This window comes from Coffea arabica, chromosome 7e, assembly GCF_036785885.1.
Source record: "Coffea arabica cultivar ET-39 chromosome 7e, Coffea Arabica ET-39 HiFi, whole genome shotgun sequence".
NCBI classification, from domain to species: domain Eukaryota; kingdom Viridiplantae; phylum Streptophyta; class Magnoliopsida; order Gentianales; family Rubiaceae; genus Coffea; species Coffea arabica.
Genome location: NC_092323.1, coordinates 13,975,618 through 14,117,765, shown reverse-complemented (window position 1 = coordinate 14,117,765; position 142,148 = coordinate 13,975,618). Strand labels below are relative to the sequence as shown.

Sequence of the window (142,148 nt, the reverse complement as noted above, 5' to 3'; positions counted from 1 at the left end):
AGTTGATTTAATGGAGCATATTGACAAGAAAAGATTCCACAGGCCCTACAAACAGTGTGGATGAAATGTTACATTGGATTCAATTTTCCGACTAAATAATTTGTTCAAACTAGCAAAGATAAAAAAAAAAAAAAAATTTAAAACAGGACTTAAAAGAACTAAATCAGAACTAATAAGTCTCCCAAATTCTACTGATATTCAGATAAATTAGTCAGAAAAATTCTGGCTGTAAGATTTAAGAACCAAATCTACCCATCTATTCGTCATGTTGCATAAGAAATTTTTACCAAACTTTCTTTCAAGAAGTAATAAAACTTATTAGATACATACCTCAAAAGACAGTACTGATCTATACCAAATTCTTCTTCTTCTTATATAGTTATATACAAAAATCTGTAGAGTAGAGCTACAAAAACCTGCGTAGATAATTACCATGTAGTGCAGATATCAAGAAAATCAGGTCTTCATCACTTCCTTCATACTCCTGTCGATGCAAGAACTGTCTATATTTCATCATGATTTCTTCAGGCAAGACTGTTGTCCGGCAAAGAGGACATGTTGCCCAATCTTGCTGTAGCCACCGGTCCAGACAATCCTTGTGGAAAATATGCTTACATTTCAGCTTCCTGACGAATTCTCCTTCTTCAAACAAGGACAAACAAACTGCACATTCAATGGAATCGTCCATGATGAACCGGGTTTTTTTGTACCGGCGAGCCGGGATTTTTTCTTCAATTAATTTGAGGTATTGCTTGGTGGTTATGGTCTTCTTCTTGGATTCTTGGATGTTACCTGTGATGGATCTTACCAGGATTACTAATTCTAGGATTAAAATGGTGAACAAGACAGTGACTATGGTGTAAAGGTGAGCTAAGAATTGAGAAAGAGCTCCCATGTTTATGTTGCTTCTTGTTTTGCTTTTGAGAGATGTTGGAAAGTTTTGATGAGGTTATGAAATGACTCTGCCAAATTTTAATGTTTCTTTGTCTGGTACGGCTTTGGTTTAATTTAAGTATGTACATGCATGTGTGTGACTGTGTGTTGGTGACTTGTAGGGTTGGATCTTTTGTTGACTATTGAGTGTATGATAGAGGTAATGGGGGACCTCCAACAAATTTGTCTCTAAATTTTTTATTATTCCAGAGGAGAGAAGAAGGAAAAAGAAAAGAGAAATAAAATTTATCAATTGTTTTTGTTGGGATGCATAATTTTCATCAACAAAATATTTGTCGTGGGATTGTGAGTTCTTGTGCAATTCTAAATGCACTTTTTGTATGTATATGTGAATAAGTAGTGCATACAATAGACGCATATACTTTAATGATCTAAAACATGTTAGAAGTATAACGATATCGTCTCAAATAGTTTTGAAATAAAATATCGAACAGGTCTTGATTTAGTAAATAAGGTTGACATTTCAGAAATTACAGATCTTGAGTTTAAATACCAGCCGGAATTATCCACTTTTACCAGAATTTAAATTTGTTTGGCTCTAACTGTGGCCATTTCATTTGTGTATTGATATAAACATGTCGACACCAAATGACTATGACTCGTTTTCAGACTTGATTTTGTAAGATTACATTAACCTAAACGTTGCAAGGACAGTTGTAAACCTTCTAGATCTTGTGAACTTAAGGGGCAATCTAGTTGTTAAAGCATTTCTTGACATTATCATGGCGGGCTCAACACAACAAATTGGAGTTTTTCTTTGAAATTGCTGCAGGCATGCTGGAAAACGATGGAAGAGAGGATTTAGATAGAGACTTGCAATCTTTTCTTGACCAAACAATTCGTGACAATCCTAGGGAGATACGTGGAGAAATGGAACGTTATGGGTAATTTTGGGGTGAGGATTTTCCAAGTGTCAGAACAGATATAGCTTTCTCTTCTATTATGATTCATGTCCAAGAATTCAATTTTAAATTTAGTAGGTTAACCCTTTTGTCTTTTTTGACTAGAAGAATAGGTTAAACATTTTCTTGAGACTTGCCTAACCCAAACTTTAGGGTCTCAATCTTATCTTTGTGCCTCGTAGTTGAGAAGAAAAAAAAAAAGAACAAGAATGTTATTTGAAAATTGCAAAATTGTCAACCATTATTCTCCAAAATCTAACATTATTCTATTTCACTTATCTTTGAAATGAGTTACATAAAACCCTAATCTTAGACATGCTTACGCGTGTTTGGAATGCATTTTATTTATATTATATTTACACATACTGATTTACTTGTATCATCAAAACATTTTTCAATCATCTTTTTATTTCACATACATCATATCAAAGAAGTGTTATAGTATTTTTTTAAAAAAATTATCCCAAATAATCTTCTATCCAAACGCAGTGATTTTTCTTTTTTTAAATTTCAAGTGATAAACATAACAATTTAAATATATATAAATATATATACACACACAAGCATGTAACGCTCAAAATCACAGTTTGGATAGAAGGTTATTTGAAATATTTGGATAGGAGGTAATAAAAAAAATGTAAATTGGTAGAGGTTTGAAATTTTCACATATAATTTATTATTTGTGGTTGGGTTGGGAGAGAAATGCATGCACCTGCATTGTCACTTAAACTTAAAAATATCCAACTTATATTATAAAAGAATGCGACCTTGTTGCATGCAGCTGTTATGTCAAATGATGGACATCCATAAAGTCGAAGGGCCAGACTTGCCTTACTCTTTTGTTGCTTCTGTTGGTGTACATAAAATATTTTAGCCAAAAAAAAAAGGAGCCTTGAAGGACAGCCAATTTGCAGACTTAAAGTTGGTTGAAAACTTGTAGGCAGAAATGAGGACATAGCCGTACAAAAAAAGCTTTTGATCCACCAATTTTTCAAAATAAATTTCTAAATTTTTATGCGACAAATTAAATACTTCACAAATCAGAAACTTAATACGTTTTCTTTTCCCACAAAGAAAAAAAAAAATAGAGAAAATGAGTTGAAACCTGATTCCACTCTCCCATAATTGTTAACATTTGTAGCCCTTTGAGAAAAATTCATAAGCCACCTTATTGCCACCCAAATTTGCTTAGAAGAAAAGGCTGAAACATAATAGCCCACCCTCCCAAATATGCTGCATTTGTAGCCCTTTGAGCAAATTCTGAGCCCACATCAAGTCCTATTCTGCAATAATCATTTTTTTTTAGGGAAAATTCTCCAAAAAGAAAAAAAAAATCATTAAACAAAGCCTTGATTTCATCCATCAAAGTTCCCCAAACACACAAATTTAAACCTCCTGGTTGATCACAAATCCTTACATACACACAAGAAGCATTCTACACTACAGTGGTGCCGCTTTCAAGTGCGACTCCGCTTCCATGGGTTTGTACTTTTGAGTGCTTCTCCCTGCTTTAAGGCTCTTGTACTTTCAAGTGGACATTGAAATGGACCGAATTTGGATTGTGTTTTGTGCTGCTGCCGCTGTGGGGTCCGACATTTATGAAATTGCTCACGGAATTCGTTATTTGTATATTACCCTCGGCTCCTAAGAAGTTTCGTTATGTATGCTATGTGTATAATTCTTCGTTCTGATTTAATGAAATTTTAATTAGGAATTAGAATTTCGTGTTCATCCCTCGTGCGTATACAAAAGAAATTTCCAGCCAACTGCACAATTTCAAGGTTACAAACTGCATAATTAAGTCATATAATTTAATTAGATTATATAGTTAAAAATTATGTAGAGTTCGTTTGTGTTAACCAGTGTAATCTAAACTATAAATTTGTAATTTAAGCTATATATATGTGTGTGTATATCTACGTATATATAAATTTGTTTCTTTTTTATCAAAGAGATCAATCATGTCCTTTTTTTTAAAAAAAAAAATTTGTATATAGTCCTTTCTTCATTTTTTATAAGTAAAGATATATATATATATATATATATATATATATATATATATATATATATATACACACACATATATACATTTGCTTATTATTTTTGTAAAGATGCTTATTCTTCTGAAATTCTGTATATAGTCTTTTCTCCACATTTTTTATATAACTATATAATAATGAGTATTACATATATAAATTTCTATTTATAACAGAGATCTTGTGTATAGTCCTTTGTTCATATTTTTCAAGTGTATATTATATTTATATATAATATATATATGATATATATATTAGGGAAAATGACCTGTTTCATCCCTTACATTTCACAAAAATATTCTTTTCGTCCCTCACTTTTAAAATGAAGCAATTTCGTCCCTGACATTTAAAAATTAAAGCTATTACATCCTTGAACCCAATTTTCAATCTGAATCAAACCACCTATCAACCTGATTACAAATTTTGGAGGTATAATTGGTAGATCACTTGGTTAACTCAACTTGAATATTACTCAACTTGAATTCCTACATTGTCATTGTATACACTGATAGTTTTATGTACCTACCATATCGTTTCAATTTAAATTTAAACACCAAATTTTGTATTTATGATACACATTTAGACTCTCAAGCGAATATACTAACGATGCATGAAAAGATTTACCCAAAAGAAAAACCCGACTATTCCAAAACAAATAATGGCCTTTATGTTATAATATTTATTTTTTTGGTTTGATAAATGTCATGTGAATATGATGAAATTGACCGAGTGACCTATCAATTCTATCTCCGAAATTTATTATTGGATTATTGGATGGTTTGATTCAGATTGAAAATTAGGTTCAGGGATGTAATAGCTTTAATTTTTAAATGTCAGGGATGAAATTGCTTCATTTTAAAAGTGAGGGACGAAAAGAATATTGTTGTGAAATGTGAGGGATGAAACATGTCATTTTCCCTATATATTATATAAAATATATGTGTATCGATAAGTACACAGATAATTGTGATTATCTCAATAGATGGAAAGTTCTACAAAATGGTGAAGAAGTTTCTAACATTTTTGTGGTACAGTTAAGACTAACCAATGAGAAAATGACACATAAGAAATTACTGAAATTGAGGAGGGTTTGTACAGGTCTAGAGTTTGAATTGGAAAAACTGACCCGATTTGATGTTGAAATTGGCAGCAATTTAAATGCATGTACTTACCCAGTGGATAAGGTTAATTGAAGCATGGATAATTACTCATATGTGTTCGACCCAATGGATAATAACCCATTTGGTACTAAAGCATGAATTGGTTATTGCACTTCGACGGAAGAAAGCAAAATTTGATGGCAAAGGCCTCGAGACATGTGCAATTTGCTAGCTCCCATTCTTCAATGAATGACTAATGCTTGCAGGTAAGGCCCTCGGTGGTGGTGTTTTATCATTTATTGCATGTTTATATTCTGTATAGGCGATGGGAATTGGTTTAGGGACATTATAGTGTCCATTTGGTATTTGTTAAGTGATCAAGTCCGGCAACCTGCATTTTATTTGTTCTCTTTAAGTGGTGTAAGCACTTGATTTGATAATAATCCATTCTAGTATGGCTTTGTTATTCAAATTTGAATTGGAATACAAGCAAAATTAGATACCCAAAAATCAAATAGACAAATCGTACTTACCATTGTCATTAGAATATAACTAGTGGGCCGAAATTGATACTATGTAATAGTCAAAATCAAAATGGAGTTAGTAAAACAATGGGGGATACTCGGAATTGTATATTGCAGGTTATCTAATATTTGGTTGGTTTAGGAGTAGATAGGATATATCCCAAAAAAAAATGTTATAATTGTGTTTGGTTGGGAATTCGGGTATGATAGGATTGCTATTATAATGATCAAAGAACCCCTTATTTTGCAATTTCTTCCTAATAAGGTTAATTTACTATTTTTAATATTTATAACCTGCATTCCTAATAAGCTTAACTTACCATTTTTAATATTTATAACCTTTGTTAACATTATAAATTAAATCAAGGATTTTAATATATACAAACTAGTAATTGTCACTCAACGGTTTTAATGCATCCCCTTATTGACGACGTCATTCATAGGGGTCAACAAATTGTGCAAATGCGGTAATTCTTCAATATATGAATTTGGTAAATTCTGGTATTGGACTCAATTGAAATATAAATTGCTCTCAAATTTGAATTGGAAATACCTAAATTCATTTCACTGTCGAATTGGGGCTCTAAATTATTATACATTCATTATGCTCCTCAGTTATTTAAAAATTTATTGCTGATTTGATCCCCAACTTTATTTATAATTTAACACAGTACTCATGTTTTAACCATTTTGTAGTTTAATTGGTATTCATTTAGTTTAATTGGTATTCATTTGATCACGTATAGCTAGTTATATCTTGAATCCTTAATCAATGATTTAAGGAACAAGTAAAAAGTGATTGATTTAAACTACAATACACCTTAGACTGTACAATAATTAGTGATAAGTTTCAAGTTTATAGTTTACAATGATTAATAATAGGTAATATTAGCTACAAAATACAATAGTGACTTAATTGCTTTTAATAGTGAAATCACTCGCACTAATATGTTGATGTGCAATTCATATGCATTTACTTAAACTGTTTAGTTTATTTGTTCTCTATGCTTAAAGCCTTAAGATTAGTGAATAGAGAATAAGAATTTTCATATTAAATATGTAATGTAATATTAGAGCACATCGATACTTGCAAGTTACAAGTTACGCATTCAAATATTCAATAATTCAAATATGAATGATGTACCAAACTGTCAATATCTAAATTTCAATTACTAATTATATTTATTGTTTAATATTTAGTATTAAACCTATACTTTTTAATTACTATCTAATTCTAGTCATGTATAAAATGATAGATATTATAGTTATGTTATGTATTGTTGTATATTTGTATTATTATAGTTATATAATAATTAACAAATACTAAAATGGTATATTGTACAACTTTATATATTGTATCATTATAAGTACATGATAATACCATGTACTCACTATTATTAATAGCATTTACCATATTAATAATATAATAATATATTAGTAGTATATACCAATACTAAATAGTATTTACCTATATATTATATCATTTTATAAACCAATTCAATATTCGAATGTGTGAATATGATACCCCGTTTCAACTTACTGAATTTGAATTCGAAATCGGTTATTATCAAATTCATAATTTCATTACCTATTTCGTACTATATTAGATTTTGGTCAATTTGGTAAATACCGATTTTGTACCAAATTACCAAATACCCAATTTCAAATTACCAAATTCAATTCAAATTCGAGTATGAATTCGGTACGTACCTAATTTGATAGGATTTTTTATTTATTTGGAATGTGGTTGACAAAATAAGTTCAGTAAGGGTAGTTTAGTTCAAGGGCAATATGGTTGGACTACAATGATGTCAATACGTGGAAAGTAGTAAAAAATAAATAAATGTATATGTATATTACACGTAATATGCATATGTACCTCTCACAAAGGCAAATTAGTCCAAAAATACTATTTTCAGTTTCTTAGGGGGGATATTCCGAATTAATAATCCAAATTATTTAGTATTTAGTTGGTTTTGAGTTAGATAACATATATTTAAAAAAAAATGCTATAATGTGTTTGGTTGGGAATTAGGAAAAATAGGATTGCTATTATAATGACCAAAGTCTTCCTGATTTTGCAGTTTCTTCGTAATAAGGTTAACTTACCATTTTTAATATTTATAACCTTTATAAACATTATAAATTAAATCAAGGATTTTTATATATACAAACTCAAGGGTCAAGGATTTTAATATATACAAACTAGTAATTGTCACTCAAGGGTTTTAATATATCCCCTTATTGACATCGTCATTCACAGAAACCAATTCATATGACACTTTTATTTATTTGGAATGTGGTTGACAAAGATGGTTTGGTTGGTTATTACAAATCCAAATTTATGTCATTCTATGAACCATACAAATATTAGTAAAATTACAATAATAATTTGGTCTTCTATATGTCCCATACAAATATCAGAACTATCTTTACATTTTTTATTCGTAATTCTCCTAAATTTCGATCAATCTGACAAAACAAAGCTATGTTTGTAATTTGTCAGTTTTTAACTCTAATGTATGTAATATAACTAGGTATTTGTTACAACTTTAAAATATAAGCTGTAGTTTAATAAGAATTTGTTAGGTACAACCCAAAAAGAAAAGGACTTCAAACACAAATAAACATGCCAAGTTTACCGGCATGTCTCTGGACATATGTGACTAACTTGGTCTTCTCAGGGGTAGTGACCCACAACGAAACTCGCACTTCAAGTGACGTTACAAGTGTCTGTTTTTACAAGTGGTTTTGTCAGTCTAATAACATTTTTGTGGTAAAAACCACTCTCAACATACTGTATAACTATCCCTCAATAGATATGCATCATCTGGAGTGAACTGCTTTTTGGAATTTACGCTGCAAGCCTTGCTATCTATCGCCTTAGTATCGCACTGCCAATGTGACCAAGGACACAAGGGACTTTGTGCTTGGAATTGATAGCCAGATTTAATTGGCTATCTGCCATTAAATTTTCTTGTTTACCAAATTGTTCTCCAAGATGCTTCTCTTGTGGACCAGGCCATCCTACAGCTTGGTTACGTTTGTAATTTCTCAATCTTTTGATTGACTTGTAAGACATACATGGTCTCCATGTCCATGCAAGCTCTGTTATATGGTCGACCTCCCAGATTGCATGTAAATCTTCTTGTCAATTGTTGTGAACTAAGTAGCTCATACCCCAGGTATCTAATATTATTATTTCTTCGATAATTTTTTCTTTACTCTCTTCTGATATCATTCTGATGTTCTGTTCCATTGATTTGTTTATTGATCAAAATACCTGTGTTTACTGACTTGAGATCTGCTATTATTTAGCCTTCGAGGAAGTTTGATTCAGTGCTCTGTGCCTTGACGATCAATGGAGGTATATTGTTTTACTGGCTTTTTAAACATGTTTGTTATTTTAAAGTTCTTTCAAATGCCTTTTGTATCTTTGCTACTAGTAGTGTTATTTGGTTATTTCATGCAACGGACTTTATTCCCTTCGCTACATAGTTATATCTAGAATAAAAATCTACTCCATTATCATACAAACACCATGAAATCCTCTAAGTTATATGCACATAATGATCATCTCAAAATCCGTGAGAAAAAAAATGAGAGAAATAAAAAAAAAAGAGAAAGAACTTTGCTGTTCCTTCGGTCGAACAAAAAGAAGCTCAGCGAAGAAGAAATAGAGAGAAGCGTATCACAGAAGAAAGTTAACCAAACTGTTGTCCAACCCCCTTCCTCGACAATCTCTAGAGCCTTCCAAACAATCACGCAGCGAAGCACCTACCTACTACAACAGTGACTACTAACAACTGTGATGATGGTACGTATATATTCCACAATTTTTGGTTCCTTGCTCATTTATACTCCCCTTGAGTATGCCCCTACACCTATTAAATAGGTTGTTAATTTATGTCTTTCTTATTAGTTAACAAACCTTGCAAACCTGTTCACTTTGTAGTTTCTGTGACTCAAAATTTGGAGCAATGGAACTAATTATTATTATGCACAGGAAAATTGATGCCGCAGTTAACTGAGCAGCATTTGCATCACGCATGTCCTCTTTCTGATCGAGTTACCTATATCCAACTATCAGTGTAACAACGGTAAACTTTAAAAAAAAATCAATCTGTACCATTAATCTGTCACTTTCCAATGAAACGCTTCCATGTTCGTAACTCCAATATACAGGTTCCTTTTCGACATTTTCCAACTTTTATCTTAACTCCTTGCTTTGCAAATTCTTTATGCTGGTTCTCAGTTATCCAACTTCGCAAATGTCCTGCTCCTCTTGCCCCTGATACACATAGAAATCATCTTCGACATTCACAAGTTCTATTAATTGGCTGTGGCAGCCAATGCAATCGTGGTAAATACCTAATACTTACTATATTCAGACCTACCATAATAGCTTGTTTCTTGTTAGTTGATATAATCAATTGTTTATTTCTTTCTATGCGACAGGTAATGAAATTTCTGTATTTGACACTGCTTGGCACATTCTCTCTATTTACAATGCGATTAACTCAACAAATTTGCCTTTGTAGAGCTGTTGTCATTTGTAATGCAATATCAAACCATTCAACAGCGTTTAAAATCTACTGCTAAAAAAATAGGGGTACAAATGCAACCTTTGTTATCAGCTTTCACCATTCTAATGCTCATTATATCAATGGTTTATCTATCAAAATTTATAATGCTTTCATGACTATCACACAGGCAACAAAAGTTCAAAGTCAAAAGGAACTCAGAGAGTTCATAAGAAAGGCAGAAAGACAAGAGATATTCTGAATATAGTATAATACACATCAAAAGCTTTGTTCTGAATTACTCCTCTTATAATCAATAATTACTATCACATTGATTATATTGCAGATCAGAAAATCCCAGATGGAATTGAAGCATTAAAATTCATTAGCAATGAACTAGATATATTGCCTTCGAAACCATATTGCAGCTATTGTAAAGCAAAACAATTTCACTCTGAAACAGCCAATTTCTGTTGTTCTGATGGTCAAATAGTTCTTCAAAAAAACAAACGTTCGAATATTCTCACAGAACTATATACTGGTCATTCTGCTGAAGCTCTTTCTTTCAGAACGTATGTCAGAACATACAACAACATGTTTGCCTTCACCTCTTTTGGAGTGCATTATGACAAATTCCTATGCAAGAGAACTAATGGCATCTATACATTCAAAGTCCAAGGACAAACCTATCACTTCATCAAGGATCTTATTCCACATGAAGACTCTGCCCTTTATCTGCAGTTGTATTTCCATGATACAGACCACGAGTTAGAAAATAGACTAGCTGCATCACAGAAACTAACAGAGAGTATAGTGAAAAAAATTATGGATGTCATGGAATCCAACCCCTATGCCTCATTTCTCCGAAGCTTAAAAAATGTTCTAAATCTTGACTCTTATCAAATAGTGCTGAGGTCCCACTCACAGAATGATCAAAGAATTTGGAATCGACCAACTGCATCCCAAATTGCAGCCTTATAGGTAGAGGGACAGGAATCTGGAGAAACATACAAGAGGCATATCCAAATCTATACAAAAGAGGGTAAGGACCATCTGGTGCAATGCTATTATGGATGCTAAGATCCATTGTAGTATCCGCTACTATTTTCATTTGGAGAAACCGGATGGCATCCTAGTATAAAAAGAATAGCTGCAAAAAAACCAAAAAAAAAGAAAGAGATCTGATAGAAGAACCAACTGCACTCCTGCTCTTAGTAATTACAAATCTGCACAGGAGCTAATCGAAACTGAAGAGCAAGGTATACCAAAATTTATATTCCTCAGTATACACTTATGTAGATCACTACACTCACATTCAATAACATGTGCTGCAACTTATAACGATCCTGAAGATAGCAAAGAGTTTGTATCTATGTGTGAGTATTATGCATATAAGTTGCAGATGTGAAAAAGTATACTCCAAACATACTCAATACCTATCGACTTCTACAGCAATATGTTATCGATATGCGTATAAAGATAGAAACCCAAAGACTCGACAAGAATTAATAAGAAGAGAGCAGCTTCAAGATATAATGGACAGTGACATAGCAGGGCATTGCGAAGGATCCAAAGTAGGTTAGCGAATTATCCTTCCAACATCGTTTATAGGTGGTCCTCATGACATGAGAAGAAGATATGTCGATGCTATGGCTCTTGTGCCGAAATTTGGTAAACCAGATCTATTCATCACCATCACATGCAATCCTTCATGGCCTGAGATCAAAGAACATATGCTTTCTATTGATGAAGCTCATAACAGACCGGACTTATTAGCTCAGGTTTTCCATGCTAAACTTGATTTTCTGAAGCATCAACTCTTCAAAATAGAAATATTTGGGCCAGTCGCTACCTATACTTATGTAGTTGAGTTCCAAAAACGAGGTCTGCCGCATGCTCACTTCCTCGTAATCCTAGAGGTAGGTTCAAAGCTTTACTCCACAGAATCCTATGATAAAATTGTCAGTGCAGAAATCCCTGATAGGACAACAAATCGACACTTATTCAGTATGGTTCGAAAGCACATGATGTGCCATTAATTCACCTACAGATAAACCAAGACTAGATAAAACTCAGTCACCAACTAAAATTAAACAAACCACCCCACACTTATATACTACATCTCAGTTCCAAACGAGCACCAACTGTACGCATGTGAAATCTTGCCATCAAAGAATATCAACTACTATACACACGTGAAACAAACAACAAAAAAAAACAAAAAAAAACTTAAAACAAAAAATACATAAAAAAAAATAAAATTTTTACAAATAAATTAAAACTTAAAATAATGCAAAATGCTACACTACACAATATACTAATAAAAAATCCTACCGCCATACTTTCTCAAAAATTCCTAAAATGTACTCACACATTCAAACAATTTACCAATATTTAAACACACCAAACTGGAACTTACCTGGTATATACATAAGTAGAAACAGGGTTGGAAAATTTAACACCTTTGATGTCCAGTGAATGTTGGTAAATATGGTTATCAAATTATATCTGAGTTGATTAACTAGGATAATTGGTTTTGACAAGGAATTCCTCAAAATCTTATGTTTGTTTAATTAATGTCTGCACATTTTGTTGGTTTTGTTTACTCCAGACTTCTGTATGATCTCAAATGTAATCTTAGTAAGCCCCGAAATTTTGAACAAATTTCGTAAATTAGTTAAACGGAATTACCTTTAAAGCTCACTTTGGCAACACCTATTTGCAAAATAACCTAAGATTGAAAAGAAAGCATTTTGTACTAACATTTTCAAAGACTTTATCATATTTAAAAGTAGAAAACTTTCATTTTTTATTCATTGAGTGATAAATCAGATAAACACATTTTTTAAACTTAATTTATGATCTCTTTGGCATGTAAAAACGGAGTTTCGTAAGAAAATTTAGAAACATTTTCTTTCCTTTGTGGGTGATAATTTAGAGAATTTAGAGCTTAACAGTGAAAATGACGTCTTGGTAACTCTAAAGGCTCGTAATTGACCCCTTCATTCCCGTACAAGGTACAATCCTTCAAATTGAATTCCGTAGTGCGCGCTCTTTACGCAGGAATTGACTGATGGAAATGAAGATTCAATTTTCTGTGAATTTTTTTGTTCAAATCCGATGTATTCTCAAATTTACTTGATCTTTGAATTGTCAAGATGCTAGTAAAAATAACATCGCTATATGGATTACTTATTTTTGGGGTGTTCTTAATAAAATTTACTGTAGCATTGTATTTAAAAAAACTTTTACTGTAGATATATTAGGATGTTTTTAAGGGTATTTTTGAAATATTTTTGGAATGTATTTTGAGATATTTTTAAAATTAAAATTTTTTTGAATATTTTTCAAAAATTTACACCAATCACAACTGCCACCATCTCTTTCCCCCTCCTCTCTCCTCTCAGTCCCTCCTTCTCCCTCTTAGGGCCATTTAGAGTTGCGATAGTTTATTGAAAAGTACTTATATAGTAGAACTTTTATCTAGTAAAATTACTTATTAACTGCTTAAGTACTTTTATATATATTGTTTAGAGACATACCTCAATAAGTACTTACTAGTATGAATACATGTACTACACACGGTGCTGACATTATTGAAAAATGAAAATAATAGGGTGAATTAAAAAAGGTTAAAAAAGTGTACCAATACAATTAAAATATAATATCTGTATAACAATAGTTTGAAATATGATAGAATGTGTATATTATTCAAAAATTATCTTTTTTCGGAAGATAGATCCTGAAAAAATAATAGAAATTTATATTAGAAAATGAATTATATATGAATAAAAATGAATGTAATTAAATGTTGTTAAAATAAAATATTTACAAATATTATGCATTCGATTTGATAATTTTGCATGAAGATGCGAACAATCTTCACACCAATCAACTTTTAGTACGAAAGCCAAAATTGGTAATTTAATTAATTCTGTTGAATTTTGTGGAATGCGTACTACAAATGAAAATGCACGATCTTTGCATGAATTGATTCGTTAGTTGAACAACCTATCACCGTTGTCCTGAGAATTAAGTACATGTGAAATTTAAAATTAGTGTATTTTTTAAAATATTTTATAAATAGCATTATAAAAAATAAACATATATCAAGAAATTCTACCTTCCTTTGTAATTCTCTAAGATAAGAAGCATTACAATCAAATACGAATCATGCATGTCTGTCCTGTAGATTAAGATACCTGTTACCACTGAAATCTTTAATTTGTATGTTAACATTGTACCTGTTTGACAAATAAAATGTTATATACAATATAGAAAAATTTGTTGAAATTAAAGGTACATGAAATTAATTACCTAACAACAGTGTCGACCACGTCATTACAATGCATACACACTGCTTTTGAAAAATGACCTTCACATAGTTATCCACAATTTTTGCATAGTTCATAGAATATGTTTTCTATGTTAATACTCTGAATGTAAGCAAGTATTCGAAAATATTTAACCTAATAAGAATGAAAGAAGGTATAGGCTATGATTATAAATTTAAAAAATTTGTGTAGTAATTAAATTAAATAGAGTAAGTTTACTGTACGCATGATTGTATATTCGGATATTCATATTCTTTTTGAATTTGCTATCAACAATGCTTGTGATGTTGTAAAATTGCTTGACTTCAATCGCGTAACTAACTTTCGAGCACATGTATCATTTTCAAACCTACAATTTTTTGAAATACATGTTGATAGGAGTATGCAACAGTATTAAAAGTTTGATGTAGTGTTACTGATGAAACTCACCAACTGCACAGGTATCGAGCAAAATCTAAATTGTGATTGATATACAATTTGCTAGCTCCAATTATACAAAGTGATGATCCTGCATAGTATGGTTATATTCGCTAAAAAACTATTCAAATTATATAGAGTATAAGTAAAAGCATTTGATTTACCTTTAAAATTTCGTATGCAAATACCACATGCTAGTAAAATATTATTTTTGGTAGCAAACTGATATTATAGGATTTGTAGTATATTCAATAACTTGATACTCAAATCACAGATGAGGCAAAGTTTGCCTAAATAAGCTTTACAGTATCCTAACTCCTTGCAAAAAAAAAAAAAAAGCACTAAATAGTCCTAATTGGCATCGCAAGTTACGGCAACGTGCCAGTGCCATCTGGGCTTAATTTTTTTTTTTGGTCAAAATCTAGTTCTAATTGGTTCTGCTGTTTCTTGATCATGTTGTATGCTTGCGAATTAAAATTATATTAAAATAGCATGTGAATGAGCATTTGTCTTTAATTAAGAAGTAAAAAAAATTTAAAGTATAAATAACAAACTATAAACGGTTTATGAAGTAGATTATGGGAAAGTTTTAAATTTTAAATTTGACTGGTGAAAGGGTTCGTTATAACCCACTACTTTTTATATATTAAAATAAATACAAAAATCTATAACCCACTACTTGTTACGTTCTTGGGATTTTTTTTGGGTTAAATATAGTAAATCCCTTAATTTTACATTTAGCTGCACTTTACCCCCTTAACTTTACATTTAGTTGCACATTTGTGATTTTTTTTGAAACGTGATTGTAATTTGTAAAGCTCATTTGTAGCGATGGTTATAGGGTTAGTATGGTGATAAATATTTCTTAATTATAAAAATGTAACATTGTATTAAAATAGCATACGAATGAGCATTTGTCTTTAATTAAGGAGTAAAAAAGATTTAAAGTATAAATAACAAACTATAAACGGTTTATGAAGTAGATAGTGTGAATGTTTTAAATTTTAAATTTAATTGGTAATAGGGTTTGTTATAACCCACTACTTTTTATGTATTAAAATAAATACAAAAATCTAGAAAAAAGAATGAGATGTTTAGAAGTCATTGGGAGGGTCTCTACTAAAAACCCCTTATGCAATACATATAGACTAGTGTGAACACCCGTATTACGCACGATGCTGACATTATTGAAAAAAATGAAAATAAAAGGGTGAATTAAAAAAGGTTAAAAAATTGTACCAACACAAATAAAATATAATATCTGTCTAACAATAGTTTGAAATATGATAGAATGTGTATATTATTCAAAAATTATCTTTTTTTAGAAGATAGATTCTAAAAAAATAATAGAAATTTATATTAGAAAATGAATTATATATGAATAAAAATGAATGTAATTAAATGTTGTTAAAATAAAATATTTACAAATATTATGCATTCGATTTGATAATCTTGCATGAAGGTGTGAAAACTCTTCACACCAATCAACTTTTAGTACGAAAGCCAAAATTGGTGATTTAATTAATTCTGTTGAATTTTGTGGAATGTATACTACAAATGAAAATGCACGATCTTTGCATGAATTGATTCGTTGGTTGAACAACCTATCACCATTGTCCTGAGAATTAAGTTCGTGCGAAATTCAAAATTAGTGTATTTTTTTTACATAGTTTATAAATAGCGTTATAAAAAATAAACATATATCAAAAAATTCTACCTCCCTTTGTAATTCTCTGAGATAAGAAGCATCACAACCAAATACGAATCGTGCATGTCTGTCCTGTAGATTAAGATGCATGTTACTACTGAAATCTTTGATTTGTATATTAACATTATACCTGTTTGACAAATAAAATGTTATATACAATATAGAAAAAATTGTTGAAATTAAAGGTACATGAAATTAATTACCTAACAACAATGTCGACCACGTCATTATAATGCATACATACTGTTTTTGAAAAATGACCTTCACATAATTGTCCACAATTTTTGCATAACTCATAGAACATGTTTTCTCTGTTAATGCTCTGAATGTAAGTAAGTATTCGAAAATATTTAACCTCATAAGAATGAAAGAAAGTATAGATTATGATTATAAAATTAAAAAATTTGTGCAGTAATTAAATTAAATAGAGTAAGTTTACCGTATGCATGATTGTATATTCGGATATCCATATTCTCTTTGAATTTGCTATCAACAATGCTTGTGATGTTGCAAAATTGCTTAATCTCAACCACGTAACTAACTTTCGAGTACATGTATCATTTTCAAACCTACGATTTTTTGAAATACATGTTGATAAGAGTATGAAATAACATTAAAAGTTTGATGTAGTGTTACTGATGGAACTCACCAACTGCGCAGGTATCGAGCAAAATCTAAATTGTAATTGATATACAATTTGCTAGCTCTAATTGTACAAAGTAATGGTCCTGCATAGTATGGTTATATTCGCTAAAAAATTATTCAAATTATATAGAGTATAAGTAAAAGCATTTGATTTACCTTTGAAATTTCATATGCAAATACCACATGCTAGTAAAATATTAATTTTTCTAGCAGACTGATATTATAGAATTTGTAGTATATTCAATAACTTGATACTCAAATCACCGATGAGGCAAAGTTTGCCTAAATAAGCTTTACAGTGTCCTAACTCTTTGTAAAAAAAAAAAAAAAAGGCTAAATAGTCCTAATTGGCATTGTAAGTTACGGCAACGTGCCAGTGACATCTAGACCTAATTGTGTTTTTGGTCAAAATCTGGTCCTAATTGGTTCTGCTGTTTCTTGATCATGTTGTATGCTTCCGAATTAAAATTGTATTAAAATAGCATGTGAATGAACATTTGTCTTTAATGAGGGAGTAAAAAGGATTTAAAGTATAAATAACAAATTATAAACGGTTTATGAAGTAGATTATGAGAAAGTTTTAAATTTTAAATATGACTGGTGATAGGGTATTAAAATAGTATGTGAATGAACATTTGTCTTTAATGAAGAAGTAAAAAGGATTTAAAATATAAATAACAAACTATAAACGGTTTATGAAGTAGATTATGGAAAAATTTTAAATTTTAAATTTGATTGGTGATAGGGTTGGTTATAACCCACTACTTTTTATGTATTAAAATAAATACAAAAATTTAGAAAAAAGAATGAGAAGTTTGGAAGTCATTGAGAGGGTCTCTGCTAAAAACTCCTTCTGCAATACATATAGATATAGATATAGATTGTATTGGATAATATGTAATTTGAAAATTTTCAAAAGTGTTTATCTTTTTATTTGGTTCATAATATATGATAAAATGATTAAATTTGATGTTTTATTTTTTCAATAACAAAAACTATTCTAAAAGCATCAAATTTGAACTTTTGCTAAAAGTGCTTTTAACACCAAAAACTTTTTTTATAATTTTGTGGGATGATACTCACCAAATATTTTAAAAATACTTTTAGCACATAAAAGTGTTTTTTTACCAAAAGGATCATAATCCCAAACAGGACATTAGTAGTACAGACTACAAAAAATTCACCAAATTGAGTTTCATTTAGCAGCATTCTTCTTATGCCAATTGTCAGATTCAGGATTCAGCACCTTGAAACTCACAGCCCGAAAAATTCTAAAACCTCTCCTGTCACTGGTGGACCAACGTGAGCTCCCAAATCGAGTTTCACGTTGTTGAAGGAACTTTGCAAGATATCCATCTATGCCCCATTTCCCCGTGGATCTCGAGCTGGTTTTATTATTTATTTTGGACGGTCACTTATGTATTGCCTTTCAGAGACTTTTTGGGTTTTTGTGATTCAATATGCCGCAATCCATGGCCAAAATTAAGTACCAAATGCCACAGAGATTAATTTCAGGTAGAACATTTTTTTCCCATGGAATAGGCATCTCATATATTCATCTAAAGGCGACCCTAGGAAATTCAAGTATTATAAGTTGATTTGGAGAAAGTGATATAACTTGGAAAGGAGTAATTAATAATGGAAATAATTCCTCTTACATAAAATAAAATAATATCACGATTTGGGTCTCTAAGTTGAACTGCCATATGCCTTCTTTCTTCTATCTTTCTTGTACTAATTGATGCTCTTTTTGTTTTCGTCAGAGATGAAAACATAAATTTCTTGAACTTTATTTCCATTATCATGTTGAATTCCAAGTTTTAGATGATGGGTAAATGAGCCCACGAAATTGAACCAAATGATTTTAGAATCGCATTTCTACCATACACATCCGATTTACAGCATAGATACAGTTATGGCCTAACACGTCGTTAATGATTGGCCCGCTTGGGAACGTGGTACAAGTAATTGAAATATAGAATTTAGACATTTTAGGCTGCAAATTACAGTGCTCGTGGGCTCAGGCACAAGGAATCCAAAGAGTTCACAGCAAGGAATAGTAAGATACTATACCATTACAGTTTGCTCCCTTAAAGTTCATCACAATTCTGAACGCCTCCCTTGACTTGTAAAACTCTTGCAATGTTAGTAGGCGAGAAGTATTATAGTTTTGCCTTTGAACTTTTTTAAATAATAACCTTCCCTCTTTATTTTTTCTTTTGAGCAATTCTGAAATTAAAGAATCGGCTCAAAAAAATATACAAGGAAAATCGGAGAAGTGCCTAGAAAGCAACACGATTAGAGTAATAATTGAAGTTTAATTATCTCTAGTAATTTTACTAGATTAAGCATTCATCATGTCGCGCCCCTTTTTTGAAAATAAAAGTGAAAGTGGAGTTAGAAAAATGTGTTTTTAATTTTATTTTAGCAAATAAAGAAAAGGGCCTAAAATGGAACATATAAAGTATGACTGTTTGGACCCAAAATTTAGTTTAAAAAACATTTTTTAAGAAAAATAGTAGTCGCCACTTGGTATTGAGTTAGATGTACCAAATCATCCAAAATATATTTTTAAATGAAAACCATTAAAAAACCCTTTTAGACAACTCCAATTCCTTGAAAACAATAGAAAAAAGCTCGGGAGTCACTGTTGAAGAAAGGAAAGACAAAGATTTGATAGGTTCGAACTTAAGGCACCCTTTCAACCTAACCAAGGCTAGTTACGAGTTTAGTAAAAAAATTTTCTAATCTAACTTATAAAACTTATCACATTTGGATGTTTCTCTATGGATGCAAATCTAAACCTAGAGGATATCGGGAGGGGCGAAAAATGTCTCTTCAATGATTAATTGGTGCAAATCATATTAATTGTGATGCACAAAAATAATTCTTCGAAAAGGCTACGAATAATGCAAAAGATGAGACTAAAAAAAAAGGTAATTATAATATATAGATAAACATATATGACCTAGAAGAGGGAAATGCAACATAACGGGTACGGGGTACTAAAATTCGTGACTTAATTTTCATAATTACGGAGGGGTAATAACGTGCTAAAACCAAAAAACCAAACTCGCCCATTTCCCATTTTCTAAGGGTGACTCTCCTAAATTAGTCAAACACATGGACTAATCTATTTCTAATTTACTAAAATGAGATGCAATTTTAAATGATATCATCTAAACATATAGAGGGTAAGGAAATAATAGTTGGAAAAATATCATGCAATTGAAAATAACATAAAAATAGGAAAAGATGGATGAGATGTAATAAATGTCACACAAGATATGAATCTAGCGCAAAAAATGGTCTAAAGGGTCTAGCATTGGATTAACTCATTTTCACAAATCTTCGCTAGCGTTGGAATAGGGAGAAATCGGGGAGAAAGATCACAACTAACATTGGACTAGTATGGCGACGTCATGCATTTATTACAAATAAATAAAGCATATAAAATATAACTAAAGTAAATACATAAAACATATAGCGCATATCAAGCATATAGCACATAAACATAATAATTAGATGCAAAATTTTTAAAAAAAGCGAATAAAATACATAAACACACAAACACATAAGCATGCAAGGAAATGAAAACTAACTATTATATTGGGGGCTCTAACTACAATCTAGACGGGGAATTTTTGAAAATAATAAATCTATCTATTACCTTTGTCTAACTAATTACATTTTTGTCAAAATAAAATCTATTTATTACATGGCCTAACTACATACATTTTTTGGACACCTATCTATTACAAATTGGCATTTAAATGCCTTCCAAATGATCATCAAAAATAAAATAAATAAAAACTTAAAATGAATAAATGAGTAAATAAAAGAAAAAACATTCAAATCATGCAATCACACGTAAAAAAATACATAGGAGTACATAAAAAAATTTAAAATAATAATAAAAGATACCTCCCTTGAAATAGTGGCTAAATGAGATAAAGTTTGCCTTTATACTCCAAAATCAATAAAATAGTCAAGGCACTAATTTAATTAACAATTTAAAAGAAAATGTAAACATATAGCAAATTTACTTTACTATTTTAAAGAAATATGAATAAACTTAAAATTTCTAAAATTTGCTAATTAAATGCATTTAAATAAAACTTGACTAACAATTCAAAGAAGATAAACAATTATAATTAAGAAATGGTAAAGATTAGGGACTTAATTGCAAAAATTGAAAAGTTTTTAGAGTCAAATTATAATTTTTAGAAAAAATAGAGGTCAAAATTAAATAAAAGATAAAGTTTAGAGACCAAAATGCAATTAAATTAGGGACCTAAATGAAAGATACCAATATTTTAGGACCACAATGAAATTACTCAAAAGATTAGGGAATTAATTGCAAAATACATTTTTTGGTTTCTCAAGAAAAACAACGCTATTTACTAAAAGTTCAAATACATTTGTGGCTGGTGTTGTGTTTCTCAAACATATAGCAAGCACAGTTTGTTTGCTCAGTTTTTGTGTAGTATCCATTCTAAGAGTCCAGATGAATATTTTAAGAAGGATGAAAATGATTTGGCTGAGAAGCTAAGGCAGGTTTTGCTGAGAAGTAGGTATCTCCTTGTTTTGGATGACTTGTGGGACATTGAGGCATGGAAATTGTTGGAAAAATCATTGCCAAATGATGCCAATGGAAGCAAGATTCTCTTCATCGGTAGATTTCAGAATTTGTCTTCACAATTCAAACGGAATACTAAGCCTTACCATCTCCGCCAACTTATTGACGAAGAGTGTTGGGCATTGCTACAGAAAAAGATATTTGACAAAGAAGGTTGTCCTCCAGAACTAAGTGAAGTTGGATATCAAATAGCAAAAATTTGTAGGCGCTTACCCCTCACAGTTGTCCTTGTTGCTGGAATTCTTGCTACTATTGCACAAGATAGCTGGGAAGAAGTTGCAAAAAGTCTAAGTTCTATTGTTCTTGACGATGAATACTGCATGAAGACACTTGAAACCATACCTTCTATACTTTGCTGCATTTCAAGAAGATCAGGTTATTAATGTCCGAAGGTTGTTATGGTTTTGGATCTCTGAAGGATTCGTGCAACAGACTGAAGGAAAGAGCTTAGAGCAACAGGCTTACAACTACTTGATGGGTCTACTTAATAGAAGTTTAGTTATGGTTACTAAGAAAGGAGCTATGAATGGTGCCAAAACCTGCCAACTTCATGATTTGGTACACTGAGTTTTGTGTGAAAAAAGCCAAAGAAAAAGGTTTTCTACATATTATTCATAGTTGGAAAGACCCTTTTGGTCTTACTGGTCCAAGCAACCGCCACCGAATTTGTGTCCATAATACTAGGGAATTGAAGATTTCAGAGTTAATGCTAATATTTCTAACTCATGCTAATACTTGCGAATTGTCCACGACTATTTCTAACTCATGTTAATGAAATACTTCGTGTTAGTCACCAAGAAATTAAAGATGGTCAATACCAGAGAAACAAACTTGTAACACACAAAGCTGCTCCCACAAGTTACTTCAAAAAGGGAAAGTGAGTGAGTATGATCTTGCCACTTAAATAGTGCGCTTTTTTAGTTGTTTTAGGAAAATATTTCTGTTTATCAAAATACTAATTTTTTTTTTTAAAAAAAATTTCCTTCCCTCTCACCCCACCAATGTTAATCTCCGCCACCCACCACCGGCAATCACCGCTGTCACTTATATCCTATTAAATGTTTAATATGCTTTATAACTTATAGATATTTTAGAATATTGCTATAGATGATGTGTTAGATAAACTGTCCTTTTAGAACAGGCTAAAATCACGTGCCAAATATGCCCTACCACTTGCAAGGGGTGCAGCTCGAAAGCCATAAAACTCCACGGTTTTTGAGTCGGCTGGCGGGTGGGTGGATGAAGCATCAAGAAATTGTTTATGGTTGAATAATAATAGGGTGATGGTAAGCTGAGTAATACTCCAACTAATGGCCATCTAAGAACTGTTACACTCTTCTGATTGCCTGAGGAAGTTGTTTCTCTTTTAAGCAATGGCTAAGCCACTATACATGGTCACTTTTTAGATATGTATATATATAAGCACTTGCACTACTTATCAGAGTCTCAACTCTTTTAAGTTTTAATCATCTTTTATTTTATTAGAAGACAAAAATGGCCAACTATATACTTAATTATTTATTACTACTTCTCACAATGGTTGTTCATTTACTTAATTAACTTCACGGGATCTAGGAAGTTTGTTAAATTTTTTACACAACCTTGATATATACCCATGGAAAAAAGGGGGAAAAAAACACTTTCTTTGTTAAGTTGATGATCAACCTAAGGTCCATACTTCACAGCTATTGGCACATTTTAACGCCAACAGAAAGTGACAAATTCGTCAGATTGCATGAGAAGAATTCCTTTGGAAATCAAAGGAGATGATAAGAACAACGAAATGTGACAGTTTAAGAGTTAAAAACTGAGCTGCTTTGGTGGCTGCATATATCAACTAATCTACAATTAAGATGTGGATAGGAGTAGAAGAAACCACTAATCTAGTCAACCACTAGAAGGACGGAGCCGTAGCATTCAAACATGGCAAGAACATGATCACTCACTTTTCTCTTTGAAGCAAGTTGTTGTGGGTGGAATTTTGTGTTTTGCAATGTTAGTTATTTCTCCAGTATTAACCATCTTTCAATATTTTGGTGACTAACACGAAGTATTTCATTAACATCAGCTAAAAATATATAGTCGGACACAAAACCTTCCCTGCTCTTAATTGTAAGATCTACTCGAGACGTTAAATTCTTAATACGAAGTATACCTTTTTGCCCTCCTAGCTAGTGTATTAGATGCATGTGATTTAGGAAGGTGTAATTTCGGTCACTTAATTCGTCTTTGAATCCTCTATTATACTTTTTAGTATTACATCATGTTACATTGTTTTGAGATGATAGTTTGTGTCATTGAACCTACTAGATTCAAATGAAGGAACAAATGTCATCTTGAAAACATATGCGTTTGACTGGTCATTTTTAAAAAATAACAACATCTTCATATACAATACTACAGTAATACACAAATAAAAACAACCATAAAAATACCAAAAACAATCTAAAAAATGCTAAAAACACAAAAAATAACCTCAAAAACAACCTCATCTACAGTAAAAAATTTTCACCTATATTGTTATAATAAAATATTTCAAAAACATCCTCAAAAACCAATTAATTCAAGTAGTAGCTGTGATAGGGTATAATCCAAAACCACTTAATTCAAATAATTGTGATAGCGTATAATCCGAAACCACTTAATTCAAGTAATTGTGACCAATTCAACATCATAAGAAGATAGTAGTGTTATATTTCGTGGGGTGTGGTTATATGTTTCTACGAGACCATCTTAAGGCAGAATTACTCGTAATAATTCTAGGGAAAGATGTGGCAAGCCAAATCATAAACCCACAAGTGACAATTTTTAAACGCAGTGTAAAAACTAAGAGTAGACTAATATATATATTATTTTGTTCAACATCACTACTCGCAAAAATTCCCTACCATTAATATAAGTTCCCTACCATTACTATAAGTGAGGAATTTCAGTGTCTGGCGTTTATGATAGTTGTAGATCTTACGCTGTTTCCATTTGAAGTTTATGGAAAGTGCAATTGAAATCAATTTATTAAACATATTCAGAGAGACAAAAGTTTATTTGTTAGAGCTGCGTTGATTGCTTAATGTAGCAAAACTAGTAGAGATAAATTGAACTTCAATTACTATTACTAGCTGTTTTCTAGGTACTTCTCCGTTTGTCCTTTTAAATTAAGTAACTCTTTATTTAATTAATAATTAAATCAGAGGAGTATGGTAACCACGTTATACAAATTTGATACCACTTCAGACTTCAGACAGGTTTGATTGTTTCTATTCAATTCCAATTCCATCCTGTTGCATGCAATAAAGTATATAATATACTTTCACATTATATTATTGTATCGAATATATATGTGTGTGTGTGTGTGTGTGAAATATTTTATTTATTTATACCAACTTTCAAGCAGTAATGGAATCAAAAAATTTAATCTAAAGGGGCAAAATGTATACATGTATAAGTTATGGACTCAACATAAGTGTTTGTCTAGAAATTGATGTTTATCAAACAACATCCCAACCACCCTTCCCCCACAACTATTAATTAACCTCCGCCGCTGCCCGCCCACCACTTGCAGCCACTTCCGCCATTAATACCTTATTTAATGTTTTTCTAAAATTTATGGGTATTTAAGAGTTTTTCTGCATATAATATATTAGAAAAAATTGTCTTTCTAATACAGGCTAAAAAATACAGGTGTCAAGACAGACCCTACCACTTGCAAGAGGAGCAAGCAACTCGAAGGTCAAAAACACCACGGTTTTTTAGATCGGCTGGCGGGTGGATGAAGCATCAACAAATTGTATTCATGGGGCGATGATAAGCTGACTAGTACTCCAACTAATGGCCATCTAAAAACTATATTTATATTCTTGTGATTGCTAGAGGAAGTTGTTTCTTTTTTAAGCAGTGGCTAAGCCACTTTCTAGATTCATATAAGCACTTGCACTACTTATCAGAGTCTCAAGTTTTAAATTTTAAGGATCTTTTAATTTTGTAATTAGAAGACCAAACTAGCCAAGTACTTAACTTTGTATCATGGATAATTTCAGAAACCTCCCTTGATGTTTTTAACAATTGCAGAGAGCTCCCCTCAAGTTTTATAAATTACACCTACCTCCCTTGTTTTTACTATTCATGTAACAATACAGGCCCAATAAGCTAGATTTTTTTTTAAAAATCCTGAACTACCGTTTTTGTACAATAACAAAACAAAAAGTACTTATAAATCACCTTTATCTACATTTGCATCAAACCAACAATACTATCAAACCAAGCAATTCCGTCAACATCATCATAGAAATTGTTTCTTGCAATCCACATGTTAAACTAGATCCGACACTGAAAAAATCATTTACTCATTCAGTAAAATTCTATAGGTCCCATGGAATGGTCAAACTTACAATCAGCTACCTATGTTTTCATAATCGTCAGCTTAGGATGTCAAGGCTGGTTCCACACAAATTCTTGTACACGAGCCATATTGTGGCCATCAAGGGAATCCTTAGGGGAGTTTCCTGAATTTGGATGGAATTAGTTAGGTTTAAAAGAATAAGTCATCCTTATGACTATTTAGATCTTCAAGAAATTCATTTTGCCAAAAACCAAATTCCATTCACAACCAATCATACCTCAAACTTCAAATCCAATGATGGAGACCATATTTGTATGAAATAATCTAGTCTACCACCAAATCCCCAAAAATAATAACATCTTAGGTTGCGTTAGATAAAATTGAAATCTAAAAACTGAAATATGAAAAATCTGAAGTTTGAATCCATTATATTACTGAATTGTTAAATACTAAATCAGATACATTTGAGTGTATATCACATTAAGTGATAAATAAATAGTTTATCACTTATTTTTTAGAACAAGTTTTGCTAAAAAATTCAATACCACTTAATTAATTTAGATGTTCTATTTTTTGTTATCAAATGCATCTGAACATATTAAGATCTAAACCCATTAAATTTAGAATTAATCTTATATACACTGTCAGTGTATACACTATCACCATTAGATATATGCTACATGTGTAAAATTTGAATTTGAAATCCAAAATTTACTCATGTGTCATTTATCCAATCGTGATAGTGTATACACTGACAATGTATATAAAATTTACTCTTAAATTTAAGTGCTAAATTGGGTTAGCAAACAGGATCTTAAATATAGAAAAGCTCTACTTCCACAGGAAAACCAAAACTAATTTTAAAAAGGAAGACAGGAAGAATTAAAAATACACACACACACACACAATAGAGTTAGAGGGATCAATTGTGGAATGGTTGGCAGTAGTAGTAGGCATTATTGGAGGGAATTGAGAGGGAGTTATGGAAGGAAAGTGGGTAGAGGGAGAAAGAGATGAGTTCATAGATAAATGAGAATAGAATGAGATTAAGGGAGAGAGAATAGACAGTCCTTGGTTGTGAGATGAAGAGATAGGGGTTCTACTTTTTTTTGTTTTGTTTTCCTATGTATATATTTCATTGCATTATATTGTGAATCATCTATTGGGTGAAGGTAATTATAGTCATATTATTGTGTCAAGAGAGGTCAGTGTAATTTTTAAAACTTGAGGAGAGCTAAGTGAAATTGTCATACACTTTAGGGGAGGTTTTTGAAATTATCCCTTTTTATTATTACTTCTCACGATGGTTGTTCATTTAATTTCATGGGATCTTGAAAATATGATAAATAACCTACACAACCTTGATACATACTAACCTTCACTTTGTCATGAGACGAAAATATGGAAATAAAAAAAAATTTCTTTGTTAAGTTGATGCTTAACCCAAAGTACAAACCTCAGGACTATTGGCACATTTTTATCCAACAGAAAAGTAAGAAATTAAAGGAGATGATAAGAACAACGAAATGTGGGAGTTAAAGAGTTAAATTTAAACTTTAGTGGCTGCATACATCAATTAATCTAAAATTAAGATGTGGACGCCATTAAACTTTGTGCAGTTTTAATCTCCGTCACCCATTATGAAGGCACATCCAAATTATTTATGGGTAACAATGTGCAAAATAATCTCATATTGGCGTATTTAATATTATCTTCTTAGTTAACTAATTTGCATGATGATGAAGTCGACCGCAGGCTAAGTAACATCAAAACTCTTGGACGATAAGTGAACTTAATGAAAAGTTGAGTGCTTCCTCCAACTTTTGGTTACTTTTTTTTCAAGTGTAAGTTACTTGTTGCTAATAAATTCAATGTATTTAGTAGAATTTAAAGGCCTTTTTTATTAGTTTTTTTTGGGGGGGGGGGTGGGTTTTATAGTTGATCATCAGTTATTGGTTTCCTGTATGGTATAGCTGATTCAGTTTCAAGTGAGAAGTTCACTATGTGGTTGATCATAACTTTTCTCCACTAGACAAGCCAAATAAAAGTGTGATTTTATTGGTTGTAAACAAATACATTAGTCTTATAGGAAAGGGGAACTTAGTTTACGTACTTTTTATGTAAACATACAAGTGGTCAGTTTAAGTATTACTCTATACATATCCCATAGCCAAACTTCTTACCGAAAGTTAACTTCTATATAACTTATTCCACTTGGAATAAAGATCAAAAAATTCTTAACTAATAGGAGACCGTCATTTCCTCATTTAACTTGAAAACAACTCAGCAAGCTGGCCTAAAAAGTGAAAACCACTAAATCCAAAATAAGAGAGGGTCATTAAGGCAAGTCTATACTTATGAATCTTACAAAATTGTGAACATGTTTAATCGTCTTGAGGTCAACATGTCACTTCAATTCAAAGAGCAGAAGAAGTCAGGGACTTTGTGTTTCTTATCATAAAATGTTGAATTGCAATTAACATCCAATAATCAAACTGTAACTCATTTTTCTCCAACAGAAAAGCAAGAAATTTTTCAGGATGCACGACTAAAATTCCTTCGAAAGTCAAGGTAGATGATAAGAACCTATGTTTTCAGAACCGGACTGGATAGCGACTCGGCCGAGGTCAGGGGTCAGGGGTCAATGGGTTCGACCGGGGGTCGATAGGGGTCGAACCGGATGACGTCATAAATAAAAATTATTTAAAAATTAAAATATTATATATATAATATTTAATAATATGTTGATATTAATAAAGGTATATTCATATATATTTGATGTTTCAAATATATTTAATAAGAAAATACAAAGAAATTAGAACAATCAAGTAGCAATTTATATTATTTAATAAATATTAATAAGTTTAGAATTAAAATTATGAATTAAATTGAAAAATAACATCAAATTTTAGGACAATATTTATAAAGTATCAAATATTTGAGGTATATCAATAAGTTTTAATAATTTAGGGGGTCAAAACATAATATTAAAAAGTTTGAATTTTTTTTAAAAAAAACACTGTTGAACCGGAAAAATCGGTTTTTTTTCCGGTCAAACCCGATTTTTGACCGACTTTGATCGGGTTTTAAATTCCCGATTTTTTAGTATGACTCGGACCGGCTACCTGGCCGGTTCCCGGTTCGACCGGTTCGACCGGCCGGTCCGGTCCGAGTTTCAAAACAGAGATAAGAACAACCAAATGGTGGCAATTAGACTTTAATACTAAACTTCTTTAGTGGCTGCGTACATCAAATTAATATGTGGATAGGAACAAAAGAAAGCACTGATTTAGTCAACCAATAGAAGGACGGACTACGGAGCCTTGCATGGGGTGCTTAATTCAGGGTCCAAAAAAAGTGCTGGGGACCAAAACTTGTGCATTATTAATCTTTTTCACCCATAATGTAGACATGTTCCAATTGTTTATGGGACAAAATTATCTACAAGTGTGCAAAGTGAACTTATATTGGCAGATACAAATATTCTCTTTGGTCAATTAATTAATTCTTGATGAAGACCAACTACCTATGGGACAAAATTATCTACAAATGTGCAAAGTGAACTCATATTGGTAGATACAAATATTCGCTTTGGTCAATTAATTAAATCTTGATGAAGACTAACTACAGCTAAGGAAGAGGACAACTCTTTGTTAAATCATATGTGGGCTTAATCTAAAATGCTCTGTGCTAAGTGAAATTTGATTGCTTCCCGTAAATTTTCAGGTTCTTTATCCAATTTTAAGTTACTTCTTGTAATTAGTTTACAATGTGCTTAGCAGTAGAGTTTAAACCTGGGCACTTCACTTTTCTTTTCTTTTCTTTTTTGATAGCAAAAGCAACTAGATATCGCTGAACTTTAGACCTAGGCACTTGATCACTGATGTTTTTCCTTTGTCACCACATTAAGCAATATGCATGCACCACTCCTCCATGGAGATTTAGTCAATGAAGAAAGCGTTTTTTTTTTTGGGGGGGGGGGGGGGGTGGGGGTTGGGGGTTGATCATCACTCATTGGTTTCCTGTAAGCTGATTCAATTGCAAGTATGAAGTTCACTATGTGTTGGGATTATCACTTTTTTCCACTGGACAATTTGCTGCAGGCCATAAAAGTGTGATATTATTGGCTTCAAACCAATAATTAATGTTTAAAGAAATGTAAACTAAGCTCACATACTTTTCAAGAAAACCAACGACTAGTTCAAGTATTAATACATGCTATAGCTAAGCTTCGAACTTTCACTTGAAAATGACTCAGCATTCTTACCTAATACGAGACCACCATTTCCATATTCAACTCGAAAGCAACTCAACTGACGGGCCTAAAAAGTTTAAAAATTATTTAAACGATACAAGAGTGAACATTTGTAAGTGTATGGATCATAGAATTTATATTATACAGAAGGGATCTATTTATCCTTGATATTAAATTGTAGACCTAGTTGATGGTAGCCTAATTTAGTGACAGTAGAATGATAGACTTAATGATATCGAACTCAAATGATTACCCAATGACCTGTCATAAAGTTTATAAAATGGTTGGTGATTCTCTCATTTAGTTGCTAATACTGTTCTTATCAAGATTGTTGAATTTCAAGTAAACTAACAACAAGCTTCAAACAATCTTGATTAATGACAAAAATATGGTGATTAATACGTGCAACGTTAATATATATGATGTTACAATTGCTATAGAGTTCGAAAAGTACGAAAATCATGAGATACTAGGTAGCCCCCACGGGATAGCTCGGACGGTGTGCTCTCCCTCTTTAGGGTATGACCACTTACCTGGCAATCAGGGTTTGAGTCCCGTTGTTTACGTCTTCGGTGTGGAGTGGGGCCTCCTCTCCCGGAGCGCAGGGGAATTAGTCGGACTCCGTAAGGATTGACCCGGACATCCCTGTGTCGATAAAAAAAAAATAAAAAAAAATGAGATACTAGGTAAATTCAAATGGTAGCTTTGTCGTGCTAGTAAACATGAATAACAGGTAATGTAAGTTGTGAAAGCTGGTTATGCCATTTGCTCCAACTTCCAAGTACCAAACCAGTTTCAGAATTGTTATTATCTTGGAACACCGGGACACTTTGTTTAGGTGACTGCAGTGGTCTGATTATTGTACTGGTGAGGCTGTGTCCTGTTCTGTTTGTTGTTATTGATCATTGTTAAGTGAATTTTAAAAGAAAATTCGTACAAATTGACAAAAATATATACATATATATACATAAATTGCACCAAACTTGGCACCATTCATGCGTTTTTAGGAGTAAAGAAGACCAAATCTAGAACCAAAAAGCAAGTCTATACTATAAATTGCACCAACCGCAGCACCATTCAAGCTTTTTTAAGACTAAAGAGGACCAAATCCAGAACAAAAAATGCAAGTCTGTACTTTTCTTACAAAATTGAAAGCATGCTTTATCCATCTTCTTGCAGTCAACGTGCCACTGCCGCTGCCACCTAATTCAAAGAGAAGAAATCAGAAACCTTATGCTTCTTATGGTACAATGTCGAGGTGCAATTAACGTAGAATCGCCAAACTGTCGGTCATTGATTGGTGGATTATGGTTTTGACAATTTGGCAAGCTTACTAGAAGCACTCAATGGCAATAATTTTAATAGTTTAGCCCTCTTTCGGACTAAGCTGACAGCTAAAACCAGTAATGTCCAACCATGCACGGTCCATTCTTGACAATATCATTAACCAAAACGTACAAATTTTTTTTTTTTTAAAGATAACCAACTTTTTATGTATCCCCACTTACTTCAATTAATTATCTGTGTTCTAAACCGCCATGCATGAATAAGATATGCAACCAAAATCGTCAGCCATCAATTAGTTACAAAAAAGGCAAAAATTCAGCCCTCTATAAAGTCCTCCACAAGGGACTTCAAATCCCACATTGTAAAACACTAGACTAGAGCATTCCAATTGTTTGATTCTTTCATATCAGAATATTTGAGCTATGGCATCCACCGGTGCAAGCTATGCTCACATTTACGTGCAACAAAAGCGTCAAGAGGAGAAACTTAAGAGAAAGGAAGAGGAAAGAGCAAGAAAGAATGGCGGAGGAGTGGAAGAAAAGTTAATCGAAGATAGTAGCAATATTTGTGGTAATAAGAACAACAAAATTCACCCTGGGGGCTTTGTTTCTCCTAATGCTAACAAGGGCAGTTCTGGAAGGAGAAACGATTGACTTTGTTGCTTAATTTAGTGAGATGAAGCCTGCTTGTCAATAGCATGTCTACATGCAATAAAGGGCTTCTGCGTGTAATTTGAGTTTTCTTGCTCAATTTGTGGGGTGTTCGTTGTATGTATTTTTGCTTGACCTGTATTAGTACGTTTTTTTCCCAAGTTGTGATAGTTTTCAATTTCTTTGATCGTTCTGGTGAGTTTTACTTTCCTGTCTACTCCAAAAGTATATCTATTTTGCTGTATATATACCATCTTATATTCCATGAATCACAGTGTGTTTTAATATAATTTCCGTAGTGATAAACATGTAAATGGATGAACTCACCTAATGAGTTTAGAGGCCAAATTTTCAATGGAAAGTGTTTCTTTGGATAGTTTGAGTTGCATTATGAGAGATTATAACTTGTAAAATAGTGTTTTTTTTTTTTTGGCAATGACAAAATAAAACAGATAATGAACTTTTGTATCACCAGTCTTAGCTCCCTTGTAGGTCGAAGTCGCATGAAGAAGCTTTAACTAAGCAACAAGGCTCTGATTGTTATTACTATTACCGGATTAAGCTTCCAAACAATTAATTGAACTCCTTTGACTAATTTCTCGATTATAAGTTAGTAAATAGAGTTATATAGAAGAATTATTTTTTGTCAAAAGAAAATGAGAAAAAAGGTAATGTAGTTAAACATCTCAAAAGGACAATTAATGCTTTTGCTTAATTATTGAAATTCTTCTTCTTTCAGTTAATTTAAAAAAGGGATAATTTCATAAACCTCCCATGAGATTTTTGACAATTTCACTCAGCTTCCCCCAATTTTAAAAAATTACACGGACCTCCCTTACTTTTACTATTTAATTAACAGTATAGACCCATCAAGCTAGAATTATACTTAAGTATCCTAAAATACCCTTATGCAATATCATGCATCAAAAGAAATTGAAAAAAAAAAAGGTTTAGTGATCAATTTAATAATAAAAAAAAGTAAAAAACACTTTCATCCAAACTTACTATATTTTCACGATAATTGTAAACCCAAAACCTCATCAACATGTTCAAGCAAATTTCAACTTAATCCTCAAAATTTACCAATTTTGGCATCACTAAAATCCCAAAATTTTACCAAAATTGCAGTCCAACTTAATCCCCAAATTCTATCAATTTCGGCATCATCAAAATCCCAAACTCTACCCGAATCACTTCCTTTACAAATCGACCATAACCACCACCACCAACTAAAATACCCTAAAAAAGCTTCCTGCCCCAAATTAACACTATATTTTGTCTATTGACTAATATCACACCTCAAATTATGAACCAACACCTATCCTCTATCACCTTCCTTGGATAGAAAAAGGACTTGGTCAACCACTATTGATGCCTATGTTAAGAGCAACCCCATGCTCCAATGGCGTTAGGAATAGAGAAACTAATCTTTGTGACAAACCACCACCCATACTCGTAAATCAAATAAAAATGAAACCAAATGAAGATATTAGATTTTAATGTGTAACAAACATAATAGCATAACCTAGATTCGTCCCTTTTTCTCTTCCAATCATAGCCCATTAATTTCATTTTTTGCTCCTCTATCACAACCATCTTCATCATCTCCATCTAATTTGATCATGAAATTTTCATTTGCTCCCAGAATTTGTAATTTTGGAAAATTTGATTCTTTAATGTATACAAATTATAATACGAGAAGAAATAAATAAGAGCGGCTGATAGTTAAGTACCATGGAAAGAGAGAAGTAGACAAAAAATAAACACCTCGAGTAGATTTGCATGGTGGTGTAGTTGATGGGTGGAGGAGACTATGGGGTTATACGCAGGAAGGAGAGAATCATAAGGGATAGAAAAAAGGGAGGAAAAGAGAAAAGAAACTGTTGTTAATTAAAGTAAGGTTGGGGATGATGACGAGTTGTTGCAGGTTTTTATTTTTTCTTTTACTTTTGGTTTGGTTTTTGTGTCTCACATATGTGGTAAATTATCTATTAAATAGAGGGTATTGTTGTCATTTTATTGAACCAAGGGAGGTCAGTGTAATTTTCTAAAATTGAAGGATGCCGAGTGAAATTGTCAAAAACCTCAAGGGAGGTTTTTGAAATTATCCCTTTAAAAAATTCTACTTCCTTTTCTACAAAATGAGCTACATCCTACATTAAAATAACATGCTATTGATTTCATGTCTTCATCACAGAGTAAAACAATACATCATTCAGTTGTAGAAATTGCACAGATACCTAAAAAATAAGGATAAAAATATCAAAATCCTCCACTTCATGGAGTAAAATAAGACAACATCGATAGCTCGCAACATAGTTAGCCTGTATATGGAAGTAGTAAACATCATTATACCTCTAGGGTGAATTTTGACCCATTTTACCTAGGGATGATTGTAGCTATAATATTTGGTAGCATAAAAATACAGCTATATTATTTGGTAAATATGTGAACTTCCTTCACTTAGGAATCCAAACCTTTTTTCTTCATTCTATTTGAAATACTTAAAACATTTGAAGCTGCAGTTGTCAGCCTCACCTGCATATGGCTGGCAAGCCATGAAGGTTGTTAATCTAGGAGGTTCAATAGAGTGTTGACAACGTTAAGTTTTTCTTACACAACTAAACCGAAAACTATACAAATTTTTCTTAATTTCCACAGTAACATTCTATGCTTAATGTGGATATTAAACACTTTTAGAAGGTTAAAACAATTTCCGATTAAGATTTGAAAAGAAAAGGATCAATTATTTATAAATATCAAGAAGAAGATTAAGACAAGAGTTTTGGCAGTTGAAGTTTCTTTTATTGCTTTAGCATAGGAGAGATAATTGAGGCAATATTGAGTTTTGTGTCCGTCCATTTTTTTTTACTGCTCCGTCCCTTTCACTTTGACAGTCTTATTTTTTTTTATCCATCCGGAATAATGGTTCACTTTCTAATTAAAGAATATAGTTAGTTTTTTAATTTCTCTAAAATATCTTTATTTAATGTACTTTATGAGTATGAACTACCTAATTTGATATAGTTAACTTTTCCAAAACGTAATTCAACTTTCCATCAATAATTACTTTGGCTATAGTGCAACTTTTCACAAACATTATTCTTGTAATTGATGTAAATGTAGGATGAGCAGTCAATATAAGGGTATTTTACAAAAACACTAAATTAGATTTATTCTTCTAACAAAGCTGACTAATTTTTCTTAAATTGTGTGAAAAAGAAAACAAAATTAAGACTATCAAATTGGGATGGGAGAATATGCAATTTCAATTTAAATCATTATTGTGTTCTGGAAATGCTCCTACAGAATTTTACTCTTGGTAAATGTGTTTGTAAAATTAAAAAAGAAAGAAAGAAAGAAAGATTTAGAGCACAAGCCAATGGGGTGGGTGAATGACTACCTACTGAAGTGTTCTATTTTTTTTTTTTTGGTGCTAAGGAGAGCCAATGGCTCATTACATGTGATTAAACGAGGGGAAGCCACTCCGCACACGTCCCGGCCTACAGAGGTGTTCTATTGAGGGTCCGAGGGGAACGCTGTTATTGTCTATCCATAATGCGTAAATCCATCCAACTTGCTGTCTGGCCGATCTTCAACTGCAAACAACCTCCACGTCAACTACAAAGTTGCTTGCGCGGAAACTCCTGTCGGCTCCACCTCTTCACCTCAGAATTCCACCGATTCGCTTCTCATTTTCTCCCTCAGTCATACTCAAGAACAAGCCCAAAATGGAAGATCACCAGGGCAAGCAGGTGGTGCTACTAACAGGGTGTTCAGGAGGGGGAATAGGCCACGCTCTAGCTCGAGCTTTTGCAGCCAAGAATTGCCTAGTTGTGGCCACAGCTCGATCGTTGTCCTCCATGGCTGATTTGTCAAATGACCCTCGTTTCTTTCTTCAAGAACTTGATATTTTGTCTGATCAAAGCGTGCATCGTGTGGTTTCCAGTGTTATTGAGAAGTTTGGACGGATTGATGTTGTTGTTAACAACGCTGGTGTTCAGTGCATTGGCCCTCTTGCTGAGGTCCCTTTGTCTAATGCTCAACAAACCTTCGATACTAATGTATTTGGTTAGAGTTTGATCATTGTTTAAATTGTTTTTTTTTTTTCAATTTCAATTTTTCCTTGCGTGTATACGGTTTTTGTTTAATTTATGTGGGTGGCCTGAATCTGTTTTTCTTAGATTTTTGCCCAATTTTGTACTGCTTTGAACTTTAAATATGGTGGTTGGGTTGTTTTACTATTTGTTGTCAGGTAGTTCAAGCTATTTGTCCTGACTAAATTGGTGTACTAATGGACTAAATTGGTGTAGTTGTTCATGGAGGGACATTGGTTTTTCAGTCAATGTAAGAACATATCTAGATAAGAAATAGTATTATGTTAGTACAATGTGAATCTAGCGACTGGAGACACCATTATTTCCGTCAATAAGGTGATGCATATACTTGAAGTGTCATGTTGCTATAATTAGTATCAACCTTAATACCTGTACCAAAATTCTGCTTTTAATTGGAAGGCTAAATGAAAAAGATCTTCAGAATCTATGGTTTAAGAATGATTTGACTTATTGTGTTTTGGTCAATGTTGTCATCTTAGTGGTTGAGTTTTTACATTGTTGAGAATAATTTGAATGCATCAATATGAATGCTGGGGAAATTCTATATGGAACTGGCAATTACGTTTACACTAAGATTTTCAGAAGCTTCGCGTGTGACTATATCAGGACTTTTGATCCAAATGAAAAACAACTATATCTGTCTTTCATTTCTATCAGTGTTTTGAAAGAATGATTTTGCTCCATGGCCTGAAAATTGTCTTTGAAGATGCTCCACAATGTTGGATCATGGCACAGTAAATCCACCACGAACCTTGTTACATCCATTCGCTTTGTCGCTTAAAGAATGTCATGATTTTCTAAGAGCCTGTCATACCACTCCCTATCCTCTCTTCTGATCTGATGCAAAGCAAATAGTCCAAGCATTGGTCATCAAGTTTCCCACACAATAACTGCACATCAATATTTACATTTGTTAGTTGATATAAACTTATTCAAGTGGCCAATCGCATACTAACTATTTCACATTTCTGAACATTTTCAACCAGCAGAAAAACTGTATGTTCTTGTTCTGATCCTCAAATGGCAATTGGCCTTTTTTAATTCATAAAACCAAGAATTTTTCTTTTGCCTTTTATGAGTCCTCCTTTCACATGCTTTGCTGGATTGTTTGTGCTGTTTTCCATCACTTGCATAGCTTGTATTTCTATGTTAAATTTCATTGGGGAAGATTATGCAGTGTACCTATATACCTCATTGACTGAAGCTGTCTTAGCTTCCTGTGTTTATTATGGTCTACTTATCTATGAATAGGTACCATGAGGTTGATTCAAGCTGTAATTCCTCATATGGAATCTAGGAAGAAGGGAAAGATTGTAAATGTTGGAAGTGTTACTGTCCTTGGCCCTGGACCCTGGGCGGGTGTTTATACTGCATCCAAAGCTGCTCTACATTCTTTAACCGACACTTTGAGGTTTGCGAAAATTTGCTGTTTTAAGATAAGTTCTTCCATCTTTTTTTTTTCATCACAAAAGCATTAAATTTCCCTTGCACCCAGCCCAAATGAGAAATAGAAAAGAAATGGGGCATAAGAGAGCATAATGGGGATGTGAAAGAAATGGGGCACAACAGAGCACACATTTGGGGTACAAGAGAGCATAATGGGGATGTGAAAGAAATGCCACAATGGAGTATAATGTGTCATATCAGCCCTATTGCTGGCTATCAGTAAATATGTGTTAGTCTGATGAAAAACACATTTTTGCTAGCAGAATCATGGTTGAACTTTTGGGAAGAGAAAATGAAGTGTAAAATTCAGGGGAAATATCCAGGATTGGATTTGGGGCACTTGTTTTCTTATTTTTCATAATGCAATTGGGAGAGGAATAAGATTATGAGGTTCAGAAAATCATTGTAAGAGCTGGAATCAGGACCCTTTACCAGTAGGCTAAACCTGATTTTCAGATTGGAACCTGCACAAGGTAACGGGGAGAATAAAATGCTCTGACTGGCTAGGCAGATTGCACATTCTCAGTGAAGTTCTTCTACATTATGTTGAGGGGTTATTTACTCAAATATTGCCTTTTATTTGAAATTAAATAAATATTGTTATTTTTTATGGACAACCAAGAATACAGAAGTCACCTTCCAATAAGTCACCTTCCATTGTCCAGAAGATTTTCTCATTTCCTTTACTTCATCTTCCCTTCCCAAAAACAAAGTATACTCCGTGTTTGGCTTTTTCTATGAAGAACAATTCCCCTATGACTGCAAAGGAACTCTGGGGTTTTTTGTGGTCCCATCCTTCAATTCACTCAACCCTGTGGTGGATTTTCATGGCTCTTCAACATGACTAAGAGAACAAAGAAGGTGACTAGAGTTGCAAAATTTAATAGCAGAAGTCATGGTGCTAAGTCTGCAAAAGCAGCACTAGCAAATATATATATATATATATATATATTTTTTCAAATTCTATGGCAAGCATTTGGTTAAAAAACAAGGCTGCTGAAGTTTGTGGATGCTGCAGCAATGTCAAAGCCGGAGGTTCTCTGTTTTGAGGAAAAAACTGGACTCAGTTATAGTAGATCTGCAAAAGGACATGATTTTCCTTGGGGAAGTTTACAAACTAGACTCTGCTAATGTTCTGACTGTCAGGAGCATCATCTGAAGGTTGAGAGAGCAGACTGAGAGTTAGAATAGTTTTGTGAAGCGGAGAGGAAGCATACATTAACTGAATTTGACTTCCATACTTTTGAACAACTATTTAAACCAACAGCTTTCTTTTCTCTTTTTCCCTTTTTCTTAATTCCAATATAATAAGGTAAAATTAAGTAAATGACCCCTTTGTTGAGGCTATGGCACTAAGGGAGTAGGAGAGAGACCATCTGGAAAGCGATACCCAAAGAAAACTAACATTTCTTTTTCTGTGTAAGGTCACTCAGGATGCCATTCTAACTGGTGAAATGATCTGCCCAACAGGTGGTTCATGTTAGCTGATGCTTTTTGTGAAAGAAATCTGAAGAAACTGCTAGTCTCTTATAGCTACACTGGAAATTTACTGAAGAGTTAAAACTTTACCTGGGTTGGGAAAAAAGCATTAGGAATGGCATTAGAAGGGTTAGCAAAGTAAAGCTGGGAATAGAACTAAGGATGGTTCCTCTTGTGACTTATGTGGACAGCCCGGAGGGTGAGGAATCATTGATCTTTTTAGTTCTGGACTGAAAATCGTTCAATGTAGCCTTTGCATACACTCGTATTGGAATTAAGTACTTTGGGTCGATTTGTCAGAGTTTTCTCCTTTTACTTTTCTCCACTATACTTCTTTACAGCCCCACTGGCTTTTGCTAAAGCTATAGTATGGAGAAAAGATCAACTTTCTCCTGCTTACCAATAAATCCATCCCTCTGCCATCTCCATTTCTTTGACTGATCTTCTGTTCGTGCTTGGATCTGGAACTTTAAGAAATTTGTGCTTGTATCTGGCTTGTGTACTTTAATACATGTTTTTCATGTTCTGGCAGACTCTTACTTAATATGTACCCATTCTCGACATACAGAATCTCAGAGCATGTTCTTATCCTCATCTGGAAGTCTTCATGCATGTTTTCTGAATAAAATACGAATATGTATACAGCAACATGATTGCATATGCATATTACTTTTGAGTGCGTTGAAGTTCTCTCAATTCAACTTTCTGTAATGTTTTATGCAGATTGGAACTTCGACCATTTGGAATTGATGTAATAAATGTTGTCCCTGGGGCTGTGAAGTCCAATATAGGAAATTCAGCTATCGCAACTTACATCAAAATGCCAGAGTGGAAGTTATACAAGCAATTTGAAGAATCAATCAAAGCCAGAGCATATTTCTCACAAGGCCAGAAAGCAACCCCAGCAGAAGAGTTTGCAAAGAAGACAGTCAATGAAGTTCTAAAGAAGAATCCACCTGCTTGGTTTTCTGCAGGGCAGTACTCTACTATAATGGCGATCATGTATCACCTGCCACTCTCTATTAAAGATTACATTCTCCGAAAGGCTATGAAGTGTTAAATAGCGTAAATTGAGAGAGACCATTTTCTTTCCGTTATCCTTTTACCATATTGCACTTTTCTCTACTCTTTGCCACCCATTTGTCTTGTTTGATGCAGAAAAGATTAGGTAATTGATTTCCTCTCCATATGGCATGCTTAAAGACAGTGCAGGCATGTCAATGCAAATTATCATGCTATGTATGTATAACCTAATGTATATCCTTTAGTAAAAGTAAACATAAAACGTTGTTGGTTATTGGAATTCCTTTTGTTTCTTTTGTCCTTGTTATTAATGACTGAGGAAGAACAGGGCCATACTTCTTAATTTGGCTACAAGTTGGAGATAGCACACATTGCACATATTCTGTGAGCCCTCTTTCCTGCTCATCTAACCAGCTCCCATCGTTCAACAGCTCCCCTGAGAACTTTCATATCTGGAAGAGGAGCATAGTGCGCTTTAAGCAGATTTGCAGGACAACCATTTGAGTTTCTTAAGAGATGGAAAATCACAAACCCTGTTCTGGTTCCTTACCAAGTGATCATCTTTTGCTGTAATTTCCTATTGTAAAGCTATGAACTCTATCTAGAACTCAGGAAGCTGTCGTTTTTCTCTCTATAATGTTTGAAAAGTTCCTGAGAATCAGTTCTTAGAGGCAAATGTCTTGATTCTGCTAGTCTCATTGTACTGAAAGTAAACTAATCCTGCAGTATGTCCAAGCTGACAGTTTGCCTGCTCAGTGAAATATGATCAGTCATCACAGTACATACTACCACCTCAAGTTCTTCCAAAGCTCATTAAGGAACAAATTCCCTGCATTGCTCTATATCATCATGTCCAGATTTTAGGTACACAAGCAGCTTAACACCATTCGCATGGACATTCAGCCTGGTTTTTAACTCCCACTGATGTCAAAGAAATATTTTCCGTCACCCTATGTCTTGCTACTAAGCTGCTGTAATCAAAAGAATGTGCTCAGCTTTTGCTATTAACTCCCTTTCCTCATCAAAAGTCTGCAAGTTTGCTACATATTACAAATAAAAGTCTGCTAAATGATTTGTGTTAAAATGATTATTCATAAATGATTTACGCTAAAATGTATTTTTTTTTTTTTTGCCCTTTTGGATATATGTATTATGCCCATGAGCTTAAAACATACACAATTTAAGAATTTGGACAAAAAAAATGTCAAAATCCTTGAAAGCTTTTAGATAATCATATGTCTTTTAAATAATTATCCAACATTTAAAACTCCATTTGCAAGTAGAAATGATACCATTTTTGCAACAATTAATAATTCTTCATTACATTAGGGAAGAAATTGTTCTTACTAAAAGTAAACTCCTCCTCTTATTAATGTTCCCTGTTACATCTAGGAAGAATACTCAACCCTTCTCTTGTTATGCAAGTTTGCCTATTTGTTTTTTGTAGCTTCTTACATGTTTCTGTTGAACTTTGTTAAGTTTATTATCACATCTTTGCTTTGTTAAGTACACCTCGCTTTCTCAGCGAATAAAATGGTTCATTCTTACCATAGAAGCAGAAAGAAGCAATGAAATAGATGAATGTTGATGTTAATGTAGAAGCAGAAAGGAAATCAGAATTACTGCACAACCGAAAAACATGGTTCAGTTTACTACAGTAGCAGAAAGAAGAAAGTGAAACAGATGAAAGTTTGCATAATCGAAGGGAGTGCCTTCCTGCCACTTTTTTTTTTTTTACCTTTTATCAGAATACCTGCCCAGCTCTTTAACCATAGATATCAAGTCATCACTAGCGCAAAAATTAATTTGCCCTGTTAAACAAGGAAAAATCACATTTCTCCTCCATTTCCAAGTTTGAGTGCTGCTAGATACTTCCTCAAGGTTCAGAAGTACTGGCAAAAGCACCCAAGGCCAAATGTTCTGACTGAACAACAGCTTCACAATGAAATTTTAAAAAGCAACATACAAGAAAGCTAAAACGAATTTACAACAAATTAACAAAAAGAAAGAAAGAAAGAAAGAAAGGAAGAAAAGAGCTAAAACGTCCGAGATTTGAATTACAAATGCAAAAATGTACCCCTTCAGACATAATTTTACAAGGTATTATAAATTTGAAAACAAAGGTAGGAGTTGGGGCAACAAGACAAACACTAATGACAAACAACAGCTGATGGAGCCGGTGCAATCTCCCTATGGTTCTAGTTTGGAACTAGGTTTCAAGATGAGAAAAGAAACAGCTATTTAAGGCCTGCACTACCAGTTGCTCTTCTGTCGATCTACCTGCATATTTATCCTTTAGTCCTATCTATGTATCAGCACAACAAAACCAATTAAATTCGCAAAACTTCATTGGTCCGCTTACAATCTATCCACCTCAAGATGCTACTTTCCTGCCACTGCAAATGAACATATTTCACTGTGTGTGATGCGGATGAGCATAATATACCATCCCAGTAGGCTGCTGCATAGGAGCTACTGGTCGGAAACTAGGGCCTGGTGGTGGAGGGGGTAATGGAACGGTGTGCTGCTGATTTAATGGTGATGGCTGGTGGCTCATTGTCAGAGGTTGTTGCTGATTTACTTGTAATTGCTGCTGAGTCAAGGGGGTCATCGGGCTCATCATGTATGCCGGGGGTGGTGGTGGTGGGGGTGGACCAGGAGGCAAAGGTGGAAAGCTACCATAGGCGTATGAACTCAAAGTTCCACCTGACGGTTGTATATATTGCTGTGAAGGTGGAGTAGAAAGTAAATGGTATTGAGCCTGAGAGTTGGTGATCTGAGCCTGTATGGTTGCTGGTGGTATCTTATAAAGGTTATTTTGTGAAGGATTGAGTTGCTTTCCTGGCAGGAAAACAATTGGATCTAGCATCGTTCCCTCTGCTTTTATCTCTGAATTTTTGGTTGCATTATTCGGCAGTGCAGGGTAAGGAGTGGATGCAGTTGATGACTTTGTCAAACCAGCATTCTTCTCCTGCTCAGCTGCAAATGTAGAAAGAACAGAACTCATAATATATTGTGAGGAGCTTGAAGCTGCAAGCATGTCCGCAACCTCAGCAGCAATTGCTGCAGTCGTTTTCTTGGTTGTTTGCCCAGTTTGTGCAGTTACATCAATTGATGATGCAGAAGTAACAGAAGATCTTGAATCTACTACATAGGTTTCATCTTCTAAATGCTTCCTCCTGTTGCTGGCCAACTCTTGCTGTGCTTGAGCGACCTGAAAACCACTTTAATTGACACATTAGCATCATACAGAACCTGATTTTTTTGAAATAGTTGTAATGTCCAGCAAAGCCCCCACATCAAATACAAAAGTGAAGGTCAATAGAAAAGAGAAAAGAAAAATAACAGAGTTGAACAAATCCACGGAGTTTTGCCAGGTGCACAAATTGCTCATCGCTAAATGAAGTATTCTTTGTTAGACAGTGAAAGTTTCTTATCGAGAATGAAAACAATGGCTCTGAGGTATGATTCAATGTCAGGCCAGGTATGCTTCAGAAGCAATATCATTTCAAGCATAACAAAGAGAAAATTCTCTTTAAAAAGGAATACAATAAAGAGATGTTAATGTAGTAAGAAAAAATCTATAAAAAATAAGTTCCTCCCAAGAGAAACACATAATTTGAAACTTCTGATGTCTGTGATTTGTAACCATAAGATTATTAACTAATTAATACCAACCCTATTTATCAAGTATTGTTTACTGACTGCCAATTACAGAAGAAAAAAATAATAAAACAAAAACAGCCGGTATTTGCCAACATAATTACCACTGACTACCATCTGAATGGGAAAAAAATCCCAACTAGGAGTCAAAGGATGCTATACTTGAGCCAACAGGAAGAAATGCTGATCCTGAGCTCATTCATGTTTGGACTGGAAGCTCATCCATATTTAACTGGATTTAGTCATACTTTGATTTCATCCCTGTTTATTCTGTTTTGTTCTAGAAGCTAAGTGTGCTCAAATTTAATGATAGCTAACAGATGAACTGAAACTTGTAGCAATCCTAGCTCAACCTGCAAAGCAACAGGCCTTTTAAAAATGTCTTCCTAATTTTTGAAATTCACTTAACTTTTAAATCTCCATTTTTACATAGTTTTGCTCCACTTCCTTATTCCTGGGATGAGGGAGAATGGAACATGGGCTGGTTCACAAAACCTTCTCAAGTTGGCTTAAGCTTGATCTAGGAGAAGTTTGAACTTTGAGAAGGCGGGACACAACCTCTTAGAAATAATGAGCAAGACTGTTTGCCATCTAAAAACCAGAATATTCATGCATGTTCACACTTATAACTGGGCATCTTTGTCTAAATGCATGTTTTGACAAATATGTTCTAAAGGTGATTTCTACTTCCCATAACTGAACAGTTTTATACCCGTAACGATACTCAACCTTCATTACACTCAAAAAAGGTAGATTTTAACTACACTTGATAGGTTAAAAGATGAAGGTGTTTATACTTGAGAGTGCAATAAACAACATATTAAGAAGATAGCTGGACAAATCACCAAGTCATGCATTCATTTTACCAATTCACATAACAGTGAACTTCTGAAGGGAAAAAACAATATTGGTAAAAAGGTTGCAGAATTTAACCTGTATCTGAGTACGAACATTCTCTAGCTCAGATTCCTGAGAAATCAAGAAACAAAAAACAAATTGCACCATTACTCAAATATTCATAACTGCTTTGATACAAAACTTAAACATGTCACAGCAAGACCATATAATACCTGTTCATGTAGTGCTTCTCGTAACTGAGATACAAGAGCCATTCTATTTGCTTCAACAACTTTAAGTTTATCAATAGACTGTTTTAATAATTTTTCTTCTTCTTCCAGTTCTTTGGCCAAAGTTTTGCGCTTTGGATCTTGTGCTGCATCAGAACACATAAATTGTTAATGTCAAACAAGTCTCCTTCTCTCCCTGATATGTAGCTATTTAGAATTCATAAAATACGGAGGTTAATTCTACATACCGTTTGAAAGGGCCACATCGATATCCCTTTCCATTTTGCTCACACGATGGACCACAGACATACATCTGTTCATCTCTTCACTTTCACTGCTTTGTTCACTGAGCACCAAGTGAATTGCTGTGACGATCTTTTCTGCTGTGCCTCCGACAGTCAATTTCTGCTTTCAAGAGATACATTAATGTTGAAAATATGTAAAGCAAGAAAATAAAAATGCAATACAAGCTACAGGAATCAATGCAAGGCTTCAAATGAAGGATAAAAAACCATCATCCTCACCGTTTTTACAGTTCGTGAATCCCTCTTAACTATTCTGACAGAACGAGAACGTTTCCTCCCAAACTCCAAGGGTAGTGGTGACTCTTCTCCAAGCATTACATCTTTCAGGCTTTTTGCATGAGAGCCAAAAACTCTCCTTTCTTCCCATATATTAACCTAAATAATATTACATCATATTAATCCATAAAATTTCACTTAAAGCTGCAAAACCAACAACCTTGTATCACTAAATTCGAAATTTGGTGATCAGCATGATAAATGGATACCAGTGTTAGCTGACAGGTGATATTATACTTACTAAATACATCTATTATATCTCTTGTAGCACACACAAATTGCTTCTTTTTTCATGTACCCTTTTGCATGAGCAGGCATGCAATCATTTATTTGACAATTCAAATAGTAAGCATTTGTTACAAATATCTGGGGTTCTAATGTTTTGCATGCTTTTAGCTTTTCTCCAGTTTGTCACTTTTGAGTTTGCAACAATATAAGGTATGGATTAGGAATTAAGGGGACTGATCTTGCAGAAGAAACAAAGAGACAAAAGACGTACCAATCGGGAGACAACACTTTTCCCATGATCATCACCTTTCTCAAAAATGTCTTTGAGTGCCGAAGGGAGAACATTCCAAAATCCAGTAACAAATTCATTTCCATTGCGCTTGCTATTCTGTAGGATATCATTTGCAAGATACAGAAGAGGAACTTTGTGAGTCATGTCTGAACTATGAAATTGTTTATCCCATGTCGAAACAACCTGCTCTGCTTTAGTGCGGTGGAAAATGCACCAATGTGACAACGCTTTTCGAAGAGGTCAAGATAAACAAGGCTAACATGAAATATAGCCAAATAAACTAACTCAATAAAGACGCAAAAACATTAATGGCCAGATAAAAATGGACAGCTTAGAGTAGATTAGAGATTAACTGCATAACATGCTTCATGAACATGTCTCTCACCAGAAAAGAAAAAGATCAACATCAAATATACAACCAACACATTTTGTAACCAGGGAAGGTAGAATTTAGAACTATATATCCTCCCAACTCAGGTTCTTGACAACTGGTGACCAAAAAATAATTTCCCAAAGATAACTATTGTTCCAAGATAGAAACTTTAAACACGTGTGGACAGAAGCACATAAAAATAAGTTGTGACTACAGGCTCTTGGAAGTTAGGTTTTAAGAGGAAAAATATGTTATCAAAATGTAATCAAATTTCCATAAGGCAGTTGTTGAATTTTACATTCACTGAACCCTAGTCTGTATTTTGCATGTAAACTACTCAAACCTTATTGTGATTCTATTTTCCAAGCAATGTGCTTGCATGCACTTTCATAGTCTTATTTCAAAAGTAACTTAAGCATCTTTGTTTTTCCCATTGACTAGATATTCCCATCAATTACGATAGTAGCTAATAAGAAATCTAAAAGATTTCGAATCCTAGAATTGGGTAATGGCTGAAATACATCTGGGAAAAGGAAAATGAAAACCAATTAATATTTTAAACCATAAAAAGAAACAATTAAGAAGAGTCAATTATCCATAGATGCTACATCAAAAGCTTAGCACCACATTGTTTCTAGCTCACTTGTCAACAAATTGTGGCCTCTAAAATCCAATTAAGATGGAAACATCACAGAAAACAATTTCTTCCAACAGTATCCCAGAATTTTTCTGCACTAGCAGAATGGTGACCGACAAAAAGACCACCACATCAAACATCGGTGGTCATAAGATTAATGAAAGAACAGGCACAGAAGTCAACTTATTAATGATACAGGTAATTATCCTATGATAATTGCCCAACTGAAGACCAAAATCCAAAAGTTATCATTTCTAACATTGTATGTTGCTAACTATAACCAAAACCCAAGAACAGCAAACTTGGCAAACATGAAGCAACATCCAAAAATTTATAAAAAGATTAAGAATTTCCAGAAAGACATGTCAGATCATCATGAAAGTACCAAAAACGTGAACTTAAATATACGCATAATTGCCTCTTGAATCGAAATCTCAGCTTCATGGTTTTCTTGATGGACAGGACTTAATCAGAACAAAACCCTAGAACCAACAGTAACTAGAAATGATAAACCTCCTAAAAACATATAGACACACCAAATTTCCCAGAAAGAGACATAAAAATAAATCATCACAAACACATATTCAAGTTGAAATTCAAATTAATCAGTCCACAAGACAAATAACTGCTGGGGAAATCTCCCAAGAAAACCAACTGCATGTATACCACCACAACAAATTTCAGAAGCATAAAAAAAAAAGGCCTAGAAAATTAAATTCTGAACCCAAGAAAAAAATCATGCAAAAAAAAATGTAGGATACTTTCGATACATTGCTGAGAGCTGTTGAGCTTTGAAAGCTTCTCGGCAAGTATCTCTTCAGTGAAAACACTATTCATCCCAACTGCCAAAAACAGCCCACCTGCACCGCCAACCTGTTGAAAAAGTAAAACCCACAAAATCAGTTGAATTTGGGGCTGAAAAAAGAATAAATTTCTCATCTTTAAGCAAGAAAACTAAAATGGTTTCTGGGAAACTACCTAATTGAGCAAAAGCTGAGAAGGGACTGATGAGAAATTGCATTGGCCAGCAAAGAATTAGCTATACAGAAGGGCTTTTATATACTACCCTAGCAAAGAAGGAAAGTAGTTGAGGGGGAAGAATTCACAGAATCCAAATCCCAAGTGGCAAATTTTGCTGATTTGTGTTCACACTACAGCCCTTCAAGAAAAAAGAAAATCAAAAACTTCAACAAGAGAGCTTAATTAAAGCTGGGATATGAGATACGAATTCAAAGAATCCAAGAAATGGTTGTAACGCTCTCTTTTGGAGTTTTGCAGGGAAGTAAAACAAGAGAGACGCATTGAACAGCAAAAAAACGAAAGAGAGGGAGCTTGCTGCAGATTGCTCCAGAGTTTGAAGTTCTTGAGGTAAATGGGCTTTTTTTCTTTCTTTCGTTTTTTTCATTTTTCTCCTCTCCCTCTCTTTTCTGGGACAGAAACGGATTATTATTATTATTTACTGTTTTCCGGTTTTAATTACAGTTACCGTAGTTGCATGTCACTATGACACCTTTAAGAGTACAGTTAATTTCCTACAAAAAAAAAAAAAAAAAGAGAGTACAGTTAATTTGAAAAAAAGTGTTTAAATATGAAGCTGCAATTGATTTAATTGTGTATGTTCATATGATAACATGGTAACCAAATTTAATTTTTTATCATTACTTTTGTATGTTTAATTGTAATATACATCTTTATGGTAAGTAAATATTTGTGATTTTGGAAATGGGAATTTAAGGAAGTATAGTGATGACTATAATCAATACTGGGATGAATCATTTAATTTCTTCTTATCTTAAAGAGTCTCGGCCACTAGATACATTTTTTTTTAATAAACAATGAAAATTGTTACTATTTGCACTTCTGTATTTGTTAATCGCATTCTCACTGTCATTTTAATCATATAATTTTCATTTATTAAATTATATGATAAAACAAATTATTAGAGTGCAAATAACAAAAAACAGAATACAAACAACATTTCCCTAAATATTTTTTAAACTTGTAAAGTAAATTTAGGTCGTGTTAACATTTTTTAGCAGCTAATCTCAACAGAAACAAGCCCCTGAAAATCACATGATGCGTTATAGATTTATCAAATAGACACACGGTTTCTGAAACTTCATAATATGCATTTGTCTGCATTATATACATCGCTAATAGCTGTTTTTATTTTTTATTTTTTTGGGAGGAAACAGTAGCTGTTTAACAATGTGGTTATGGATGTATAGAATTTTTAGAGTTACACCGCCCAATTAATTGTACCTTGTTTGCTGAGCTTTTACAAATTTTGCGATTGGATGATGTTGCAAACTTCAATTTCTGTATTACTGATAATGTATTGAATAGTCCAACTTCAGATTGAAGTCCATAATATTTTAGCTTTCAAGTTAGATTAGTGAAATGCTTTTCTATTTTTGACATCAAATGACATTTTAAAACTTTTTTGAGCATTAATCCGCTATATTACTTTGAATCACGGGGGAGAAAATGAGAGGAAGCAGATTGAGTCATGATCCTTCACAGCCAGACGGATTAAGGAGTGGACGAACGTTGGAGTCATAAGAAAACAAATGAAGTTTGAAGCTTCAATTGCATGCCATGAACTACATGCAAGTTCAGATTTATACGATGACAGTACATTTCTCTCATCCCCTAAAGCATAAGATTGTAACAACTCAGGTACAAACAAGGAGTCAAGAAATGGGTTTTCTAATTCAGCAAAGCAAGCCCAGAAAGTAGCAAGTCTAGTCAGAAGACCAGGTCCCATCTTATGCATTGCAAAACTTAATGTCAATTCAGCTTCAACCCAATAAACTCCTTGAAAAAACACAAATCCATCATCGAACCAGCTTCTCCAGAACCACCTTAACGGGAACATCCTACAAGCAAGACCTGCATACCTGCAAAGATGCAATTATAATGATACTTTCTTACCATTATCTTACATTCTCATGAAACCATTAGAAATCGAAGAGGAGCTTTGCTTTAAGTAACAGCCTAAGCCCTACTGCTTGCCAGTCTTTCCCTGAGCCTGGAGCTTTGCTGCAACTTGGCCATCAGACAGTGGTAAGTAGTAGATGCGCGGGGTTGCTTTAGTTTTCCTAAAGAGATCATCCAATGTCAAAATTGGCGGATCAATTTTCTCAGGAAGGGGAGGTGGTGGTGGTGGGAGAGTCAGCCGCTCCTTCACCGATGCAGGATGTTCCCTTGAAGGTGGTGGATTCGACAAGGGTGGCGGAGGGGGAAGTGGAGGCTGTGGAAGTTGCTGCTTTGGAAGCTGTGGCCTGGGAGAGGGTTGGGGATGCACATGCTGGGGAACAGGAGGGGCACCAGCACCTGAGCTTACAGGGGTTGCAGGAGACTGGGGAGGAGCCTCTGCACGCACTTTAACTTCCTGGGGGTCAACAAATTCAGCGACCAATAAGCGTCCCCCATTGGGTGGCCATTGCAAGTTGTATACAGCATTTCGTGTTTCTACAGCTTCTTCCACAGATGAATACTGCATGTAGAAAACCACAATGAGATGTCCAATCACACAAAATAGTCTTAAAATACTTGCAAACCCAAACGCTACTTGAATGGAAACACAGTCCCCAAATATTTACAGCATACAGATTGCCAATATTCAAACCAAATACAAGACAAATATAACAAAGATGCACAGAGAGAGAGAGATTACTCACAGATACATAGCAATGTGTTTTGATCTGATCCATCCAAAAATTGGTGACAGTCCCTGTCTTGCCAAGAAGTTCTTGGACAGCTTTCAATGTGAAAGGCCGCAGAAAACGATCAATTCTTAGAGAATCGGTCGGAGGCTTTGGTGATGGTGGCACTGTCACACGAGCAGCCAACTTTTATTGGAGAGAAATGGAATTCCATTTAACATATTTTGAAGCAAAACTAGAGAAACTTATTAAGAAAAATTTTATATAAAAAAATAAAGAAAATGAAATTACAAAAAATCATGTATTCTATACAGGATAGTGGTTCTAAAGAGATCAGTGGACTTCTTGAGCCTGCCAAATCCTTTTCAGAGTGAACATTAACCAGATATTCTGCTACAAAAACATCTTATACTTTTGTACAATGCAGCCAGAAGCATGATAAAACATTAACTCACCAACACGTTCGTTTGGCATTTCTTCACCGACTGTTGAATCAGACCTAGAGAAACTGCGCCTAAGTGCAGGTTGAAATATATCCTTTGGTGTAGTAGAAACATCAGTACTTTGTGGCTCAGGAATCTTTAACCCTTCTGAGTTCCATCGACGCTGCCTTTTTGCAATGTCATTGTTCCCAACTGTTTGTTGATCTGCAAAAGAGATCATTACAGATCATTATGTACAATTGCCAAAGAAACAGCCATTTCATAAGGCATAACATTATTATATAGTTTACCATTCACTTCAGTATTTAGAGATGTACTAAAACAGTTTACTGAAAAACAAATGTCTCTGGATATACTGCATTAAATTACCCTGGCAAAGATGCAACATATCCTACAGCAGTCTAACAATGAACAATATAGTAAAATAGATTCCATACAGCACAGTACGCATAAGCATATATTCTTGCATGCAGCATACCATACCAACAAGAATATGCACACACACACACCCCCCGTACTAGTAAAAAAGGGATAATTTCTTATCTCAATTTCAGTGGCAAGCTGGGTAAACCTAGATTAATGCTAGCTGAGACCAAATTTTCAAGGAGACACATCTGTATTCGTGCTAATCATAGTAATAATCCAAGATTCCTAAGCCAAAAGATATTTCCTTCACCAAGAACAATTGAAAGAGAGACACAAACAGATTTGGTCACTGCATAAAGGGGAAATCACATACTTTGCCACAGCAGTAAAGACAATAGACAAGACTTACAGGACCTAGAAGATCTTCAGATTACATTATGGACATTTAAGACCAGAAATAGGCGAGTTTTCAAAAAACATAGCTCATAATAAGGCAAACAAACACCTAAAAGAAGCAAAAGGCCACAACTAATGCATGACATGAGGAGCTTGAGGAGTAACAGGGAAGCAGGAAATCATGAACAATGGGATATAAACCTCACCATTTAACTTTCTTTTTACTGATGGTGCAGCAGGGACACCCTTGTCTTCAACAATAGCAACCTTCTTCTCAGCTGGAGCATCTTCGCTTAGAATATCAACGAGACCTTCATCCTTAGTTGTTGGTCCATCAACTTTTCCAGCCTCAATCCTTATTTCAACGGAATCCGTCTTAGAATTCATCTGCTTACTCTCCCTTACATCCTCCTCCATGTAATCACCAGAACTTCTGGCTACATTTGGTTTTTCTGAAAAACCCAAATCTCCAGTCTCATTTTTAGGAATAACATCTGCATTTTTGACATTACTACTACCTGTCTCTTTCAAAGATACCTTGTTAGCATGTGGCTCTTCAACATCCATTGGATGTGATTTGCCACCTTGATGAACAACACTGCTAGACGATGGCTGCACCATCTCAGGCTTAACATCTACTTCTAGTTTGACATCATCAGCAATTATATTATCCTTTAGTTCATTGTTTTCAATAATTGAGACAGTATCAGTAGAAATAGAATCAGATTTTACTTGAAGCCCTAAAACAGGCTTGACCTCAGATACCTGGTTATTTGTATCATATACGTTGTCTTTAGCATCCACATGTAAGGGCTTCGAATCGTCATTCTCCAGCTGAGCCTGCAAACCATGACTCTCATTATGAGGCACGGTCTTCTGCAAGTCTTCCTCACCCATAGTTATGACAGGCTCCAGATTCTGGGTGAAAAAGTCACTGGTTTCCTTATCAGTAACTTGATCTGTCTGCTTCCCTTCCAACCCAGCAGAATAAGAATCATCTACCCCTTCCTCTTCTCTAAGTTTCTCTTCAATTGACCCTTGGCCCTCATTGATGTCAACATTAAGCATGTTGCCACCGACTTTTTCATTTACAGGCACACCATGGTTAATTGAATCAGGCGCGTTACTCCTCTCTTGCTCATAGGTGACCCGGGGTTGCAAATCTTCATTTATTTCCTGAGTCGTAGTATTACCAATACCAATATTGCTCTGAGCACTATCACAAACATACGCTACTGTGCTTTCATGCCCAGTCAGCATCTCAGAAGGAAGAACAGAATCATGACCGTTGACATTATTCAGATCACTTCTCCCTTGCTCACCACGAATTGCTTCATCCAGCCGCTTGATTAAATCCTCTTTCAAACCCTTTGTCATCAATTTACGTCTCTTAAGTTCTTCCTTTAGTTCTGCAACCTTCCATTGATCAATGGGTCGACTGCCAAGAACAGGATAGGGTGAGGACATTTTGATAGTCCAAAAGTATACCTCAGACAGAAATTCACCCTGACCAAAGCATTAGATTCAAAAAACTTGTTAGATACTCAGGACAATTGACTGATAACCAAGTTATTGATATTTTCAAATGGAAGTCAAAAGGAAAAAAAAAACTATTCCCAAGCTAAACAAAAAAAAGAGCATGGGAGCAGTAGATTGCCTGAAGACAACACAACCTAGCCATTTAATATTTCATTTGTAACATAAAAAGTAAAAGTAATGGAATATATGTAAAAGGATAAAGTAAAAATTCAAGTAGAACCCAATTTGCACACATATTCCAAACCTTGAAAGCCAGCAGATACTATGTCACTAGCTGCTCTAAATCTAAACCCATCTTTCAAAGTTCGTTTCAGAACCAAAACTAGAAAGTAATACGAAGTCAATGACAAGATCCAAGCATATCATCGCTTAGAATTTGGTTTACATCGAAAACAGAAACGGTTTAATCACTATGTCATTAAGTCAAAATAATTCGAGTTGGTACAAGAGCTAACTTGAATAAAGCATGCATTTTCCTTGTATTCCCCAAGAACCAGCAACCAAATTGGAGTCCAATGGCTAACTTCTAATGCAATAATCAGTAAAAATAAAAGCCATTATCATCCCACAATTTACCTTACACTTACAATCCTACAATCCTCTAAATCTGTGCCATTAAAGGACAAAAAAAAATAAATCATATACCACAGAAGAAGACCCAAGAATGATTAAACTAAAAATTACAACTCCAACGAACTATTAATTAGCTGAGACATGATTTAATCTTTAGTCAACAACTAAACCATCAACTGTCAGCATAAAGGCAACAATCGAAAGAAAAAAAAAGAATAAAAAAATACGTGCAAGAACGGAAATGAATAATGCGAAACAAAAGCTTACAGAGATAACTCGAAATTCGGAGGCTTGAATGTATATGTGAATATAAGGAAAACCCTAGGTTCAATCACAACACACAAAAATAAGCATCAGACGAAGAATCAAAACACGAAAAATAGAAAAGACAAATGGAAATAAACAGAAAAAAGAAACAGAGCAATCGAAAGAAGAAGAAGAAGAAGAAGAAGAAGGCAACGATGATTTTATGCGGGAATTTTTGGGATTGCCGTGAAAAAGGGGACTGGGAGTTTTTAGGGTTTTCGTTCGGTGGGGGGTTTGAGCTCTACTGTGTGACTGTGTGTTTGCGTCACATTATATACTACTTGCCCTCGTGGCGACGGATGAAGACAGGAGAAGAGAGGAGAGAAGGGGGCTATTTTATATAGGAAGTCAAGAGGACTGAAGGGCATGGAATGGGAATTTATGGAATTACCTGAATGCCCTTGTGTTCCAGTTTTAGTGTGTGACTGTGTGTTTGCGTCACATTTATATTAGCCTTCTACATGGAAAGTCTTTTCTTTTTCTTTTTTTTTTCAGCCAACAACAATAACATTTCTATAAACTATTTTAGCCTAATCTAAGAGGAGAGGGAGAGGGAAGCGACAAATAGTGGCTGGTGGGAGGTTAGGATCGAACCCTTGACCTCCCACCTCCATCAAGATTTAGATTTTAGAGATGTCTTGATGATCAATAAGCTTGGACTGTTGGCTCGACATCCGAAGTCAAGAGGACTGAAGTATTGAGTGGAAATTTGTGGAATTACCTGGATACCCTTGATGAATTTCTCTCTCCTTTTTTTTTTGGGCCTTTTTGATGAAACTTGATTGGACCTAAAAAGAATTTTGATTGGTAGAATCTTTGAGTTGAGGCTAATGTTCAAGTAAATCTTACTGCATGAATTGCATTTTTATTCTTTACTTGTTGTGAAAGCATAGGACTTTTAGGATTTGGATATAGAAGTTAAAATATGAGAACCATTTCATTAAGAGTTATTTAATTATTCTCAACTTGAAAAGATTTTTTTATAATTTAATTTAATATAGCGAAAGATATATAGGGTGGCTCTTGAATCTGTGGAACACTCGAAGATGAATGTCTTGTATTGATGATACAATTTCTAGAAACCTAAGGTTTTATTTACTTGTAATTTGATGTGATTGTCGAATATGACTCAAATAATTTAGGCATCTAACAAGTTTGAAGGATAAAAACGTAAATTTGAAAAGGAGGGGAGGATTTTATTAATATGAATGACCTTAAGGCCGATTTTGTCACCTTAAGAGATACAGGTTGGATAATATAATACTATTCTAGTATGAGGCTGTGGAATTTACATTAACATAAAAGAGGATGTGAAAGAGTGCCTGCAAAATTGAAATAGAACACAATGTTCCCAAAAACACGCTAAACTAGAATGTTACAAGGGGCAAAAAACCCAGAAAGCATGTAAAATCTTAACTTGCATGACATGAAAGATTTTCTACTTGTTCAGTACTGCTGCAGGATGACAAAATACAGCTGCAAGCTCTTTGATTCCTGAATGCATCACATGCTCAAAGTCCTCTATGTCCCTTATCAAAGAAAGAAAAGGAAAGCAGTCTCCTGGTTACTCACTTTCTTCTTTATCACTATCATCCAAGTACAAATGATTCATATTTCGTTCAAGTGGTGGAAGCCCATCATCAGAATCATTAGATGAGCCCTCATCCTCTTCAGAAGGTTCAACTTTTTCCCCTGAAACAGCAGAATGTGATATAATATCTCAAGCTAGTAAGAAGATGTAAAGCTGATTGAGATTTGCTCTTTGTGAGAAGAGTGTGTGAATACCATCTACATTCTTGCGCGTCTACAAGTCATGACTACTATCCAAGTGCATGGCACAAGGTTGAACAGATAAACAAGAGTTATGACATGGTGACATTAGCATCATCGTCTTTTAATAGAAGAAGATCTACCTTGAGCATTTGTGGAAGTCCTAGTAATATGCGAGCTTTGCTGGGACAGCCAATCATTTTGGACTGAAATGATATCCGCACTATTTTTACATTCCGAGTATGACTTCAGAAGCTCTCTGCAAATATTGAGTTTGGGACATTGTCAAACTAGGCAACAGCTAGAAAAATTATCAAGAGTTATTAACACACAACAAGGTAAACAGACTCGTAGTAATTACTTGTCTTCTACTAAAGATTGGATGTCTAAACCATACACTAATAGCAGAAACAATCATTTACTCAGAAAAGGGACAAAGAGCCTCCAATTCAATTACATAGTCAACTCTCCTGCAATGGTTTTTGTTTGCTCTATAACAATGATGTTCTGGAAAGTAGGTTCTACTGCAGTGTACCAAAATAGAAGAGGACTATTAATATTCAACGGTGTCAGATAAATGTTCCAAAGGTTTAGGAGGGTACTTCTAAAGAATAAAAGAGATCCAGAGACTATTAGAGTTCAATCTTTGCTTGTTCAACTCATCCAGAATCCCCAAGAACCGTATCTCAACACAAAAACATGCACCTAATAGGCAATTGCAAAACCATTTAAGCTGAAAGGAATGAAAACCAAAAAGAGAGTATGAAAGAACTGAAATCAATTAGGAGATATTTCGATTATAAGTACAAGGTACCTGTTGAGGGACAAGAAAGCGTGACCCCATTTGAACTTGCCTAACAATATATTTGCAGTTTCCTCTTCACCACTGTTCAACCAGATAAAGAAATTTATGACATCAACATCCATGAAATAGAGCACCAGACAAAAATCAAAAGGATAAATAAGAACTTAAAAGGAAAAGAATGAAACAGGTGCTCAATCGAATGTCTCAGAAGCCATCAAGACTTCCAATGAGTGTTCCACAATAGGATAATCAGTCAAGATTAGCAAACTGTGGCTTGACATGAGCAAATTTTCATTTACCAGCGGATGGACAATGTCTCATTGGGTCCATATTATCTCAAAAGATGAAAGAACAGAAATATACGAACATATGCTTAGAATAACAAACTACAGGAACTTTAGGATTTCCTTTCTGTACAGGATTGAATAGGCAATTTTCACCATAATACGCCAAAAACTACTGATGCATACAAAAGCATTCGAAAAATTTCTCAACAATAACAGCATACAAGAACAAAATGGGTTCAATGAACAAGTTGGTTCCTTAACTAATATGAAGACTGAACACGGAAACATGGTAAGGCTGCTTCTCTTTCTTCTGTTAAAGATTGTCTGCCAATAATTAGGACGAGCAATACTATGATACTACAACAAAAATTGAGTGAGTGTAGCTCATATAATTTGTCTGAATTTGATTTTCAACACTTCTACAATCTGCTACTGCACAGCCATTGGATTATTTCTCATAGATCAGTGAAACACTATAAACTTGACTAGTGTGGAACACCACCTACAGGAAGATGAGGTACTACTAAGCATTAGAATAACAAGCCACAAATGATTATGTCCACTACCATATGATTAAAGCTGCAGCAAGTGCTTCAACACAAGATAGCTCACATGGACGACCATAGTTGACTGGATTTGCTGCTACCAACCATGGCACTGCATGACAGACAAATACTCAATTTAAGAGAAAAGATGTGGCAAATGAAAGAAACAAAGATGACTATATGAATACAAATCAAAAAGGAATCATTATATGTATATTGCTTAAAGTATATGTAATTGGTATATTCAACAAAATTCCACCTACACCCTTAGGAAAGTCTGACATGACGTTCAAGAACAATATTGATCACCTACAATCAGGACTAAGGCTAATCAAACCTTTTGAAACCTCAATGTGAGCCCAACTACTACTCTACTAGCGGTTAGTCTGCTCTTTTGCTAGTTCCCAACAAACCAAACCAAGGGAGAAAGTTGACCACTAAAACTTTAGCTTAATACAGGTACGCAAAAAATAGTGTCAGCCTTTATGATTTGACCCCCTGTCCAAGAAAATATATTAGTATGAACTAAATCTGGTAGTGCATAGCAAAGCAAAAAAGTATTCTCAGGCCAACAATTTCAGTTCTTCAATTACTATGGTCGAAATTTCCTTCGAAAATTGTACACATATAGGAGCTCAAGTTACAAGCACTACCATGGATACAATACTCAAATGTTGTGTTCAATTGCCAAAACATAATGAGAAGTGTAAAGATTGGCATAACAAAGTATGACAGTGTAGAATCAAGAATTAGCTCATGTACATGACAAAAGATGCCGTGTAATAAGACTCATAGCTGACAATAGCAACTGACTACCATTAATTCTAAACCAAAAAATTACGCTCTTTATTACTATCAAAACAATTTGTGACCAAAGTGGAACACCTTATACATTGTGGAGGATTAGGACTTCAATGATTTCAAAAGAAAACACTTTTCTTTTCCCTTCTTTTTGCACTTAATAAGGAAATTTCTGAGAAACAATGTCAATGGATGTTGCCAGAAGACAAGACATAATGCTGTCAGTGCATGGATAAGGCACATACAAAGGCGAGGAGCAGCACATCGCAGCTTAGCAAAAGGTACATCATCCAGACGTGCCCAAGAACAATCAACAACAGCTAATCCTTTCTTATTAATTAACGGTTGATCTTCTCTTGAGACGCACTGCACCCCAGCAGGACTGAAACATATGAATGGTACCAAAAATAAATAGCATAATACAGATAAAAATAAGTTAATAATAAAACAAAACAAAAGACATGATAAAGTAGGCCTGCAGATGTTTCAAAACTTTTTCATCCGATCATGCTAATTATCTAAACAAGAAATTTACATTTGCTTTTGCATTCAGTATCAAGGTCAAATAGCTTTCTTGGCAGGAACTAAAAAGCACATTTTTTCTGTTTTGTCATTTGGGATCTGTCATGATCACAAAACATATTGGAAAAAAGATCTGTTATTCTTTGGTGATCAGCAAGTCTACCAAATTATGTATGTAAAGATAATTTTCTGTTAAATTATTAGTGATAAACAATTCATCAAGTTTCATTACAGGCCCGAATGAGAGACGCATATTCCCTAAAGGCTCATAAATATCTTTTCACTGTTCTTCTAGATTTTTATTTTTCAACCATTCCTTTTGAACGTGAATTCTCAACTCTATTGGAGAATCGATCAGTCTTGCAAACACAAGACTGAGCCATTAGATAATTTAGTATCAACTAAATACTGTCTGCCAATATGACTGAGAGCAATGGACCTCCATGTGAAAGCACTTAGAGGTAGCTACACAGTTTTATGTCCTCAACACCATAAACAATATGAGGCTTACTTTCACAAAAAGCTTGCTCATTTCACTAAAATAAAAGGATATGAAGGCTTTAACATATAGGATATTGCTGCTCACTCCTAAGAACAGGATTCATGACATAGAGAGGTTCCTTGTGCCTCAAGTTAAGTTCAGGGACAAGAAAGTGCAGAAAGTAGGCGATATATAATGAGGAAAATATTCCTTTCTTCCTTCTTATAAAAGTTTTAGCCATAACTCAGATTCCATATTCATTCATAACCAGATTAAAGAATACAACACGTTTAATAAGACTACACCATGGTAAATACCTCAAGACAATGCCGCCAAAACCACTACCGACACGCAACTCCTGCAAAACATTGGCAGTCAACTAGTCAGAAGATTTTACTTTGGCATCATTCCCACAACCACCAAAAAAAGGAACAAAAACTCTGTAACTTGTTATACAAGAATATTAGTGTATCAACGGTCAACCAAAAAACAACATTTCCTACACATATTCAGAAAAGACTGATACTTTCTTTCAACAAACCAAATCTTGCAAGCTTGCGCCCCGTACACTTTTTCGCATCACACTGGCCAAAATCCTGGAAGAAACAAAGTGAAGCAGTTTACATTCAGCGAGAGATACTAAATTCGATAAAATTTGCTTTTTTTTCAAAATTGTAGCAACTTTATTCCAAGACTGACGAATTTCTTATAGTCCAAAAAATCACCATCTGAATACAACTATGACTCCCTGAAGCACACTCTTTCACAGTCTAAATCTGGAACGGGTAAAATTTTGTTTGACAATCCATAAAACTTCAAGGTTACAATTTCCAAAAATGTTGTTCCCAACTTAATAAAAGACCATCCCGTTAACAATTCTTTTTTTCTTTTATTTTGTCAATAATACAAAATAAACGCAACTACAGAAAGAAAGCATTTTATTCAAAGTACTGCAACTTTCAGTGCATACCCACATAGCAAGCTGAATTGTAGGACCTGCTGGCACTGCTGCTTCATCAGCATTCCCTTCTTTATTATCGCAACCGAACAAGGATATAAAATGGCAAACAATGCATGTAAGTAGACGAGTAACACATTAAACTTCCGCAGAATAATAAAATCAAACACCTTGTTTGCATAATTCTCCCTTGCAGGTAAAACACGGATAACCAAAACTAGAGACAGAACAAAGACATAAGATCAAATCCATACCTGGGTCAATCGGTAAAGACTCATCATTCCTAGGCAATTAAAACAACATTAAAAAGAAAAAATTTAGCAGTTTATATCAGAAAAAGACATAAAACAAGAAAGAGTCTTGAGTGTATGTTTGTACCAAGTTGGGTGAAGTGGTTGATGGGTTCGACTGGACTGGGCACCAGCAGCTCCACCCCGATGAGAGTGGTGATGGGTCTTGAACCGTCTCTGCTTATTGTTTCCCATTCTGATTGAAACTCAAATTGAAGTTGAGAAGAATTGCTTGGCCGGTTAAGCTAAACAAAACGACCTGTCGTGGCCTGTGAAGTGGGGAGGAAAGGACTGTTTGTTAACTGGAATTTGAACAGGGAAACTTTTGTGACTTTCTGACTTTTATAGATAAAAATTAAGCCCTTATATTTTTACTCTTGTCTCACCTTTGCCCTCTCTGATTTCATTATTATCATTTTACCCCTTCTTAGACCTTGAGGGACAAAAGTAGTGCCCCTTGTATTGGTTATCTTTTTCCCCTTCTCTTTTTTGGTTCTAATCGTTGATAATTGACAATGCGATCTCTAGCTTGACCGACATAAGCCGTGAAAGAGTTTGCGGGGTTTTATTCCCCCGTTCCACTCCGATACTTAAGCTAGTTATTGATTGAAAGTAATAAGTATTTACTAGTTGGATGGTCGGTTGCGTAACTCTTTTGTAAATAGTGGAAGAGTATATATAGTTGAGGAAGATATGAGGGAGATGAGGAGGTTTACTCCCTAATAGCTACTAAGAGACGGTTTATGGCTGCGGTATCAGATGCAGGCCTAAATAGTAGGGTGGCTGATAGTCATATCACTGTCGGTCCTAAGTAGAATAGGCAGCCAAGGTGTTTGGGGGCCTTAGGTGAAGGTAGGAATATAGTGAAATAGCTATTTGGGATGAGCTCTACCTCGGCTGAGAATGAAAGAGACAATCTTGTCTAAACGGGCTGTTTGGGCTAATGGGGTCTGAACAGGTCAAGGCGTCCACAATAATCTTTGGCAATAACAAGAGTTATTAATTTCTCATATCTATATATATGAATGTGTATATCTACATGTATGTACGTAATACTTATAATTCTGAGGCATGCATAACACTTTTTTTTTCCTTTTTAGCCCTATATTTCACATAGTTAACCTGTTTTTTTTCCCTCTCAATAATTCTCACCTTAATAGCTATTGAAAATGTTTTTTTAGCCCTATATTTAGTTTGTTACCAATTTGAGCTCTCAATATTATTGGTAATTACTCTTGAAATTAAGAGGATACGATAACTTTCCATTAATTAGTTTTCCTTCTGAATATGGTAAGCTAATTAATAAGCATCGAGTATTGAAACAGGGTTGGACCAATATAATTTGTAATTATCTTTTCGATTTAAGGGGGATTCTAAGTAATACGATAGGAAAAAGGAGGAAGGGAAGAGTATGATAGTCGAACTTGGAACTTTTAGTTACATCTTGAAGTTTTCAAGTAAATGGCTGAGCTGGTAAAGATTGGGTTGGACCATTGCACATTGCAAGGAGAAAAGGAAGGAATGCGGGTGGTAATGATCTTAGAAATGCCGGTTTTCATTTTCTTTGAAAGGTGGAATTAGAATCGAACCTTTAAGAACAATAATTACAGTTATGGTTTTAGAACCTCTAGTTCTAATTCCAGCTTTGGTCCCAATTACTTCTGGATACATTTTAATTCTTTTTTGCTTCCAGTTTTGGTTCTTTCTGGACAAATGTATCACTTGTGGTTACAAAATTAATTCAAAGAGAATAAGACAATGAATTTAGAATAAGGAGAAACTAAAGCAAAAAAAAAAAAAAGGCTTTTATTATATTATGTGTTGTTGAGAAAAGAAGATATGATACAAAAAATTTTTAATAAACACCTCAAATTTTTTGAACATTTTAAATTAAAGAAAATGTGCGCCATTTTCTTATTGTAATTGAAATGGAAAATAAAAAATATCTAAGACATGATGATGGTTAAACCATGGACAACGAAACTGGGCGGGCTGATAAAGATTGAGTTGGGCCATTGCATCTTGTAAATTTTCGGCTAAATTGGTATGGGCTAACGTATGGTCTTCATCTCAACTTTGATTTATTCTAGCAAAACAAAGGCCCAATCTGATCGCATGTTGTCATGCGTTTATAAAAAATGAAGCGCTTTTAAGCACTAAAAATATTTTTGATAACTGATTTTCTGCAACATAAATAACTAGTTTACCTTTGACAGTCATATTGAATTTTCAAGCTCTCTTTTTTCTGCTATGAATGTTCTAATTAACACTTTTCTTGCAAGGTGATAACATATTGTATCTTAAAGTTCAGGTATAATGAGAATTTTACCCTTTTTTGGACCATTCAATACTTGCATTTTACAATCTTAAACGTGACTATTGCATTAATTTTAATCAGTCTATATGCAGAATTAACGAAGCACTTAACCTATGTGCTTTTTTTTATTATTATTTATATGGCATACTCTCATTACTCCCTGGTCTTGTATTTAGATTTTTTTCCTATTCAATTTTCTTTTTTTTTAAAAAAAAAAATTAGGACTTGGTGGCTAAAAATACTATTGCGAGGAGTATTTTTTTTTAGTACAAATATCAACAGTTTAAAAGAATCACATTTTGGTCCAATTCAGGAATTGACCTAACAAAATAGGGCCAACATCCCTCTTCGTTATTGGGTTATTAATTTGAGTTTCTTCTACCAATTTTTGAGAGTTTAGCTACAGTAGCATTGTGAGTTGTGATAGTTGTAATTCTCATAATTTGTGGGTTAGTTATTAGTTAATTGTATTATTCCTACTTGTATTGTATGGTATACTTTGATTAGTATAGTATTTTATTTTTCAAGAAGGAGAATATTTCAGGTGCTAACTTCCCTAGATAGAATGAAAGAGGCTAAGCCCTACTAAGAAAATAAGCATGTCCAAATCAAGCTTATTAGTGTCAAAATATTAATGTTGATAATTAATAACAATAATCAGTAGTCAAACTGGAAAGTTTTGAGGATAACTCTTATTTTAAAAAAGAGTAGATGCTGATCATAGCCTTAATTAAGGATAACTGTTAATTTTGGGTGTTGACCCATGACAATCTTTGCTTCTCAGCATTTCGCCTCCTCTCATTCTTCCAACATTAAATCATGTAAATTAACAATAAAAAAAAACCATTTTCCATCTGACTATGTTTACAAGTAGACTTACCAACAATTGAATAGACCTGATCGAAGTGATAGCTTAAGTAGACCTTTATCAACGATATTTACACATATGAACATACACCTTAACATTCTCTAGGCTACAATATTTAACAAGTAATTTCCATTATAAATCAGTCAAAACTCCTTCTTTTATACTCTATCTCTTGAAATAACTCTTCTTCAGCTGAATTTCCAACCTTTTCATTTGTTTGTATAGAAGGTACTTGAAAATTGGTATTGGAGTTAAACATTTGGAACATATTGACTTTCTAAAACAAATATAATGAATATGTAAGACTATTATTGATTTTTTTTTTGTGAATTATCTGTACTTGCACAAGTTCACACTAATGAAATAAAAGTAAAAAAGTTTTGCTAATCCACTTATTCCAAGTCCGAGAAGAGAAACATATTTCGGTATCCTAAGCTTATTGAATGGATTCCTAGCTCACTTCTTTGATGCAAGCAACTTAATTTGACATGCTATACTCGTTTCTCACTCTCTATTTTAGTGTACTCAATACATGAGAATAGTGCTGTGAGAAAAATCAGAAGTGACATAGAAATTAGGATTTTAGCATGAGCATCGAATCCTTTGGCTGATAGTTGGAGGTGAGAAGGATGTGAGGAAGGATAGGAGAGTAAAAATAAAATAAAAATAAAAAAGCATTTTAGCATGAATTGGGATAGAAGGTGCAAAACCTCGTAAAAAATTACTTGTATAAATCGCCAATACCTAATAATTTAATGCAATAATACCTTGACTTTTTAAGTGCAAAAAATAAATTGTCCAATATTAGACACGAACACATGGGTGCACAAGGGCAAGGCTTGACTTCTCCCTAGTGAATTCTCTCTCAATTTCCTGCAATCCGCATTTGGATGTATGACACATATTTTCATTTATTAACAAATGTTAGGATTAATCAAATTTAAAATGATCATATTCCTTTCTAATAAATAAAGATATATGACATGTATTTAGTTGTGCGTTGTGAAAAATAGAAAGAAGCCAAATCCCACTAGGGCACACCAACAAACAAGTGGTATTAAGAAAAAACTGAAAATTAAAAAAAAAAAGGCTTTCTAATGAAGAATTACGATGTTTAAATTTGAAAGATATGTGGACGGCACTTCCCAAATAAGGTACTGGAAAGGGATTTGGGGCAGGAACAATTGTAGGAAGCAACTGTTCTGGAAGGTTAATGGCCAAGATTTGGCAACAAAAAAAAATATAAGGTCCAAATTTTATTTTGTACATCATTTTTAACACCATATGTGGGGTCTACAAAAATTTGTTTTATAGTTACACGTTGTGCAAAATGAGTTATATCGTGTGCAAATTAAGTTACATCATGTGCAAAATGCACAAATCGATCCCGACGATTTCTCTCTCTGTTGTCTACTCCAGCTCCAAATCCACTGGAAGGCAAGTCTGCCCGAATTCAGAACAGCTAAGATTGGAAGGAATAATTATATATATTGTAGCTTATCATGACAATACATGTGACAGCCCCACCTCCCCCTAAAGCGAACCAGAAGGTTCGGCGGGCCGCCTGCCTAACTCTCGCCGGGACTCACTCACTCCCTACAGTTCTCAAACTAATTACAAGGCACAACTCAAATAATACATCAAATTCTCCAAGAATTACATATCATAAGCGAAGCGGAAACTAATTCTAAACGTGGAACGTATATATACATCCCTTCAAGTCCAAACATGTATACAATCCCAACTATTACACAGAATAAATCCAAATCTAAACTATACAAGATATACGCCTTCCAATCACACAAAGAACCAAATACAAGTTCTTCCTTTGCTTCAATCCCTGTGGGGAGAAAAAAATAATTGGGAGTGAGCTAAAAGCTCAGTGAGTAACCAGTAAAATCAGAAATTAAATAAGTTTCACAATAGTGCATTTAGATGATGACATGAATCAGTAATCAAATGTACATTTAATGCTTATGTGAACCAGTGAAATCACCGTACTTAGAATTCCAATGCTCCAACGGATCCAAAAAAGTCAAACAGTACAAGGGAGCCAATTGCTCCAACTAAACAGTAGTGGAGACGTTGCTCCGAAGAACTCATCGGAGTCAAGTTATGTTATGGCATACACACATACACAAATGATATGCAAATTGAGCGACCAATGCAAGAATTAGTTATGCAATCGGGTAAGCGATGCAAGAAATAGTTCAAAAGTAACTTTGGAAATAGTTGAGGGGTCACTCACCAACCACGGCTCAGGAACCATCCATCATATATCATTGCCTTGTTCAAGTCCAAGCCCTTCATCTCAAACTCAAAGTAAGCAAATGCTTTCAAAGATCAGACAGCATATCCCCTTAATTTCCTTACTTTTCCATCCTACAAGCAACACCAATTCATCTCAAATCAACCACATACACATAATAGACTATCAAATACACCTTTCAGCACAATAACCACAACTGAAGCTACACTTATCGGATTGAAACGAATCTTATGACATTTCGAAGCCAAGACATGTACCTACATTTCTCATGAAAACCTCCAAAGCCAAATCATGCATTTTCAGGGTCGAAAATGGAAATTTTCACGAAAACAGAAATCTGGGCGCGAAACAGGGTTCATGGGCAGTCAGGGGTATTTCTATCATTTCACATGCTACAGTACTCGGATCGAGTTGAATTTTGCAGGCAGCTAGTTAACACCATTTGCTACAACTTTCATGTTTTAACCTAAGTCTGATTCGGCCTCTAACATGCTCGAATAAATCCAGTCAGAACAAGGCATATTTAAACCCTGAATCTGGAATTTCCGCACAAAACTGAAATTTTCCGCAAACAATCGTAACTAACATATACAAGCTTCAGTTTACACCATTACAAGCCATCATACCATGATTAAACCATGATCATCATATAAAATCGAAAAAATCTCCATTAAATCAGAAATTTAACAAACACTACTTAAACCCATGAAGTCTTCCACAAATTAACATGTTAAGCCACTAGAAATCACTAATCTATCTTTATTAAGAACAAAAGGGAAATTTCTTAGCAACTTACCTTTACAACTCAAGAAAGATAGTAGCTTAGGTTTCTTTCTCGCAAAACAACTCCACCAACTACTTCAATACTACTAAGAGAATGGTTTTTATGGAGCAAATCAAGGTTTTAACGGTTGGATTGTGAGATTGAGCAAGATTGGATGAAGAAAGTTGGAGGTTTTTTTCTTCTTTTCTCTCCCTAGAAGCTCGGCCAAAGGGGCTAAGAATGAAAAAATATTTTGGTCAAAATTAGCTTTAAGAAGGTAAAAATATCTTGGTCAAAAGTCCAAGGATGAATTGAATGGTGACACTTGTCACCTTTTAGCTTAAAGCTTATCTCTTTGTCTCTCTAATACTAATCCATATAGGTAATTTCTAATTATCTCTTAGCACCTTGTAAAATAATATCACTTAATACAAAACTCCAACAAATTGTCAAAAATATATTGCATTTACCGCAATAGCGGGTCCAACGTCCATAATATACTTCAAACTCAACGTGGATTAACTTGTATCAAGAAAATGATTTGAAAACTATATTCTCTTATAAAAATGTATAAGAAATTAATATATTGGAGAAATGCATAAAATTATAGACGAGGAAACAAAATAATGTCTCGAAAATATATAAAAATTTTCGGGTTCTCACACTCATTCTTTCGGGACGTCACAATACATCGGTGATCATTGATCACCCAATGGCCAAGTGGGGTGTTGACTATCCAGCTTCCGAGGAATAACTGACTTGATTTAGGATATTCAGGGGGACATTAAACAATTGCGCAAATTTATAGTGGGTATAATTGCTCTTCTTTATTGTAATCTGCTTTGACAAATATAGTAAGTGACAATTTGTATGACGCATCTGGTAAGATTGCAGCTCTCCTGTTGGTTTTTAAAACTCTTGCAACTTTCTTAGAATTGACCCGTAGAAGATACACTAGATTAACTGTTGGATTACATTGTACTTGTAGGATAGTTAAACTATAAATCAAGTGGACTATGTAAATAAAAAATTTTTGATAATCAAGTGGACACATCATTAGTACACTTAAATCGCATCTAACTTATTATATGAATATGCACACTCATATTTATTACATCTTCTTCTATATTTAGATACTTTTTTAAATTAATTATATTTTTTGAAAAAAATAAAAACTATTAACAGTGTATGTCGGGCAGTCGTAGCCAAATCGTAGTGAGATCAATAGAGGCTGATTCACATTAGATTTGTAGATTTTGCAGATTTGCTATTTCTGTGACATATTGATTATGTATTTTTTTTTTTTATCGTTAGTACATATCTCATAAATGAAATGGTAGTCTCTATATAACAAAAAGGAAATGTGGCATACTTATAGGTTTGATGACTCAAAAGGATAAAAATGCTATGAAAGAGATAAGACGATTACATGTGTAATTCAAACAAAATCGGTAGAATGTGATATTTGTGAGAGTTTGATGATTCAATCTTACACCTTCACTGCTAAAAAAATTATTAAAAACAAAAAGGTTGGACGACCAATATAACACACTTATCAACCTAAGGTAGACTAGGAGATGTTCACCGTGCTTGCGCACGGTGGTACGTTGTAAGTATGCCCAGGTTGAGAGGACAGCAAGCATTTATTTAAAAATAAATTTTTTGTACAGAGAAATTATTTAGCTGACCGTGCTTGTTTTTGAATTCTTAACAGGGTTACAGAATATATATTGCAAATGTAAGCACATTTGTATTTTTTATCTTATAACATTTGACATGCACTTTGGTAGCTCGTTAGGAGTGAGTACGGAGGCATTGAGGTTCGAAAAAAGAAATGTTTGGAAGCATTCGCGTGTTGGGGGTAACTTTTTCAGCAGGAGAGAATTTGATTTGGTAAGTGGATTTTCGTTAGTGGATGGCGTTGTCATAACAGGCAATTGTATGAGAGCCGAAACACCAGACAGAGAAACATCAACTCAATGGATACAGAACCTGGTAAAGATGCTCGATGACCACCCAAAGTAACATTGGCAGGATCAACAAAAGAACTTTGTTTAGGAGGTGGACACTGTTTGGTTCCAACATTAGCACGATAGGCACTACATGGCTGATCAGAACCAGCAGAAACACGAACACCTGTGTGTATGCCTGGTGAAGCCGCTTCCTGGACATCAGCTCCGCGTTTTCTTTTTGAGAGGCGAGCTGTAGGTCCAGGACCAGAAGGAGCAAGGGCCATATTTTTTTTCTTTGCAGCATTAGCTTCCCTGCGGCGCCGCAAGAGGCCATCCTTCTTTTCCGGTGGCATTTCTGCATAACGCTGCCGACGCTTGGCATTTCTATCCATTAAGCTGGGACGGCCAAATTAAACAGTTCACCGGCTCCCAGATACAAGTCAGCAAGCAGCAAAAAAACACCATAACATCGACAAGACACGAAGGCTAAACAACACCGACAACAGCACAACACCACAAGACCGACAACACCGACAGGCTAGCAGACAAATTATGCAATCGAGGTGACCGAAACAATGCCAACAAGAAAGGAGCGGCAAAAGCTAGCAGAACAAACAGGGTAGCTTGCAGGGGGGAAAAAAAGAATAGGCTAAACAAATTGGGCAAAAAGATTGAATGAGCATGGAGGTCAAGCTGAAAAGCTTACACAGGTTGAAGAGCAGAGAGTACGTACAACTCCAGGAGACGCAGCACACAATCTGCATGCAATAAAGGGAAGAAGCACACAAAATGCGGCGTCAGTGCGAAACAGAGGAAAAAGAATCCAACATCTGCATATAAACTTCGAGCGTAGAACAGCCAATATAAATGTAAAAGACATAAGTACGATTTCTTAGCTCAACTGGGAGAAAAAGCACAACTAATATAAAACAGCAAGGACTCATCTATAAAAGCGAGTTTCAGTGGAAAAAGGCATGACATTTTTTGTAAGAGGCAAAACCCAGCAGGAAATAACAAAGAACAATTAAAGGAACAAGTTGGCAAACACAATGCACACTATATAACCACCTAAGCAGCCGACACAGAGCTAACGAAAACCATTTAAACAGCAGATGCCATGGCAAAGCAATATAATAATAGAAACCAAGCTTGCTAATGAAAAATGCTAACCAGCAAACAAGTCAAACCGAATGCAGATTGGTAGAAGAATGGGCTGATTAAGATCAAAACCTGGATTAGCACGAAATAAGAACTAAAAGATGATAAAAGAAGGCTAAAGCGGAAAATAACGAACACCTCTTCCAGCCAACAGCAACAAGGAGTATATCGACACTGATGCTAACAGTCCAAAAAGTGTAGGAAAACCAGGGAAGGCCGAGAAACAGGCGAAAAATGAGCCGCTGGAGAGGAATGTATAATGGTAGAAGCTTGCATGAGGATACGAATGAAAATGGTACGTTCCATCCCTATGCATGACGAAAAGGTGGGCAAAGGAGCTTCATGAAAAGACGCAAAGAGCGCTCGTGCGCCACAAATTCGAGGAATCATCAGGGCGGCTGAAGGCAGAATAGCCAACGAACGTATAGCTGGCTGTGTACCCGAAGGAAGCACCGATAACTCAATTAAGTTCAGGCAACTCGTTAGCTACTCTTAATAGGAAGCTAATCATCATTACCCTGCTTTTAACAGCTCCATAAAAAGCATCATGCCTTTCGATAAGGCTGGCGGTAATTCATTTAAGTTCTGGCATCTCGTTATCTACTTTTAATAGGAAGCTAATCATCATTACCCAGCTTTTAACAGCTCCATAAAAAGCATCGTGGCTTTCTATAAGGTCGTCAGTAAAGACACAATAATTGCCGTAAGGTTCCAAGGACAAAAAGCGGTTGATGGTTTTTTTTTGTTCCAAGAAACAAGAAAAGAACAAGGGACGCATATGCCATCTCATGGGCTACTCTCACAACCCGCACGTGAGAAAGACACGGAGGACGACCATGCTTTGGCACCCTCTTCCCAGTTTATATACATTCTTTAAACTAAGTGCTTAGGAAAGTCTCCAAGGGTGCGTGGTTTTGGTGATGTGTCAGTTCATGATTTGCTGAAATGTTGTCGTCCTCCAGCTGCTCACGTGACTTGATGGTTGGAAATTGGGATGTGAATTCCGTTTGTGAGCCACCGAGTCTTTTTGCTTGCATCCAACCCACTAAAGAGAGTGATAATAGTAGTAATAGTCATTTTTCTTTTTCAAACACTGTGGTTGGGCGGTTGGGCCTATGTCTCTTTCCCACCTTACCTAATGTCAGCTTTTTTGGTCACACCTACTGGATCAGAACCATCATTTATCCCTCCCTCTTTGTTCATCGTCTCTCTCTCTCTCTCTCTCTCTCTTTCTCTTCGTTTCTTCATCTCCGATGAGAAAGCCCCCTTCTTCTCTTTCTCTTTTCTTTGTCTTCGTCTTCTGATGGAGAATAATGATAAGCCAAAAAAGATGGTTTATGTATATACTTTTAAAGGTTCTTGTTTCTTCCTTTGCAGAACTTCTCTAGCCCTCATTTTTTTCTTTTTTTTTTAAATGGGTTGTAGTTGTCTAATTTACATATTTCTCATATTGCAGGTGACAAATTGGAAATTACTTCTGGCAACCTGATGACATCTTGCAAGTCTTTTGTTTCCTTTTCTAAAGTGCATTCTGTATGCTTAAAAGTTTTGATTCTTCTAATTCCTCCACTTTCTTATGCCCGAGTTCTTTTGTACTTTTTTTTTTTTGTTTTCTGAGAAACCGTGTTGTGGGTTTTTCTGTTTTTTCCCAATAGAGCAAGGGATCAATGATAAAGGAGGCATCTTTTTCAGGTTTGAGGTTATGTTTAATAGTTTTTATCAATGATTTTTTAAATCAATAGCCTATTGTTGTTTTTTTGCTTGAACTATTTTTATTTATCGGTAGCCTTCTTGATTTTCAAGTTTAGAAGAGATTTTTGCAGTTTTTTTGGACAAAAACAGCTTGGATGAGTTTTTAGGAAAATTGCCTTGGTGAGTTTCTTGCTACAGATTTATGTGTTTTGGACTATTGTTATCTAAGTGCTTTTGTAACGTTGTCTTTTTTATGAACTGACTTCAAGTTTTTTCCTCGTTTTTTTATAACTGCTGTTGGTATATGCTTTTGCCGTTGTGGCGAGTTCATTTTAAACTTCCTGCCTTTTTCTTTCTGTTTTCAGTTTTTCTTTCTATTCTTGTGATTGCCTGTTTTACATCCGTATGGTATGCCTTTCTTTGTAGAATTCGCTGGCCTTTTGATTCTTGCAAGGAGCCTTCTTTGAAGCTAATCCTTTATCATTTGTTGGGACAGGAATTCTGTTGCAGGTCAGATGCTTGTTTATTTGTCTTGTTTGCTTTTTCCTTTTGTCGTACATTCTTTATTTAGTTGCCACTTTTGCTTTTCCGTTTTTAGTTCATGCATGAGTATCACCTCTGCGTAATAGTTGTTAACTCACATGTAAGAGTTGCCATGCATGGTTTAAAAAATTTATGCTCTGTTCTTTTTGCTTCTTACTTTTTGGCAATAGGCTGGTATGCATGCATGTTTTTTATTTCATTGTATCATATATCTTATGTTCTTTACAGCAGTTCGTAAATGTTGTTTTTGTTCTTCTTTGCAATCATTTGACTATAGTTTTTGGTGGCTATTGTAAATTGCCATTGGCTGATTTTTTTTTTTTTGGACTGATGGTTCTTAGTCATTTAAGTCAGGTGGATAGAAATACTATTCGTCAAAAATGGTATGTTGAAATGTCACAGAGTGAGAAGGCTGTGCTTTCATGTCGGAGGCGTGAAGCCAGGCTTTTGGAAAAAAAGGGAGAAATCCTCACGCTCTTATGTTCATAGGGTACCGTTTGGTTGCATAGAAGCTGGTGTTTTTTTTCCTGGTTCTACTCTTGAGGGCGATAGCAAGCTACTCTTGAAGGCTATGGTTTTACTCCTCGAGGTATATGTGCCGTTGTAGTATTTTACTTGTCTATTCTGTATCTGTTAGTTTATTTAGCCTTGTGTCAGATCATTATCTTTGAATGGCTTCACATTTCTGTGCCATTTACGATTGAAGCCATCTATTTTTGCACATTACAGCAGCTCCATTGAATGACATAGTTCAGGTTACAAAAGGTCAACCAAAATCTAGTGTTGGAAAAAAAACTGTCTTCTCATCTTTGGCCGAACGTTTGGCCTTCTATTAATGATCAGCCTTCTTAGCACAGTCATAAAGAAGTCTTACCTAAAGGATTGCCTGACCTTTTAGATAACATTACAGTCTTCAATAAGAACGAACAAACTTGGGATTCTCAAAATGTCAACCAAATAACATACTTCAATCTTTAAAGGACTCAAACTCTGGAATCCTTAACTCTTTGAACACTCCGTCTTTAAATCGTTTGTCCAGAGACTGTGTTTCCTCTTCTATTGCATTGAATCCCTGATCTTTCAGCATTCCGCGAGGTAGAGATATTACTGCATCCAACAAATCATTCTTCTAGCTTTTCTTATTCAGCCTTTAGTATCGTTGTCTTTCATAAACTATTCTTAAGAAAATAAGGCTGTCTATTTATGCACGTTGCAGCAACTCCATTCAATGACAGAGCTCAGTGTTAGAAATGTCAGATAGAAACTAATGCTGGAAAAAGGAAGAAAAAGGAAAAAAAAGGACATCTATCTTTTGATTCCTTACCTAATGACCAGCCTTGTAAGCGGAGGCATGGAAATGCATTGTCTAAGACATGGTCTCCTGTTTCAGAAGTTAACATTGCGATCTCTTAAGACAATGAACAAACCTGTGGTGCTTGATGTTAAAATACAGCTAACATCTTTGAACCTACGCGGAACTTGAATTCTAAAATTCTTGGTTCTTTGCAGAGTCCATTTTTGAATTGCTCGTCAAATGACTGTATTTATTCTTCTACTACATTGAATCTCCAGTCTTCTAGTACTTCTCAAGACACAAATATTATTATATGTACCAATTATTTTGCTTGCTTTTCTTGTTCAATCTCCGGTACTTAAAAAAAATTCTTCTCCACTTCTAAGATAATGTTGTGTCTTTTGGGCACCTTATTAGGATTTGCCATTGCAGATATCCCATTGATTCAGAAAAATATGGTGGTTCATTCTCAAATAATAAATGATGTGTCGACTAACAAAGATGGGACCAGCAAATCATCTGATATTCCTGTTGGTTTTGCAACTTGAATGAAGGATCATACAAATGTTATGCCGACAAGAACGACGCAGTCAGGTTAGTTGATATGTAGGTTATGCTGAAAGGGGGCAAAAGCGTTTCATCCTTGTTGGAGTATCGTATATGTGATGAATATGTATTTCTGTCCTTGAAATATTAAAAAAAAAAAGAGCAGCTGCTTATAAAATCCTTGAGCATTAACTGCCTTAAGCTTGATTATGCTACTATTTGATCATTTGTTTCAGGAGGGCTCCCACAATATATGTTAACATTTTCTCTTGGGAAGCTGCAACACAATTTCCAATAGCAACACAGACGGCAAGAGGAGGGGCAAGTTTCTCTTGCTACTGTTACTGACTGTCCATTTGAGTATCAATGTTAATTATTATATATTCTAAGCTGAATATTCTGCGGATCTTGGCAGATGCAATGGGGCTTGGGAAAACTGTGATGACTATTGCTCTGATTCTTGCAAGGCAAGGCAGAGGTACCCTGAGGATTAAGAATCAATTGCCAAAAGTGAGGGTGATACAGAGTACATCAAGAAAAAGAAAAAGGAATCTGATCTCAAACCTTTTAGAAAAGTGAAAGGCAGCACCCTCATTATTTGTCCTATGGCGTTGCTTGGCCAGCGGAAGGTGAGTCCCTATAATATATTTGATTCAGCCAGAATAACAAAGTTTTCTGAGTTTGTATGCATTCTGAATAGGTTTAGCTACATTGTTCTGAAACTGCATTACTAATTTTTTGATCGTATGTTAGTTAATGGATAGGCACAAGGATATACTGTCGTCTTCTGTGAATAAGAATTTACTGAATGAACAGGATGAACTTGAAACACACTCAAAGCCAGATAGCATCTCCGTTTCTGTCTTTTTTGGTGGGGATCGGAGCAGTGACCCTAGAGTGATTGCTGAACCTAATGTGGTCTTGACCACATACAGTGTCTTAACGGCTGCTTGTAAGAATATAAGCTAGCTATTTCCATTTTTTGTTACTTTCCACCACCAAAATCCATTTACTTGTAGCTTATAAGAATGAAAAGCTGGCCATTTCCATTTTTTTAAGTTTCCACCACTTAAATCCAATTGCTAATGCTGCTTGTTCTTTTCCCCTGTTGAAACATTTTTAATGATTACTATTTTATATGTTCAACACAGGATGGGGAGAAGAGCATTTTCCACAGAGTTGACTGGTACAGAGTGGTTTTGGATGAAGCTCATACCATCAAGTCCTATAAAACTCTAGGTGCCCAGGCTGCCTTCAAATTGTCATCCTATTGCATGTGGTGTCTTACTGGTACCCCTCTTCAGGTATGGCAGCAGCAAAGAATTCTGGCATTAGTTGAACAAGTGCCGGAGTAATGTTTTTCCTGATTGTTATTAAACCACTGGCTATTGTCTAGCATGTATCAATTAAGGTCATTATCAATTGCTGCAGAACAAGTTGGAAGACCTTTATAACCTACTTTACTTCTTGCATGTTGAACCATGGTGTAACTAGGCTTGGTGAGCTTATTATTATTATTTTTTTGACAATTTTATGGCTGATGCTCGAGATGATTTAAAAACAAGCAGTTACTATTCAGTTTTTGCGTTACATTTCCTAGAAAAATTGTTCAAAGAGTTAAAGATGGCCAAATCTTTTTTTTTTTTTGTTTATTGTTATTTTTTTAATCAACATTATAACGCAAATGAGCTTGTTCCCTCGCTCTTCCCATTTGCTGAAATTTGTTTACTGCTTGTTATAGGTGGCAAAAACTGATTCAGAAGCCATATGAGAGTGGTGATTATAGAGGGATAAAGCTTATCAAGGCTATTTGGAGGCCACTAAAGCTCTACTATTTACAGACAGAAGTGATTATCATTTCTTTTTATGTAATAACTGTTTCCTTCTATTTCTTCAACAGCTTATAGTACTTTCTTTTTTTATCTCCACCAAAATGTAGATTTAACTCAACATCTCCTGACTACTCTACAGGGAAATATGGTTATGTGTTACATCAAGCCTTCTCCTTCTAGATTTAGACTGACCAGATATGTAGCTCATGAAATAATCACTGCCTATGGATGAAGCTCTCAATATTGACAACCTCAACATCAACAATCTCAAGATTAATGACTGACAATCTACTTGTTGTGTTATTTTTAATTGTACCTTTGCTACATCGACGATCTACAGTCTACTTATTATCTGTTTTTGGTCATAAGTTTTGCCCAATAAGCTAATAAGATATTTGGAATGTGAAAAACAGTTTTTCAAAAACAGGTGCAAAAACACTCAATCCAAACGCAGCCTTTACTACATCTATAGTCTATTATGTCCTTTATTATACTTTTCGATTTCATTTTTTTTTTCTAGATTCTTATTAGCTTATTGGGCAAAACTAGGCATGCCAGTCTTCGAATTCTACACCGCGCGTACGCGCGGTGTACACCTCCTAGTGAAAGTATAAAGCACAAAGACCTTTCGTGCTTCTAATACATGCTTGTAAAGGTCATAAAAACCCAATAGCTAAAGGAGGTTTCCATGGTTGTTTACAATATTTGACGGAAGTAATATTACAATCAATCATCACTTAAAGAATAAGTATATGAACTTGAAATCTTGATAGAAGCTACCTTAACTGAATCCATTTAGAGGGCTTTCTCATCCCAGATTCGTGAGTTTTTTCTTGCACGAAGCATATGGACATTTGGCAAGTTTCTCTTTCCTTGTACGGGACCTGTTTCCACCAGTCGTCTGAAAATCATTGAACATATAGCCTAATTAAAATAAAAGGGGCAGGTATAAGAAATTAACCACATTTTTGTTCTTTTTTTGGGTGAAGAAGATTTTGTTTCCGAATTGTCATTGGACAAAAATGTTGTTATTGCCCTCTAGTTTGAGTTCTAGTTGTTCGATTTTTACTATGAATTCTGGTTTTAAGTTAGGTAAATTCCTGTGTACCTTTTTGTGGTTTCGTTTATTACCACATAATTTTCTTGATATTTCAAAATATTCAATAACCGCCAATGATTTATATAGAGTGCAAATTGATGGAAAGTATTTTCTATAACGACAATTGAAATGTCAACATTATCCTTAACGAAGTAATAAAAGGGTGATTACTTTGTATAAAATTATATGAGTATTATGTGACAAAACAATAGGAGGTTGTGATAAATTGCATCTGTGGCAATAAACCAAGCCTCCCAAAAAGGTAGCTGGTAGGGCATAAATAGAAACATTTTCTACTCAATTGACAAGTGCATAGTAACAAAAAAGAAAGGAAAAAAGACAACACCCCATATAAATTAAACGACCATTTAGTTTTCAATAGATATATTCAAAAATTTTCTTCTTTTTCAGTTTCCATATTCTGGACAAGGACTTGGAGATTAATAATATTACTTCCTTCCAAATAGTTAACTGTTGCTTATGAATTGTGATCATCCATCAGAGCTTTAGCAGAGCCTGTCGTATGTTATTTGCAAGAAACTCTGCAGTCACGCTGAATTTCTCATCCACCTACAATAAAAGTATAATTTCCATCAGGTATTCAGGTTCTAGTTCATTCATGGACTGCACTAATTAAAAAATTGTAGTTCTTACTAAAGTACCTGCGCAACTGCACCAATAAAGAGCATGCCATGCCCAAATTGCATAAAGCTGCTGCTGGTTATATTCAAATGAATCCTTTTCATTAGGGAACTGAATCCCAATAAGATCCCTTCGTGGTTCTTGCATTCGATTTTGATTAGCATATCACCTCCTGAGCTTGTTACTTGAACCTCAACAGATGATGAGGAGTGATGATCACAGCTACTGTTATTAGAGACGTTCTCCGCGGATGAAGATGAATTGTCGTTATTAGGACGAGGTTTCTTCATTGCAGAAACAAGCAATTCCTCCAGCTGATTCCTCTTTTTCTCTTCTTTCTCGAAAAACTTGACTCGTTTGTCGAGCTGTTTTATATGCTTTACAGCACCTCCAAGCACAGAAGCCTTGTCCAACTGCATGCCAAACAAAACAAATCTCAGTGCACCAACCCAAGCTAGGAAAAGCCATTCCATTGTAGTCATCTTGTTCTAGTGACTAATTAATTAGTTCTCTCAGCTTCAAGTTCATTCCCGGATTCACAATTACTAGCTAGCACATATTTTGTCGTTGTAGTTATGTGTTGTATGACCTTGTTATTAAATAGATGAATGACAAAATCTTTTGGCCTAACAATCTATACAAGAGAGGAATAGAGGAATAGGAACTCATTGTAACTAGTGAAACCAACTGAAAGTGAAACAAAAAGTGATAGACTCCAATGTGTTATAAATTGAATTATTTTAATACTCACAATATCATTGTTTCCTACAATATAATGTGTAAGTATGAACAAATATTGATAGGTTGCAATTTGATAGTTAATTTTATTATTAATTTTCCCTATTACTTAACCCAATGTGAATTAATTATTAGATTCTACTCACTTTTCGTAATTTGCATTTATTTCAGGGAGTAGAACAAAAATATCACAATAAAGGCCAATTTGACAGTTATCGAGAAAGAGTTCACATAGCAGGCAATCGAGGGCATTTCTGGAATAAGGAGATACAAGTCCTTTTTGGTAATTCGCAGATGGCAGCATTAAAAGGAGGAACGCAGGGCTGAAGTGGAGAGTCTTCTTCTTCCCCCTGGGGAAGCCGCCGCACAAGGCAGAGGAGAAGCACTATCTTGGAGAAAGCTTTTGCTGTTTGACTTTTCTTTTGTTAGTTTAGGAGTAGCTATAATGCTGCGCATGTCAGGAGCAATTGAGAATTGCTTTCTTTGACCTTTCTTTCTTTACCTTTTAGTACTTTGCTCCCCTCGGATGAGAGGACGAATTGAATTTCCCCAACTCTTGGAGACAATGGCCGTAACTACTGCCGCAATTTTGTTTGGGTTTTATTCATCAAATATGAACTAATTCTCTCACTCTAGTCAAGGAGCAACGGAGGCTTTGATTCGCCTAAAAATTGTGAGATCGTTTTAATTTTATCTTTTTCTCTTATTTATTGGTATTTGCATATTCTCTGGTTGCAGTGCTTATGGTTGTTTAATTAATTGATTGTCTTGGATCCGGATAATTAATTGATTTGATAATCTATTGTCATTTGAGGTATTAAATCCGTAATTGTTTAATTGCCTCAAAATAGTGACAACTGGCACGATTAGATTCGTGTCAGGGGAATACGCGGGCTAATCTAAAATAACCCTGGTAGTGTGTTATTTGGTTAGAATAGGGCTCCTCTAATACGTAAGGCAATTGGGGAATTAAATTCTATGGGCGTACCTAGGATTATTTCTCAATTAGAGCAGTGATTAACGGGCGTACCTTGATCACCGACACAGTAAGGAGGGGTTGACTGCCATCGCCTGTTTGGTAGTTATAACCTATTTATTAGTAAATAATTGGAATTGCCTTTGCTTATCGATGATCAATTGGGTGAACCGTTGCTGAAGTTATTTCTTGGCTAGATCCTTAATTATCACTCATTTGATTTCAGTAATTTGTTATTTAATTTTTAGTAGCTTTTTAGATTTTAGTTGAATTTCTTTGATTGTCACATCCTGCATAAAAACACCCCCTTGTCACTGTGAATTTGAAAAGAAACAATTACTCCCAATCCCTGTGGATTCGACCCTGCTTACCACTATCTACAGAAATTACTTTTAGTTTGAGCAGGTTTTATTATTGCACAGGCTTCGACAACCTGTCAAATATTATTCCAAAGAAATCTTTACCCTGTCACAATAAACAAACAATAGATCTCAGCTACTTCTAATCTCACTCACTTTCTTTAAGTCAGGAACTACAGCTGATAAAGCAGCGATATGCTTGGACAGCTTTTGTCGTCGTTTCCTTTCTGCTAAAATGTGATCTTGAGCCCGCACGGGTGTCCCAGAGAAACCCTTTTCAAAGGGGCTGCTGACACCATATTCTAGAGCTTCAGATGGTTCCTGATTAAAGGAATTGGGAGAAATATAAGAGTAGTATGCAGTTCCAAGATGCATCATCTTATCTGACTTGGTCTTGACAGTGTGTTTTGGGTAGTTGCAGGTCCCAGCCCCGAACGAAATAATTCTGGGGGACGGAGAAGAAGGGGGCTTTCGGGATGTGCAGATTAATCTCGAATCTTTGTCATTGTTGATGAGCTGGATGGGTTGGCTAAGACTAACGCCACTAGTTTGAGAAGCTTCATGAAGTTGCTTGTTCTTTATACTGGAGGATGGATGAATTGGGTAGCTCTCATGATCCGAGGAGGAGAATCGGTTGAAAAGGATGTCCTCGTTAACAGATTGGTCAATGGAGTTCATCATCGGCCACTGATAACAGAGGGCAGGAACATCCATTTCCTATAGAAATTGAAAAGTGGAGGTTGTCAAGGCAAGTATTCAGATATTGGAAGGCAGAACATACTTTCAGAAGTGGTCAGAAGTGAAAATCTAAGGTACTTACGTAGTAATCTTACCAGTATTTCAGATAACCATTTTTCTGTTGAAAGATCCATATGGTTAATTTCGCTTCTCGCCATTAATTGTGTGACATATAATTTAAGATCCTAGAGGAAAATAAAAGCAACCCATTAATCCTCATTAGATTACATGGGAGATCTACAAAATTTAGTCTTTACTCTTCAGATCTATCTACCTATCCTAGTGCCTGAGAATCTGGAAAAGGGGGCTTTGGAATGCCGAAAGCTAAGAAGAAAAAGTTAACTTTAACAAGATTTGGTAACCTATTACCACAGAACAGAAGTACTTAGATTAAAGCAGAATACAGATATGCTGTCATATCTTATAATGCTAGTGCTATCATGGGAGTTAGAATGAGATTCCCATATGGTACTACAAATATGTGAAGAATAGACGAGAAGACGAGATAGAAAACCAAAAACTGAGTGGAGAGGTTTACCTCAGACCAAATCAAAAAGGTATCCAACTGCTGTTTTCTGAAAAGGGTTGGTCGAGAATTGTCTGTGATTTTACGTATGTACGTACCAATACCCTCAACCGACCAGGAAAGGTCCAATAATGTAATGAGAACTGAAACTCACTCAAGATAGGCCAGGAAGTCGCTTTTGGATGACTGGGAAGAAAGAATAAACTAATTTCCAATATTTATTACACGTTTAGAATCCTATATCAAATGAAAGGGGCTCTATCTTTCTTTCTGGCTTGTTGCCCCATCTCCCTGACCTTCTAGGTTTGATCTACCTAACTCTTTTGACCTTTATCATTTCATTTTCTGTCAGGTCAAGTTTGTGCAACTTTGCCCCAGTTTTTTAGGGTAACCTTCCAATCTGCTTCCATACTCCAGGAATGTGATTAAAATATTAAAGGCTGGTGGGTTGGGAAGGAGGGAGGAATGTCTTCAAGAACTTATTCTCTCTCTCTTTTTCTTTTCTTTTCTTTTTGGGCTGAAGTTCAGGAAAATGTTTTCAAGAATTTATTCATTTTTTTTCTTTTTGGGCTAGATTTCAAGAATATGTTCCCACTTTCTGGGAGAAGGAATTTAGGGCACAAATGAAGTGCAATTAACGTACACAGGAACCCCAGATGTAATTTTAGCTTTTCTTTTACCATTGCGCAAACTTACAATTTCTTCATTAGCAATTGGAAGCTCTGAATTTTGCGCAAAAACCTTTTAAAAAAAATTTACCAACAGTGAGATGATGTGCTTTTTTAGTTTACAAGAATCATGTGTTTTGATGCTTAGCCAAAGAGATTGAGATGAGGGAAAAAAAAAACAATTTCTGAACCTAAAAACAACACTGATAGAGTTAATTTCAGGTGAAATGATTATGTAATAGAGTTAAAAGTAAAAGAAACTCAAATTCGCTGATCAGTAACGATTTTACACAGTTAGATTAACACTCAGAGAGTCACCAAAAAACGGTCCAAAAGACAATCTAAAGGAGACCCACAAAGTAACCCAATTCAGCCAATTGGTGACAGAACGGGGATCAGTAACGATTGAGATGAGGAAAAACAACAATTTCTGAACCTAACCTCACGTCAAATTTGACTTAGATGTACGAACCATATAGGATCAACGCTAGTGTGTAAACACCCAACGATCTATGAAGCATCGTTTTGGCACAAAAAAATTTCTCGTGGTAAATGGATGTATTTGGTAAATTAAACAAGACTCTACCCTACTTCAACTCTTAATATAAGAATTATCCAAATATATGCTCCACTACCAAATTTCAACACCTATTCCGCCCATACCCCAGATTTCCCCTAATTATTACCTTTGTAATTTTGCATGGCCTATGACAGGCAACATTATATTATGCTATTTAACTCAAAAAAAAAAAAAATATCAACATCATTATCAACCACTAAACTAAGTCTAATTAACTAGTACTCTATCATTGATTGAAGCAGTTACGCAAAAAACCAGCTCAGTAGTCAAATAAGTTTTTGTAAGCCAGTCAATCAAGGTTTCTATTTCAAAATATAGTTTGTAATGAGTTTTACGTGCAATGTGAATGAAGGCCATGTGAAGGAAGGAATTCGCTGCCAAAAACGATAGCATCTTCATTATTTATAGAGTAGGTAGAGCCACGAGGTCGAAGACGAAAAATGGATACACAAGAAACACATTTGACGTTAGAAAATACCAAGTTGCCAACAGCCTCTTGGTGTTTCCTTCCCCGTTTTGATCATCTTCTGAATCCTTGGTGTTTAGGGGGATAAAACTTTTAGATAGAATTTTGTCTTCTGTTTCCTGATAAAAGTAGACATTTTTTTTTTTTAGCAATGATGTTCTTTTCCTTCCAATTCTCCACTCGCAAATGAATAATCCAACTTTAGTTGCAAATTACCCATCGGTAGCATAATATTAGTTAGCGTAGTAGTATAACAAATTCAGAAAATCAGATATTATCAATGTAGCGGAAGCCAAATTAATGCTGATAGTTTTATTTAAGCAATTTTTCATGGAATCTATTCCGAAAAATAAGTTACGAAGTTGTCTTAATCATTAGTTGAATATCATTTATATTACATTATATTATATTATGTTTTGCTAAGTTTCATATTGTGAAATATTAGTTACGAAGTTGTCTTAATCATTAGTTGAATCGTAGGATAAATTAGACACATAGTTAGCTAGAATATCGCAATCCACAACTTGGGAAAGAAAATAATTCACGATTTGGAAAATTAAACACTCGTTTAAATTTTAAAGTACACGGCTGCGGGAATAAAAGTAGAATTAAAAAAAATGCACTCAACCATTAAGTGCGCAGTCTCCTTAGTCTTTGCTTAAATTTATTTGTAAACTTGGTATATTTTACTCTTAACCCTTCTTTCTCCCCGTGCTGAGTTGTTTATATATTTATTCTTTAGGTTAAGAAAATGCCAAGGGAAACGAGAATATATATATTATTAAAATAAGGATACAGGACAATGTTAGACAAAGGGCAGCCTGGCGTTCGATTTTGTCCTATATATGTATATGAGGCAGCTCTGGTACTGTTCCTAGTATTTGCCAGTTTCTCTTAATCACAAATCTTGGTACTGTTTGTTTTCTTGTCTCCCATTATTGATCAGTACATATTTGATCATCCAATCTACTTGTTTCAGAAGATAAAAAGGATGGGAAGGCGACCTTGCTGTGACAAAGTTGGCTTGACCAAAGGGCCATGGTCTGCTGATGAAGACATGAAACTCACCAGTTTCATTCTTACGAATGGCCAATGCTGCTGGAGGGATGTCCCTAAACTTGCAGGTCTCCCATTTCTCCAAATTCTTTTGGGATTCAATAGTTCTCTAGGGAGAGATTGAGAGAAAGTTTAGATGAAAATTTCTGTTCCAAAATATTATTTATCTAACATGATCAATGGAGTCCTCACTCAATAGTGCATTTGCAATTTGTTTGGTTATTTTAGTTCGACTGTTATAAGGGTAGATTTTGTTTCACTAGCATCGAGTAAAAACCTGGCTTGTTGAGCTAGATTTTGGGGTGGAAATTGTCGAATATCAATAGTTGCATCAGAGCTCAACTACAGTAACTCTGCCCACGAATAGTTATGGTAACTAGGTTTATATCAAATCTAACATAGGTCCAATGTATGAGGTGAACGTTGTTGTTGGGAATTCCAAATTGATCGAAAAAGGGCTGAGAGATGGGAATACTTTATTTCTTGGGGGTGGTGACTTTGGGAATGTCCAATAATACCCGACATGGTACTATTGCCAGATAAGAAGAGATTAATGAAAACTTTTTAGCCCTTTTCTTATCTTTCTTTGATGCCAAGGTCTTCTTTCTGTTGATTAAGTGCATTGCAAATTTTAACAGGGCTCTTGAGATGCGGAAAGAGCTGCAGATTGAGATGGACTAACTATCTCAGACCAGACCTGAAGAGGGGTTTATTGTCAAAACATGAAGAGAAGATGGTCATTGACCTCCATTCTCAACTTGGCAACAGGTTCATCTTCTATCCTCTCCACCAAAAAAAAAAAGAACTGAAAAAATAAAGAGAAAGTTATGTCACACCTCTTTGTACTCATTATCTGTATCCTCTGTAGATGGTCCAAGATTGCTTCTCATCTCCCTGGTAGAACTGATAATGAGATCAAGAATCACTGGAACACTCACATAAAGAAGAAGCTGATAAATATGGGGATTGATCCTGTCACTCACAAGCCACTGCCCCAACCAACATCTGCTACTGATCAATCCCAAGAAGAGCAGCCAAAGAATCACCCTGATTCTGATCAAGAAACCAAGAAAGAGCCTACATCGTCTGTTAGTATTAATGATATAATCTCTGAAATGGATGAGCAAAAAAGAGAGGCGGAGACTTCAATGCAGTCAACCTTAACAGATGCCATACAAGAAGAAGAAGACAAGAGCATTAGTATTCCTCAATGTCAAATCGAGTCTTCCTCTGTGGAATTCAACAATGTTTTCAGCATAGATGAAGTTCCCATGATTGAACCTGATGAAATATTTATACCATTCGCAAGAGCTTCATCAACCCTTTCTTCAACATCATCATCATCATCGTATTCTTCTTTTGACCGCAACTCAAGTAATTGCAATGTATTTGGTCATCATCAAGAATTCTTCCCAACAATTATTCACGCTCAATCATCTTTTGACCACTACCCCACCGACAAGATGAACGTGGATTTCTGGGATGATGACTTCATCAGCAATTTGGACATGTTGATGAATGATGATAGTGACAGGAACAATTTAGCTGCTGTCATCGGACTTGAACCTTCTCCAGCACAGTACCATGTAGAAATGGTGCTATTGGATGAAGATTATTCTTGGAAATTTGATCACTTCTGACCACATCGGTTGTCCTTGTCAATTCAGATGCATCTACCACTTGTTAATGTTAATTCTGTCGATAATTAATAGCTGTGAATATGTTACAATGAATAAAAAAGTGAAGAATCTATATTCATTATTTTAATTTCAATTTCGATAAATATTAACACTTGGGGGCTCCTTTTTATTTAAGTTATTTACATGGCAATCATGTTTGTGAACGTGTCTTGAGTAGTGACTTGCGAATTTTAGGTTATGGAATCATGATGGCCCAGACGGACCGGAATCCTCTATCCAATATTTTCCGTCCACTTTCTCGTCCAATATAAAACTACGTAGTTTTACTTACTATATCTATTGATGTAGCACAAAAAAAGAAAGACTGTTTGGCTGCCTTACACCAGAAAGAAAAAAATTGTTTTGTTGAAAAACTTCCTTCATCTTCTAGGTAGAAAATGGTGGCAACAGATTTTTGGAAATTGTAACGGTAGCAATAGGGTTTTGGAAATTGTAACAAAGTTGTGTAAACAAAGGAAACCCAAAAAAGAAGAAAAAAGAAAAACATATCCAAAAAACGCAATAAGCACATCCAAAAAATGGGTTAACTAAGTATTAAGATACTAATTCAGTGGAGACTTGCCTGACGAAATCTCTAATCTTAGTAATCTGCAGACTCTCTCCATCTTTACAAATAAGTTTTCCGGTATCATTCCTAGGGACTTAGGGAAGAGCAGTCCTTTTTTGAAAAATGTAAGATTTTCAAATAACAGCTTTACTGGTCAACTGCCACCAGAAATATGTAGTGGTTTTGCTTTGGAGGAATTCACGGTGAATGGAAATTATTTGACAGGGCCAGACGGAACATAATAAGTGAAACTACGTAGTTTCACATTGGACAGAAAATTGGATACAAAATATTGGACAAAGGATCCCGTCTGCAGTGGAACAACGTAGTTTTATATTGGACAGGAAAGTGGACATAAAATATTGGACAGAAGATCCCGTCAAGCATGCAGTAATCTTTTGGGAAAATATACTCAATCATTGTTATTTCTATTTATGTCTAACAAACCATTTTTTGAATTGCAAATTTTACAAGATTCATAATGTAATAAAATGCAAGAAAACCTTCAAATTTTCGTTCTAACATGCATGAACAAAATGGAAAGAAAACAAACTGCCTTTCCTTCATTTTTCTCGCATTTTTCTTTACAAGTAAACCTATGTAAGGTTTAACCATAAGTTCTTCTTAAAACTCCTCGGACGCGGTAAATCCAGCGAACATTTGGCAGAAGTTAATTAAAGCAAGACGACATGATAGTTCTCAACTCAGCTAAAGGGTTTTATTAATGTAGCAACAAAAAGAATTTGAGGGTCTAATATTTTAGTTTCCATAGACACTGAATCAATCAATGCAAAATCAGCGATTTATACCAGGGCCATTTACAAAATATCGGTGAATATGTTCATTAGTAGTTTAATTTCACAAATAATACATGTTAGTAGTAATTGCAAGATTTTTACAGAAGTCGTAGTTGCATCTGTTTTTTTTTTTTTTTTGAAAAAAAAAAGTTATAAATTTCATGATCACATAACTCTAAACTTTTTAATTTATTTCGACAAGTAGATTCAAAACCCAGTTTTGTTTCATCACCAGAATATATTATGGCACATGCGGAAGTTAATGTTCTTATTATTTCCTTTTGGCTTGCCATGCCGACCAAAATGAGCTGACTTCAGGAAAATATATATATATACACACATTAAAGAGGGAAATCATAAGAGCAATAAAAATTGTTTAGTACCTGCTTTTTAATGATTGGTTGTATACAAAAACAGTTTGGTTGATCATAAGACTTATGAACTGTCATATGAAATTATTTATTGAAAGAAATATGCCATAAACCTCAAGGGGAGCCAACCAGAATGTAAGCCGAACTCAAAATCAAGATTTGAGCATGGAACACCAAAAAAGGATATATGGAGATAATTAACTACAAAAAACACCAAAAAATGTTAGCATGCATAAAAAAATCATACCCAAAATGGTATAGGATAAGAAGAAGTCTGAACAGTAAACAGAAACAGCCCAAAGGGAACTGAAAAAAGCATATGGATCACTTAAATTTTACCCCTATCGATTTGTCATACGATATAAATCCGATATCGACAATCATAATTGTTAACTTATAATTTCTCAATGAATATACCAACTTGTGTCTTAATTATACCACACCCTACAGGTGCATACATTAATACGTTTAATTCATTGCTCCATTCTGGAGTTGTTGACATCGGATATTCGATGCTCCCTACCAAATTAATTTTTCATTTCTTAAGACCAAAATAATGAAGGATTCTTGTATTTTCTTACATGACAAGAAAAAAAGTATTATTGTAAACTAGTCTTCAATAGATGAAATCATGAGACTACTTGTTAACAGTAATGATAAAGGTGGAAGGGGTCAACGAGATTGTACACATCGGTTCTGTACTGTTATTATATTTATTACATTATTTGGTATACAATCATATCATATTGTTATAAATTAGAATATGTGAATAACATAATAAGGTTGAAATAATTCTCATCAATATGAAGCTAAGTTGTTGAATTCCTATCTAAACTGGGGCACACAAATTTGATCACATCTAAAAGAAAATCAAATAATGAAGGTCAAGGGGGTGATGCAGGAATTAAGATGAGACAACCGAAGAAATTAATTAAGAAAGAGAGGCCCTTTTGATTGGATGTACTTATATTGATTTCCGCACGGCTCACATGCCAGTATCAGGAATTGTAGTTTATTCATTCTTCGCACAGCCATCCGAAAGAAACTTGCTACTGCTCTCCATCTCTCTTGTCTGCTCTTCTGTTTTCTACGACTGAATACTAAAAAATAATTGTGGAAATCACGCCAATTAAAGCAGAGACAATTCTTGACAACCCTTCTCCAAGGAACAGCAATTGGACACTTTGTTGATTTTTCTCCGCGGTAATGGTAACCCTCTCCACCCAGTCTTGATGTCCTGTGTGGTCTCTGCTTCACATACTTCTATTACTGTATCTGAATCATGATATTCCCAAGTCCTAAGATAGTACCTGTACCATGTGATCTGACAGCATATGTGTTTTGCGCCTTTTTTTTCATGGTAAGCTGTCTGGTGTGTTAATCATGCCAACGTGCTTTTGTAATATAATGGTGGATTTCTGCCGGTTGAAATTCATTTGACTAGATTTAGCCTCATTTTTTATTCACTTAATTTTCTCTTATTTTAGCAAGTGAATCCATCGTTAGATCCTTTTTCTTTTTTCATTCCAAAACCCACTTATTTAGGGTTGAAATTTGAGGCACATAACATAGCTCTAGGACTAAAGGCATAGATTTTGTTTATCAACCGACGAATATTTCTGGGTTGTTTTCCTTTTCTCCAGGATCTTAACAAATCTCACCATATATATGGATTTTTCAACAGCAAAATGCTTGTCAGAATTGGCAAGAAAACGATGACAGAAGCTGTGCCTGCAGTTCACAGCTTCATCAGCTGTAGTTTCTGATCTTAAGATGGTAGGGAGGATAAAAATTCCCTTTTTTTTTTTGATCGGACCGGTGTACTCTAGATGTTAATTTTAACTGTAAATCCTGGTAGAATTTGTAGCTTAGAGAACCAATTAAAGTACTAGAATAAGATGACTATAGGATGGATTGGCTCCCCACCAGCCTCCACCCCCCAACTTTGGTTGGTGAACTGAGATTTGTTTTTGTTGCCTGTGCAGTTGGACGAGGTATCTGTAATTGGAAGTCCTGTAAAGTGCATAAAACAACTCGTAGAACGGGAGAAGTTACTTGAAGAAGAAGTGAAGAAGAGGAAGCCGACGGAGGAATCGGTTGTTTCTCCAACAAAGAAAGCTCGTCCTTGTGAGAATGTCTCTGATGGTGGCAGCTCTGATCAGCAGTCGCCATCAGCTGCTGAAGTCCAAGTAAAAATCACAGGAGAAGAAGTGCTAATAAGAGTCCAGTGCAAGAATCACAAAAAGATACTGTTGGAGTTCATTTCCTTGATTGAAAAGATCGGTTTAAGCATCAAAAGCTGCAGCTTTGTACCACTCGAAGATGAGATGCACCTTATTAATGCAGTGGCACAGGTTTTTTGATGAGCACTACTTTTTCTTATAAAGCCTACCATTTATTAAGTTATTTACAAATGAATACATGATGATGGAGGGAATGTAAAACCTTACCTTCTAATTAATTAACCTGTAAGTTTAACATATTTAAATTCTAGAATATTAGCTTTACATGCGCTACAATGATGTTACACAAAGGATTTGTAATATTTGACTTGAAATCTTGTGGTATTTGCGTTGCTTTATCAACATTTGAGTAGTCCTTTTTCGTTTGGATTTTTTGGAGTAAATTGATTTTTTTTTTTCTTGTTCTTATTGGTTTGCAAGATACTTGCACTATTGCTTACCAAAAAGTAAAAAGTTTTGTTTAGTTTGAATTGCAAATGATTTGTGAAAATCTTCGATAGACTATAGAATTTTTTTTTCTCATTCCTGGAATATTGTACAAGTTTTAGATCTTATTTGACAAGCCCTTGACTAAGTAGTTCACCTTTTTATCCTATCGTCCTGTTTGATAACATTTTATGTATTTGTACCCTGATCCAAGTTTTTTGCATCGTGGAAGAGATTGTAACCTGATCCCAGTCTCACCCTTGTTAACAGTTCTTTAGTTCACCAAAAGAAAGGATTGCAAGAAGCTTGTGGTAGTACATTTGCATTCCCGATTGAATGGTATTTATTTGCCAAAAAAAAAAAAAAATACAAGGGGAGCTTGGTGGATGTAAGGAAAATTTGAAGACTTGCCACGTCCAGAAATGGACGAGGATCTAATCCTATTTATTTTTCGGTTGCAGATTGATGAAGGATTTTGCATGACAGTAGAGGTGCTTGCCAGTTATATTCCACAGGCTCTGCTAAAGATCGTATGATCGAAAATCACAAACAACAGAGTTCTTAGCTTGCAGTGCATTTTCGAAATTTCACAAGCAATTGGAAGGAAGCAAATTAAACTAAGAGTCGTATATTAGGGAACATTCAGAATAAGAAAAAAAGTTGCATTTCTATTCCTTTTCATTTGTATGCTGTACTTTTTTTCTTTTCTTGTGGTGTACTATGCATTTCTGAATTTAAAATATGTATACTATGCCTCTGTAAATTTGAAATAAAGTGGGGAAAGGGAGAGATGGATTGGATGATTCAGATAGAGAGAATATAGGTGAGAAATCTAGAGTTCGACTTCTTTCACTTACACTAAAAAAATTGAAATAAAGTATTCTTTTTTGTATCCTACACTACAGCCATTAAACTATGAGAACTGACCAAATTATCCCTATTAAGTCTAATTTCATCCATTAGTTCTATTAACTTCGGGTTACATATGTAAATTAATTTTCTATTTCAGAGCCAGGGTTAATATTTTTCTCCTCCTACTTTATATCTAGTTGGTCCATATTATACTATTCCAAAAGAAGAACGAAGTCTAATAATCTAATTTAGTGCATCTTTTAAGCTGTGGATACCCTATCACTTCCAGAATAGATTTAAAACAAGATGAGATCTGCAATCTTACCAGATTAGAATTGTTACTTAATCTATTCCTAAAACAGATGAAGTTTTTTTTTTCCCCCCTCTACTATCCCTCCTCGCATTTTTTCTATCCTTCACTTTCAAGCACAGAATTCGAATTCTGAACTTGATAACGGAGAGAGTTCTAACAACCCTTCCCTGCCCTAGCTACTGAGCTAAAAGTGATTAAAACAGATTAAGTTGCACTAGAACAATTACATCTGGTGCTAATTTTTGCAATTGTTTAGTGTATCTCCGATTAATCTAACATCAAGACAATCGTTCTTCGAATGCTGGGGAGTCAACATCCCACTAGGCCATTGGGCGATTAATATTTATACAGACCCATTGATTTCTTGCCCACTTGCCAGTATTAAATTTGATAATGAAAACTACGTTATTTTTTAATGGAATTCCAAAGCGTGCTCCAAGGCTCGTGTTCGGTGGCGGGCGCAGCTCTGATTACTAATTCTCATTGCTACGTTTTTTTTAATTCTTTCATGTTTTTCATTTGCTTAGTTTAATCTGGATGGATACTGCTTGTTTGAATAGCCAAATAATGACAAAAAATTATTTATTTGCATCACGAACACAATTTTTAAAACACATTTTTATCTTTTCAATCTCTTTTTTATTTCACATACATCATATCATAAAAAGTATTACAGTGATTATGCCACATAATATTTCAAATAATCTTTTATCCAAAAAGTTTCGAGTCAACAGAATACTTGTGTTACAGTGCCCTCGTGCAGGCATGTGTTTCTGCCTAACTTGGGACCAATTGTTCTAGGGTTTCAATGTCGAGGTATTACTACTTTTGGAGAGACCCAATTTCTAATTTGTTTCTACCCGGTCTTGGTGGTTTACTAAGTATTTTTGTGGAGTAAATTCTCAAAAAAAAAAAAAAAGGGTTTTTTTTGGTTAAGGAAAATTCTTAGATAGTGGTGTTTTTCAAATTAATTATTTCATCAAAGGACACATTTACAGATGCTGTTCTAATTCTTTAGGCATTTACTTACTGTATGCATTTCTAAATATAATACGGTTTTTAAAATGCCTCACATTTCTCTTCGAAGCTACTATATATTGGGAATTCCCTCTATCATTTCTGGTACACTCTGTTATGCTTTCTACGCAAATGGTTATCTGACACTCTGCATTTTCTCTCCACATGCAACTTCATGCAGTAACATTATCGTGGTAAACTGAAATATATGTTCATATCCGGCAAGAAAATAAAGAGGGAAAGAGATTAATAGATGATGTGAGATAGAGAATTCGAGCTTTCTTGTGATATTTTTTCTTTCTCTAGTTGTTACTTGTTATTGTGACTTGCTAAATAGAAAGAAGTAGAGTTCTTTTTCTTGAAGGTATTATTCTGATTAACGGGGCAACAGTGAAGCCACTCAATATTGTTCTCCATGCATGTGATGGATGAATACTGGGCAGTCCGATGTAGATTTTTTTCCTTCTTATACCAAAAAAAAAGAAAAAGAATACAACAATTTTTATTTTAGAAAGCTTTTTGCACACGCCAATTTCAAGGCAAGTAATTTTTTCCGTCCTTCATAGACTCCCGGATAGAGAAGCTAATTATAGTATGCGGCAGATTAATAGAAATTGAAAAATGAATTAAATTGTTTGATACTCGAATCAAGTTCAGTCCCATAAGAGTTTATTCGAATTTGGTTCATCAATTAAATAAAACTAAATTTGAACAACATTTCGTATTCGGTAAACTTTCAAACTCTATTTTGAATGTGGCTCGATTAGTATAAAATTAAAATTATAGATTAAAAATTCAAACTACTCGGGTTCGATTCGTATTTGACTCGATAAAAACTCGTATGAGTTTGATTCGATAAACAAACAATTCAAATTTAAACAGAATTTCAAATTTATTAAAATAATTGAACAAACTTGAACATTAAAATATTTGACTTGATTAGACGTGTTTAAACCCTAAAATTATCCGACTGGATCAGGGAATCTCCAAATATTCCTTTTTACACGTGCCATAAAAGGTGGGAGGCTAATTAATTGCATTTCTCTCCTTCTCGTCCCGGGGGAAACCAACATTTTTATTGTATTGTTTTAGGTAAACCGGACCCAAAACATTGTTTTACATGCTTTTATAGAATTATGTGCTCATCTTATGCCAGACAGCTCAAAAGAATAATAAGAAATGTTATTATATACCTAGGGCCATTGTTACGAAAATTACTCTTCTAAAAGGCCATTGTTTTACATGCTTTATAGAATTTTGTGCTCATCTTATGCCAAACAGCTCAAAAGAATAATAAGAAATGTTATTATATAACTAGGGCCACTGTTAGGAAAATTACTCTCCATTTAGCCGAATATCCAAAAGGGCCAGACAGCCATTGTGAAGTAGACGCTTCAACGTCTGCAGAAAGTTGACTCTGCTCGGTGCTCTTCATCGCGCAACTTTGTAGAAAAGTACTAAGGGTCAAATTCACTAAAGCCACTAATATTTGGTGTTGAGCTGTAATTTTTCTTGATAAGTGACTAATTTGAGTTATATTTGAAAGACATTTTATGTTATTTTTAGTCATTTTGGCAATATTATAGGAAGAAAATGAATTATTTTGACTATAATTAGTTCAAAATGCTCTTAAGTGTTTAAATGAGGTTTATGTCCCATTTTACTTGTATTTTGTCTATAATTTTTATAGAAGTTGAAAATAGATTTCATTTGGATGAAAAAGGAAAGTTGACAGTTTTGATACATTTTCATATTTTGACTATAACTTGAGCTACAATGATTGGATTAAGATGATTCTTGAACCATTTTGAAAATAAGAGATGGATCTACAATTCTTGTAAAGACAAGGTTTTCCAGGTCAAAAAGCCGAATTACAGTAGCCAATTTCTATGGCCAAAACTGAAACAAGACATTGAGTAGTCAAGGGTATTTCAGTTATTTTTAGCCTATACAAATCCAAATGAGGTAATTCTTGATGCATTGGAAAACTAACTCAAAGAACTACAAGTTTTATGTTTTGGTCAAAAGTTAATTCAGCTTCTATCATTGAGAAAAGTTCAGTTGAATTTGATGCAAAATTGGAATGACCTTGAAGACTGAATAGAAATTGCAAAGGCAGGGGAGCAATCTGGCCAACAATCTGGCCGGATGCTAGCCAGATTCTTGGCCAGATTCTGGTCAGAAATGACTACTCTCCACTTGCACATTCTTTTCTAATAATTCACAACTATTGGTGGACGTGTGACAACCACTTAACAGCTGTAAAAGTGATGTTTGAAGCCTCATTTTTTAAACTAATTTCATCTATAAATAGCCATGGAGTTGCAAGAATCAAGAGAGCTTGGAGGGGGCAAGAAACACCACAAAATGTAGTTCTTAGCTTGTTTCTTAGCTCTTTAGTTTAGATAGTGTAGGATAATCAGTTTCTAGCTAGTTTATCCTTTCTTGTTTATTAGCTAGGCAAAGAGAAAGAAGAAGATGAAGATGGAGGAATGAACTCATGTGACAAGGGTTATATTTTCATCCTAACTCTTTATCTTTTGTACTTGATTCTATTGGTTAGTTAATATACAAGTTTAGATTCTATATTTATTATGTGTTTCTAAAATTTATGCATTGGGTTTGGTTGAACTTTTTATGATTGTTAGTGTTTATTATTTGGCTATTTGATGCCATTATTTTGAGGAAGTTATTTAGCACTTTAGCTTTTCATATCATGATTAACTTGGTAATATTAATTGTGATTATCTAAAGATGTTATTTCTTCAATAAAAATTGAGATTTAACATTAGTTCAAAAAGTGCTAAATCTAAGGAGTTCACTCACGAGAGTAGAGGAGCACCTTTGTGAGTTTAATGATTTATTTCATGTAATTTCATAGAAGAAATGAACTTGTAACTAATTTCATAACCACGAGAGTAGGTGTGGATTAATTATAAGTAGAGTTGATTCACTACGAGAGTAGGTTTCACATGCATAAGGAAATTACGTCGTAGTTAGCCAAGATAGTAGTAGTCAATGATCCAAAAATAGCACTTACATGCGTAGTTAGGGATACCGTATCCTAAGGAGCTTTTGTTTGCTATTTTCTTGTATAAGTTTAGTATAGTTTTGTTTCTTTTAATACATTGATCGTCTAAATAATACAGAAGTTTTAGTAGTACCAGTAATTGTCTAATTTTTCTCGTGGGATCGACCCGATATATGCCCTAAACTACTAATTTGACCTGTATACTTACAGTCAAAACGGGTATAAATTAAATTTAAACTTGTACACATATAAAAAAAAAACCCGTCATTTCTCATTTATTTTTGTTGCACTCTTTTTTACTAAAATGGTAAATTTTATTAATATCAGGAAATCGGGTTATACACGTATCCTCTTATCATCACTATTACACTCCTCCCTACAGACTCTACAGACACATGCTATATCAAAATTTTGGTAGGGATCCTCCATTCCACCAACATCCTCCAATTCTCCTTAGTCTTAGGAATTTTATCCCAAGAAACAGCTGCATAATGGACTATATTAATAATGGCATTAAGAATATCCACGTCTGATCTCTGCTTTGAATGGAGATTCGTTTTGAACTCTCCAAATAGTATACACTGTTACTGCTAAAGCCGTCCTCTTGAATTTGGAAGTAAACTCTCTTGGAATTGTGAAATCGCTTGGCGTGCTCATCATTGGTCAAATGATTCATTTTTGTTGCACTTCTACTCTTCGATCAAGACAAATTAACTTTTGATTTGTAAGAAAATGTTAGAAGTTTCAATTTTGTTAATAATATCCCTTTTTTTTTGGCATTCTTTGTCTTCATTTAATTGGTTGGTCCATAGGTTGAATATTGTTGTAAGATATTAAGGGAGAAAGTGCAGATCACGAGTCTATTAAAGTGTGTAGCCGCACAGCCTATTGTGTGTTCTGCAGAATAGAACGACATTTGCCTTCTTTATTGTTTCTCTGCGCTTTCTTGCTTAAATGATTTTTTCTTTTTTTGGTTGATTAGAACCATCAACAATAAACTGTTGACAAAAGATATATGGTTGGCCCGTCCGACAGCGATTTGCCGGCCAATCTTGAATTAGCTTTTCCTACAATATTTTGAACCTCCCCATTTAGCTAGGTCATTTGTTCTTTTTTCTTGTGTCTTTTTTTAAATTTTGAAAAAAAAAAAGAAAATTTCTTGTGGTGGGTTTTGGTGAGAGGAGCATATACCTATAAAACTGGGAAAATTCTTAACCAATCTTTTTAGAGGAATTTGGATACCCTGTTGATTTGTCTGAGGTGAGGTAACCTTCAATCACTAAATTTTAGTGCTAAGTACTAAGATAGTAGTAGTGGTACAAGATATGACAGCATATCTTTCTTCTGTTTTAATCACTAGTGGCTTTCCATATTGAATTTATTCACTAGATTTAGGTTGGTTACCATATCTTCTTTACTAAATTTTTCTTCATTTAATTTTTTTCTCTTTGGTCGTTTGATTTCTCTTTAAGTTTGTCACTCCAAAACCCATTTTTCCATCAAGTGATCAATCAGGGTTGTGGCATGCCACCTTTGTGAATGTCAGAATTAAATTTTGGGAGATAATTTGGCTTCAGAAACTTTATATGCATCCCATGTCTCGTCTTTTGGCTTCAGAAATTGTTTATGAATTTTTTTGCTTAATTGTTCACATCCACAATCATCATTTAACACTCAATAAGAAAGCTGCCTCATGGATCATTCACAAGCAAAGTGGCTCTCAGAAATGGCAAGAACTCAAATTCCGTTTACTTTTCATTTTGTGATCGGATTCATTAAGGGAAGTTATTTTTTCTTTTTTCTTTTTTTGGACACAGGAAATGAGTATGGGATTAGATCCTGCCTTGATCCAAGAATGGTTGATGAAACCTAATAAGCTCTCAGGTGATAAAATCACTTTTCGTTCTCCTTTCTTCCCTGAAATCTACTTCAATTACAGCTTCAACAATGTAGCTCTTGAAGCTTCGCAAAATGGTGTTGCCAAACCAGCCACACAGAAAATGGTGTTCCCTGCTCAGAAAACAAGTCATGGGCACCTTCTTCTGCATTCACCAATATGCTTTCTTTCGGGAAATCAGACTCAACAGCACATCTTCATGAGATTAATTTGTCCTCACCATTAGTTCTTGAGAGTTCCAACGTTGAAAAAATACATGAAGTATTTGGATATGTCAAGCTGAGCAAAAGAAGCAGCCGCAGAACATGTTTACAGTCTGCAGATCACGTTTTAGCAGAAAGGAAGAGAAGAGGGTTAAGCAGTAAAATAATAGACTTATCAACTGTGGTTCCTGGTTTACTGAAGGTACCTTCTAACAATTTTATCATGATGAAGACTTAAATTCTGTTTTAATTAGTTTGGATTTTGTCTACAAGATTAATTAATTAATACATCTTTTAGAGGTTTTAGGGCCTTAGCTTTAGATTAATTTTGTGCACTACCTAGGTTATGAGGATTTAAATTATGTAAAAGTTGAGCCAAGTTACTAAAGTTTATTGATTTCAGGACTTCTTCATTTCTCTATATTCGTCAACTACGCTCTAAATGAACTTTTTACTAGTTGAACTTACCCCTTTTGAAGATTAATTTTATGATTTTTTTTTAAAAACAATTGTTAGTTGCACTCCAATGATTGGTAATTTCACTCTTTCCTTTATACTTTCTGCAAAAGCATAGGAAGAGGATAAAGTTTTATTAACAATAAGAGGAGTATCATTAACATTAGTTTCTTTTTATTCTCTTTTCCTATTTACAAGACCAATATATGTTATTATTTTTATTGAAAAAAACGTATGCAATTTTTTCGCTATAAGAAATAGATCGTAAACTCTTTAGCCATGAGTATATTAGAAGCGTTGTCATGTAAAATGTAAAGAAAATTAAAAGTACCACATAAAATTTGAATTTCAGAAAGAAAAAAACCAAAATTATTAACTTGATTATTGTAACTTCAATTATGCTTTGCTTATCTATCCTACCCCCCCCCCCCCCCACCACCACAAAAAAAAAAAAAGATGCTTAATTTAGATCGTAATCATATGGTTTCAACTAAATATTTGTTCATTTCGTAGTTGGACAAGTTATCTACTATCATTGAAGGTGCTTTCAAGTACATAAAGGATTTTCAAGAAGACAAGAAGAGGATTCTTGAGGAATATTCAGCTGTAACTTCAAAGAAATCTCGACTTTCTTCTCTTGATGACACCACATCATCTGAGGAAAACCTTGACAGCAGTGCAGAACAATCACCATTAAACATTGATATAAACACTGCAGGGGATGATGTGGTCTTTGTTATCCGTTGCAGAGAGCATAAAGGGATCATAGATGAAATTTCTGGTGAAGTAGAAAAACACCATCTTCGTGTCATCACCAATTGTTCTATGGAATCCGGAAATGGTGAACTCGTTATTATCATTTTGGCTAAGGAATTTTACTATTGTCCATTACCTTTAAGTTTTTTACTAACTTAACCATATAAGCATGAAGGACATAATCTGTACTAGTAATCCTACACTACATACAAATTGGACAACCCTTTGGTGTGCAATTCATAACGTTGGGGCAGTAGTAGCTATTGTTATAGTAATTAAATATGAGTATCACCATCGGATACATGATAATTAATTTAGGTTTGAATTTAAAGTCTAAATTTTACAAATGTGTTATCTATCTAATAATAATAGTGCATACACTGTTTATATATATATATAAGAATAATTCATACATAAAAGCCTCAACTTTTTTTAATGCATAGCATAAAAGGCACAATATCATTTCTAAAATGTGTTAAAAAAATCCAGATATTATTGTTTCAAATAATTAGAAATTTGTTATATTGCACGTATATAGGATTTAAGGATCATCACTAGAATACACAATTTCCTTAGTCACATCTAAAGAAAATTGATAATTTGTTGAATTTAGACGAATGTCTTTTGCATATTTATCTTGCTCCTAACAAGAAACACAAATTGAAAAACATATTAAAAAAAATAATGGATTCAGATCCCAATATTTATCCATCAAGAGTTTTTTTTTTTTAATCTCAATGTAGGTGGTCAAATTTGGGTGTTTCTTGGTTGCAGATGGATGTCGGATTCAGCTTGACGATAGGGGACCCTGCGACTAACATAAGAACGACTTTGCTAAATCTGATGTGATATTTAATTGTGAAGCAGCTGTTCTGATTAATTTCTGCAAGTTAATTACAACAATCATATATTGTCTCTATTTCATAGTTTCCCACCACTCCAGAATGTTATTAATTTGCATAAATTTAGATTTTCTTTTCATTCAATTTGAATGATTTTAAGTGTTATGCGTACACTTTCACCATGCATAACGAAACTTGAACCGTAGATTTCAGAATTCGTCAGGTCCATTTACCACAGAATTTATGTAGCCATTGTGTGTTCTCAAGTCAGCATTATTTTTTCCTTTTATGTCTATTTTTTCCATGTCACTTCTAAACTATTATATCATTATAACCATTTAGAATTGCCCTCATTTTCAACCATAACAAAATGCTAATTTCGAATTCACCTGCATGAACTATGACTCTAGGAGATAAAGAGAGAGAATAAAACGATAAAAAAAAAAATGAAAAGCAGTAAAATATCAAGGGTAATTACATTCTTAAATATGAATTAAAAAAATAAATTTAGTACAAAATTCTTTAGTAGGGTTCAACGTACATCTAGAGTCATAGTTCACGATTGATCCCAGGTTCGTATAGTTTTTTTTTTCTTTTTTTTGTTCCTTTATGTATTTGATTTTTCTCTAGACTTGGTTTATAGTTACAACCAAGTAGCTGGAGTTCCTATATTAATTTGTGATCAAAAGCCATGCCTTGCTGTTTTCACACTTGGACTAGATTCTTATGATTCCAGTTCTCCCTTGCTACTTCCTTCATTCCTTACCTTCTTCACTCCACAAAAAAAAAGCCTAAAGGTCCAACTATATTATTCCCAAAACACTAACCTAAAATGTCTAGAACTAATTGGTGATTTCAATGTGTCAACTAATTGTTATTTAATTTCTTTTTTATTTGCAGGTTCTAAATAAAAGAAGAAAAAACAATAAAGTAAATTTTTGGAATGTAGTTGTAAAAATATTTGCATTGCTAAATGCATGTAGATTAATTAAACTTACAAAAGAGTAGTTTTTGATTGCTTTTGACATTTCCTTTAAACACGAATATTAATTTGTAGAACAATAAATATTTTTCCTAGACTATGTAAAAACATATATAATTACGTACATTAAGGTGTAAAGATCATAATTTATTTATCACTAATAACCCATCTTTTTTTTTTTTTGTGTGTAAGTGAGAGGATTTGAATCCAAAATTTCTTACTTAAAACTCCTCCTATCTTACCACCTAATTCAACTTTTCTCCACTAATAACCTATTTATACATATCTATGAGGGTGGTGGTTGGTCAAAAGAATTTAGTGCAATTTACTAATTTAGAAAGAGTGCAGTGGTGATTCGATGGTGGTAGGTCCTAGTCTTCTCGGGGGTAACTCTCGAAGGTGCACGTACTTTGCATCTGCGGGTCAATCATAGGTTTTTAATTTAGAACGATAGTGTTTTATTATTAAGATATTATGCTGTGTCTTAGTCGTTAGACCAATAGAGAAGTAATTGTAGGTTCTCACAGGATCAGAGGTCACACAAGTTGAATTTTGTTTAATTCAAACTGATTCGTATTTAATGTAAATTCATATAGTTTTGATGTAATTGTCAACTTAATTATCTAAAGGGTTAATCACATTTTATCCCCTTAAAGAATACTCCATTTCTCAGTTTACCCCCTAACCTTTGATTTTGCTCACTTAATCCCCTTTAGGACAAAATTGCCCTTGCATTATTTTGACTTTTCATTTACCTTATTTTCCTTTCATTTATTTCTTTTTTTCTTTCTTCTTTATTTAATTCTTTCTCTTTCCCACAAAAATCTTCACCTTAATGATTGAAATTAAAAAAGAGAAATTGCAGATATCTATCTTCTCCTTAAATGATTAAAAAAATATTCAAATCACTTTCCTAAAATACAATTTTTTTAGTCTTTCAATTCTTTTAATTTTGGGTTTTCCTCTTTCCTTTCTAGTTTCTCATTTTATTCTCAAGAAAATATCATAAGATGAAATTGTTTTCCTTTCTTTTATTTCTTTTTCTCTTTCTTCTCTCTTTCATCCTTCCCAATAGAAATTGACAAGTTCAAGTTTATACTAAAGATTGCAAGAGTTACATTAACTGATTTGAATTGGATGGAACTCGACTTGTCAGTTCCTTGGACATCACTAGGGTATGGATTGGAATTATTTCTTAAAAGAGTTTATGGAAAGTCCTTATGACTACTTTTTGTCTTATTATTTTGAGACTTTCTTTGTTGTTTGAAATTTTTATAGCAATGTGACTTGTTGATTTTTCTTAAAAATATGCCGCATATTTTATTTTTTTTGTATGATTAATTCATTCTTCCATATACTGGTAAATGCAAATGAAAGTCAAACCATCTTTTGTTTTTTGCCCTGGCAAATCTTCCATATCCTCATCGCAAATAATGATTATGTATAATTGGTATCAAGTACATCATTATGAGACCATCTCACATGTGACAACTAACAACACTTGAAAAGTCCACAAACAGAAATAGTTGTTGTTTTTTTTTATTTTTAATTTGCATTAAATAATGCGATTATGATTTTAGTTACATCAATTCCTTGAAACGCTAATCTGTCAAACTTGGAATATGCTGTATCTTTGTCTTATATTCATGTGGAATATTGGTAGCATAGTTAGATTAGCAACTTAAATGCACAAACGTAAAACATTTAACCTTAACAACCTAAAATTCTCAAATACTCCATTTTTCTTTTCCATTACATTTATCAGTTGAACGGCTTTTTTTTTTTTAACGTTTTCCTTCAATTCCCAAGCTTGTGCTGTTAAAATTGATTATAAGTAGGAATTGAGAATGCGTTAACTTTTATATTTTTGTCATGTTAATTAAATTCTTCAACCACTGGAAATTCAAATTTTCATCAAAAAAAAAAAGGAAAAAGTTGGAATTTTAAGTGCCTATGCATCTCTATCTGCTTCTTTCGTTTCTTCCAAATAAGAAAATTTATCCCGTCAAGACAACAAAATTAGAAAGCCAAGATAACACTACTTGTCTCCAAAATATTGATCCCTTTCACTATAAAATTGCTAACATTGAAATTTTGCAACCCTAAATTCAATTCTCAGACATTGTGATTCTCCCTGTTCTCGTTTAAATAGCTCATCTACTAGCTCGACTGAACTTCATGTATATGGTTCTAATAAATAATGCAGAAAAATAAAAATTATCTATATTCTCGTTCTTCTCTAATCTTGGGAAAGTCAAGATAAAGAAATTAAGTACTGTAAATAGCAAATCTAAATAAGCAATTGTTGTATACTCTAAACCTAAGAATGGAAAATGTTATTTTCATACAAATCTGCTATTATCTCAATGACTCAATTGATCTATTAAATATTATGACACATTGGTAGTCTGTCCAACAGTAATTAATTAACTATGGTACTTCGAGAAAGAATTTTTAAATAGACACCTGTGTCATACAGAAATTATCATGTGAATGCTCACATTCACATTTATTGTCTCCCTACATTTAAACACTTTCCTAGGTTAATTTCACTCTTGCTAAAATATTAATACTCAAAACTATCTTAACCAGTGCCCTGAGGGTACCATTAGCCAAATTCCATTAAAATACTTTACAATGAAATAATGATTTTATGCAATATGAAATAGTTCCCTCCTTTCACTTGCAATGAAACGACACTCGGAAAGGTAGTATTTTGTATTTTCAATAACTCAATTAAGGAGAATATTTCACATACTAGCCTCCCTATATAGAATCGAACTAACCAAATCCCATTGAAAATATCGATTTGACTAACGGGTGCTCAATGATCAATCATTAAAAGGGGTTTCAAATGTTAGTTTTTATGAAAAAGTTTAGGCTTTGTATGGATTAACCTGTTTTTGAAATAGTACATTATAGCATTGTATATAAAAAATTTGTCACTGTAGATGATGTATTTCAGGGTGCAATGTTTTGTTAAGGTATTTTTAAAAATTTTAAAAAATTTTCTTCCTAACCTTCCACACACCACCATACATTGCCCACCACTACCATTACCGACCCCTCTCTCTTCTCTCTCCTCCTTTCCTCTCCCTCTTCTTCCTCCCTCCTCCTCCTTTTTTTCCCCCGCTTCCCAGACCTCCTTCCCTTTGGCATTTCCACCGGAAAGGTTGTAGTCAGAGGGAAGGGTAGTTCGGGGGACGAAGGAAAGGAGCGAAGGAAAAGAATGGAGGGGAGGAAAGAAGGGGAGGAGGAAAGAAGACAGAGAGAGGGAGGAAGGAGGGCAAGGAGAAAAGAAGAGAGAGAAGCAGGAGAAACAAAGAGAGAAAGCGAGAAGAGAGGAGGGGGAGAGGCGATAGTGGTGCTAGAGGATGGAGAAGGGGGGCGGGTGGAAGAAAATAGTAGTGATTTTTTAAAATTTGTTTATTTATTTATTTTTTGATTAGTTGTATTGAGATTTATATGGATTAAATGTGTTTGTGAGTATCTTACTGTAATATTGTATTTGAAATTTTTTTTTTTAAAAAAATACTCAATTCATATAGAGTTGTAGTTATTTGGAAAAGTATTTAAATGTAGAAGGTGCATTTATTATAATATTATATATTAATATGGTAAATTAAACATGATTTAAATGTATTAATATGTGTCTATTGGACACCCATTAGAAAAGCCTTGAAAAATATAATAAAGCATGTCTAAATAAAACTTAATGTCAAAGTACATACATTTTTTTTCAATATCAATTGTGATGGGCAAAAACGGACACGAGACCCGAACGGCTCTGTTTTTAAACTCGGACCGGACCGGCCAGTCCGACCGGTCGAACCGGGAACCGGCCAATTGTCCGGCCCGAGTTGACCTTAAAAATCGGAATGTTAAAAACTCGGTCAAACCAGGTCAAAACCCCGGTTTGACCGGATTTTGACCCGATTTGACCGGAAAAATAAAAGAACCGGGTCAGTTGCAAGCCCCTTCGCTTGGTTTGGTTGGGGAGCTTCGGACCAGGTACACAGCAGAGAATAAAAGTGGAAGTCCGTAAAGGACAAGCTTGCAGAATCATCGTGTCAGAAGCCATAGACTATTAAGACACTCCTTGTGTTCCACCAAGATGGGCCCCAAGGTCGGTGGTCCATGATTTCTTTCACTTAATGATGGAAGAAAACACATAGACACATATTATATCAACCACGACTTCTCCATTTAACTCACAGACTCTTTTTATCCGCCGAGGTTGGCACCAATTTCAGGCTTAACCAATTCACTCTCTTTTTTTTTTATTTTTTTTTGAAAGGTCAAAATATTTTTAATATTATGTTTTGACCCTTAGGTTATTAAAAATTATTAATATATCTCAAATATTTCATACTTTATAAATGTTGTCTTAAAGTTTGGTATTATTTTTCAATTAAGTCCATAATTTTAATTCTAAACTTGTTAATGCTCATTAAAAAATATAAATTGGTACTTGATTGTTCTAATTTCTTTGTATTTTTTTGTTAAATATATTTGAAATATCAAATATAAATGAATATACTTTTATTAATATTAACATGTTATTAGGTATTTTACATATAATATTTTAATTTTTAAATAATTTTTATTTATGACGTCATCCGGTTCAACCCCGATCGAACCCGGTTGAACCCATTGACCCCTGACCCCTGACCTCAACCGAGTCGATACCCGGTCCGGTTCTGAAAACATAGCCGAACGGTTGTCAGAAATCGTTCGGGCCGATTTTGTGTAAAATGCACAAGATGTAATTTTGTATGCATATGGTATAACTCACTTTTAATAATGTGTAACTATAGAACAAAATTTTGTGGGCTCTAAAAAATGATATACAAGATGTAATCTAAACCTTACATTTTTTTTGGCCAAATCTTGGCCATGAACTCCTGCCCCTTCTCCAGCAAAAACTTGGGTAGGCTAGGTCTGTGAGCCAACCCATAGATTGAGTGGTCTATAATTTGTTACATTGTCATACTTTAATGACTTTAATGAATATTGAGAACTCCAATTGCATGTGGAATTTTGGGTGCCCACTGTTTTTGTCCGATCAATTTTGATGAAACTCGAGTAGAAATCTCAATCTCTCTCTATCTTCCTCTCACATAATTTTGCCATTTTTTTTGTCTCAGGCACTTCGCTAAGCTTTTTTTTTTTTTATCAAAAAAAAGGAAAATATTTTCCTTCATCATCTAGTAGTAACCCACCAAAAAATACCAAACCAAAGTCCTCGAATATTTATCACCAAATTAGATTTTTTTTTTAGACATAGCAGGAAGTTTTAAGATTAGCAATCATACAAGGATTAGCTTAATTTTAGACATATTATTTGTCTCCATCCTTCAAACCTGTATGGTACCTTCTCTGCAACATGGTTTTCCAAGATGTTGAACGGTAAAAAGAAAGAGATGGAGTAGATCAATTACTCCTTGAGCTGTATCAATTCTCAAAGAAATTTAGTTTTGAAGACAAAGAAAAACTCATACTCCTTTCATCTAATTTTCAGATCTACTAAAAACACATCGAAAGCCTTAAATTTTTTTGGAGGAAATTGAAGAGGTGTTGCAGATTACTTACTTAGAAGAACTAAAGTGAATGGTTTTTGCCCGATATCAGTCATCTGTGGCTCAACCTCAAACTGGAAAGTAGTAATGATAACTCCATTACTATTAGTCCAAAAATGGGTGGATGTTGATCATAGCAATTAACCCAAGTGTCTTTCCCCCGTTTCATTATAACCAGAAGCTGACGAGTGCGTGAAACTTGCATGAGATGCAAACATAAAAAACCCGCTACTCAGGTTGAATCCATTAATATTAAAAATGGCTAACATTTTTCTTAAGAAGTACTCTTTTGGACTTACACGGAGATGAGACATGATTAGTGGGGCTGGGCATTAGTTAATTAGATGCCAGAATGTACGAGTTCCCCTTTTATAATGATTTGCAACGCAAGTTGGCACCTGATTTTCACACGAGATAATTGCACCGGTGGCCATAATTTCCTCGTTTAGTGCATAGAAAAGCCAAAATCAAGCAGTTGGGATCCTCTGTGTCACTATTCGGTATCAAATTTAGTATCAATTACACTTATCACCTGATGGTAGAAGAAATTTAATTAAATAGCACATGACAAATTAAATAAATAGGACGCTTGACATAAATATGAAAGTGGCACCGAATTATCACGGAAAAAGTGACACTGAGGATCTCGTGTGCACATTTACAAGCAATTCTTGGCAACTAGTGGACAAATATCTTGGTGTTCCCAACCAAATTCCTAAAAATAAAATGAAACAATTGAAAGGACACCCCACCAAGTTATTACCTTTGTTTTCTAGAGAAACGACGCCTACCATGGAGCCTACGCCTATTCTTTCCTTACATAAAAAAAAAAAAAAAAAAAGATGAGTTCTATTATGGTCCCAAGAGCAGCCCAAACAACATGCGAAAGGACGCCATGATACTTCCCCCACGCCACAAGAACCCAAAAAAAAAAAAAATTTTTTTGAAAATTATGAATTTTGAACCCCTGAATTTTGTGAAAAGTAAATGAGTTAGATAAAATAAGTGTGCAATTTAAATCTTCCGTGATAGGATTTATCAACCTACCGGGTACATATTTACCACAAGAAACGTTTGTGCCAAAAAACAGATCGCTGGGTGTTACCTGCCTTTTTCTTTTCTTTTTTTTTTTTTACGCACTATTTTTGATACTATGGATATATTTCAAGTTAAGGAAACTAAGGATGTAACTTTGCGCATTTAAAAAAAAAAAAAAAAGAATGTGGCTTTGCGCTGTGACTTTAAAAGTTATAGGCTACTAAGTTTCCTAATTTTATTGTTATCTTATGTCCTTGTTCATGTATATTAGGTATTTCTATTCCTTAATTTCTAAAGTTTAGAAACGCTATGAATCTTCTGTTACGTACTAATGTGTTGTGCTCATGTTAGACACCCTGAAATATTAACACGTGTCCTTTACAAGAATTCAATCCCATTAGGGGTATGATTCTGATAATTTAAAGAGGACAAGTGCCAACATCATCTCAAAAATTTTTTAGTTAACTTCTAGAAAGTCTCCTTTTTCTTTTCTTTTTTTAAGTTTTTTTTAGCAAAACTCAGAGCTTTCAAATACTGATGTCGAAAATGTAAGTTTGTACTATGGTAAAAGCAAAAACAAAATTACATCTAGAGTTCCTAGATGAATTAGGTCCCGTTTGAAGTTACGATGTTTTTTTTTATTAAAAAGCACTTTTCGGAGTTAAAAGTACTTTTAAGGTGTTGTGAATCACTCCCAAAAAGGAATATATTATTGATTCTCTCCCAATTGTTTGGATCGTAGGTGCAATAATTTACTTCACGGACGAGGTTTCTAATTCAAGTCTATAATGGCCTAGTTATGCCAGGGAAAATAATAGAAGAAGCATCTGACTACTTCATGCATGCTCTACTCGGTTCGGAGGATATAACTCAGTTGGTAGAGTTTCGCCATTGCAATTGGGTCATTGCGATTACGGGTTGGATATCTAATTGTCCGGGTCGTAATGATAGTATCTTGTACCTGAACTAGTGGCTTACTTTTTCTAAGTAACGAGAAAGAGGACCGAAACATGACACTGAAAAGACTCTGTAAAATCATCATATAAAATTAGTAATAGAGTTTTTGATATTGAAAGCACTTTTAGCAAAAGTTCAAATTTGATACTTTTAGAGTAGCTTTTGTGATTTAAAAATAAAATATTAAATTCAATCATTTTATCCTATATTATGAACTAAAATAAAGAAATAAATACATTTAAAAATTTTCAAATTACACATCATGTAATACAATATGTACTTATTGAACAATGTTTTCAAACTATATACTTAAAAGCACTTAAACACTTAATAAATATTTATTAAGCACTTAATAAGTATTTTTATTAAATATTCTATTTAGAAAATACTTTTTAATAAGTTAACGCAACCCTAAATGTGTCCTTAATCTCAACAATAGCCATTTAGGAACCGACCTAAGTTAGCCCACACAAATTTTTCTTTTTTTAAGAAATGCTCTAGAAGATTTCTGCGTGAGTTTATTTTACTTCATTTGTGTCCTAAATTCCTTCTCCCAGAAAGTGGGAACATTTTCTTGAACTTTAGCCCAAAAAGGAACAAAAAAGAAAAGAATAAATTCTTGAAGAAATAATTTTAACTTTCCTCCTCCTTCCCAACCCAAGGTCACCCAGCAGACCTGGGGCAAAGGTACACAAATCTGACCTGACCAAACCTGACAGAACTTGAAATAATGCTGACCAAGAGAGCAAGACAGAAAACAGGGAGATGAGGCACGATCTTCGAAGAGATAGACGGATAGAGCCCCATTCATTTGACATATGATTTCTACACGCGCAAGAAATATTAGAGATTAGTTTATTCTTTCTTCCCAGCCATCCGAAGGAGGCTTCCTAAGTCCTAACCTACCTCGAGTGAGTTTTCAGATTTCACTACATTATTGAACCTTTCAGTTTTCCTTCTCTTTCTTCCCAGCCATCCGAAGGAGGCTTCCTAAGTCCTAACCTACCTCGAGTGAGTTTTCAGATTTCACTACATTATTGAACCTTTCAGTTTTCCTAAGTCCTAATGTACGGTCTCTCTCTCTCTCTCTCGGTCGGTTCTCGATTTTTTTAAGCAAAACATGATAAAACAAAACCCATATGGAGGGTCATACATAGGGGTGCTGTCGAGTCGAGTCGAGCTCGAGTAGTGCATTACTCGAGCTCAACTCGAGGCAAAATAACTGAACTCGAGATCGAGCTCGACATCAATTTATGGAACTCGAGCTCGAACTCGAGCTCGAGTTTAATTAAATGTAATTAATTCAAATCAAACTCAATCAAGCTTATTCGAGCTCAATCAAGTTTAATCAAGCTCAAGTAATAAAAATTAATATTTTATATATAATTTTAAATAAAGGATATTATTGACATTTTACAATAATAAAAATTAAAATATATATTATAAAAAACTCAATAGAGCTCGTCGAACTCTCGAGTATCATATTTCCAAAATTGAGCTCGATTCGATAGCTCTAACGAGCAGCTCGAACTCGAGATCGAGCTTGGTCAATCGAGCTCGAGCTCGAGCTGCTGACCAAGTAGCTCGCGAGCTCGAACCGAGCTACTTGGTTCAGCTCCAGACAGCAATAAAAGAGGAAAAAAGACCAACCCTTTTCAGGAAACAGCAGTTGAATACTACCTGTCTGATTTGCTCTGAGGTAACCCCCTCCACACATTTTTTGTTTTCTGCCTCGTCTCTTCTTCACATGTTTCTGGTACTGCATGGGAATCTTATCATTAGTCCTATGATAGTAGTTAGTACTGTAAGATATGATAGCATGACTGTTCTACTGCTTTAGTCCAAGTACTTCTGTAGTACCAGATTTAGGCTGGTTGCCAAATCTTTTTAAAGTTAAATTTTTCCTCTTATTTTTGTAGTTTCTGTTCTTTTAGCAGTCCAAAACCCGCTTTTCCGGATTGTCATGCATTAGAATGGATAGTTTGATAGATCTAAAGAGTAAAGACTGGATTTAGTTTATCAGCCTTGTAATCTAATGAAGATTTGTGGGTTGGTTTTCCTTTTCTTCAGGATCTGAAATTATCTAACAGATAGTTTAAGGGCAAGAAACAAATCTATCCATATGGATCTTTCAACTGAATCATGGCTTTCTGAAGTACTGGTAAGATTTGCACGAAATGGCTTCTTCTTTTTTTTCACTTCTGAGTTCTGACCAATTGTGAAGGAGTTTTGCTTATCAATATTTGAAGACTTGGCCTTCTTTTTTTTTTCTTCTCTTAATTTCGTTAGGAAATGGATGTTCCTGCCCTTAATCATAGGTGGCCGATGATGAACTCCATTGAAGAATCTGTTACAGATAATACCTCTTTCGACCGATCCTCCTCCTCGGATCATGGGAGCTACCCAAATCATCCATCCTCCGGCAAGAGAAAGCTACCTCATGATGTTTCTCAAATTAATAGCATTAGTCTTAAACCACCTGTCCAACTGAACAACAACGGCATGAATTCGAAATTCATTGGCACATCTCCAAAGCCCTCTTCTTCTCCTTCCACCAGAATGATTTCGTTTGGGACTGTGAACTACAACTTACCAAATTACTCTGTCAAGACTGAGTCCGAAGATATGATGCCTATCGGAAATATAGGCTTCTCCTCTTCTATTTCTCCAACATCCTTTGATCAGGAATCATATCGAGCTCTAGAGCATGGCACCGACCCTTTTAAAAGGGGTTTCTCTCGGACACACTTGCAGGCTCAAGATCATCTTTTAGCAGAAAGAAAACGACGAAAAAATCTGTCCAAGCATTTCATAGCTTTATCAGCTATAGTTCCTCACCTAGAGAAGGTAACTAAGATTTACTGTTTCTGTACAATGTACTAAAGATTTCTTTAAATTGCCATGTCTTGATATGTGACATAAAACATTCGTTCAAATTTTGTACTAATTTCTTCCTATATATGGTATGCATCCAGACGCACATGTGTAAACTTGTGAAAACACAATGAAGTTTTGTGAATGTTAATTAATCTAGTAACATATTAAAGTAGTTCCAATAATAATTCATAGCAATTTTTGGTTTTACTTTCCGTTTTTGGTTGGTTCCATTAGTAGATTGTTAGGCCAAAAGATTTTGTCATTTGTCTGTAAATTTACAAGGCATGATACAACAACATAACTACAAGGTCAAAACAGGTACAAGCTAATAATTGTAAATCCAGGTTGTAATTTGAAGCTAAAAGAAATAGTTGATTAACCGCTAGAACAAGATGATTACAATGGAGTGTCTTTTCCAACTTTAGTTGGTTCACTGGGATTTGTTTTTGTTGGCGTGCAGTTGGACAAGGCATCTGTGCTTGTAGGTGCTGTGGAGCATATAAAAAAACTCGACAAACGGGTGAAGTTTTTTGAGGAAGAAGAGAAAAAGAGGAAGCAGCGGGAGGAATTGGTTGTTTCTGCAATGAAGAAATCTCGTCCTATTTGTTCTACTGCCACCAACGACGATGCATCATCATCTGGGGAGAAAACCTCTGATGACAGCAGCTGCGATCAGGAGTTGTCGTCTGCTGTTGAGGTTCAAGTAAAAAGTTCAGGAGTAGATATGCTAATAAAAATCGAATGCAAGAATCACGAAGAAATCTTGCTCGAATTCGGTTCCCTAATGAACAAGATCCAATTAACTATCAAAAGCAGCAGCTTTTTGCAATTTGGGGATGGCATGCTTTCTATTGGTGCAGTTGCACAGGTATTTTTCGGTTAGTGCAGTCCAGGAATTAATGATTATGAACTCGAACTTGATCAAAGGTATTTTTTGGTTGCAGGTGAATGAGGAATTCTGCATGACTGCGGAGGTTCTTGCAAATAAAATACGACAGGCTCTGGCAAACCTTTATGATGGAAGATCATAAACAACACTTGAATTGCTGTCCCCCTTCAAATTTCACAAAGCAATTTGGATGTAAGCAAAAGTAATCTCCAAGTCCATGTCCAGAATAGGAGACTTTAAAATAAGAAAAATTTGTATTTATCAGTTTCATACTTTAGGAGGTAAAATATCTGAAATTGAAATTTAAGAACTAAAGTGAAAATCAACCGATAGTTTAAAATTCAGAATGGAATTTAGCCAAGCAATTGCGCCATATTTCTTCCATCAAAGGGTGTAAACAGCAGTGAAAACCTCCATTCAGCTATTGCATACCATGAACTTGATTGGGATGTAGCAGATGCACTAAAGTTGATCACACTTTCTTAAATGTCTTATTTTGGTCATTGGACTTTCTTTCATCTAAAATAAGTCATCAAACTCTCGCCAATATCACATTCTAACCATTTTCTTCAGCTCAAATATACATGTTATTGCTATATATTAGTTTCATAGCATTTTTATCCTCTTGATCGATTCACCCAAACGCCCTTTTTTTTCCCTCTCAATATGCCGCATTTCTGTTTAGTTTGCTGATCACCCGTTGCCCTTTTTTTTCCATCTATAATCAGATCCAAATGAGCCCAGTTGACATATTTCTTGTCTTAATTGGTGTCAAGTTGATCTTTATTTTACAATTGTGCAAGTACCATGTAATCCATTAGTTCATGTAAGTGCATCAATTCCAGGCAAGTTGAAAGAATGGTTATAGGATCTTATATATCACACATGTTGTTACTTATTATATTCGTCAAAGCAGAATAAGATAAAGGAGCAATTATATCTTGCAATTGATTAATGTCCCTGTGATTAACCTAAATCAAGTCAATTGTTCCTGGGATGTTGGAGAGTCAACATCCCACTTGGCCACTGCGTGATTAATGATTAAGGATGTGTTATTATGTCACAAAACTATAATATTTATACTTCTCCCCATATTAGGTAAATTAGTTTATTGCCTACTTGCCAATACTGAACTGGAGAGTGTTATTAATTTCTTGGAGACTGATACTTCTCAATTCTTTAATGGAGAGTCGATGCAATATGCTTGGAAAACACATGGAAATATGTTTACCGGACTTCGAATCAATGGAATATTTATCTTCTTGTGTGGTAGTGTTTAAGAAATTTCCATATCCGTCTTGCTGCTACTCAAATGGCGAAAGAATAGAAGACAAAATAGAGATTTTTTTTTTTAAAGGAAGACACAATAGAGATTGATATAAGAAAGCGGAATAAAGAATTAGGAACACTAGGTAGGGGTGGGTACGAGTTCGGTACTCATCTCACTCAGCATTTGGAGCAATTTTCTGACTCTTATCCGTCCTGTGTGTCAACGAGTACTCCATGACTGGGCACTCGCTGAAAGAGAGTCAGATCAATGGGTACTTTCCGTCCCGCCCCGCCCCTCTTATGATTTAATTTTTTTAAAAAAAAAATTGATTTATAATTATTTAATTTTGTATCTTACATATTCATTTAAAATTCAACATAGATTTTATCCCCAAAAAAAAATCTCATGTCAAAAAACAAACATGTAAAGAGAATACAAGAAAAAGGAAAAAAGTTAAAAAGAATTTAGATTTTAAAAAAAATGGATATAAGTAGTACCCATTTTCCATATATATTCTACATCACTTAACCTCTTTCATTAAAAATATAAGATCGCGACCTCTACAAATCTAATTGTCTTAAGCTTTTTTATTGCTTATCTGCTCGGTTTTGAGATTGTAATAGTTGGTCTTTAAACTTGATCTCATGGTAAACAAAATTTCTCCTTCCTCGTGAAATTAGCAAAATGACATTTATAGTTTAGAGCTTAAAACAATTTGAACCGGCTAATAAATAATCTTACTTCACTCTACAATTCCCTAATATAGTATTTATACAAAGTAACAATTTAGTGAACTTTAATAACTACCCATGTTTTAGAAAACTCCCATAATTTGTTTTTATTTCCCTTCTTTGGTTTTTTTTTTATCATCATATGTGATCAAAGCTTTTTTTCTGAAAATTGCAAACATGTAAAGTGTGGTTTAAATATTGGCATAATTTAACTTTTTTGAAAAGGAAAAGTAAGCATTGATAATTATAAGCAAAAGAAAAAAAATCACATTACATTCCTAATTGCCATGCGGTCGTTCATTTTAGTCTCTTCCAGTGCCTTTTCTTTCCTCTTTACTTGCTCCTCTCTCTGCCGCCCAAGCCAAATCATAACATTATGGGATAATTGCAGAAACCTCAGGAGAGGTCTCTGACAGTTGCATTTACCCTCTTAAGATTTTGAAAATAGCACTGACTTCCCCAAACACGAATTTAGGGCATAACTGATATAAGATAGGGTGAATTTACTTCTATACCTTAAGAATTTAAGGTTGTTAATAAACAAATTTGGGGTAAAAAAGTTAGGCAATAAATAATTTCATGATAACTAATTAAACAAGATTAACGGTTATTTCTTACCTGATCAGACACTACAAGTGCACTTACAAAATGGTGCCACAAAATAGCGCCAATTAATGTTTCAACATGGTGTCATTTTGTAATTGACAGCTCTTGAGAAGACAATTCAAGTTGTACATTATCTACATAGAAGAAAAGCAAAAGCAAGAAAATGGCAGAGGAAAGAACTCCAAGCAAACCTCCATAAGAGAATAAATTCTAGTGGTTTTGGTTGAACTCACTTCATTTTAAGCATTCATAAAACGAATGGAGAAAGAAAGCAGAAATAAAGGTACAACAGCAATAGTCATCAAAGTAATTATCAAATTGATGATAAGTAGTGTATCGACTGTGGCATTTGGTTGTTCTGACTTTGTCACTTTGGTGAAGTCCATGATTCTCTCCAATAGCTTGATGAAGCCATTCTTTTGGCACCACTACTTTACTTTTAGTTAGCAAACTAACCACACAAAAAAAAAAAAAAAAAAAAAACTTCTGTTTGTTTTTGAGAAGTTTCTACGCACACTAGTGAAGAAAATTTTTTTGAGTTGGTTGTACATTTTATATGTTTTAGAATTTCAGATTTTTGAACATATTTTTGTTGCTTCTTCTAGTCGTTGTTGTTGCACTTATTCTCTTTGCACTTATATCCCCTTGAGATTCACTAATTGTTTCCAATTTTTAATATTTTTCATTCTTTTACTAATACAACCTTACAAGAGGAAAAAATGGTACAAATGAAACAACATTATCATCTCACTTCTCAAAATACTTTTTTAATGGTACTTTCTCCAACATGGACTAAAAATACTATTAAAACATTAAGTTCAGGGGAGGTTAGTGCTATTTTCGAAACATGAGAAGAGGTGAGTGCAACTATTAAAAACCTCAGGGGAGGTTTCTGCAATTATCCCTAACATTATTTCTTTTATCTTGTTCTTCCCTTTTCCTCAACGCCATCTTAGGTTCTCCTGCTTGTGTCTTCTAAGTTATACCATCTTTTACTCATCTTCAGATCAAAATCAGGTTCTGTTTTTCTAGTCTACAAAATTCTGATTATGTAACATGTACCAAAGGCCTAGCCCAGCAACCAAAAATAGGTATTGACCAAGGTACAAAATTGAAGAGGCCAAAAGACAAATTATATACACGGAAAGTACATATTATTTCTTGAAGTTACCCCTAGTAACATATTCCTGATACAACCCAAACCCTTTCTGAAAATCCAAATGTTGTTTCTTTAGCAACTTCAGTGTCTTCAGCTCGTTTGGGTCAAAAGAGATATCAGAATCATTAAATGTCAATTGTATTGGGCACCCTGCATTAAGCAGGTCTAGGCCAACCATCTCTGGACTGACATCTGGGGAAAGCTCTTGCTTTCTGTATAAAAAGGTTGTGAATCTCTTGCTCCAAGTTCTGAACTTTTCGCACTTTATTTCCATTGTACAGACCTCATCCAATAATGCCACAGGTTTATGAAAAAAGAAGTTTCTTACATCTCCATCCCCAATATTAATTTCGTCAGTATCATCAGCAAGGGAAACAGCATAGGTACCATCAAGCTCTGATTCAGCTTCAGTACGTGCCCCTGTTAGTTCATCAGCTGCTTCCATAACCCCATCACACTGAAGTTGGATTTCTTCTTCTGCTGACCGTATAACTAGATTTTTTTTACCAAGCATACCAGAAATATCCATATGAAGAGTAAGCCAAAAAGGAGGGGGCAGAAAGGACTGCTTAAGAGCTTTGGAAGGCAGAAATTTGCGCGACTTAGTATTGCCGCAGTACGATGGTATTTGAAAAGGAATACCATAGGATTCAAATTTGGGGGCTTCTGGGTACTTTGAGTGGCTGGAGAGAGCCAAACGTTCAAGATACTCGGGCATATTTGCCCAAATACACCTCAAGGCAATCTCATAAATACTAGTTGGCAAATTAATGTCTTTAAACACATCAAAGATTCTCTGCAGTGACCCATATCCAGTGGGATCACCAACCATGGACTCCTCATTGCTCTCCTTTCCAGCTTCCTTTTTTAAGGCAACTTTGTCGACCTGCTTTCTTTCCTTACTAAGGATTTCAGCAAGATTACCATTCAGATAACCTTGAAGGTACTGAAAATTCAGGAAATTAAATTTGATGTTCAAGTCATCCTCTTCATGGCTCATTTCGTACAAAAGATCTGCCTGAGAATTGCATAATGTCTTTCTGTGGGCTTCATCAGAAATTCTACCACATTCTCCCACTGCATGATATCTCTGTGCTTCTAATTTCCCTGAGGACGTTAACCGAATTAACAGAAATCCATCCACAGTGTCTGATTTTGGCAAGGGAGCTAGGGGGTCCCTACTGAAAATACCAAACCCCAGAACTACACCTGTTTTCTGTCTCCAATCAAACCACACAGGAAGAGCATCCTTCAAGCACTCTTCTCTTATGAGAAAACGTCCACAATGAGTACCATAAGCTGACAACGAGAACTCTGAAGGAAGACCCCAGGCATAAAAGGAGTTGCAAAATTTTGATATTTCAGAAGAAACAGTTTTTGTCTTGTTGTTTGGTCCATATACAAAAAGACTAAACTCACTGTTCCAAAATGATCCAAGCAAGATGCAAGAGCCTGAGTCTGTTGCCCACTTGTCATCCTTGGTATTTGACCTTAACTCTGACAACCTAAAAACAGTGATGTAACGTGGATTATCAAGACTGTGCACCCATCGCAATAGTGGCCTAAATGGTTGCCTTACATCACAAAGCATGAGCAATCTTCCAGAGGTCACACAAAACCTGAATCCGTCACAACCAGTTCGACAGAGACCGATGAATCTATCATGCTGTATGTTAGACAGCATCTGAATTTTCAGTAAACAGCTCAAATTGCACCCACAAGACCTAGCATCAACTAAGAATACAGCAACCGCATGAGCAACAATCAAAATTCTTGGATGCCAACTAAATTCAACACTTATCCAACCACCACGGCCACTGTTCTCAAAATCTTTATTCTTGCTCCATAAAGCATTCAGTTTCTTCATTCCCACTCTGTTGTTTGAACTAGGATGCTTTTCCAAGCAAGAACTAATACCAAACAAGTACAGTTCACCGGTCTCTAGCAAGACAACACTCTCTTCAGATAAATGCGGACTCCAACAGGCATGAACAACTTCAGAAATCCCAAACAATCTCTGACCCACAAAATCTACCTTTGCGCACTTGACCCCCAAACCATCAGCCCCACTAGTAGTCTTCACTGCATACCAATACACAGAATGTATGCTACATGCCATCAAATATCCAACAACAGCTAATCCAGCAGAAGAAGAAAATGAACTGGCTGCATCAGCTGAAATTAAATCACCAGGATCAGACCTTAGCCTTATCTAAATAACTTTAATATCCTACCAATATACACAATGCCAAAATTTACTAACAACAATATTTTCATTTCTTCCATTGGCAATTCCCCGAGCCCTACAGAAGTTGTTTCCTAGTTCATAAAAAACGCAATTATTCAGCTGCCATAATCTGCATTTGCAATTAAGGGGCTTTATTCTCAAAGCATTATCCATTTCCATTACTTTAGTCAGTTTTACATCAAAAATCTCTCAAAAGAACGGAACATTCCACAAAACGATACTATCGTATCAACACCGCAGCTCCATATACAAAAATTGGCACGCAAATGCGCAGACCCTTAGGATTCTATCCCAAGAACATGACAACTCCCTTACGACAATGAATCAGACATTGACTTAAGAATAAAAGGAGTAATAACCATTAAAAAACCATCTACCACATTCAAAAAGCCCAAATATTAAGAAAAGATCTAAAAAATCAATACAAGATTACCTGATAAACTATCATCAAAATCAGAAACAGGGTTCACCAGCAACTGCAAAATCCGACTATTAAGTTTCTGATTAGCAACAAAGACGTCCTGATTCCCATGATTTAGCTCAACCTCCAACTGGAAGTTTCCCTTTAAAAATAATTTAACAAATCCAACTTGCTCACAATTTTCCCCAGCAGGAAAAAATGCCAAATAAGCCCAGCTTTCATCATCACCATCACAAGGGAGCCGGAGCAACTGAAGGCAATTAAACCCATGTAAATAATCATGAGATTCATGCTGGGCGAGTACGAGCTCAGACCCGATTTCAGAAGCAATATGAGAAGAAACGGAATAAGTAATAGAAGAAAGTGGAGTGGCGGAATTCAAGGTGGAGGATACGAGGAATCTTGCGAGCGTGAGTCCAGGATAAGGCACTGGAAGCCGAGGGGCTAAAGATGGTGAAGAGTAGAGTTGAATAAGGGATTTGGGACATGGGGTGAAGATTATTGGACCTATTTCTTCATGGGTTTTTTCCTCTTCTTCTTGTTTTTCTTCTTCATCTTCAAGACGCGTTCGTTTTGGCGGTCGTGGTGGGTTTCCGTCGAGGAGGAGGAGCGGCGGGTTGAATACTGAGGAAATTGGCCATAGAGATTTCCATTCCTCTGAAAATTCCATAAGTTTTGCTTTCTTCTCCCGTTGCTATAGCTTCATAATTCAATTGAATTGAGCCGACTCATACTATAATCAAGATTGTTTACAGTTCTGGTCGGAGCAGTGGACGGGAGGTAGCAATTTGGCCGGAGATTTCGGCGATTCAGGGAAAAAAAAAATTTGGTCGGTTCTGGGTGGAACGGAAGAAGAACGGCTGTTGGCCGGAGTCAAGAGCGGCAAAGATTTTGGAGAGGCTTTATGTGTGTCCAAAGTGGACCTGGGATTATTAAGTACAATTCAGGTAAATTACACTTTAACCTCTTCTGGTTTAGCGCTTTTTCATATAACTCCTTATGATTTTAAAAGCTGTATATAACTCTATTATAATTTGAATTAAAGTAATTTATATTTCATAACGGAATCAATTAAAATATCAAAAGTATTCCTATATAAAGTTAAAAATAATTTATTAATCACAAAAAATTATGTATCTATTTTGAAAACCATAAAAAAATTATGTGGTAAAACACTAAATTATAAGGGAGTTATATGATAAAATGCATAATTATAAGAAATTAAAATATCATGCATATTATGTTTATATATTTTGATCACTTCAATCATATTAGTTTTTAAATAAGAGTAATTTCGATATTTTTGTGAGTTACGTTGTGCAAGATAATTTCTAATACTTTGATACCTTAATCCAAATCATGAAAAAGTTAGGTATAATTTTTAAAATTATAGGAAAATTATGTGAAAAATCGTTAAATTACAGGAGAGTAAACTGCATTTTATCCTTTATAAAAGTTGAAAAGAATAATTCAAAGGTAATAAAAATTCACCATACTTGGTATAACTTTTTCCCCCAAATGATAACAATTTCCATTGATGAAAACCATGTTATAAAAGTTTAGAGCAACTGCTTCATGGTAGTGTCATTCCCAGCTGCATTTTTTATTCAGGATGGAAAGTCACCTTTCCAACAAACATCAAAGCAACAGTTTAAGGCAAATTTAGCCAAAGTGTGAGTAACTACATTGCCTATCCTTCTAACGAAAGAAAAACCGCACACATCAAAATCCTGCTTTAATCTGATGATATCCTCTAAGATAGTAGCTCATTCCTGTTACATCCTCAATGGATTTCTCTTGGAATTTTGTAACCACATTCCTGTAGTCTGTCTGGAATTTCACTTCCTTCCATCCCTCCTGTTTTGCCTTCAGCATTACCATTAGAATTGCTAAGGCTTCTTGCAGCAAGGGTTCCGTACATACCTTCTTAGGCTAAGTTCAAATTTGCATTAATTCTCCTGCTACATTTCTTGCTACCATTGCCCATCCAGCCTTTTCAGTTGCCTTCTATAATGTAGCATCAGTGTTGATTCTTATACAATTCCCTCTTGGAGGAATCCTTCTTTTATCTTCATCTCCAGCTTCCCCCAAGTCTTTTTGTTTTCCTTCATCTTTTTGGCTCTCTTGGTATTCTTTCCAGTCATTTAGAGTTTTGCCAATTTGCACCATCGGGTTCTTTCTAATGTTGCTAAACTGAAATTCATTGCTTATTTTCCATATTTGACATAATATGCTAATTGTCAAGGCGATGCACTCATATCCATATTTGCCATATTTTGTAAATAGAGTGTTTAGTGCCGTGTAAAGGATATTCATCGATACTCCAAAAAGCTTTGAGGTAATTTATTTAAGTCACTAGTGCCCATCCTATGGAGTAGTTAAAGAATGCTTGAGGTCTGTTTAGTTTTACCCCAAGATATGTTTTTTTGTTGCAATGCAGACATATTGCAAAATAATGACCATTTTCTTCAAATTCCTTGTAGTCTTTCGAAGCCTCGGATGTCTTGTTTCTTTTGTCAATATGAAATTCACTATGTTGTTTCGAAACCTCCCATCCCGTACTTGATATAATAATTGGTATACAACTACATTATATTGTTGTTGTTGTTAAGAAATAGTAATAACTACAACAATAGAAAATGGCTTTGACATGAAAATTTACTTTCCTTAAGGACATTTGCCCTCACTATTCTACTGTCGGATTTGCGGCAATTCCCTCCAGGATTAACAAAGCCAACCAGAATTTCCACACAGTAGTATGCAGAAATTCTCTCAAGAACGATTTAGAGAATATTGTTTTGAAAGAAGTAGAAGAATAGTAAAAACTAGAAGTAAAAGTGAGATTTTTTAACATCTGAACATCCTTATTTATAATGTTCAGATACCCCAAAAGAAATGTCATGTCTTTTGGAAACATATTTTTTCATGAATAGGCACCTTTTTAAAAGCAATGGACACTTAACGGACATTTAAGAGTTGTATCATTAGACACAACCCCTAAAAGAAAACAAATTAATTAAATTAATTTCGGTTCTTAAGACCTAAGTGCCCAAGTGCCAATCTTTTGACCATGAAATTTATATTCTAATTCAATAGTCAACATAACAAATGTACGTGTAATTTTAAAGTTTCCTCCAAAATTTTTCACCATCCAAATTTATTTGAATAGGTGTGCACTTGATTATAAACCTCTTCTGTTTGACAAAAAAAAAAAAAAAAGATTATAAACCTCTTCCATTCTTCACACACTTTCAATGTGAAATTCATTACTAACTATTTCCAATAGTTGTATCAAATATATGCAAGTATTTTATTCATGTACATTATGATTTTCACAAATAGAAGAATATAATATAATTGTATATCAATAATGTAACAAGTACAATAACTGCATAAAATCGAATGAAAATACAGTCATATCTGTCCCAACTCCATAATTTATACCTATGCTACCAAACCAAATGCATAGAAGAATGTGATAAAAGATATTTTAATGCGAGTGGAAGAAGTCAATTTGGCTAGCTCTAAAACAACTATTGAAGGGCTAAAATGTGAAAATTGAAAATCTAACAACTAAAAATATTTTACATTGGAAGTTGATGGACTATCTTATTAGCCATTCGCACAGCAAAAACATCAGAACACGAGAGATCCTTGGTTTTCACCCGGCTTTGAGTTTGAGGTGCTTCATTGACTTCTTGAAGCAAGCCAAATTCTTTAGTAATTCAGCCACCAAGTTCTTGGGTTTGGCTTCCTTGCATTTTGCTTTTCGTTCGGCAGCTTCCATAGCTAAAATCAGGTCCTTCAAACAATCCTCAGCATCTTGTGAATCACGTTTGGGCATCAATTTCTCAGCCACATCACAGGGGCTTATGTTGATTTCCTCCAATAAAAGCTTGATTTCTCGAAATAAAGGGTGTGAATCAATGCCTAAGTAATTCTTAGCCAAAATCTTGAATGCCTCGAATTCGCAATATGACATCTCAATATGCATGTCCATTCGCCCTCTACGAATCAGGGCGGGATCAAGTCTTTCGAGATGATTCGTAGTGAAGATGATGATCCTTTCTTGGCCGCATGCTGACCAAATTCCATCAATGAAATTCAGAAGCCCAGAGAGTGTAACTCTCCGGTTATTCGCCTGATCATCCCTCTCAGTTCCATCATTTTTGTTCTTTCTTTTTCCAGTGAGATCAAGAGAGCAATCGATATCTTCAATCACAATGACAGACTTACTCGTGGTATCGATCAATAGCTGCTTCAACTCAGCATTGCTCTTAACCGATGTGAGTTCAAGATCATAGATATCATAGTCCATAAAATTGGCAATGGCTGCAATCATTGTCGACTTGCCAGTTCCTGGAGGGCCATAGAGTAGATATCCGCGCTTCCAAGCCTTGCCAATCTTCGCGTAATAATCTTTTGCCTTCTTGAAAGTCCTAAGATCATCAATGATTTCTTGCTTCCTGCAAGGATCAATTGCTAGAGTATCAAATGTAGCTGGATGCTCGAAATTTATCCAGCTCCACATCCCTTCATACTGCCAATTGTAACTTTTGTTGTTTGCATAGAGCTTTCGAGTGCTATTCTTGAATTGGATTGCCTTGCCTTCTTCCATGACGTGGTTTAAGTATGCTTCTGTGACGATCCCTCGAGTTTTCTTATGAAAAGTGAGTACAAAGCTCTTCTTCGCGAACAAATCATTTGTTGGACGCATCGATTCAGTTGACGAATTAAGCTGGATAGTTTCTTTCAAGCCTTGCCATCGAACCATGACACCTTTAAATTCATCAACGATCTCCTCCCCTTCATCTAGAGCTGTTAATCGAGCCGAGTCGAGCCGAGTATTTGGTTGCCGAGCTCGACTCGAGTTTAATTCGAGCCGAGCTTGACTCGAGCTCGTTAGGAAAACGAGTTTTAAAATGTGTTCGAACTCGGCTCGTTAAATGTACATGTGGCTCGAGCTCGAGCTCGACCTCGACTCGTTTATCACAAACATGTGGCTCGAGCTCGAGTTCGTGCAAATTAATCTTAATAAAAACCTATAATCTTTAATTTTTATAATTTTGATTTCTAAAATGACAAATATGCCCTTCATTAACGAGCTCTAACGAGCTACTCGAGTATCTAACGAGCCGAGCTTACTCGGCTCGTTAACTAAACGAGCATGTTTCGAGCTCGAGCTCGACTCGTTAACCAAAATTAACGAGCCGAGCTCTAACGAGCTTTCGAGCTACTCGATTGACTTAACAGCTCTACCTTCATCCAAGGTAATGACCAAAGATTTGCTGTTTGCTGACTTATCAGCCTTGAGCCATTTTGCTTTCTTGCTAGACTTGGTACCAAGGTACGTTTCAATGAAATAATAGGCTTCATTTCTCACACCAGAATTGTACTCACTGAATGTGACATGAACGTCAGGATCGAAAAACAGTGACAATTTGTCACACAAATGCCCCAAGAAAGAGCCAAGTCTTTTTGGAACAAGCTGCTGAATTGTGCTCAAGACGAACACGAATCCGGCTAGCTTTGTAAAGACATCCCCAGATGTTCCTTCCATTTTGGAATTCTGAGTATGATTCACTTGCAAAAGAAAGCTTCTGTTGATGTGGATAATCTGTGGTTTTCTGATTCCATGTTTGATTGCAGTGGTTATCATTTATAGAGAAGAAAAGTAGCCATTAATTAATCATGTGTACAGTATATGACTGCAGGCGTTTAATTTTGTTGCTTGATTGAGCCTTTAGCTACAGAAGTTCTGGGTTTCATACGAAGAAGTTTCCATCATTCCCATCTTGAAGCAATTTTCAAATTTGGATGGCCACTTTTGGCTAATAATGGAGTATCATTAGTACATTAAGTTTCCAATGCTTAAGCTTTAGTATTGTTTCCTAGTTCTTGATTAACCTGTTCTTGATGCTTTCGGCACTAAGCAACATGTGTGTCTTATGGCTGAATAAATTAAGCCAAAAGCAGCCATTATTAGATTGTAAAGAAATCAAAACTCAAGGACAAGGAAACTTACATCAGTAATCCTTTATTAGCAAAATGATGCCGTCCTAAATGCAACCAAGCTGTAAAACAGAATACAGGTAAAGTTCTTCAGGAAAAAAAAAATGTAGAACCCTCTTAAACAAAAGGCAAGAAATTCTCTAAGTTCGAGAAATATTTGTGACAGATTGTCCCCATTTTTCTATCCTTTTTTTTATAAGGGCAAATTTCACTTTACCCCCCTGTAGTTTAGTGTTTTCTACATAACTCCTCTATGGTTTCAAAAGTTATACATAATCCCCTCATAGTTTAGATTAAAGTGTCAAAGTGATGGAAATGATCATTCATAACGGAGTCATCTAAAATATCAAAAATACCCTTATATAAAGTTGAAAATTATTTATTAACCAAGAGAGGTTATGTGTATATTTTGAAAACTATAAGGGGGTTATATGGTAAAACATTAAAATATAAGGAGGTTATATGGTGAAATATAAAAATCATACGGGATTAGTGTATCATGTATTTATAAGGGTAATTTCGATATTTTTAAAAGTTTCGATACGAAGGACTATTTTCGTCACTTTGATACTTTAATCCAAACCATGAGGGGGTTATATATTGCTTTTGAAACCATATGATGGTTATGTAAAAAAATACTAAACTACAGGAGGTAAAATGTAATTTGCCCTTTTTTATAAAGAAATTTTTATTTTTTCTAATAGAAGAGAGGTGGATCTTAAGAAGTGGTGAAAAAGAAAGGAGATTAGAATCCAAAATGTCTAAATCCTTACATTCAATAAATATGACACTTTAGGTTTGATGAATGAAGCCGGAGAGGGGGACGGTTCACGGTCCGCCAGGTTCAACGGTTCTCTGTTTTTTTTTTTTTTTTTTTTTTTTTTGCAGCTTTAATGCTAAATACTTCATAGGTCTTCACTGTACAGTCCACATTGGAACTTGACGGTTAATGTACATTCTAACATGGTTATTAATAACTTAAGTCCATAAAATACATTCATCAATATAACTTAAAACTAAATTTAAGTTGAGATAATAATAAATTTTCTAAAAATTATACATGAAACCTGGAATGATAAATATAACTAAAATATCATAATTCACCGCAAGTTTTCATAAATTCATTACAAACATAAATAGATATAGCCCAAATATTCACCAATTATCACAAACAAAAACACACAAATAAGTAAAATAAATGTTGACATTCTATAACTGAAGTATATTGCATATCTCCACAACTGAAGTATATTGCATATCTCCATAAAAAAAAATCTCCTATAACTAAAGTATATTGCATATCTCCACAAAAGACAAACATGTTGAAAAAATGAACAAATACATTAAGGCGGCACAATAACAAAGTACTATCAAAGTCCTTGTGATTGTCAAACCCAGAGGTCCTACAGACAGAAGAAATCCCTGTGCTCCTTTAATTAGACAAACTTCAAGTTGAAATAATATTGATTAAATAAAAAAAGCCTTATGAACTTTGAACATTTGAGCAGAAATTAGTTTTTGGTCACAGAAATTAGTTGAATAAAAAAAGGGCATACGGTTGCATACTATAATCATAAATCATAAATTAGTTGCATACGGTTATTGTCACAAACAATATCAATGGAACAAAAAAAGGGCATTCCAAATATTAATTCCAGAAAAATACAAAATTAAAAAACCAAACATGACTAATTTTATTAATTTGATACTTCATCCAAAAAATAACTTCTCCAAACATGACTGCCAAATAATTTATGATTCATAAACGGATGAAAATTTGGGGGAAAAAAAGAAGAAAATACGAAAAAATCCACTAAAGATAATATAGAAAACAAAAATCAAGAAAAGGCAAAAATTAAACTTACCAAGATGCAAAGCTTTGGAGTCCCGTCTAAAAATAATAGTGCTGATCTTGTCGTGGATATTTGGATGTGGAAGGATGATGAAGAAAAAAAAAATAGATTAACTGGAGATTGAAGGAATGGAGGAACTGAGAAAGTGAAGTGAAGCCAAGGAGAAAATGAGAAATGGTGCCGTCTGTGCGTCTGTGCTACTGAGAAAGAAAGTGAATTGAAGGAATGGTGCCGTCTGAAGCCAATGCTAGGGTTTTTTTTTTATTTAATCTAATTTTATATTTTGATTAGATTAAATAAAATTCTACACAAAAAAAAGCTTGTCCCTCGGTTGTAGATTGGTGGTAAGCATGGCTATTGTGATCATGAAGGCCCGAGTTTGAATCTTAGCTGCCTCTATTTTTGTTATTGTTTTAAATTTCTGGTCTATTGTTTGAAAATTGATGAACCGCCGGTTTTACGGTTTAAACGGTTCGTCCGGTTCCTAGCGGTTTTCCATTAGTTTCCGGATGTGATGCTGGACCGGACCGTTGATGCTACCGGTTCGCGGTCGGACCGGCCGGTCCGGTCCGGTCCGATTCTGAAACCATTGCCTAGCAGTGAAATCTTACCTTGGTGAACAGTCCAGCAAGAAAACGAAATGCTGAAAAGTCTGCCAATAACAAGTCATTATTGATGATTTGCTTGGACGGTGGTGAGGAAATCATCGATGAATTTGAAGGCATCAAGCTGCGATGGCAATGCTTACAACAAAATTCCCTGCATAATTCATCAAACGCATCGATGCCTCGACATAATTCGTTGAGAAGAACAGCTTTTTTCCTGACACTTCCCATAAGAGGAGTAGAGGAATGTGGTGGAAGAAGGTGAAGCGATTGAGTTCAGAAAATGCAGTAATCGGAAGCCCCATACATGCCATGGCTACCAAGGCATGTGGACCTGCATAAACTTTTAGCATCCTCCCACATTGTGTACTCTTGCAAATGGATCCTCAAAAGAAGCAAGAAATCATCAATGATTTCAAAAGTTACGAATATTACTATTAGTGTATACAGTTACGAATCTAGATGCATGTCATCACATATGCAAAATTTAATTTTAAATTTAAATTAAAAAGATGTGACATGTATTTAAACTCGTTAATATATACACTGATAGCATAGAAAAGATTAATCGAAAAAAAAAGCTTTTCTTTCGGACAAGAGAGGATCATTTGGATTGGTGAATTTTAGATTTTTGGAGGCCGATTGATAGTTTGGCCGACTCTCAGGTGAGATAAATGTAATCAACTCTATACCAAAAGAACCACACAGCATCTAATTTTTTAAAAAATGACAACCAAATCATACTACAAACTTTTTATTTTGGTAAAAAGAATCCTTTTTTTCACCTCAAAACTTAGGCAAGATGGATTCACTTTTCAGCCTATTTGGCTCATCGATTATCATAGCAGATCAATAGAGTTATTAACAAATGGAATCCAATTGAAATTTGGCTTAATTAATCAAGTTAAAGTTTTCAGAATTTGATGTAACATTATTGTCAAGCTTGAGCCTACAAGTAATAATAAGTAGTATTTTAAGGATTACTCTATGTACAAGCATGCAATTAAAAATATAGTCATTTGTAAAAGTCTTTCTCATGAAATTATATATATATATATGTATATATATATTTATGGTTTTCAGTGTTAAGTTACGTGAAAAGGATCTGGATAAGTAATTAATTCATAAAATATACCCCTGAAACCATCAATTTTATATGTGAGGAAAAAAAGTATATAATCCTAGGATTAAGAGTACCAAAAAAATTCACAAGATAATAAATGTTGCTAACATCGAAAAAAAATAACTACTATAAGATTTTTTAAATAGACAATCTAATACTAACATGATAAATATATAAGGAAAATAATTACATAGCACCTACGTAATTATGGTCGATTAAAATTGAAAAACAAAAATTTCCCAAAAGAGATTTAAAAGAATCCGCAGAAACATGAAAGCGAAGCAGAACATCGACGAAGTTTCGTGAGGGTTCCGGTGACGCAAATCTTCCGACGAATACTTCTCGGCGTGGGTTCGAACTTTCGGATTAATCAAGCTTCTTCAGACACTCACTTCAAACTCTTCCTCACTGCATTTCCTATCTAATCTCCACCATGTTGCGCAGGTACTTCGAAACATAATAGGCACTCACACACACTATATTTTGTTCTATGAATTTGTGCCCTTACACTTGCGAGGCATTTAATTCTCAATACATTGGTTGATTTTGTTGTTTAGGGCCATCATTTGCTACAGATTGGGATATCGTTCAACTTTAAATTCTGATAATTCCTATTTTTCAAAAAATATTTCTGAATTTAATGTGCAGGTCAATTTTGCGGCTTTCGTCATGTCGATTAGATGGAAGAATTCCTATCCAGATTACATCTCAGGCACGTTAAGTGATAGAACTTTATCATTTCTGAATTCCATTTTGATTTATTATATTGAGATTGCAAAAATGAGAAAAAATTATTTGAAATGGAATTGTGCAAAATTTTAAATGCTAGTTATTTTTTGGTCAATGTATGTCGGGAACTCAATTTATACGCATAACCAATGATATTCTGGAATTTATAGAACTCGGCTTGGAAGGGGGATGAGCTATTATAGTTTGATGATGTTGTGCTGTAGTTTGAGTTCTGTACTTAACTGGTAGGAAATGTTATATGCGATAGGCATTATCTTAACTGGTAGGTAAATGATAATAATTTTCAAGCTTGGATGCGGAGGGAGCTGAAGGGACAGATAGAGACTTATGTTTGTTTAGTAGCTTGTAGGCCATGCAAAGTAATATTGTTTAGTAGCTTGTAGGCCATGCAAAATAATTGATTGATGCAAATCCTGATGGTAAATTAATCATCCAAGTGAAGAGGTAAGAGACTAGGGCTCCTATGTACTGTTGATAGTAAAGTTGGGTTCTGGAATTCGATCATCTAAAATGGTAGTCAGCTGTACCAGCTCAATGTCTCATGTTGATTTGTTCCGTCATGTAGATTTTTGGTGATGATTGGATGAGGATGCTGCTGTTTTATTGCCATCTTGGTAGAACATGGTCTTAAAGCTTAATAGTGAGGGAGAAGTGTTAGCATTAAGGAATGCAATTGCGAAGAAACAAGGCAACGAATGTGCTCCTGTGGGAAGTAAATTCTTTGCTGTTTGTTAGCCGTGGGAGTGTAGAAATTCCTGCTGATCTCAGGAAGTTTAATAATTGAGATGCGAGAAGGTTGTTGGGCTGGTGGCTCAGTTTATGCTTGAATAATTCTCTCTCTAAATAACATATGAGAAGTTTGGGGAAAGGGTTTTCTCTATTGTCCTAGTTGGCCCCTGTACTTTATGTCCCACAATACAGCTTTCGTTTAATTTTCTAGTTCACTTGTTGAGGACTTTTTCCATAATTGAGCTGTGCACGGCTTCTGTGGGAATTTCATTTTCTCTTGATAGGAGACCTTTTTGACATGAATTAAATTTAAGAAAATTGCAGTATGAGATTATTATGAATTATTATATATTTATTCTCCTCTTCTCTGTGCACCAAAAGCATGAACTGACTTTGCCGGTATTGTTAATTCTTTTCCCTTTTGGCTACCATTGGAGCAGATACCTTCATATCTTTCTTCCAGGAGAGCAATGTCAGCTGCATCTCAGCATAATGAACCTCAGGGACCAGGTTCAGCTGATAAAGCTGAGTCTGGGAGTTCTTTGCCAAAAATCTTGGTTGGAGGTGTTGCATTAGGTGCTGTAGTCATGGGAGCTTACCACACTGGTTATCTGGATAGATTTTTTGCTAAAGAGCCACATGGCACCGCGGAGTCTGCCAAGGTCGCTGCTGTTAGTGAAGAGCAACCGGATTTAAGGGAAGATAGTAAAAAATCCCTAGTTGATGAAGATAAGATAGAGACAATTGCTAATCTTAAATATGAGCAGACAAGTATACCAACTCCCAAAATGGAACACGAGGAGAAAAGCATGTCATCTGATTCAGATCCATCTCCAAGAGAAGATTTAAGTAGAAGACAGGAAGAAAGTCACTTTCACATGAAAGATAAGCCAGATTTGAAATCAGATGATATCAATCATATTCAAGAGGAAGAATTGCCCAGCTCCCTAGGAAGTGGTACTCAATCTGATGATTTAAGTGCTAATCTTGGTAAGCCTTCTGAAGGGAGTCTTACCATGAACAGTTCAGATGTCAAAGTTGATAGTGATCAGCAAAAGGCTGTTGAAATGACACCACCATTTACTCGGGATGATAAAGCTGCTGCTGAAAATGAGACGAATTCTGTGCCTGTTCAATTCAATAGCCAAGACTCACCTAAGGTATAAGCTGATTGTTATTTGAAGGATCACTGAATTAGTATGCATGGTTCAATTATGTTTCTTCTGTTGCCGTTTTTTGAGGGGTAGCTTTTGCAGGAGAATCTGGCCGGTGCACGAAGACAAACTAGTTCCCTCCTTGATGATTACAATTTGAAAAGCGATGGAAACGAACCCACATTGGTGTCAACCAGTAAATCTCAGGTGGTTGTAATTTACTCAAAGTGTTTCTTCTTGAAGGATTACTTTGAAATGTAGTGCAACTGCAATTAAAGCATTGTATGCAGAGAATTCATCAGTGACTGTGTCTGAAATGACAATGACTTTTGGATCTGTAGGGTTTACCTGGGACTATCGAGGAGAGCTATATATCTGAGGATGGAAAACTCGTGATTGATTTTCTACAAGCCATTCATGCAGCTGAGAAACGACAAGCAGAGTTAGATGCTCATACTTTTGCTGAAGATAAAAGAATGCTGAAGGTCTTGCAAATCTAGTAATCAGAGACTAAAAATTGAAGAATATGATTTTTTTTTTTTTTTTTTTTGCATTGTTTGCTCTTAATTCTCGATGATTTCAGACTAATTAAATCTATTTATCTCTGCTTATTCTGTATTTTGGCAGGAAAAGTATGAGAAGGAATTAAGGGATGCTAGGGCCAGGGAGCTTATGTATGCTGAAAGGGAAGCCATTCTGAATAAGGTTATAGAGAAAATTTGTTTTTTTCTTACATATTCACATGTAAATGCTTTGTTCATCTCTCATAGTTGATGGCTATCCTCAGCTTCATGGTTTAAATCTGATGTCTCAGTAGTTCAGCTTAGTTGGGTATGGTTAACCTAAAGGAAATGTCATTTTCATTGAATAAACTCCTTATAGACTGAGTTGTATGCCCAACCACTGATTTGTATTGACACTGGATTTTTCCAACTATATGCGTTTACTCAAGGCAAATTAAGTATTTATAGCTGTACGTTGGCTTGATCATATTCATTGTTTCATTAAGAAAAGTCTGCTTAACCTTTTACAGGAATTAAACAAAGAAAGAGTAAAAGCAGCTGCAGCGCTTAAATCACTTCAAGAAAAATTGGAGGAGAAACATAAAATGGAGCTTGAAATCAAGGTACTTAATTGCATGATGGCATACTTCTATTAAATAAAGGGTCTGCCTCTTTTGTACTTGATAGATTTTTTCTCCCTAATTCACTAACAATTGCCATTACAGAAAAATGAAGCAGAATTGGAGATGAAAAAATTGCAGGAGCTAGCCAAAGCGGAATTGGCTTCAGCAATTGCAAGTGAGAAGGCAGCCCAAATCGAGAAAATGGCTGAAGCAAATGTTCATGTATGTCTGATATGTACCAACATTATATTTTACTCTTGGAATAGATTCTTTTGCCTTTAGACTGTAAATTCCCTCAGCTTAACACACTTGGAGAGAGAGGGAGGGAAGTGGGGAGAGAGAATCTTTCTTCTTTAACCTTCTGGTACATTCACCACGAACTTTGAATGATCTTTTTAAGTTTAAACTCATAATTTGACCAGTACTTATTGACACGTTGCCAAGCAAATTTGATCTACTTTCTGGTAGTTCAAAAAAATAAAATTGATGAACTGATGGGATTCTAAAATCTTCATAAACATGCTAATGTTTATCCTAGGAGTTCTAATAATATTTTGTGCCATTTACGGAATGTATTGTTTATTGTTGTTTTAGTCGTCAGAATTTCTTTGGGAGAAGTATACTTGGTTCTAGTTATTTTGGTTAAAGTCATAATGCTAAAGTTGCTTCAGTGCGACCTAGGAGGCTATTTATTTTGTTGATAGTAATAGATTCAATTAGGCTGCATAGACGTACTACTTGCTTCTCTCATGTTGTGGAGGGACATTGATGCATGTACTATTAGATATGAAATTGTATTGAATGTGATTATGATCTTCTTATGTTTTACAGATAAATGCCTTGTGCATGGCATTTTATGCACGCTCTGAGGAGGCTCGCCAGAGTCATTCTGTTCACAAGCTTGCTTTGGTAACCTTTTCTTCTAGTTCTGGACGTCATACACTTAATATCTTGTTTGTTCAAATTAACTTCATTATTTAGCAGGAAATAGATCAATGAGTTATCAACAAGCTTATACACCTTGTGCTGGTAATGAAGGTGGTCTTTGATATAATAAAGGGGATATAATACAAAACTGTTCTTAAAGGCTCTTTTTTGATAAATATTAGAAACAGATAGATTGAGCAATACTATCTGCTTGGCGTATATGTGCAACAGGGGATTAGGTTTATGAATGACCAAATATACGTGCAAGCAACTGCATGTACATTTTATTTCTGTGCATGTCACCATACTTCCACACTATAGCCATTGGAAGCTGTAGTTTTAACAAGTTCTAGTTCATATTTTGTACTGCCCGGCAAGGAACTCGGTAGAGGGATTGGGTCCATGGGCCACTGGTTCAACCAGTGGGTCATTGGTTGAACCAGTGAGTATTAATTTAATATTTATAAATATAAAATAGTAATTTTAATATACATAAAATATATAATAAAGTGCTTTTAGATACTAATCGTTGTACTTAGAAAGATATATAATGAATATATAGATATTAATAGAAGATTTAATTTTATTTTATTGTACTTTGACATAAATAATATAGTCAAGTATAAAACAAAATTATATCACTTGTTTTCAAAAATATAGCATTACTTTTTCATTATTTTATTTTTTGTTTAAAAACAAAGTAATTTTCTAACTACTCAATATTGTCAGTTTAAAAGTTAAAAGGATTAATTGTATAATAAAAAAAGTAAACAAGCTTATTAAAAAAGAATTAGTTATGAAATAAAAACTAAGTGGTAAAGTCTTATGCACATTTCAATGAAGATTCAATGTGCAAATCTTATCAAAAGCATATATACACTTTGTTTCAAAAACTAAGACCCACAATTGATAAAAAAAAAAAAAAGTAAATGAGTCAATTGGAAAATCGGATGGGTGTCTGGTTGAACAACTGGGTCAGTTGGGATTTGACCGTGTCAATTTCTTGTCCGGTCAAACTTGAGGTCCGGCCTAGTTTGATGCCCGGTCATTGGCCTGGGCTGGGTTTGTTAGGGAGGAGAGGGAAGGTTTTAACTTTTGAAGTGGTTTTAGTTGGAAATATATTCGTGGAACTACATATATCAGAAGCAATGTATTAAATATTATTGTTTAAAATGCCTTGTTTGACTATTCATGGCATTGCGATATTTTTGTGCTTTCTTATTGAAAGTTTGTTATTGGCAGTTTTTATTTTGAGTGTGCATGCCCATGAACAATTACTTCTTTGACATGTCTATGATTTCAACTTTCGTCTTTAGGTTTTTCAATGCACTAAGTTGGTAATGGTGGTGGTGGTGACTAAGATGTCTTATGGTGTTATTCAGTTGCACTGTTTCATGCATTGTTGGGCACTCAATGATGTCCTTGTGGCACTTTAGCAGGGCAAAGATTTAGAAGGCATTTGCTGGAATTTTTCTTTTCCATCCTCCCTCTTTGTCATTGCATGCTCATATCAGTAAATTGCAAAGGGATGGGGCTTTGTCTGAGGAGGTTCAATGGTGGTAGTTACAATAAAACAATTTGGTCCAGGTCCCTGTGCTTTATCTGCAAGGTGATATGCACCATTACAAAACCCCAAAAGGAAATAAGAACATAAAAAGAAAATGAAAGGAGAAACTACAAAAAAGAAAAAAACAAATAAAAAATGTACTTTTACTTTGGGAAAGAGCTACCATCATTCTCTTTTTTCCTTGCATTGTCCTTTCCTAAAACTCTTAGTTGGAATTTAATCTATGGGCCTTTCATTTCTTTCTAAATGTAGTTTTAAAATGCTAAGACTTCCAATAATATTTTATCAAAAATGCTTTGGCAAATTTCTTTAAAAGAAGTCTTTTAAAACGCCCTGAAAAGAGTGTGAGTATGATTCATCAGCTGGGCTAGTATTTTATTGTTCATTCATATATGATATCATAATTGTTACCTCTTGCAGGGAGCTCTTGCACTGGAAGATGCCCTGACCAAGGGTCTGCCAATTCAGAAGGAAATGGAGGCTCTGCATACTTACGTCGAAGGCATTGACAAAGACTCACTTTTAGATTTAGTTCTATCATCAATTCCTGAAGAGACACGGATAAATGGTACTGACACTGTGTTGCAGTTGAATCATAAGGCAAGTTTTTTGAAGACCTAATGCTCATACTATTTGTTATTATGAGCATGTCTAAGAGTAGAGTGATATAGGCTGAGTAATCTTAATTGAATAATATATATAGTTTCAAAATTAAGAAAAGACCCTATATGGAATGCTGATATTGATGTCATGGTTGAGTTTATTCCTTTACAATTCTGGTTATCTATTATTTGGGTTTTGGCCGACTTTCCATCTTAAGATAGCTTGTCTTGATGACAAGCATTATATAGTAGCTTAAACTCAAAAAATAGATTTACCCTTTAAATGGTATGTATAAATCATTTAAGTAATCCTGTTATTGATCTCTCAATCAGGGAGGATAGATGTGGTTTCTCATCATTCCCTTGTTGTCAACCTACATGATCTGTACACATTTTTGTCGGATACTTTTGGGATCAAGAATCTTGGGATAAAAGAATGAATTGCAGGATTTAATAGTCTTGCAGGACTTGAATAGATGAATTTAAAAAATTTCAGGTACCATTTTCCTGTTGCTGCAGTAAAATATCTTTGTCTGAAATTGTTGACTGTCAGAATTTGGTACAATGCCATGGGACTAAAGATGCAAATAACTGTGTAGGAAGAAACTGTTTGAAATTCAGAGTAAAATCTGAGACAAGTTGATACATATTACACATTTTTAGTGCTGAGAGGTTGAAATTTGAGTTTGATTTTTAGCATACCTTGTTAGCCATTAGAAGAGTTCAAGTTTGCAGGTTGAGAAATTCTTTTAACCGGTTGTTGATGTGTATTAGGGTACCATGCATCTAAGCTAGGTATTGGTTAACCACTCTGCTAAAGATTCCCAAACTGTAAATTATCAAGTTCATGTTAACCACCTTTTGGAATTCGTTGCACACATATGCATTGTTTACCACTGTATCGGCTTTCTTCCAGATAACACCACTCAGAGACTGGAAATCTATCTCTCTCTCCGTCCCTCCCTTGCTCTCCTTTTTGGCTACAAACTAACTTTTTTTTTTTCCTTTTTCCCCTCAAATTACTCTTGAAATTGTTCAGTTTGATGCCTTGAGAGGGACATTAAGGCGTTACAGCTTAATTCCACTTGGAGGAGGCGGGATTTTGGCACATTCATTGGCTCATGTTGCTTCCTGGCTGAAGGTGTATTGTCTGTACAATCCACTCATACATGCATAAATTGTCTGTGAATTTAAGGGTAAAAAATAAAAAAGCCCCCTGTGGTAAACCTAATACACAGAAAAGTCTCCCGTGGTTTCAAAATATACAACACGACTCCTCATACTTTGAACTAAATTGTAAAGGTGACAGAATCCGTTAAACTTAACGGAAATGGTCAAAATGACCAAAATACCCTGATATAATTAAGCAAAAGACAGCTCAAAAAAATCATTTGTTTTATTTTCTAAATAGAGAGAATTGAGGGTTAAGGGGTAAAATTGGTATATTTGATAAAAAATAGGTATAAAAATTTTTTTTTAGGTTCCAATAAGTCATTTCCGTTAAGTTTAACGGATTCCGTCACTTTTACAATTTAGTTCAAAGCATGAGATGTCGTATTGTATATTTTGAAACTATAGGGGGCTTTTCTGTGTATTAGGCTTACCACAGGGGGTTTTTTTGTTTTTAACCCGTGAATTTAACTATTCACTACCTGCTGTGACTCCTTTGTGCCTTCAGGTTCGGGAAGCTGACCAGTCTGGTGATGGAATTGAATCTCTCATGAACAGAGTTGATAGCTTCTTAGCTGAAGGAAAACTCAGTGAAGCTGCTGATGCCCTTGAGAATGGTGTAAAAGGAACCCAAGCAGCAGAAGTTGTTGGTGATTGGGTTAGGCGAGCAAGGAACAGAGCTGTTACGGAGCAAGCTTTAACCCTTTTACAATCATATGCTACATCCATTAGCCTGACATAATCCATTCGACTGCCTGTATTTTGAGTGTAATTTCTGCTCAAACCCCCCTGATGATTAGAAACTTATTGGCTATTCGGCATGAGCCTAAACGAAGTGTGCTTTTCAGGTATAACATCTGAGGGAACTTGTGAGGATTGCAGCAAATTTTTCACTTGTTGCAACCCAGTATATCATGTTTAACTTTCAAGAAAAGACTGAATTTTTTGTCCAAAATGTACGATACATTTAAACGTAAAGTTTCCAGAAGGAGGGGTGTTGTACACAATAAATAGCTCTTCAAAGCGAGGAAATGCTGAGAATTCAAAATCAAGGCACTTAATTTTGAAATATATGAAGCAAGATGTCAGTTAGGTTTATGCATTTGTAAGCAACATACTTATCAAAGGTTTATGCATTTGTGAATCTACCTTTTTGTCTGTTGTTATGTTTGGTCTATCAGGATAGATGACAATGATTGAGCCATAGTTCAACTGATAAAAATGTAGTGTTGGGCATTGTGGCCGCCTGCCTGCCTGCCTGCTTTGGGATCTGCCAATTGCATGCTCTCGCAGATCCAGTTCATTCAGACTTGATTTGGCTGTTGACAGCAAATGGCTTGAAAAAACAAATATGCGGTAGAAGACAAAAGTACATATAAACATACGTAGGACTTGTTCTACGAGTTTGTTTGCCTATTGGTTTTTGTTGCACATTAGAAATTTAAATTTCTGAACTCTAAATCCAAAGGGAAATATTTGAGCAATCAATCATATAAGTGGCTAACTTCGTTACGAATTGCAGAAAGAGAAGTATTTGTATAATTAATTCAATTCTATTTTTAGTATGACTTGGTGGAACATCTGCAAGCTCAGGCTTCGAGTCGAGGGCTACTGATGTCTCCTCGAAAATGAGATGTATGCCGTCTCTTCAACGTTTTGGCATAGATGGAATATATCCCCTGTTAGTAAGTGCACATGTCTTTGTGTTTTATCTACATGATACGTTCATTTTAAATATTGATATGAATTGTCTTTTCGATCAGAAACTTGATTTTAACTGACTTCTCATAAGTTCTGATGATGGAGACACCTCGACCAAACAACTCCGCAATTTATGGTTGCATCATACCAAATAAGCAGTATTTTCTCCCTGATTTTGGATTTTGGTAACATTCTCAGATTTTCTGCGATTCCTACGTGTACCTCGTTTTAGGAAAGCCTAATTGATTAATGAGAAGCTTATTGGTGGTTATAAGCACTGCTCAATGTCAATTTTAAATGTAGACCACCAGTTAGGTGCCATCCGAAAAATCCCATAATCTCGTCTGGTGGTTGATGTAATGCACTATCCTACCCATAATTTGGTGTATCTTAAATGCAGTTCATTCTATTGGGTGATTATCTACCATTTGAATTTGGAAAAATCATTCAAAATATCCCTCAAATTTTGTAAAATGATTTTTTACATCTCTCACTTTTAAAAGTGTAATTTTACGTCACTTATAAATTCACATTGGTCAAATTTGATCCCTGCCTAAGTTTCCGACTAATCTTTTGCTGGAATCCATTACGTGTCTTGCATGTGATCATTTTTTAAGAGCAAAATTGTCAAATCAATTTTATACAATTCGATCCATAGTCCCTTACATTTCACAAAATGAATTTTTTTGTCCCTCACATTTCACAAAATGAATTTTTTCATCCCTCACATTTTATAAAATGAATTTTTTCATCCCTAATTAATCATGTGTATGAATAATTTTTTTTAAATCCATGTATGTATCTATTTGATTTCACCTGAACAATACGAGTATACAACTATAATTAGCCTATTTAGACAAAATCAAATAATTTGAACATTGTCGAGTGTTTATATCGAATTAAATTTGGACAAAAAAATAATTAAAGGAAAATTATAACAAAAAGAAGTAAGTAATTGACACTTTTAAATTTTAAGACAATCACAAGGTAAGTAATTCAACTATTGGTCTTAAAGGTGGCGAGTGTAAACGTCAAATTTAAACTGCAATTTGTTAGCATGATTATAGAATTCGAGTTAGGACCCATTAATTAGATGGTTTTATTATGCAACTCAATAAATGAATTATTATCAAAAGAGAAAAGACCACAAAATTGATCAAATTCACATGGTGAAATCAAATAGATATATACATGGGTTTAAAATAAAATTGTTAGTTTTAAACCCATGTATATATTTATTGAATAGCATGTGTATAATTACAATTAACCTGTTTAGATGAAATCAAATAAATATATATTACATACTATTCGTACCATTCAGGTGAAATCAAATAGATATACACGTAGATTAAAAAAAACTATTCATACACATGGTTAATGAGAAATAAAAAAATCCATTCTATGAAATATGAGGGATGAAAAAATTCATTTTGTGAGATGTGAGGGACGAAAAATTCATTTTGTGAAATGTAAGGGACTATAAATCGAATTATATAAAATTTGATTTGACAATTTTACCTCTCAAAAATAATCACGTCTAAGGAACATTGTGGATTCCGACTAAAATCTAGTTGAAAATCTAAGTAGGGACCAAATTTGATCAATGCGAATTTGTAAGGGACGTAAAATTATACTTTTAAAAGTAAGGAACAAAAAAAGTTATTTTGCAAAATGTGAAAGATATTTCGAACGATTTTCCCTTTGGATTTCTATTATTCCATTCTTTAACATGGTATTTTACTAGCCAAATTCTTTAAATCCTACCAGCCTATCTCTTACCTAAGGTCAGGGGACTAAAGGACATGATATACAAGACTTGCAGTATCATAAAACAACAAGTTATCAAACTCGTATTAATAAATGGCAGTTTTTTTGTCCAAATTTTAGAGAGTAAATCTTATATACACTGACAGTATATGCACTTTCTATCATTGGATCTATAACACATATGGAACAGTTGGTATTCAAATTCAAATTTTGCATAATTGTTATTCATCCAATCTAACAGTGTATACGCTGTCAGTATCAGAAAAATTAATCCACCATGTCCATATGTGTAAGGATGTAAACGAGCTTATTTAAGTTGAATGCCCCAGTGTTCAAACTTGTTTGATTATTTTAACGAGATTAAAAATTTGATCTGAGGTCAGGGGACTAAAGGACATGATATACAAGACTTGCAGTATCATAAAGCAACAAGTTATCAAACTCGTATTAATAAATGGCAGTTTTTTTGTCCAAATTTTAAAGAGTAAATCTTATATATATCGACAGTATATGCACTTTATATCATTGGATCCATAACACATATGGAACAGTTGGTGTTCAAATTCAAATTTTACATAATTGTCATTCATCCAATCTAACAGTGTATACGCTGTCAGTATGAGAAAGATTAATCCACCATGTCCATATGTGTAAGAAAGTAAACGAGCTTATTTAAGTTGAATACCCAGTGTTCAAACTTGTTTGATTATTTTAACGAGATTAAAATTTTGATCAAATTTGACGTGTTTATTTGCCAAATCGAGTTTGAATAAGTTTTTATTGCACTTGAATATTATCAAATACAAACGCCTTTCAAATTTGATTTGATTAATTAGCGAACCAAACTCAACCCGACACTTATTAAATCAAGTGCTATTGGAATATTTAGTAATTTTATTTATCTTTTAGCTCTATATATATGAAGACCTTACGCTAATATGCTAACCCCACCTCTTGTACCAAAAATAACTAGAAATGTATATCATGTACCTCTAAATAAATTCAGTCCTGTTCTCCCATATTCCCATGGACAGACACAACATCTTATGTTACTGTTACAAAGACAGCTCATATGGAAATTGGTTTCATGGAACTTTTGTCTGGCTTATTTTTCTTTTGCTAGTTCACGGTATTTTTGGAGCAAACAACTTCACTATATCTGCAAATTCTTAAATCATTACAAATCAACACTACATTCGTCAAAATGTACTCTGGATAATGTATGCCTGTATAATGGCATCAGCTCAAACGAATTCCTATGGTTAAATATTGGCTGTAGAATATACTGCGGCACCTGTTTCAAGAAATTAATCCCTCTTTTGCATTTGTTTTCCTTTCTTGCAGAAGAGAAAGAGATAGAGATGAAATGAATGATGATTAATAAAAGTTCTGAAAGCATATATTAATTAATACTAATATAGTACAAGTGCTAGCACTATATATTTTTATAAGAATAGCCATGTGATGGTTACATTATTAGTCGTTAATTCATATATAGCCAATTGACAATTCAACTTGCATCACCATTCGACAGCATAGCGCACACACACACATGCAAGACAACACAGAGAGAAGATGAATGATGATTGCTGGTAAATCTGGTATGGAGTCTTAATCATTCTTAAAATTAAGGTCTCACGTCAAAGACTGATTAATAATACAGCTATAGTAGTCTTACTATAACAATTAGGCAAGGATTAGGGTTCAGGTCAATTTTCTTTACATGGTTAATGTAGAATTATTTTTATACCAGCGGAGTCATATGCACCATATAGTCTCTATTTACATTTGAAGCTCTTTTTTTTTTCCCTCCACGTAAGACATGCATATAAACTCGCTAATGTATGAAGGTCCTTACGCGAAAAGTATAGAAAAGATATGTCTTTAGAATTCGGAATCTTGTTTAGAGTACATTTTATTTCAGGTCATCAATTGCAATGTTACCTCTCCACACATTTTTATTGACTTAGTTGCATTTTACCTACCCAAGATTTTGTTACTTGGTCCAATGTTAGTTTTTATAGCATTTATTCTTTCAAAAGATGAAAACTCTCATATCTTCTTTCCTATTTGAGTGTATCTTTGTCCCTTTTAGCTGACCAAGATAGATTATAAGGTTGTCCACTTTTCTTTGCAAGTACCTCTCAAAGATCTCTACTTTGGGAAGAAAATTAATAGAGTGTTGTTGGATGGAGATCAGAGCACTAGAATAACTACCCCAAGTGCATATATTTGGCAGATTGACCTGTAATTGTAAGTTCCATATGAGATTTCTGTGGTCCTTTTACTTATGGGTTTTCTAGGAAATTTACAACCGATAGTACTAGTGTCATTTGAAATATTATTTGGAATAATTACTGTAATATTTTTTGTGATGTGATGTATGTGAGATAAAAAGGTAATTGAGAATATAAAAAGATGAGTTGAAAAATGTGTTTATGATGCAAACGAAATATTATTTGAAAAAATGAGATATCCAAACAAACCCATTGTTTAATGGATCATGGTTTTCTAGCATTAAGAATCAGTGGGTTTGTTTGGATGGAGTATTATTTGAAATATTATTTGGAATAATTACTGTAGCACTTTTTGTGATGTGATGTGATGTATGTGAGATAAAAAGGTGATTGAAAATGTAAAAGGTTGGTTGAAAAATATATTTATGATACAAGCGAAATATTATTTGGAATAATTTGCTATCCTATTTTTGTCACTATATTTGTGACAGCATCCTTGTTTGGTGATAATCTTTGTAGTCTTTGTAGTTGTATAGCGATACTCAGCCAGTTGAAGTAAGAAAAATAA

The 142,148-nt window shown here is 34.4% G+C and overlaps 14 protein-coding genes and 1 long non-coding RNA gene across 35 annotated transcripts; 7 read left to right on the top strand and 8 right to left on the bottom strand.

Annotated features, from left to right (window-relative positions):
* Positions 1–234: 234 nt before the first annotated feature.
* On the bottom strand, positions 235–992 carry LOC140010919 (E3 ubiquitin-protein ligase RHA2B-like). Its single transcript, XM_072058572.1, has one exon. The coding sequence runs from the start codon at positions 893–895 to the stop codon at positions 407–409; it is 489 nt and encodes a 162-aa protein (XP_071914673.1). The 5' UTR covers positions 896–992; the 3' UTR covers positions 235–406.
* Positions 993–35,783: 34,791 nt separating this feature from the next.
* On the top strand, positions 35,784–40,656 carry LOC113701664 (short-chain dehydrogenase/reductase GME11361-like). Its single transcript, XM_027222420.2, has 3 exons — positions 35,784–36,381; positions 37,680–37,839; positions 40,077–40,656. The coding sequence occupies exons 1-3, from the start codon at positions 36,042–36,044 to the stop codon at positions 40,411–40,413; spliced, it is 837 nt and encodes a 278-aa protein (XP_027078221.1). The 5' UTR covers positions 35,784–36,041; the 3' UTR covers positions 40,414–40,656.
* Positions 40,657–42,408: 1,752 nt separating this feature from the next.
* On the bottom strand, positions 42,409–48,565 carry LOC113702504 (uncharacterized). Its single transcript, XM_027223739.2, has 8 exons — positions 48,196–48,565; positions 47,979–48,090; positions 46,187–46,434; positions 45,631–45,786; positions 45,355–45,511; positions 45,110–45,252; positions 44,973–45,008; positions 42,409–43,590 (listed from the first exon to the last, which is right to left on the bottom strand). Exons 2-8 carry the CDS (start codon positions 48,052–48,054, stop codon positions 42,790–42,792), a joined length of 1,617 nt encoding a protein of 538 aa, XP_027079540.1. The 5' UTR covers positions 48,055–48,090; positions 48,196–48,565; the 3' UTR covers positions 42,409–42,789.
* Positions 48,566–49,658: 1,093 nt separating this feature from the next.
* LOC113701306 (uncharacterized) lies at positions 49,659–54,826 on the bottom strand. Of its 5 annotated transcripts, none has more exons than XM_072058629.1 (7): positions 54,663–54,821; positions 54,470–54,523; positions 52,297–53,596; positions 51,341–51,532; positions 50,901–51,052; positions 50,226–50,716; positions 49,659–50,117 (listed from the first exon to the last, which is right to left on the bottom strand). In XM_072058629.1, exons 3-7 carry the CDS (start codon positions 53,555–53,557, stop codon positions 49,691–49,693), a joined length of 2,523 nt encoding a protein of 840 aa, XP_071914730.1. In that variant the 5' UTR covers positions 53,558–53,596; positions 54,470–54,523; positions 54,663–54,821; the 3' UTR covers positions 49,659–49,690. The 5 variants fall into 5 exon arrangements, with proteins under 5 accessions (XP_071914730.1, XP_071914732.1, XP_071914729.1 ...); XM_072058631.1 differs by having other exon boundaries at positions 52,297–53,528; XM_072058628.1 differs by having other exon boundaries at positions 54,470–54,826.
* An 857-nt stretch (positions 54,827–55,683) lies between these two features.
* Positions 55,684–61,291, bottom strand: LOC113701201 (uncharacterized). The gene is made up of 10 exons (XM_027221732.2): positions 61,056–61,291; positions 60,932–60,960; positions 60,690–60,748; positions 60,250–60,315; positions 60,037–60,077; positions 58,962–59,098; positions 57,937–58,027; positions 57,093–57,164; positions 56,422–56,537; positions 55,684–56,200 (listed from the first exon to the last, which is right to left on the bottom strand). The coding sequence occupies exons 1-10, from the start codon at positions 61,160–61,162 to the stop codon at positions 56,073–56,075; spliced, it is 846 nt and encodes a 281-aa protein (XP_027077533.1). The 5' UTR covers positions 61,163–61,291; the 3' UTR covers positions 55,684–56,072.
* Positions 61,292–71,411: 10,120 nt separating this feature from the next.
* On the top strand, positions 71,412–76,488 carry LOC113701224 (uncharacterized). 12 transcript variants are annotated; one of them, XR_011818048.1, is made up of 13 exons: positions 71,412–71,649; positions 71,751–71,818; positions 71,950–71,986; positions 72,098–72,166; positions 72,413–72,496; positions 72,871–73,118; positions 74,241–74,417; positions 74,606–74,690; positions 74,785–74,998; positions 75,123–75,321; positions 75,521–75,673; positions 76,111–76,237; positions 76,341–76,488. It is a non-coding gene; the product is annotated as an uncharacterized lncRNA (long non-coding RNA). The 12 variants fall into 12 exon arrangements; XR_011818053.1 differs by having other exon boundaries at positions 71,413–71,649; positions 72,884–73,118; positions 75,186–75,321; XR_011818051.1 differs by having other exon boundaries at positions 71,413–71,649; positions 74,256–74,417; positions 75,186–75,321.
* A 1,310-nt stretch (positions 76,489–77,798) lies between these two features.
* On the bottom strand, positions 77,799–78,415 carry LOC113700559 (transcription factor bHLH18-like). Its single transcript, XM_027221035.1, has 2 exons — positions 77,963–78,415; positions 77,799–77,870 (listed from the first exon to the last, which is right to left on the bottom strand). The coding sequence occupies exons 1-2, from the start codon at positions 78,413–78,415 to the stop codon at positions 77,799–77,801; spliced, it is 525 nt and encodes a 174-aa protein (XP_027076836.1).
* A 1,732-nt stretch (positions 78,416–80,147) lies between these two features.
* On the bottom strand, positions 80,148–80,911 carry LOC113700558 (uncharacterized). The gene is made up of 2 exons (XM_027221034.1): positions 80,849–80,911; positions 80,148–80,732 (listed from the first exon to the last, which is right to left on the bottom strand). Exons 1-2 carry the CDS (start codon positions 80,909–80,911, stop codon positions 80,148–80,150), a joined length of 648 nt encoding a protein of 215 aa, XP_027076835.1.
* A 3,073-nt stretch (positions 80,912–83,984) lies between these two features.
* On the top strand, positions 83,985–85,689 carry LOC113700557 (uncharacterized). Its single transcript, XM_027221032.2, has 3 exons — positions 83,985–84,117; positions 84,688–84,817; positions 84,918–85,689. Exons 1-3 carry the CDS (start codon positions 83,985–83,987, stop codon positions 85,687–85,689), a joined length of 1,035 nt encoding a protein of 344 aa, XP_027076833.1.
* A 2,780-nt stretch (positions 85,690–88,469) lies between these two features.
* Positions 88,470–90,907, top strand: LOC140011458 (transcription factor bHLH18-like). Of its 4 annotated transcripts, none has more exons than XR_011818642.1 (3): positions 88,470–88,667; positions 89,450–89,818; positions 90,595–90,907. XR_011818642.1 is itself a non-coding variant. In XM_072060348.1 (3 exons), the coding sequence occupies exons 1-3, from the start codon at positions 88,671–88,673 to the stop codon at positions 90,667–90,669; spliced, it is 447 nt and encodes a 148-aa protein (XP_071916449.1). In that variant the 5' UTR covers positions 88,470–88,670; the 3' UTR covers positions 90,670–90,907. The 4 variants fall into 4 exon arrangements, 3 of the variants coding, with proteins under 3 accessions (XP_071916449.1, XP_071916448.1, XP_071916450.1); XM_072060348.1 differs by having other exon boundaries at positions 88,470–88,673; XM_072060347.1 differs by having other exon boundaries at positions 88,470–88,824.
* Positions 90,908–97,314: 6,407 nt separating this feature from the next.
* On the top strand, positions 97,315–99,507 carry LOC140011239 (transcription factor NAI1-like). Its single transcript, XM_072060003.1, has 3 exons — positions 97,315–97,648; positions 98,416–98,751; positions 99,433–99,507. The coding sequence occupies exons 1-3, from the start codon at positions 97,403–97,405 to the stop codon at positions 99,505–99,507; spliced, it is 657 nt and encodes a 218-aa protein (XP_071916104.1). The 5' UTR covers positions 97,315–97,402.
* A 10,073-nt stretch (positions 99,508–109,580) lies between these two features.
* On the top strand, positions 109,581–112,317 carry LOC113700556 (transcription factor bHLH18-like). The gene is made up of 5 exons (XM_027221031.2): positions 109,581–109,755; positions 110,127–110,217; positions 110,346–110,903; positions 111,394–111,801; positions 111,878–112,317. Exons 2-5 carry the CDS (start codon positions 110,179–110,181, stop codon positions 111,962–111,964), a joined length of 1,092 nt encoding a protein of 363 aa, XP_027076832.2. The 5' UTR covers positions 109,581–109,755; positions 110,127–110,178; the 3' UTR covers positions 111,965–112,317.
* Positions 112,318–115,540: 3,223 nt separating this feature from the next.
* Positions 115,541–119,173, bottom strand: LOC140011056 (uncharacterized). The gene is made up of 2 exons (XM_072059058.1): positions 118,270–119,173; positions 115,541–117,763 (listed from the first exon to the last, which is right to left on the bottom strand). Exons 1-2 carry the CDS (start codon positions 118,925–118,927, stop codon positions 115,584–115,586), a joined length of 2,838 nt encoding a protein of 945 aa, XP_071915159.1. The 5' UTR covers positions 118,928–119,173; the 3' UTR covers positions 115,541–115,583.
* A 2,550-nt stretch (positions 119,174–121,723) lies between these two features.
* LOC113700471 (AAA-ATPase At3g28600) lies at positions 121,724–126,403 on the bottom strand. 2 transcript variants are annotated; one of them, XM_027220943.2, is made up of 3 exons: positions 126,135–126,394; positions 124,283–124,331; positions 121,724–122,723 (listed from the first exon to the last, which is right to left on the bottom strand). In XM_027220943.2, coding segments are annotated over exons 2-3 (807 nt in total). In that variant the 5' UTR covers positions 124,285–124,331; positions 126,135–126,394; the 3' UTR covers positions 121,724–121,918. The 2 variants fall into 2 exon arrangements, with proteins under 2 accessions (XP_027076744.2, XP_071915160.1); XM_072059059.1 differs by having other exon boundaries at positions 121,724–124,331; positions 126,135–126,403.
* A 1,631-nt stretch (positions 126,404–128,034) lies between these two features.
* Positions 128,035–136,830, top strand: LOC113702256 (MICOS complex subunit MIC60, mitochondrial-like). Of its 2 annotated transcripts, none has more exons than XM_027223372.2 (12): positions 128,035–128,294; positions 128,499–128,562; positions 129,770–130,489; positions 130,586–130,690; positions 130,825–130,968; positions 131,111–131,188; positions 131,517–131,609; positions 131,712–131,831; positions 132,441–132,518; positions 134,524–134,703; positions 135,745–135,846; positions 136,384–136,830. In XM_027223372.2, exons 1-12 carry the CDS (start codon positions 128,284–128,286, stop codon positions 136,615–136,617), a joined length of 1,929 nt encoding a protein of 642 aa, XP_027079173.2. In that variant the 5' UTR covers positions 128,035–128,283; the 3' UTR covers positions 136,618–136,830. The 2 variants fall into 2 exon arrangements, with proteins under 2 accessions (XP_027079173.2, XP_071915467.1); XM_072059366.1 differs by having other exon boundaries at positions 130,586–130,693.
* The last annotated feature ends 5,318 nt before the right edge of the window (positions 136,831–142,148 follow it).

Bases quoted from the DNA above. Each gene is read 5' to 3' on its own strand.
- LOC140011458 (XM_072060347.1), top strand. From the start codon at position 88,747: ATGATATTCCCAAGTCCTAAGATAGTACCTGTACCATGTGATCTGACA. The intron at 88,825-89,449 runs GTAAGCTGTCTG...TTGCCTGTGCAG, and splicing joins TTTGCGCCTTTTTTTTCATG to TTGGACGAGGTATCTGTAAT. The intron at 89,819-90,594 runs GTTTTTTGATGA...TTTCGGTTGCAG, and splicing joins TTATTAATGCAGTGGCACAG to ATTGATGAAGGATTTTGCAT.
- LOC113700557 (XM_027221032.2), top strand. From the start codon at position 83,985: ATGGGAAGGCGACCTTGCTGTGACAAAGTTGGCTTGACCAAAGGGCCA. The intron at 84,118-84,687 runs GTCTCCCATTTC...AAATTTTAACAG, and splicing joins GGATGTCCCTAAACTTGCAG to GGCTCTTGAGATGCGGAAAG. The intron at 84,818-84,917 runs GTTCATCTTCTA...TATCCTCTGTAG, and splicing joins CATTCTCAACTTGGCAACAG to ATGGTCCAAGATTGCTTCTC.
- LOC113701664 (XM_027222420.2), top strand. From the start codon at position 36,042: ATGGAAGATCACCAGGGCAAGCAGGTGGTGCTACTAACAGGGTGTTCA. The intron at 36,382-37,679 runs GTTAGAGTTTGA...ATCTATGAATAG, and splicing joins CTTCGATACTAATGTATTTG to GTACCATGAGGTTGATTCAA. The intron at 37,840-40,076 runs GTTTGCGAAAAT...TGTTTTATGCAG, and splicing joins TCTTTAACCGACACTTTGAG to ATTGGAACTTCGACCATTTG.
- LOC140010919 (XM_072058572.1), bottom strand. From the start codon at position 895: ATGGGAGCTCTTTCTCAATTCTTAGCTCACCTTTACACCATAGTCACT.
- LOC113700471 (XM_072059059.1), bottom strand. From the start codon at position 123,031: ATGGTTCGATGGCAAGGCTTGAAAGAAACTATCCAGCTTAATTCGTCA.
- LOC140011056 (XM_072059058.1), bottom strand. From the start codon at position 118,927: ATGGAATTTTCAGAGGAATGGAAATCTCTATGGCCAATTTCCTCAGTA. The intron at 117,764-118,269 runs GTAATCTTGTAT...ATTTAATTTCAG, and splicing joins TTTTGATGATAGTTTATCAG to CTGATGCAGCCAGTTCATTT.
- LOC140011239 (XM_072060003.1), top strand. From the start codon at position 97,403: ATGCTTTCTTTCGGGAAATCAGACTCAACAGCACATCTTCATGAGATT. The intron at 97,649-98,415 runs GTACCTTCTAAC...TTCATTTCGTAG, and splicing joins TGGTTCCTGGTTTACTGAAG to TTGGACAAGTTATCTACTAT. The intron at 98,752-99,432 runs GTTATTATCATT...TCTTGGTTGCAG, and splicing joins AATCCGGAAATGGTGAACTC to ATGGATGTCGGATTCAGCTT.
- LOC113700556 (XM_027221031.2), top strand. From the start codon at position 110,179: ATGGATCTTTCAACTGAATCATGGCTTTCTGAAGTACTG. The intron at 110,218-110,345 runs GTAAGATTTGCA...TAATTTCGTTAG, and splicing joins CATGGCTTTCTGAAGTACTG to GAAATGGATGTTCCTGCCCT. The intron at 111,802-111,877 runs GTATTTTTCGGT...TTTTGGTTGCAG, and splicing joins CTATTGGTGCAGTTGCACAG to GTGAATGAGGAATTCTGCAT.
- LOC113701201 (XM_027221732.2), bottom strand. From the start codon at position 61,162: ATGGGAAACAATAAGCAGAGACGGTTCAAGACCCATCACCACTCTCAT. The intron at 60,316-60,689 runs GTATGCACTGAA...TGTTTCTTCCAG, and splicing joins CAATTCAGCTTGCTATGTGG to GATTTTGGCCAGTGTGATGC. The intron at 58,028-58,961 runs GTATGTGCCTTA...TCTGTCATGCAG, and splicing joins ATGTGCTGCTCCTCGCCTTT to TGCCATGGTTGGTAGCAGCA.
- LOC113700559 (XM_027221035.1), bottom strand. From the start codon at position 78,415: ATGGAATGGCTTTTCCTAGCTTGGGTTGGTGCACTGAGATTTGTTTTG. The intron at 77,871-77,962 runs GTACTTTAGTAA...CTTTTATTGTAG, and splicing joins TTATTGGTGCAGTTGCGCAG to GTGGATGAGAAATTCAGCGT.
- LOC113702504 (XM_027223739.2), bottom strand. From the start codon at position 48,054: ATGAATAGTGTTTTCACTGAAGAGATACTTGCCGAGAAGCTTTCAAAG. The intron at 45,253-45,354 runs GTATGTAGAATT...GTTCTGATGCAG, and splicing joins CGATGTGGCCCTTTCAAACG to CACAAGATCCAAAGCGCAAA. The intron at 45,009-45,109 runs GTATTATATGGT...TTGATTTCTCAG, and splicing joins GAGAAGCACTACATGAACAG to GAATCTGAGCTAGAGAATGT.
- LOC113701306 (XM_072058628.1), bottom strand. From the start codon at position 53,557: ATGTCCTCACCCTATCCTGTTCTTGGCAGTCGACCCATTGATCAATGG. The intron at 50,717-50,900 runs GTGAGTAATCTC...TTCTACATGCAG, and splicing joins AAACACATTGCTATGTATCT to TATTCATCTGTGGAAGAAGC. The intron at 50,118-50,225 runs GTAGGGCTTAGG...GCATCTTTGCAG, and splicing joins CAGGGAAAGACTGGCAAGCA to GTATGCAGGTCTTGCTTGTA.
- LOC113700558 (XM_027221034.1), bottom strand. From the start codon at position 80,911: ATGGCGAGAAGCGAAATTAACCATATGGATCTTTCAACAGAAAAATGG. The intron at 80,733-80,848 runs GTAAGATTACTA...CAATTTCTATAG, and splicing joins AATGGTTATCTGAAATACTG to GAAATGGATGTTCCTGCCCT.
- LOC113702256 (XM_072059366.1), top strand. The intron at 131,610-131,711 runs GTACTTAATTGC...TTGCCATTACAG, and splicing joins AAATGGAGCTTGAAATCAAG to AAAAATGAAGCAGAATTGGA. The intron at 132,519-134,523 runs GTAACCTTTTCT...TACCTCTTGCAG, and splicing joins CTGTTCACAAGCTTGCTTTG to GGAGCTCTTGCACTGGAAGA.